General features: G+C 42.1%; 1 protein-coding gene and 1 long non-coding RNA gene across 20 annotated transcripts; one reads left to right on the top strand and one right to left on the bottom strand.

Annotated features, from left to right (window-relative positions):
• The first annotated feature begins 57957 nt into the window (after nt 1–57957).
• On the top strand, nt 57958–143173 carry SHLD1 (shieldin complex subunit 1). Of its 19 annotated transcripts, none has more exons than XR_011494577.1 (5): nt 58031–58060; nt 66447–66628; nt 88860–89092; nt 134807–135047; nt 142668–143173. XR_011494577.1 is itself a non-coding variant. In XM_070485595.1 (4 exons), exons 2-4 carry the CDS (start codon nt 66451–66453, stop codon nt 142840–142842), a joined length of 594 nt encoding a protein of 197 aa, XP_070341696.1. In that variant the 5' UTR covers nt 58031–58060; nt 66447–66450; the 3' UTR covers nt 142843–143173. The 19 variants fall into 19 exon arrangements, 10 of the variants coding, with proteins under 10 accessions (XP_014684220.2, XP_070341696.1, XP_070341700.1 ...); XR_011494578.1 differs by lacking the exon at nt 142668–143173 and adding an exon at nt 66720–66928 and having other exon boundaries at nt 134807–141092; XR_006513930.2 differs by lacking the exons at nt 58031–58060; nt 142668–143173 and adding exons at nt 60341–64195; nt 66720–66928 and having other exon boundaries at nt 134807–134945.
• LOC139040308 (uncharacterized) lies at nt 85182–104736 on the bottom strand. Its single transcript, XR_011494581.1, has 3 exons — nt 103436–104736; nt 93776–94135; nt 85182–87155 (listed from the first exon to the last, which is right to left on the bottom strand). It is a non-coding gene; the product is annotated as an uncharacterized lncRNA (long non-coding RNA).
• Nucleotides 143174–144179: the final 1006 nt, after the last annotated feature.

Raw genomic sequence — 144179 nt, 5'->3', positions numbered from 1 at the left:
ACCTGTTTAGGAAACATTTTAAAAATTGGTAATATCCAGAGTTTGTGAAGGTGTGAATTCTCTTAAAAAATTTAAAAGGCTAGTTGTATCTGGTATCTACAAGGACACACACTGTTGAAAATTGGCAGAGTCCTTTCTGAAAAGAATTTAGTGGTATGTATCAACACTTTAAGTGTGCATACCCTGCATTCCAACTGCAGGTATCTGGCCCAAAGAAATAGTTAGCCGTGTGCACAAAAGGGTATGTACAAGATGAGGTATGAGTCACAAAACACTGGAAAGAGCACAAATGTCCAGCATAGGAGAATGGTGACACAGACTTTGGTTCATCCATTCTATTGAAAGCAATGCAGCACCTAAAAAAGATTTAGGATGAACTACGAAATGACATGACAAGATCTTAAAGATGGGGGCAACGTAACACAGGGGTAGCCAGTGAGAGCTCTAACCCACCTTCCTGGATTCGAGTCATGGTGCCGGCACCTCCTGGCTGTTTATGCTCAGATCAACTTTCTATGCTTCCGCTTCCCCATTTGTAAAATAGGGAAAATAATAGTATGCACCTCCTAGGGTTTTTTTATGAGACCTAGCAGGTAAATACATGTAAAGTATTTTGAATTGTATATCTCAGAAACATATTAACAAATACTGCTAGCTCTTATATATTATCAGATGAGAAAAGCAAGTTTTGGAACACCAAGAATGGTAGCAAACCTTTAATATTAAAAATACCATTTCTATATGCACATGCCTATACACGCATAGACAATGGTCAGGAGAAAATATGCGTCATAAACAGCAGTCTTTATTCCAGGGAAGGGAAGGGTTTGGGTGGGGCTAGAACAGCCAAGGCGACGTGTCCTGTCAACTCTACACTTTGAATTGTTTACCTTTTTACAGCAATAAATGTAACTTGAGTAAATATCATGGAAAGCAATAAAAATCTTTTAAAACTTTAAAACCACAACCCTGCGCATGTGTGCATGCACACACATACCTGCACCTAAGGCAAGACAATACAGGCTTTGATTCCAAGCTTTAACGTTTAGAGACTTACAAATGTTTTACTCAAGGAAGCTGAATGATTGTGCAATTTTCAATACTGTTTTGTGCCTATTTTGACTATACGAGCAACTTCCTCAGTAACACGGAAACAAATGAGTTGAGACCTTGCTTAACAATAATTTGTAGAAACAGAAAGATACAAATGATCTGTTCTGTTAACAACACTGGTTGTCATCCGCCATCACGCCTTCCAGAGTTGACTGGGGGCCAATTTTACCTTTGCTTTCATCAGGCGTCTTAGTTTTAATGGTACTTGCACTTCCCGATAACCTCCAAGCGAAGTGGGTGGAATGGCCTCATCTGATTGTGCAGAATTTATCTTATTTCTTTGGAAGAAGTGCTGGTGAGGAGAGGATCCAGGGCAAGGGAGAAGAGCTTTCCATCAGGTGCAATTTGACGTTCTTTTGTCATCCTGAATGAGGACAAGGATTTCACTTTCTAAAGCTTTTTTTTTTCCCTAAAGATTGGCACCTGAGATAACAACCGTTGCCAATCATTTTTTTTTCCGCTTTTTTTCTCCCCAAATCCCCCCAGTATATAGTTGTATATTTTAGTTGTGGGTCCTTCTAGTTGTGGCATGTGGGACGCCGCCTCACTGTAGTCTGATGAGTGGTGCCGTGTCCGCACCCAGGATCCGAACCCAGTGAAACCCTGGGCCGCTGAAGCGGAACGCTCGAACTTAAGCACTCGGCCGTGGGGCCGGCCCCTAAAGCTTGTTTTTAAAAGAAAATATTTTTAGAAATATTTCAATTAAAACATTATATAATGACCATGTATTAACCATCCAGATTTAACTGATTTAAGCATTTTTGCATAATAGCTTCTGATATAACTTTTAAAATTTTATTTTAAAAAATAAAACTGCAAATACAGCTAAAACCATCCCCTCCCCCATCCTACCACATCTGCAATTCTACTTCCTTTTGCAGAGGTAACACGTCTCTGGGACTGAGTGTATGCCGTGAACTGAGTCTCCTGAACTGACTGTATATCATCAGCAGGCATAGTTCTAAATCTCCCCACATCAGTATGTGCATCATTTAGGACCTTGGCAGGCACGTGCAAATAGGCTAATTGAGGTAATCTAATAAAGGTTCTATTTGCAAATGCGTAGGCTGCGATAAAGGAACTCAGCAAGAGGTGGTGAAGCATCTTGGGGATAAAAAGTGAAAGGAGTCATTGTCATGCCTAGACTTGAAGGAGAGGTACCAGTTACAGATCCAGGAAGACCTGCAACCTTAGGATAGGGCTCCCTGAAAACAGCCGTAGTCTTCAGTGAATAAACGCAGTCTCTGCAAACCCCCAGCCTCGCCAGGAGGGATGGGGCAGTGAAGGGGGCAGAGTTAATATCCAGCTTCCTTCTCCTCTCCTCACACTCCTACTGGTGCCTCCCACTGGGTGAACCCAAGAGGGAAGGGAGCTCGCTGGTGAAGTCCATAAATGCTCCCATGGCCAGAGTGTGGTGGAGAAGGCTGGAAGGTGGATCTGACAGTTGGAGAATATGTATCCACAACAAAACACAAACAAAATACAAACATCATTTGTATGTTTTTCAAATTTACTTTAATGGTATTGTATTTTTACATGTGCTTTTGCAGCTTGCTTTTTTTCATTCGCCATTACATTTTTGATATTTATCCATGCTGAAAAAATGTACCTCTAATTCATACATTCATTTTAACTGCTCTATAGTATTCCATCATTTCACCATCACAAGCAATGCTATAATGAACAGGCTTATGTACAGGTGGCCAGACTGATGTGCAAGAACCTTGCTTGGGTATATACATAAAAGTGTATATTGAGTTGATTTATGTATGTATTAACTTTACTAAGTATTGCAAAGTTGCTCCTTATTGTAGTTATTTCAATTTTCACTCCCACAGGACAAGTATGAAAGCCCCTGTTTCTGATTTTCCACTGTTACCACAGTTGATGACATCAGACTTGAAAACTTTGCCGATCAAATGGCTCTGAAATCATAACTCACTGTTATTTTAATTTGCATTTCCCTGCTAAAGAGTGCTCTTTAGTTTCCTATGCCCTATAAACTCCAACAGTGACATTGAAGTCATGACAAAACAATTATGTTAGTGCTACTGTTGTTCACAGTCAGTGGCCATTACAAAATGTGCCTTTAGTTAATTTCTCATCTCTTGTACTCCTGGAATTTTCCACACACATGAATGCCAGAGCACAGGCTGGCAGCTTTCATGAAGGAATGAGTGCTAATCCATTTCACAAGAAAACAACTCAAAACAGCCTTGGTTTCCATCTTTTTTTGTCACTTTTTGAGGGATCCTCTTGAAACGCAAGTCACTTAAAAAATGAGCTCTCAGATTTTTTTCCCACATGAAACAGACAAGATATGAAACAACAGGTGTTAGAAAGTTTCATTTATGTAATAATTTAAATGATATAAAATGCTTTTTTTGCATGGACATATATTTTAGGGACAATTTTCCAGAAACAAGAAATGGTTGCCTCTGAGGAAGAGACTGAGAATTTCAGGCTTGGGATGAGAAACGGTTTCCGTTTCCTTTACAGAACTCTTGGTATTCTTTGCTTTTGTTTATTTTACCACCTCCAAACAAACAAACAAAAAAACCAAACAGAATATGATCTGATTAAAATACAATTTGCAACATTTTCCACTCCATCTCATTTTGTTTTAACTTGCTAGTAAATGGATTATTAAATACAGAGCTATCTGAAAGGAAAATTAACTCTAAAATTGTGAAACAGAAATGTCAACACTGTGACATATTTTTTTCACCGCCAGACATTTCCTTTTACTACAAACAATCCACATTATTTGTTTGATTTAAAAGTCAGTCATGGATAGAAGCCAGTTTAATACCCTGGAAATGAAGGACAAACAGCTGTCAAAGTATTGCAAAATTGCTTAGAAAACTTTGGGTCAGTTTCATATTTTCATTTCAGGAAAGATGCAATATTTTCTTTTCCATCTGTAAAACAGATAATAGTGTGACTGTGCCATGTTGAAATCTATTTTTTATTTAAGAAAAGATTTCATTGTGCATTCCTCCCGTTATCTCTGACACATTTGCTTAGGTAGACAGATTGTTTTGTCATCCTGGGTGTCCCACGTGTGACTACTTTATTCTCTGCCTCTGTCTCAAGACAGCCCCTCTGTGATGCTGTTAGTCCTCTGCTCTGGTGGAACCCTGGTCCCCAGAGGGACACTGCTTTCTGGATGAGTGATAGCATTTTCCTTAGAGCAAAGCAACTATCCAAATCAATCAAATGCCTTCCCCCGTGGGCTCAAATAAAGAATTCTTACCTACTGAACATTTAAAAAACATATATTTTTGATCAGTTGATGCCTGAAAAAGTTGTTTTGTTTTGGGGGTAAGTTTTGTGTTGGCTGGTTGGTTTTTTGGGAGGTGATACAAAAGGTATTGTTATAGTAGTAGATATGCTACTTATGACTATTATTTTATACACAGTTTCAATATAGTTATACACATAATTGTATAATAATTTATACACTGTTTAAAATTTGAAAGCAGTTTCATGAAACTTTCTCTCCTCCTCCTTGCATAGCAAGTTCTTTTGGACGTTCAAAGGCAATTTAAAAGTCAAAATCCATGAGAAAAGTCTATTCATTCACACTTTCTTTTATCTGCTCATTTACTCAAGTATACATGAAGTGTACACTGTGGGCCAGGCACAAGTTAGGTGCCGAGGGAAAAAAATGAAAAAAAACCCCAAACAACCTAGTACCTGCCCAATGGGATTTCAGATTACAGTAGAAAAGATATGACGTATGGATAACTGAGTGCAATAAAGCACCACAGGGGCTGTGAAGTCAGCCATATCCAACATAGTGTGTCAGTTAGCTATTACCGTGTAACAAACTGCCTCCAAATCTTTATGGCATTCAACACTGATTATTTCTTTTGCTCATGAGTCTAAGCCTTGTCTGAGTGTCAGCTGATGTAGGCTGGCTCAGCTGGGGTAACTGGGCTCAGCTCCATGTCTCTGTCATTCTCTTCCTGGAACCAATGGGCTAGCCTGCACATGTTCTTTTCATTCTGATGACAGAGGAACAAGCAGAAATACACATGGTTTAAGGCCTAGACACAGAAGCGGCATGTCTTCCCATATACCATTAGCCAAAATAAGTCGTATGGCCAAACCCAAAGTCAAAGAGTCCAGGAAACAGACTCCATCCATTTAGAGGGAAGAACTACAAATTTATGCAGAAAATGACATAAACAGGAAGGCATGAAATATTTGGACCAATAATATGATCTATTGGAGAGGGATACAGAAGGAGAAATAATTGGCCATGATCCAAGCAAGAGACACTGAGGAAAGTGGTGAGCATCTATTGTTTTTTTTACTCTCATGCACAGTTCACTATTATTCCATCCATTTTACTTTGGTCTCTTCACATAGATTGTAAGTTCCTTGTCAACAGGGCTGTGTTCTACACGTTTTCTGTGCCCCTTGCCATGCTTTAGCTCATATTGGTTAATTAATGGATTGACTGATGGTAACGGACTCAGGGAACAGAAACTACAAATAGGTGTGATACCATCCCTTCAGGAATATCTACTACCTTTTGTAGTCACAGTAGCCAAAACCACTATCCCTAAGGGACAGTGAATTTAATGAACTTGCCTGAAATACACCTCTTTTAATGCAATATACCATATTGGAATTTTTATCCCTGATATCACTGTTTCTCATTTAATGGTGTCTTGTTGATTCCAAGATGATGTGACTTGCTTTGTTTGTCTCTCCAGAAGAAATAACTCGACAGCTGCCTCATCAAATATTGAACTCTTCATTAAATTTAAAAAAATTAATCTAAAGACAAAAAATAGTTACAGTATTAAATTCAACTTTCCTGATATGTTCAGTGAAGACCTATGGTAAATAACCTCAGGTGAGTAAGCATCCTGACAAATTTCAGGGTTTTGGTGGCAATAAAAATAAACTTCCTACTTTCAGAAAGAAGAGTTGAAATCATGAGTTTTGATTTCTAAATCTATACAGATCACATCTGTGAGGTTGATTGTCTCAGAACTGCCATCTTTTACACATGTATACGTATTTGTTAGCAAGGGCTGGGTTATGCTGTGGTTAAAACCCCAGAACCATTGCTTGAAACATCGTGCCCATCATAGGTCAGCTAGGGCTCTGTGCCACATCGCCATCAGCCTTCCTCCAGAACCTGAGCCAATGAAGCTGTCACCATCTGGAGCACTGCTGGTCCTCACTGCAGAGGGGAAAGAGCTCAGGAGGGTCTTGCACCGGCAGTTAAATCTTCCAACCTAGAAGTGGCTGATGGCTCTTCACCTTGCTCATTGGCCAGCATCGGTCATATAGTTCACTTAACTTATTTGTTCTATGACCTAAGCCTCAGCTTCCTCAACTATAGAATAAAGATGACAGTAGAATCTACCTCACAAGGGTTATGATGATTAAATAGGAGGATACAGGTAAGTAACTTAGAACAGCACTGTCCAATGGAACTTTCTGAGATGATGGAACTGTTCTATATCGAACTGATGCAGTAGCCGCTAGCAACAGCTGGCTGTTGAGTGCTTGGAATATAGCTAGTGTGACTGAGGAACTGAATTATTAATTTTGTTTAATTCTAATTAATTTAAATTTACATAGCCACATGTGGCTAGTAGCTATTGCATTGGACAGTGCAGATTTAGAAAACTGCCTGACACATAGCAAGCATTCAACACGTGTTAGATCTAAGTGTCAAATCGTTATAGACTGAGTGAGAGAAAGGAGAATTGACTCAGGAGTCTGGAAAACGGGAAAGGCCTGGACTCAGGGAGGCATCTCCAACAGAGCAGGGCCCCTTCACTTTACCTTTGGGTGATGGCTTCCAAGAGAAAAGCTGCCATCATCTAACGGAGAAATTGGGGACACCATGTTCTTTTTAGTCACCTTTGCCGTGTAGAAAAGGTCACTCCTCACAGAGACAACCAGCCTAAGGAAGCAGGCCCAAGGGGGAGGCTTGTGGGTGAGCACTCACCTCCCCTTCCAGGCCTCTGTGGCTCAGGGTTGTTCCCATTTTACCGCTAGTCGCCCAGTGTCCTTGTGCTGAACCTACCACCCATCCTCGTCCTGCCTGGAGGTTGGTCCTCCCTTCCTATTAAATCTGTGTGTAGTCACTGCAATAGTTTCCTAGGGTTGCCATCTTAGTTGTTCTGGCTGCTATAAAAAAATGCCACAGACTGACTGGCTCATAAACAACATTTATTTCTCACAGTTCTAGAGGTAGAGAAGTCCAACATCAAGGCGTTGGCAGTTTCCGTGTCTCATGGAAACCTGCCTCCTGGTTCATAGATGTCTGGCTTCTCACTGAGTCTTCATTTGGTGGAGGGGGGCAAGGGAGATTTCTCAGGCCTCTTTTCTAAGGCTCCACCCTCATGACCTAATCACCTCCCAAAGGCCCTGCTTCCTTGCAGGTTAGAATTTCAACATGAATTTTGGGGGGACACCAACATTCAGACCATAGCAGCTGCCATAACAAAGTACCACAAACTGGGTGGCTTGGAACAACAGACATTGATTCTTTCAGAGATCTGAGGCTAGAGGTCCCAAATCAAGGTGTCAGCGGGGCCAAGTGCTCTCCAAACGCTCCAGGGGAAACTCGGTCCCGTGCCTTTCCTTTAGGTCTGGAGTGCGGACAATCCTGGGCTTTCCTTGACTTGTAGACACATCACTCCAATCTCTGTCTCTCTTGTCACGTGGTGTTCTCCCTATGTATGAGCGTCTCTGCTCTTCTTATAAGGACACCAGTCATATTGAATTAGGGCCCATCCTAACTCAGGGTCATCTCATCATAATTTGATTACTTCTGCAAAGACCCTGTTTCCAAGTAAGGTCACATTCACAGGTATTGGGTGTTAGGACTTCAACGTATCTTTTTAGGGGACACAATTTAACCGACAACAGTCACTGTTCCTCACAGCCTTATTTTCTGCTGAGTGGCAGCTACTTTATTTGTCACAGTATCGAGGAGGATATTTATTCCGTGTACCCAGCATCCCTTCCTTCTTCTGGGAATGGCTAGGCTGCTATTAGCACATAAGTTGTCTTGTTGTTTTTTAGAGGTTTTTATGAGGAAGTTTGGCCTTGAGCTCACATCTGTTGCCAATCTTCCTCTTTTTGCTTGAGGAAGATTGTCGCTGAGCTAACACCTGTGCCAATCTTCCTCTGTTTCCCTGGGTTGCCTCCACAGTGTGGTTTGACAAGCAGTGCTAGGTCTGCACCCAGGATTCAAAGCCGCGAACCCCAGGCAGCTGAAGCAGAGTGCAAGAACTTAACCACTATGCCATGGGGCTGGCCCCGACACATAAGGTGTTTTCGTGCAAACTTTTTAAAAAGGTACCTCACCTGGTGGACTTATTGCAAGATTTGCACCCACTCTGTGTGGACGAGTTACAAAAGTTTGCACCCTCCCTTTCTGCTCACACAAGGAAGTGACATCTCCACACCCCCGATTTTGTGTCTACACTGATTACCAAGTTGGGTTTTGTCTCTTGCAGCCAAAGAATCTTGGCTGACATAGATGTTACTGGGTGTGGTGCATTGTCCTGTTGCCCCTTACAAATAATTTCCTGAAGGTGGTCCGTTAACCTAAATGAGGTTTCCAAAGGTGAGGAATTTGGGGCCCTGTGCCCACCAGCACAGGCTGATGGTTTGGGTAGTTAGGGATCCAGATGCTCCTCCAAGTTCACAGTTTCGTTTCTTCCATATTACACCTGTGGCAGATGCTGCTCTTGCCCACCCACATCCCCTCACTTTGACCCCTTCAGTGGGCACTGCCCTCTTCTAGCTGCCGGAGCCCACTTTGCCCATCCACAGGACAAGCGAGAGTGCTCAACAATTGTCACCCCCATGGGAGTGGTCCTTGATGTCTCACTGATGGAGGGTCGCATATTCAACAGCCCAGCTCCCTCTCCCCGCAGTGGGCCATTCTGAAACGTGTTCTGTGCTGGCTCCCAGAGGTCCCCTTCGGACACGGCTCCCGTTCTCTGAGTGGTAGTTTACTGGATAGTTCACCTTGATTGTGTGCTTTCCCTCCCCCATCTCCACCTCTCCTCCCACTGGTGTTTCCTGGGATCACCTCCCACATAAACTACTACTTGGTCCTTGTCTTAGAGTCCATTTCTGGGGATTTCCACACTAAAACAAGACTTATGCATAGGGTCACCCCAGGAATTAGTGGCCCTAGTCAACCAGATGGCCTCAGGCAACCACTCTGGACTTCAGTTTCTATCTGGAAAGAGAGGTGCTCTAGAGGAGGATTTTTTTTTTAGATAAGGTGTTAGAGAGGCTGATTGGGTAATGGGTTTTTCTTTGAAACCCCATTATTTTTTCTCTGACTATAAAACTAAAATCTGACCATTACAAAATTTTGGAAATTACAGTAAACAGGAAAAAATTTAAATTACCCATAATTCCACCATTCATGATATTTTCTTTGAAAATAGAAGGTAAATTGTGGCCTTTTAAACCTTAACATTCTGTGTTTATTTACTTACTTATTTTTCCAGTTGTATTGAGACATAATCGACATGCAATACTGTATAAGTTTCAAGTATACAGCATAATGATTTGACTTACATATGTGGTGGAATGATTATCACAATAAGTTTAGTTAACATCCATCATCTCATATAGATACCAAAAAATAGAAAGAAAAAAATTGTTTTTCCTTTTGATGAGAAGTCTTAGGATCTACTCTCTCAATAATTTTCCTATACATTGTGAGAGGTCAGAATTGGCCACTCCAAAATGTATCTCTTTGGCTTCACTATTTTTACAGACAAAAGACTCTGAAAGATACTTTGAACTTCCCCCTAATTGCCAAAAAGAATTTAAAATAGAAGGCCTGTCCCCAGGACAGGACATCACCATAGATAACTCTGGGTATGATAGACTGGGAGAATCCTTGCTAAGCCCATTTTATTGAATGCCACGTTGTCTATAAATGGCCCAGCAAACATTTGTTTATCAAACATTTGCTTTTCCATCTCCATGTGAATTGCCTTCCTCCCCTTTGCAGTCCCAAACCACTACCCCCAACATCCTCCTGTGTCTTTAGCTGAAGATTGTATTTAAGGTGGTGCCTTTGGCCATTTTGGTGAGTTACTCAGTTTTCCTGGGTTTCTCCCATGTGTGCGTGTTATTAAACTTTGTTTTATTTTCTCTTGTTACTCTGTCTCACGTCAATTTAATTCTTAAACCAGCCAGAAAGACCTAGAGGGTAGAGGAGTAGTTCTTCCTCTCCTGTAACATCATACAGCAGTATTAGCAATAGTCATTGTGTTGTACATTACATCCCTTGTATTTATTTACCTTATAACTGAAAGTTGGTACCTTTTGATCATTTCATCCAATTATCCCATCCCCTCTGGTAACCACAAATAAGGTCTCTTTTTCTACAAGTTTGACTCTTTGGGTTTTTTGTTTTTTTAGATTTTTTAAAACATTTTTTAGATTCCATGTATAAGTGAGAACATTCTGTGTTTATACTTTGGCCATGCAGAAGGACTATGATCCAAAGATTTCTGCAATGATTTTATTGCTGTGTGTAGACACAGCTTGATATAAATTGCTTGTACCACATAAGGAGGAAGTGCTCGACCCTTACGTAACAGAACAGGAAACTCTGAATGTAAACAGGGCTCTCTTTGTCAAGGAACGGAAATTGCTTACCAACTAGTGCTTTCAAAATTCAAACCAGGAGTTTGGAAAAAAATAGGAAGTTACAGAATGTAATAGAGAGGATTAGGAAATGAAAATCTATAGCCTCAGCATGAAGTTTATCTAGACAATCGGACTATTTTTCTCAAACTGTGAGGAAACAAAGGGCTGGATCAGGACAAATCCAGTTAAAAAGATTGATTTCTGATCATAAGAAGACCTGGAGTGTGGACCATGCAGTGAGGCAGAAGTGAGGTCTGGTTGTATTTTTTTAAAATGGCAGAAACATTTTGAAAAGGCAACATACATATAGATAGGCTGAGACCGGGTAGAAATAGCATGGAAGATAACCCCAGGAAGTAAGAGGAATCATAAGAAAAACTTTAACTCCGTGATGGTAACAGCCTTAAGATGAAGACTTGGGTTCAAGCCATTTCTTTGGGAGAGGACACACAAAGCCCAGGTGAGGAAGTGGGGAAGGTGAGACAGGGAAGAGAGGAAAGCTTTCAAACATGGCTTCCTGTTGCGGGTAACTGAGGCTTGGTTCCACTGGGGACTCCAGCAGAAGAAAGACCAAGTGGAGCCCAGCCGCAGTTGTTGAGTCATGAGGGCACAAAATGGTTGTTGGTTTAAACTACTGAATTTTGAGGTGGTTTCTTTATGAAGAAATAGGTAACTGATAGAGTGGGGAAGACTGATGAGGTAGGCAGAACGCCCCAAAGATATCTACTTCCTAATCCCTGGAACTGTAAATATGTTATATTATGCAACAAAAGGGACTTTGTAGATGGAATTAAGGTTAATGACCTTAAAATAGGGAGATTATCCTGGATTATCTGGTCCCAAGTTTTTATCACATAAACTCTTATAAGCAGAGAACTTTCTCCAGCTGCAGTCAGAGAGAAGAGGCAGAAGGAAAAGTTGGAGAGGTTCAAAGTATAAGACTTGACCTGCTTTTGTTGAAGGGGGCCACATAGAAAGCATGAGAAGAAGTGTGGGAAGTGTTGAAGGAGCAAAGACTGGCCCTCGCTGACAACCAGAAAGGAAACCGGGACCCCAGTCCTACAACCACAAGAAACTGCACTCAGCCAACAACCTGAATGGGCTTGGAAGCTGATCCATCCACAGGCCCTGCTATCCCCTTGATTACAGCTTTGTGAGACTTTAAGCCGAGGACTCAGCAGAGCCATGCTATACCTGGACTTCTGACCTACAGAACTGTGAGATAATGAGTGGGTGTTGCTTCAAGCCTCTATGTGGTAATTTGTTACAGAAGCTACGGAAAACCCACACCCAATGTGTAAACTGACCACCGCAAGACAATGAGAGCAACATGACCTTCAGGGAGTGTGCCCCCAGCAATGGGCAGAGGGGGAAACAGCCAACTCCAAAGGAAAGTGAAGAAGACTTTTTGGAGAAGGAGGAGTTTGAACAGGGCTTTGAAGGAGCAGTGTCTTAGGTCAGATTCCCCCAGAAGCTGACCCTGCGACAAAGATTTGAGAGCAAGCAGGTGTTTTAGGTGATAATCCCAGGAAATACTAGTAGAGGAGTGAGAAAGTGAGACCAGGAAGGGAAGGAAATAAAAATGAATAATCAAGTAAGTTAACAACTGTAGGCAAATGGAGCTTAATCCTTCTGGGGGATGCTGGGAAGCAGTGTAGACTATACTACAGAACCACCATATTAAGGGACAAAAGGACAGGGTGTTGATCAACTCCCATCATCGTTGGCTGAGAGCTTCTCCTGGAGGCGTTAATTTCCTGGCACTTCTGGCCTGCCATGTGTGTATGTGGAGCAGGTGCCACAAACTTCAGAAAACTCTCTGGCAGAAAATTGCAAGTGCTGGCAGTTGGAAGTCTGGCTGACATCAACTGAACTCTTGGGGGCCAAGGGAATGTGGGAGGACACCTACAACATCTGCTGCAAGGGGTGAGGGTTTGCCAGGCAAAGGCCGGAGAAGGTGTTCCAGGCAGAGGGAGACAGGTATGCCCAGAGAGGCACAAAACACATGTGAAAGAGTGTCAGAAAGTGGTCAGTGGAGTCGAGTTTAAAGTCAGACAAACAGGGGTTTGAATCCTGATTCCACCACTTCACTGGCTGTTTCCTTGGGTAAGTTACTTCACTGCTCTTTCTGTTATCTATACAACGAGTATCATATATAGTACCTGTCTCTTTGGGTTGTCACAAGGATTAAATTAGATGATGGGTTTTTTTTTGGTGAGGAGGATTGTCCCTGAGCTAACATCCGTGCCAATCTTCCTCTATTTTGTATGTGGGATGCTGCCACAGCATGGCTTGATGAGTGGTATGTAGCTCCACGCCTCGGATCCGAACCAGTGAACCCCAGGCTGCCGAAGTGGAGCATGTGAACTTACCTACTACACCACCGGGCTGGCCCCTAGATAATGTCTTAAAATGGATCAAAGATCTAAACATAGGAGCTAAAACTATAAAACTCTTCAAAGAAAACATAGGACAAAATCTTTAAGACATTGGAGCTGGCAATGATTTCTTGGATATGACACCAAAAGCACAGACAACAAAAGCAAAAATAGACAAATTGGACTCCATAAGGACAAGCTTTTATGCATCAAAGAACATATCAACAGAGTGAAAAGGCAATCTACAGCAAGGAAGAAAATATTTGCAAATTACATGTCTGATAAGGGGTTAATATTCAGAATATATAGTTGTAGATAAAATTCAGAAAGTCCATAAACTTGGATAGGAAAAGAATTATCTTTATTTTCACTAACTTCTAACTGAAATTGACCTTTCTTTCAATGATGAATGTGGGAAACAAACCACAGTGCTATTAGCAGGAATTGTGACTTTGTCTCTGGTGAAATACACAGATATTTCCAGCTTGCAGACTCAGTGCTACTTCAAAAATCTTGGTTTTTTAGACCTTCAGTTAGATTTTAATATTTAATGCGTTAATAAAGAAGCATAAATATCAAACATTTGTTAATTTTTTAATATTTTGATAAGTGCATTTGAATATAATTGTTTCCTTTGTATCCTTATGTATTTTGTTTCATGAATTTAAACACATTATTCTAAGAAGGAGGTCCACACGCTTCACGAGGCCACCAATGGGTCCACGCAAAAAAAAAAAAAGTGACAAGTATAATCTGACACCATGAATTGCAATTATAGGTGACTTTATTGAATGAGGTTGTATTCTATGGGTCTTGATCTGACTTGCAGCATTATATGCGTTTATTGCATAATAAATTCCTACTAGTAAGGGTTCTGGCCAGATTTGCATGCTGGGGTGACAAACGTACCACAGTGGTCCTCAGTCTCTCTTCCACTCCACACATCCCTATCAACAGCTGTGGCTCATGTCAGCAATGAGCCTCAGTGAGCCAGAGCCGGGCTTCTTTGGGGACAAATAACGCTGTGTGTAAGGGGAATGCGTGCGTGGGTGGAAAAAGCCCCTCAGGTTTTCTGATAGCATTCTCTTCACCCTCGGCGGCTGCCCTTCTCTCCTTCTCCTTGATAAACTGAGAAAATGAAAATATTGATACGTGATGCTCTAGGTCTAAGAGCTGAAGAGAAGGGGGTCACCATGGGCTCTTTCTGGAAAAGGAGAATTTGAGCAGACTTATTTAAATAAGTGATTATGTTCATGGTGAATCTATTGGCATGAATATAAATTCCAGTTAGGTTAAAAAGGGAGCGATTTCACAGCCAAGCTGATGAGGCAGAGATGCCTAGCTGTTCTTGAAATCCTTTACCTCTGTCTCCTGGGACCTATAGATCACTTTCCCAGTCTCTCTTGCAGTTGGGTAGAGCTGCGGGACTGTATTCTGTTTAATCGCAGGTTGGTGGGTGTGAAGTTCGTCACTTCCAGGCTAGGCTCCTGAAAACTTCCCATCCTCTGTGCTTTTACCCCTTTCGCAGTGGGGTTGGTGGGCCTAATATAATCAGAAGGGTCCCTACAAGTGGAAAGACTAGAGAGACCATAACCCCAGTGAAAGAGGATATATCTTTCCCATTAGGACTGGGAAAGGCCTAGACCTGTCTAGGTTGTGTCCTTGTTCTTAAATGAATCATCATGGACTGGATGATCGATGACTGAGTCATGGTTCCACCCCTGGTGTGAGGAATTGGCCTGGTCAGCCTCATCAAAGCATATGGAGTATTGCAGTTTTCCATCTCTGCTGTAACAATTCACCATAAACTTAGTGACTTGAAATAACACAGATTTATTATCTTATAGTTTTGGGAATCAGAAGTCTTAGATGGAAATCACTGGCCTAAAATCAAGGTGTTGGCTAGGCTGCCTGCCTTTCTGAGGCTCTAGAGGAGAATTCATTTCCCTGCCTTTTCTACCTTATAGAGACCACTTCATGTCTTGGCCCCGTTCTTCCACTTTCAAAGGCAGTAACATCCATGTCATGCTGTCATCTTTCTGACTTGAGTTCTTCTGTCCCCCTCTTCCTCTCATAAGGAGCCTTGGGATCACTTTGGGCTGAGCAGGTAATCCAGGATCATCTCCCGTGTCAAGGTCAGCTGACTGGCTATCTTAATTCCTTCTGCCACTTTAATTCCCCTTTGCCATGCAATCTAAGACAGTTACAGGTTCCAGGGGTTGTGACATGGGTATCTTTGGGAGGCTATTATTTTGCCTCCTGCATAGGACAAACACAATTACAATGAGATGAAGAGAAAGGTGGTTCCCCCAAGGAAGCAATGCTGGGCAGACAAAAAGCATGTGTCCTCTACCATAATTTAAGATTTTAGGGGATGTAGGCACCCCCCTTGGTGCACTTCACTTATTTTGTTTTAAGCATTTGTGACAGACATTGTGATGTCCTGTTGGTGACATCCTCTCAACTCTTATGGTTTAAGTGCACCTTCGGTCAGTCAGTTCGTGCGCTTTACCAGTATCCTTCATGAAGCATATATGGAAACAGCTCTCTGCTTTCTCTAAGACAGTGGAAGATGGCTTAGCCAAATTCAAGTAACTTGAAAGTGCAACGGAGTTAACACCCTCGGGGAGTTGGGGTGTTCATCTAATGGGGGATGGGATCAATGGCGGAACACTTCTGATGTGCTTTCTCTGTGGTTCTGTCCCAGTGGGATGGAGCCTCGGTTGCCCACAGCAGTAACCAGCTCATTAACACACCTGAGTTGACTTTTCTCCCTTCTCTGTCTCACTGTCCCCACTGTCTCACTTCTGCTTCCTGGGATCATCTCCCAAATAAACTACCTGCACCCACGTCTTTCTCTCTGGTTTTGCTTTGGGGGGAATCCAACAAAGATGGCACTTAGCACTGACGTCTTATGGAGAGTTAGTGATGCAGGTCTCTGCAGGGTAGCACCCAGTCAGTACAAACAGTACAGCTTGTTTACAGGCATCTGTTCTGACTGGCTGGCATCCATTTGGTTGGCTTCCAATGCCACACAGGTCATCTTCCACTAATGAGGTCTGTCAGCACCATAACATAAATGACTGTCCCTGATGTCCTTCTTGGCTGGTTATGAGGTTCTAGCTCAAGATATGTGGATAGGGAATAAAAATATCTTAAGATGCAATCCCAGTGGGACTTGTGCTAAAAGGTCTGTATACTTAAAAAAAGGAGGAGAAAAGGTTATCTGAGGTTGTCTTTTTTTTTCCCCCTTCAGTTCAGGCTGAGGTCAGGGTTGTTTATCTGAATTCTGGCAATAACCCCGGGAATTTATTTAGGTGCCAAGGGAAACATGAGGGCAGTGGACTCCAGAAAGACTGTGCTCCTAGGCACACAAGACAATAGGCATGAACCCAGAGGAAGACACCAGGGCCTTGCTGTAGACGCAATAAATGCCTGGTGATTTAGGGGGGTCACTCATTCTTTGCCAGCTAATGTGGACATCATTTAACCTACATGCTAGAGGGACATAAGGGAGAAGGCGAAGATGCAGATTTCAAGAAGACTTTTACCAGCTCTCTGTGGTACAGCACCCTCCTCTCTTCCCAGATGCAGCATGCAACCGTTCTCTTAGGAAACCTTGCCCCCTCCTCCAGGTGCTGGCAGAGCTGAGAATGGGGTCTAGGACTCTTAGCACCCCTGCTCAGTGTTGGGGAGGCAGACTCTGAGATGAAGAGCTGCATGTAGGAAGTTTGTTGGGGAGTGTTTGGGGACAACATCTTTTGGGGAGTAAGGGAGGGAGGTTTGGCAGATCGGGAAGTTGGGCTGTGATGCTGTTAGTATAGAGGCCTCAACCAATCCTATCGGGAGCTCTGGAGCTGGGGTGGCCCTTCAGGGTTGTCCCGAATTGAGGCTGCCAGTCTTTGGTCACAGGCTACCCCCAGGAAGGGCATGTGGTTGTGGTCAAGGCAGCCACCAGAGGCCAACCCCCTGGCACCTGAGGGGATAAGTGTCTCGGTCCTGAAGAGGGGATCTTGGCCAGGTGCCAGAGCAAGCATTACTGTACTACTGTCCCCTTGTCTCTCAAAGACTCTCATCCTACCCCAGTCTTCAGTGACCTTCAGCCTTCCCCAGAAACAGGAAGAGTTGCTTTTACCTTGTAGATCTGAGGGCTGGCTACACAGGGAAAATAAAAACAAATTTGCATTTCAATCAATTATCCTGGCCTACAAGTGGAGTATTTCAGTGGCTTCAAAGTATTTTCACAGACATAGTCTAACTTAATCTTTGCATTAATGTTAACACTCACAATTAACTTTAGATAGGGTGAAACAGTTCCCATTTTACAGATAAAAAAGCTGAGGTTTGCAGAAGGTAAATGACCAAATGGCCAGGAGAGGAACCTAGCCTGGAGGCCAGGCCTTCTGACTTTCATTCTAGTATTGTTTCTATCCTGCAAGAGCAAAACATACCTTGAGTTATCCCATATACGCTGGTGGGGGAGACCCCCAGCAGTCCTGGTCTCACTCCAGGGCTGCCACAAAGAATGGCAATTTAGGAAACAGTTTCTTTATAAAGACGAGAACCTTCTAAGGGCCCCATTTAAATCCAAATGCCCCAGGAAGGAAGGAGGATGCAGGTGCACCTGTGGTACAAGATCTCTTCCTTCGGGGACAGCAGGGAGGTCGTGGAGAGAGGACACCAGAGAAGGACAGGGCATGAAGGTCAGGAAGAAGAGCTGGGCAGAAACAGCCTGAGTCTCAACTTGCTTCTTAATGAAGCAGAGCCTCTATTTGCTGGGTGTTCCCCATCTTCTGCACGCTCTCTGCACCCTGAATCCAGAGGACACCATCAATACAGAGTCAGTGACTGTGTTGAGGGAGGTGATTCCGTTTGGGAGCAGGAACCCTAGTGCGGACTTGTGTGGGGGACTTGGCTCAAGTCACCTGGCCCCTCTGGTCTTCCCTTTCCTCACCTGAGAGGCAGATGCTGCTGGAAGAATCAGGCGTTGGGAGAACTGGATGAATGGAAAGTTCTTTGAAGGAGTTAACGACTGGATATTCTTTCTTGGGTGTTGTGGGCTGGACCCTCTAAGGCAGAAACACTGACCTAAAAAGTTAGGAATATTCTGAATGATTGTGGTGTGAGGTCTGGCAATTATGTCAGCCTGCGTGTCCCTAAAAAATTGTTGTATTAGACTGGCTGCTCTGCAAAGCCATCTTTGCAATGTTCCGTGGTCTGCGCACCTCCTCCGCCACCACAGACTCCCATAGCTTTGCCCCTAGAGTCTCCAACCTCGCGCTTATTTTTAATCAGCCGCCCCGCCAGCTGTAGGACCAGCACCCAGGACTGAAAAGAGAAGGGGTTGCAGAGGAGGCGGAGAGTGAGAGAGATGCCCCTGCTAATGGAAGGGCCAATGAGGCAAACAGGGAGCAGGAGGCTGACCGTGAGTTAGAGGAAGAAGAAGAAGGGGAAGCGGAGCATGAGGAAGAGGATGGAGATGAAGGCGAGGAGGACGAGGCAGCTACTGGCAAACGGCATGATGATGTGGACACTGATGAGCATGACTGGACAGCAAAAAGGAAAAGTTAAACAAACATGAGAGAGAGAGAGAGAGAGAGAAAGCCCGCTCTGAAAACACCTGTTTGCCTTCCCTTTGCTCTCAGAATCCCCTTGGAGTAGATTCCCACCTGTCAGTCCCCTATGGGCAGGGCCACCTGCAGGTGACCCGTGCTCTCGACCGCTGAACCAAAACTGCAACGTGAATTTGCAACGGGGGAGGAAAAAAGAACCAAAAGGTCCAAGGCTCTGCTTTTTTCCTTAAAAGTACTTTAAAAAGGAATTTTTCTGGGTATTTTTAATTTACCCTTTATATTTTTGTTACGGGTTCGCCTTGCTTAGTGGTCTCGGATGATCAAACACAACTTCAGCATGTTCTCTGTCCTACATCTGACTTTGCTTGTGGTGTGACCGTGTTCACTATAATCTCAATGGAGGAAAAAAAAAATAACCTTGCGAAAAGAAAAGTGAAAGCAGCAACAAAATCTCATGCTGAGCATCCATTAATTTTGTACGTGTGTTGCGGGGAACCACTTGGAACCCCAGAGTTAGCATAACGATTATTTGAAGCTGAAGACATTGGACATTTAACAGATGCGGAAAAAAGCCTCCTCAAGCCTCACTTATCTGACCGAAAGCAGCAGCTTCTGGGAAATGAAGCTATGGTAAATTCCCTGGGAGCGAGGAGTTTCATGGCTCTGAAGAAGACTGAAGGAGAACTCACGCCTGCGTAGATGAGCATTATCACAAACGCATCTCCCATTTGTTCTCCTACAAACCCATTTGTCTTTCCCAAAGAAGCCTATTTATTCTTCCGATAGAAGCTGTTTCTCCTCTCTCTCTTCCCCCTACTAAGTTATGTATACAAGCCTTTAACTTGAACTATTTGACAAGCCAGCTACTTACTTTGTTGACAGTTATGCAAACAAGATAAACCTTTTTCTCCTGTAATCTATTTTTTGTCAATTTAATTCACAGGCCCCAGGTACTCAACCTAAGAGAGTAGAAGACTTTTTCCTCCCCTACAATGTACTGAGCTGTACTATAGTAGTTGGTTTGTATAAGATGGTTAAAAAGGCCAAGGATGAAAGTTTTCTTTCCCCCCCCTTTTCTTGTCAGTGTAGTTCCTGTTTATTTATTTGTTTGTCCTGTTTGATGTATATATGAAACAATGTTGTCCAACAATTAGCCAGAATTTTATTTTGCTGAATTGTTCCAACAACAAAAAGTTATAATAATTGGCAATAATTATAGTACTGTATACTTTCTATGCGCCAGGCATCCTTCTAGACCTTTTACAGAAACTGATTAATTTATCCTCACAACTCCATGATATACACAGATGCAAAAATGGAGGCATAGAGAGATCAAATAACTCAGGCACCCAAGGTCACCCAGTCAAGAGGTATCTCTATGGCCAGTTGAGAAATCCTGACCTTATCTAGGAGCATCTCTGAGCTCCCCTCAAGAGTATCAGAGACCCCCGGACTCTAAAACCCGAGAAACCTCTTTTCATTGTCCTTCTCAAATCGCAATGTACAATTCTTTCCGCAGTTCTGTTTATGAAAGCATTTGTGGATTTAAGGAGGAGGCACGTTTTCTCTTCCCCTTCCTGTTCCCAGTTAGTCCCTGCACCGTGGGCTTCCCATTCTCGGTTGTCCTCATTCCATTGCTTGCTCTCCTCTTTTTAACAGGCCTCTCTGTGTCTTTCTTATGCCTGCATCTCTTGTTCTAAGACGGTTTTAGAGACTGGGTTCCCTGCGAAGGCAGGAATGCATGAAGTGGACAACCGCAATGTTAGTTGGTTGTTGGGGTTGAACTATGTTGTGCAGGTTGTGAACTGCATAAAGGTTCAGGTATCCATAGACCTTGCATCGCGTCTCCATCAGGGCACAAGAAATAACATGCTGAATTGGACTGCAGTGACGAAGCCCGTGGGGGAACGAAGTCACCTACGGAGGGCTGGCTGTTGGAGAGTTCTGGAGAGGAGTGGGTAAGGCTCAGGTTTTGCAGCTTTACCCTCATTGATATTCGACAGGTGGTCCCTGAGCTCACTCAGGCTCTGTGCTGGGCATTCAGCTACAACCTGGAATGATTCAGCAATGATAAAGGGTGAGCTTATTTACTCATGGATGAATGTACACAGTCAGTCAACTTGTCATTTCGTTCAGGAGCTAAATGGCCTTCTTTGTGTCTGGAACTGCCTGAGATTTGGAAAAACAAAGCTAAATAAGGCTAGGGGCTTGCCCTGAGGAATTTACAGCTGAAAAAAAAAGACAGAGAAAGGAACAGGTGGGAAGCTGACGCAATAATCCGGGTGAGAAATGTCAAGAGCCGGAACCTTCTGCGGACCCAAGGAAGATTCCAAGTCAAATAAACATTTGTTTCTTTACGGTGTTGATAATCTGTCCCTAAAATCTTGGCTAAATGACTTTCCTGTTAGTAAGTCATCATTCCTTCTTTCTTAAATGAATTGACAGCCCAATTGCCTTTCCTCCCTTATTTCTAGAACTATTTAGAAATAAATCAGTAAACAAAGAGAGAGAGAGGGTACCCAGCAAGCCTAATACAATAGCATGCTGATCTGCAGGTTAGTAGAGAGTCTTTCCCCAAACTTCTAGCATTTTCCCAGAATACAGAAACTTCCGTTGTTGTATTCGTGGCAATTTTATATTCGCATCTCTACAGTCACTGGCCCAGCGTCCCTGGTGGATTTTCCTGCCGATGTAGCCTTAGTGAGTGAGGACTTCAAGCTGCAAGAATCGGAAGCCCAAGCCTAGCTTCCCTTGCAGAGCAGAGAATGGACTCCAGGAACATCGCATCACTGACGTGTCTATTCCTTCAGTCTGGAAACTTCATCATTGGAGATGATGGAAGTACGGTTTTAGTCCAAGCTGCAACTTCTACAGTGAAAATACCACGAAGCCTTCCTCTGAATAATTAAGTAGCTGTACTAAGGCACAGCAAACTGCGGAAGATAAAAAGCATCCGTTTGTAATCAGGGAGACTCAAAGGGGCCAAGGCCAATTTTTATCCAACCTGCTTCGAGTGGAACTGTCAGCTTTCATCTTTTGTTGGCAGAGAGAGGAAGCTTTTGCCGTGAGGGGTTTTTCCAGAAAAGAATTGGTTGTATGCATAAGGAAACCATAATGATAAAATTAATTGAGAGCTTTTTATCATTAAGTGATAGAGAAGAAGAGGTATAGAAGGACATTCAATTTGGCAAAACGCATTGAAGTCCACGTAGCAAGTATACCTACAGTTGGTTTAAGGATTAAAGGCATTAAGATACTTAAAGTGCTTGGTGCTGGCTCATAGGAAATATTATGTGTTTGCTGTTGTTATCCCTCATGTTCCCTCTGTGTTAGTTTCCTATGGCTGCGGTGACAAATTACCACAAGATTAGTGCCTTAAAACCACACAAATTTATTGTCTTATAGTTCCTCAGGCCAGAACTGTTAAAAGATAAACTGAGACGTATTAAAAATTTTGAGTTTATTTGAGCAAAAATGGATTCAAATCAGGCAGCATCAAACTGGTAGTGGGTAGGTATGCCCCACCAACGGGAGCCAGGGGAGGACTTGTACAGAGAAAAGGCGGGAGCAATCGGAGAAATGGTTTGATTGACTGTAGCTTAAGCCTTTGCCTTATTTGAGAAGGTCCAGTTGGTTGTTTGTGATTGGTTGTCCTTAGGTTTTGATTTCTCACAGGCTTAGGTTTAGGTTTGCTTATACAGGCTGCCAAGGTATTAGAACCACCTCAGTCTAATGGCCTCGTTAAGTTAAATTAACAGAAGTTGAAAGTCGGTCAACCGGGCTGTGTTCCTACTCAAGTCTCTAGGGGACATTCCATTTTCTTGCCTTTTCCAGTTTCTAGAGGTTGCCTGCATTCCTTGGCTCATGGCCCCGCATCAGTCTGATCTCTGCTGCCATCATCACATCTCCTTTTCTGATTCTGACTCTTCTGCCTCCCTCTTATAAGGACCCTTGTGATGACATGGGACCTGCCTGGATAATTCAGGATAACCTTTCCATTTCAAGATCCTTAATTTAATCGCATATGCTCAGTCCCCTTTTTTTTCCACATGAGGTAACATATTCACAGGTTCTGAGGATCAGGGTGTGGACATCTTTGGAGAGGCCATTGTTCAGTTTACCACACTTTCTCTCAACTTCCCTGCTCCATTTTGACTGTAATGATAGCAGCTTCCATGGATGGAAGGGCTGCTATGTGTGGGCCTGCAAGGTGGGTGTTGGAGATAACAAAAAATGCAGCTGGGTGTAGCAGATCCTGTCTGTGTTCTACCCATAGGCCCTCGCAGTTACCATTTCTGGGCTCCAGGACCACATCTCCAACTGCCCACACTTACAATATTTGCCTGAGGGTTTCCTCTGGCTGCCAGAGTCTGTCCTGCCCTTGTGAGGGGAGGGGAACGGCCAAAGTGCCCAGAAATTAATGCTCTTCCTGCCCCCAAGCTGCCCTCAACCAATGACTGATAAAGACCCAACTCCCTCACCCTGTGGTTGGGAAAACTCTTAGATGGCTGTTCTGCACAGTCTTCCAGAGTTCCCCAGTGGAGTCAAGCTCCAGTTGTCTATGGAAGTGACATGTTGGTAACACACCTTCTCCTCTTTTGTCTGCCTTCCCTTTCTGATCTCATTTCCCCGACTTCCCTCTTAGTGTTTCCTAGATCACTGGCCAAATAAATTACTTGCTCTTGAGTGTTTGCTCAGGGTCTCCTTCCAGGGAACCCAAACCAGGACATTGGAGCAATTAAATAGCTTATCTAATGTCCCATAGCTAGTAAGTGACAGGAGCAGGATTTGAACCCAGATCTGACTGCAAAGCTCATGCTCCTAGTAGCTTCTCTTAGCTGACTTGTTGCTCTTGTACCTGAGGGAAAATGATTGACCTAGGATGTAATCAAGCTAGAAGGTGCCTCCTTTCAAAATCCTAATTTGGAAGAAGAGAGGATTCCCAGAGGGTGGGTGGAAGCCACAATTAAACCATCTGAGACCCTGGTGGTGTTGTGAATCTCAGGCTGCAGTAGCCTTTTGCACCCTGAGCACCCTTGGGTACCACAGATAGAGTCATGGCTCAGGTGGGAGTAGTTGGATTTGTGTCACTATTTTATCCACTTCAAATTCAGCTGTAGGATATAATGATAAGGAATGGGCTTACAAAAATATGTATGCACGTGTACTTTATCAATATGTACATGTGCTTGGCGTAGTACACATCAGGACGTGCACCCATGACTCAAGCTGTAGGAGGCAACTTTCTTCAATGTGGCTCTACTAGAATGTAGCTTTCCTAGATTATGGCTTTCGGCCCATAAATGGCCTGCACTATTGAAGACGAAAAAGGGATAGATGGGCTGTCTCTCTCTTTCTCTCTCTCTCTCTTTTTTTCAACGCTTTAGGGCTGTACTGACATAATTTTAAATCTGATTTCACAAAGACGAAAACTCACGTGGGAGGCCAAGACTGATTTTGCTGAAGTCTTTCCACTCCTAAGAGCTGTGCCTTCAGAAAAAGCCTTTGCCTTGTGGGGTTTATGTGTTTATTCTGTATTCAAACCCTTTAGTCTCTGGAGAAGGACCTCCTGAAAAACGGAGATTAACATTCAGATTATGAGAAAAAGAAGGGTCACGTTCCGAATACTGCAAGGCTGCCAATTCACAGAAAATGTACCTGGTACATCCCGCTGAGTGTCAGATGCTGCTTGGTTTGAATCCTGGTTTTGTTACTGACTCACAGTGTACCACCTTAGGTCATTGCTTAACCAACCTCTCTCTCTATCGGTTACCTGATCGGTGAAACAAAGATGCTATTACAGTTGTCGGCTGCATCCTTGCTGGAAAGATTGCACAATGGTCCATGCTGTACATTCCTGGTGGGTTAATCTACCGTTACAGCTGAACCATCTTCAGAAGCCTAAAAAATAGGGAGGTTTCAGAAATTGACACATTACTGACTTTTTCTCTCTTTGGCAGCTTGTCTTCCCTTAATTCTAGCTTTCTTTTCCGTTATTTGTTTATAAGATGTGGGCTCTGAATCTACCATAAAAACTTTATATAATAATATGTTTGTGTATTGTGTTATATAAAATAATAAATATTCTGTTTTTTAATGACATCATCTGTGGTTGCACAGCATTTATTACAAAATTGTCATACAGATTTACTCAGAGTGTAGTTGAATCTCTGTTGAATAGAGTTATCATTGTTAACAATCTGGTAATACCAGTAACTGCAGTTACTCCCAGTCAGATGATATTTGCCTGAAATCTACTCAGTAAATTGAAAAAGAAAATGTGCAGTCATTGTTAACTACAGTACATACAGGTTTTGGGAGCCCAGGCATCTGTTGTGCACAGGCTGGGATGTGGCTGCCTTTTCTGAAAACAGAGGGGTCTTTTCAGCTTTCCCACCGTATGCTGTAGATGTCCTTTTGATAGTCTGTCCCACTGATGGAGCAGATAAGTCAGAAGGCCTGCTGTAAGCAAACCAATTATTCAACTCCGTATTATCAAAAGAACCGAAGTCAGTCAAGGTTAGCCTAAAATAGAACACCCCAGTAATGTGATCAGCATGGAACAAAGACTCTGCATCAGAGAGGGGAGGACAAAGAAAAAGATATCTCTGGCTGGCAACTCTGCAGAGACTTCCAGGAATAAGCAGGCAGCAGGTTCAGAAATGCCACTGATACCTGATGTAGCAGCTCTCCCCAAAGGTCCCAGGCGTTCCTTGGTTCTCTACTGCTTTTTTGTGTCATTAATAACAGACTCTTCTATAGCACAAGTTTCTGAACAGAAACTGAATATAATCCTTTTAATTAACGTGGGGACATGAGTTTCAACCTATAGAATGTAAACTCAATGAAGAATTGGCATCTAGAAGAAAGAAGAGGACCCAAGGCCAGCATGGGTACCCACACTTGCTTTGTCTGTTGGTGTGGGCTGCTTAGTTGGTATTTTATTCTTTTATCATTGGTTATTGCAAATGGGCCTATAATTTATTTTGATCTTCTGGCTTTTTAAAAAAACATCTTATTCGTCTTTTGTCCCCTATTTTCCTAGTAACGGATGTTAAAGTTGACAAGAGTGTATATAACGAGTCTGTAAAAGACAGGGCCCTCCCTCACTTTTGAAAAGATGCTCAGTGTAATCAAACATTGGATTTGCAAGTGGATTTTTAGGTATTATACCCTTTACAGCTACAAAAATACTTTTACTATAAAAAAAAAATCACTGAATTTAAAATAACTTAACTTTATTATTGCAAATCTGAAATCCTCTAACTCCCATCATCACATTAAAGCAATTGTTTCTTTTCATATTTTAATTATACATTTTTAAGACCTTGTGTGACATTATTATTTTAGTTTTGTACATTGAATATTTATTCAGACTTACTCACATACATAGCTCTTCATTCCTTCTTGCATTTCTGACCTTCCATCTGAGATCATTTTCCTTCTGTTTAAATAACACCCTGTAGAATTTTCTTTAATATATGTCTGCTGGTAGTCCAGGTCTCTTCATTTTTATTTGTCTAAAACGTCCTTAGTTTGTTCTTGTCCTTGAAGGGTACTTTGGCAATAACTAGAATTCTAGGTTGGCAGTTATTTTCTTTCTGCCCACTGAAGATATTCCATTCTATTCTAGCTTCTATAAGTCTTTTGTAGGTAATCTATCTTTTTTCTCTGAATGATTTCAAGATCATTCTCTCTGGCTTCTGAAGTTTCTCCATTATGTGTCTAAGTGTGAATTTATTTATCCTGCATGAGATTTGTTGCTTCATGAATCTACAGATTGATATCCTTCATCAGCTCCCCAAAATTCCTAATGCTTTTTTTTCCCAAATATTACTTCTACTTCATTCTTTATCTTCTTCTAAGGCTCTGATTAAATACATATTAGACCTCTCACGTTATCTTCCAGGTCTCTTATCAAGTCTTCCGTACTTTATGTCTTTCCATGCTACATCCTGGATAATTTCTCTGACCTATCATCCACTTTATGAATTATCCCTTCACCTGCATCTAATACATTTTTTAACCCATCCATTTAATTTTTCAATTTGCTTGCTTTATTTTTTAGATCCAAATGTGCTGTCTAGTTCTTTTTCATATCTGCTATGTCACTTTTACAGTTTCTTGCTTACTATTGATATTTTCAAGCTTGTCTTTAAACAGAAAACAAAGGTTATTTTATAATTTTGTTTGATAATTCTAATATCTCAAGTCTTTGTGGGTCTATTTTTGTTGGCTGTTGTTTCTTTTGGTGCTCGCTCACATTGCCTTATTTCCCCATGTGTCTGGTTATCTTTGATTGCGTGTTAAATATTGAATTTGATCTGTAGGAATTATTTGAGGCCTACATGATGGTACCTTGTTCCACAGAAGATTTTGTTTGCTTCTACCAGTCATGTGGAGACAATATTAGTCCAAGACTACCTTAATTCAAGTTAAGTTTCAAGTTTCCTTGGACTACCCAGGTGGGACGAACCCAGCTACAGGCCCTTAGGAGTTTTCATTTACTTCTGGTTCACTCTTACCCTAAGGGTGTAGGCTTGATCCCAACTCAAAGTGGAGGGCGATTTGTCAGAATTCTCAACTTGGGCAGCCTCTGAGCTTTGACATTTATCCCCTTCATCCTTTGAGACTGTTGAAAATCACAGTTCAGTACTATAGTTATTACTTCCAGATCAGCAAATGACCTAAGGGCAAAAGCAGTTCTGAACACTGTACTTACCTCTCTAGATTCTTGCCTTATCTCAGATTTTGGCTCAGTAATTCTTTACTTTGTTGTTAACTAATCAATGATTTAAAGATATATTTATATTTCACCCAGTTTTTAAACGGTCCTCAATAAGAGAGTTGGCTTGAATTATCTTACCACCACTACCAGAAGCAAAAGTCAAACTATTTTTTAACACAAATTTTATCAAATTTTAACAAAAATTTATTTTATTTCCAAAAATTTGAGATTTTTGGAAATTAAAAAATTTTACTAGGGAGCTCTCACTACACTGTTCTATCCACATACAGTCCTCTGTCTACAGGTCCCCAGACCTATTTCTCCAAAATTTTCCTGCTTCTGTATTCCCTGCAACTGTCCTCATAACTTTTCTCCAGCACTACACACAGTCATCTCATTTCTGATTTGTTTACAGGAATAATGGAGGTGGCAGCAAATAGTGTTTTCAACTGCTTAAATGTTATGGTCCTTCTCCCTTCCAGAGGAATATAGTGTCTGTGGTAAAGCCCAGAAAAATAACTGTGGACCTGAGGCAAAGATGAAAATATAGGAACACTATGATAGCACACATAGCTTTTTTCTGTCTCTGATCCCACCTCTTCTCGGAGTGGGCAGAAGTAATTTAGGTTAGCTGACAAATATGGTTACTATGCAGTATGTACTATTACCCTCCAACTCCATCCTTACTGTAGTTTCCTGGGCTTTAATCTGCTCCAAGGCCTTTGATGCTTTGAAACTACTTCTGCAGCCTCTATTGAGGCTACCATTGTTACCCTGGCTACCACTAAGATGAAGTGATACCTGGACCAAATTATACTTAAGGGGATTTCCTTCTGGCCTCAGCCAGGCCAAAGACACTACAACTTTTGAGGCTGCTAGTATATCCATGCCCTGCCATATATGATCCAAGGTTGCCAATGAAGCAAGAAATCTTCCTTTCCCCCCACCTTTGTCTCACACTCTATTACACTGATTCAAAAGAAATTTACAAATAAAAATCACAAAGAGACACTATGTTCTACCTATTAGGCTGGCAAGATGCAAATGTCTAATAAACAATGTCAGAAAAGTCATGGAGAAACAGACATTGAGATGGAATGTAAATCGATATAATCCTTTAGGAGGTCAATTTAGTCCTATCTATCATAATTTACAATGTCCATACCATTTGATGGAGCAAATTTATTCCTAGTTTATTCTTCAACATGTACAAAATGGTATATGTACAAGGATAGTCAATGCAGCACTGTTTTTTGTAAGTCAAAGGTTGGAAACAATGGTATAGCAAACACTGTGTGGACTGGCCATTTTCTCTTGGCTCACCTCTGAGTTCACCTGCAGCTGAGGTGGAAAGTTCTGTATGTACTGACAAAATTTCCTACCTGCAATGCCCTCAAGGGCAACCCGTGATTACTGAGAATGAAAGATAGTGCATGTCTTAGTCTGTTGGGCTGTCATAACAAAATACCACAGAGTGTGTGGCTTAAAAAAAGAGAAATTAATTTTCTCACAGTTCTGGATGCTAGAAGTCCAAGATGAAGGTTCTGGCCTATTCAGTTCCTGGGGAGGGCTCTCTTTCTGACCTGCAGTTGGTGGCCTTCTCACTATGTCCTCACACGGCCTTTGCTCAGCAAGTGTGCATGGAGGGAAAGAGAGAGTGAGAGTGAGCTCTGGGCTCTCTTCTTATAAGCTCACTAATCCTATCAGATCAGGGCCCCACCCTTATGACTTCATTTAACTTTAGTTACTTCCTGAAAGGCCCCGTCTCCAAATACAGCCACTTTCAGAGTTACGGCTTCAACATGCGAATCTTGGGGGGACACAGACATTTGGTCCCTAACAGTGCATGACCTCCTCAGCTTCCCCATCCCTCAGAGGGATGTTTCTGAAAGCCTGGTCTACAGTTTCTCAGAAGGTCCCCAATGGGATTGAGCCCAGTTTGCCCTAAATTGTGACTTGCTTATTAATCTACACTTTCGTGGCTTTTCTCCCTTCCCTCTCACTGAGCTACTTGGAGTCACTGCCCAAATAAATGACTGCACCCAAGACCTTGTCTCAGGGTCTGCTTTGGGGAGAACTCAAACTCAGATAATCAGTGATTTGCACCCAAAGTTATGCCCACAGGTACTCAGGCCAGCAGGTTGTTCAGTGTTCTTAGTATTGTGGTAGCAGTGCTAGATTCTGGTTCCTGGCTGGTGCCTGTTCATCCTGCAGCGTGGAGCAGACTGGACTTGGAGAGACTCTGGAAATAGGTCTGCCCTGGAGAGGAGATGAGGTAGGGAAGAGGAGAAATATCTGCAAGTCCCAGGAGTCCAGTCTAGAGGAGAGAATACCATATCCACCAAGCACATCAGAGACAACACGTGGTCTCCTGTGGCATCCAGAGCGTCCCCATAGATGAGTTGAACACAATGGCTAAGAAGCCTCTGAAATAAGGCAGAGTTTGAAATGTCAAAATATGATATCCGTGGCAAATTGTTGGAAAGTTAGTTTTAGAGAATTACTACCAAGGCTATTCTGATTTTTACACCATTGATTAATTGTGCCTGTTCTTAAATTTTATATAAATGAAATAATTGAGTATGTCATCATTTTGTGCCTGGCTTCTTCCCCTCAATATGAGGCGCATAAGACTCATCCATGTTGTTGCATGTATACCAACTGTATATTAAGTGGCTTACCAGAAACAATACAAAATTGATTACAAAGGGAAACCTGGAAAATTTCGTTCTCTTTACTTCTCATGTGGAGGAAAAGAAATATAAGTAATCCAACTAGGATATACCATATAAGGAAATATTGTGATTTCCCACGTATTTTAACATTATTAGAAATTCAGATATCTGTGGGAAATGAGCATAGTTAAAGCTCCTGGAATCTCTCCCCATTTGATCTGATCTCTCACTCAGGGAGAGAGAGAATTCCTGTGCTGGTGACTCCACAAAGACTTTTAAAAAATGTGTTTCTTTATATGTTACCTTTAGACTTCAGTTTCTCAGATTCTTCTTACCTCTTATAATCATGGATAACTATCTACATTTATACCATCAACTTGGGAAAATTCTCATAACGTGTATGTGTCTACCCCTCTGGGACGAGAAGCAGTTCAGTATCACTTGGTTAAATCTGGTATTGGCTTCTACCTTGTTGGTCAACCGTGACATTTAGATATTTCTGTCCTTCAGTCATAAAGAAGCTTCAGGGAAACTAAAAAGCTTCTGCACTGCAAAGGAAACCATCAAAAAAGTGAAAAGGCAACCTACTGAATGGGAAAAAATATTTGCAAATTGTATATATGATAAGGGGTTAATACCAAAATATATAAGGAACTCATACAACCCAATAACAAAGAAACAAAACAAAACAATTTTATTAAAAGATGGCCAGAGTGTCTGAATAGACATTTTTCCAAAGAAGACATACAGATGGCCAACAGGTACATGAAAAGGTGCTCAAAATCACTAACCATCAGGGAAATGCAAACCAAAACCACAACGAGATATCATCTCACACCTGTTAGAATGGCTATTATCAAAAACATGAGAGAGAACAACTGTTGGCCAGGACGTGAAGGAAAGGGAACGCTTGTGCACTGTTAGTGGGAATGTAAATTGGCATAGCCACTACGGAAAACAGTATAAAGGTCCCTCAAAAAATTAAAAATAGAACTACCATATGATCCAGCAGTTCATCTGTCATCCTGGCCCAGAAGTCAAACAGATGAGTGAACGGAACTCCGGATGATTCCAGCCCCAGCTGTGAAGTCATTATCAGCCTTCAAGGCTTCCCAGCAGAAACTCCAGAGATCATAGAGCAGGGACAAATCATGCTCGCTCTTCCTGAAATCCTGACCCATGGTATCCGTGAACGGAATAAAATGGTTCTTTTAAATTGCTAAATTTTGAGATACTTTTTGTGCAGCCATAGTAATTGCTAAAGCAGGATATGACACATAGCTATAGAAATTAGTTTTTTTCTTCTTTCCTTTCTTAGATTACTGTGAATAATTTATTAAGATGTTGGAGGAAGCATCTGATAATGTTGGGCATCTATAAGGACAACAAACTCGGCAGTAACTATAACAAATACTACGTCATGCACACACTGCAGAGAGAGGCAGGGGAGCAGGGCCAGCTTCCTGGATGCGATGTGATGGCTGATTGGATTAGGGAATGAAGGCCTATCAGGAATTCTTTTGACTGCAAGTCCCTGGCAAGGCTGCAGCAGATTCCGTGCCAGAAGGCAGGTGCCAAGAATTCAGAGCTGTGCAAAAGGTCAGGAAAGGATGGGTCATTCAGGGCCAACATGTCGCAACTCAGCAGGAAACTCATCTCTGGTGCTTGCCAGCCTCAGTAGCATGACGCACTTGGGTAAAGGGAAGGACCCAGCTTTGGTTAATCCTGGGTATTGGAGTGTTGAGATGCAATGGTGGGTAACAAGGAAAGGAAGAGAGGATCAACTGTAGAATTCAACTCAAAATGGAGTAATACCATAGACGTTCGTTATCCAAAGAAGCATGGTGCACTCAGCCGGCTTAGGTTTGTTGTTGGTTTCCAAGATCATCAAAACCAACAGGTGAGACAAGGCAGCAGGTATTTATAGATGGCAAGTCTTCCTTGAAGTAAAGCATACGGCAGTCTTATAATTCCCAGTGCATTTCCCAGAAGGAAACTGATGTCACATGTAAATGAGATAATCAAGGAGAATTTCATAGACTATTTACAAGGCTATGAGCAGGTTAAGGGAAACCAAAATGGATGGTGCAGCACAGTGTGCAAAGGTGGGGAGCCACTCACACCACTAGGTCTGAAGGGTCAACAGACAGTAGCAGCTACAGTTAAAGAGAGCAGAAGACTCTTGGTAGAAGATCTGGCTTTCAGAAGAAGGATGCAGCCAACCTATAGCAACCAACAAGGAGGAATCGAGGAAAATAAGTTCTCCAGCCTTACCCTCCTTCTGCTACCTTGGCTGAATCCAAAGGGAAGCCAGAGGGAAGGGGCCCAGTGTGGCAGTCCATGAACGTCAGCCTTCTAGAGCACAGAACAGAAGGGAGAAAGGTTGAGCTTGGACCTGGAGGGGCAATTGTAAGATACACAGTACACCAAGTCATCTGCATGGCCAATTCAGATAACGCTCTGAGACTGAAGCAGAAGGAGGACAGTGAAGATCTCTGGAGGAGGTGACTGGTCAGGGCTAGTCATAGGCTTCTAGTCCTGGCTCCTCTCCTACTGAGGAACCAAAATTATAGGCTGAAAACCAGGGATAGTCAGCTGGGATAATGGAGATAAGATTGGGAAACCTATGGCTCAAAAGAGTCCCAATAGAGTAGGTTATGACAACACAATCAGTTTCACATCTTATTCATTCATCCATGGTTTCTTAAACTCAGCACTATTGACATTTTGGGCCAGATAATTCTTTGTTGTGAGGGGCTGTCCTGTGCATTGTAGGATGTTTAGCAGCACCTCTGACCTCTACCCTCAAGATGCCAGGAGCAACACTCCATCCAGTTGTGACAACCAAAAATATCTCCAGACCTTTCTAATTGTCCCCTAGGGGCAAAATCACCTTTGGTTAAGAATCACTGTACTCATTCACTTGAGAAATATTTAAGGAGCACTGATCATGGGACAGACACTATGCCTTTCCTCTTTGGCCAGGGGAACACCGTGTACCAAGATGTGGTCCTTGCTTTCTCATACTTTCTAGTCAAGTGAGGGAGTCCAACATTAAACATGTAATTACACAAATAACCCACTTTTGGGGGAAAGTTATATTTAATAGAAGATCTCATGACCTTTTTAAGCAGGTGCCTGTTCTAGAATAAGATCCATAAACATGAAAATACCAGATTGCAGGAGGATTTTTTTTATTGGCCTTTAACTTTTTTTAAAGGTTTAGTTCTTCTTATAAATGGAATCTCCAAATACCACACACCTTGAAGCTGAAATTTAAATAACATCTGTCGGGCTGGCCCCGTGGCCGAGTGGTTAAGTTCGCGCGCTCCGCTGCAGGCGGCCCAGTGTTTCGTCGGTTCGAATCCTGGGCGCGGACATGGCACTGCTCGTCAGACCACGCTGAGGCAGCGTCCCACATGCCACAACTAGAGGAACCCACAACGAAGAATACACAACTATGTACCGGGGGGCTTTGGGGAGAAAAAGGAAAAAATAAAATCTTTAAAAAAAAAAAAAATAAATAAATAAATAAATAACATCTGTTAAAACCCAAAAGTTATTGTGGTAGGTCAAAATGGCTGCAATTTCTTTGCTACTCTTCTTATCAAGAAGTAAGAGTCTAATTCTCTCTCCTGGAAACCAGAATGACCTTGTGTCTGGCTTCACCAAAGAATGTAGTGGAAGTGATGCTGTGTGGCTTCCAAACCCGGGTCACAAGGAGGTTTAATCTCTGAGAACAGGTTCAGGGGAGCCCTGAGCCACCACATAAGCAGTCCAGTTATCCTGTTGGAAAGAGAGAAACTGTGGACAAGCCCTGGATGATGTGGAGATAAAGGCCAGGTGGAGGAGCCCTGAGATGCCAGATATGTAAGTAAAGAAGCCATTTTGGATGTTCCAGCTAATTGAGTCTTCAGCATCCAGATGACTCTGCCCCAGCCACCATCTGACTCTAGCCATGTGAGAGTCCCCAAATGAAACCAGCAGAAGAACCACCTAGCTCATCCCAGTCAACCAACAGGTCCACAAGAGATAATAATATGGTGGTTGTTTTCAGCTGCTAATTTTGGGGTGATTTGCTCTATAACAATAGATAATCAAGACAGTCCCTAAAGTCCTACTGAATGTAGGGATGGAAATCATCATCTATCTGTTTATTGCATAAATAATAGTTATATATGCAAATGAATAGGATATATCAATTAGGATTCTTTTGAGAGGTAGTAATAGAAACTCAACTCAAACTGCTTAGGGAAAAGGTGGAAGTTTTTGTCTCAAGAAACCCAAGGAAGTTAATTTATCCAATTGCAGGAGAATCAGGGATGATGTTTAAGTACTTAAATGCTACAGGGCATTTTTTTTCTCCATCTCTTGTTTCTACTTTCTTCTCTGTGCTGGGTTCATTCCTATTCACTGCAGACTTGCATTGTCTACCTGGTGAGAAACACAGCTATGAACAAATCCTTAGTTTTGCATCTTACAGATTCTACTATTGGAGAGAGACTATTCTTTTTCTTAGGCACAGTTTGAAAAATCCCAGGGATAGACTCTGATTGGCTAAACTTGGGTCAATCACTGTCCCTGAGCCAATCAACTGTGGCTGACTGGGGAAAGGGAGGGAGGAAGGGCGAATTATGCTGGGGTGACAGGATGAATTGGCCACACATCATTCATCATCCAGCAGACTAGCCCGGGCTTGTTCACATGATGGCAGAAGAGCTCCCAGCAACATGGTAAGTCCCAGTATGATGTATTTTTCAAGTTTCTGTGTGCATCCCATTTGCTAATGTCCCACTGGACAAAGCAAGTTGCCACGTAGCCATGCCCATATTTCACCAAAAAATGACTCCATCTTTTGATGGGAGAAGCTGCAGTATATTGCCTCATTTTCTTCCCCCAACCTGTCACATTGTGTATGTGTCTGCGCGTCAGGGGAAAGGAGTGGGGCAATGAAGCTGGAGATTTTCAAGGGAAGTACTGCAGAGAAGCCAACTAATGTTGACAATGTAAATGAACTGAATTTACCCTATAATTATCTTTAACCTCCTACTTGGCCTTGGCGATAAATGAACAACCACAAAGATGGTGGTATGTAAGATTATAAACAGAGATAGGATGGAATGATAGAATGTATGTGAGTGACCAATTACGCCCTCCCAGTTTCCCTCAGATGATCGTGAGAAGTTAGCTGTTTCCCACCCTCTGCATACTTCTGGTATGAACATTGTCCTGGGTTTTGTTTTAGAAACCTTGGCAGCTTCTGAAAACCTACTGTCTCCCTGGAAAATGTTAGGCAAACCAGAGCCTGCTGTCTGCTAGTCATAAACATGTCCTTTCCAAGAATGGGCTCTCCAGAACAATATGTCCTAATGCTCTTTGGGTCAAAATTAACTGCAAAAGACTAGAGTTATTACTTGTAACTACCAATTAGTGAAAAGGTGAGACTAGAACAAAGACCAAATACACCAGCAATGTGGCCTCTTAGAATTTTTGTTTGGGGGTATTTGTTTTTTAAGTAAAGAGGGATATATAAACCCTCAATAGCATCATTGTATAACAGCTAAGACATAGACTCTAGAGCCAAAGTTCAGAGTTCAAATCCTGACTTTCTGTGACCACTCACTGTCACCTTGGACAAGTTAATTACCCTATCTGTGTCTCAGTTTCGTTTCTTTAAAATGGATGTAATGAAAGTATCTACCCCTAATAATTGTAACAAGGACTAAATGAGTTAATATTTCTGAAGTTCTAACCCCTGGGGATAGAACCAGTAAGACACAATCCAAAGCAATCTTAAAGATGTCAGTGTGTTATGAGGATGATTATATATGTCCCTAATCATCATCAAAAAGCCCATCACCTTTTTCTTGCTAATTAACAGCAGCAGCAGCTCAGGGAGCAGAAGGTAGTGAAACAGTAATCAGCCTATTTGCAAATCGCTGTCTGCCTTAAAAGGCTGGGGGGAGAGGTGGAGAGTGTCAATACTGTGGTTTAGAGAACATGAGAGGATTTCAATCATCCGTGCTTTCTCAGTCTCCTCATTCCACAAGCTGAGTTTTTAAGTGAAATCAAGTGTTAATAAAGTGTTATGAAAATCACAGTCTGTATCCATCAATCCACACATATAAGCCAGCCTTGGTTTTCTTGAGCTATCCATCAAAAAAGCAGTGACGTTCAAAAGAATAAGTAGCTGACATTAAAAAGGATAACTATCTCCTATAATTATCCCAGAGGCATTATCAAATAAGCCAGTTCTCTACTTCCCATTCTTTGAAAGAATTTCAAAGAACACAAGGTAAGTTTACACGACTATACAGAGGAGTAAGCAAATTCCTTGCTGTCAGCATTGGAGCGCTTAATGAAATCACACAGACTTTATTTTTAGGTTGATTAAATCATTTGTCTGTCCCACCCCAAGTGCCAGTCTCACCCATCATCTCTTCTTATCGTTCCTCCCTCCACAGAGCCAACACAAATATTTGTTGAATGGAAGAATGAATAGCTTCCTTCCTTCGTATAACTGACCTCACAAAACACTTTATCAGGAAATTATTACTCCCTGAACTCTGAATTTACAGATAATTTTTGAAGAGTGGGCAGAGTTGAAGGGCAACTTAACCTAGCAAAAATCGATCAGAAAACTAGCCCAGAAAAGGCTTCGGTTCCAACAGATCTATGATCACTAATATTCTAAGGATGGGAAAACTTCAGAGAAGTGAACTTTTTCTGTTGAATGGGTATCATCATTTGCAACCTTACTCTCAATCTTTGTCATCTTGTTCTGCCCCTCTCCCCCGACTCCCACCCCCACCATTTATAAAACGGGTTTCCCTCTTGCTTTGTTCCCTCATTGATCGGATTTTACAAAAATAAATTTTGAGAAAAAGACCAAGTCTATCCTTTTAAATGGGGTGTGTTTCCAGGTTCTATGAGGTTTCATGAATTCTCTAGAGCATTGAACTCCGGTCACATGAATTCCTTGGAAAAGATGAATTGCATTAGAGGAGGAAAAAAGGTCAGCTCTGGATTAGATTAATGGGGTTGAGACATTTGTTATTCTTATGAAACAAGCTGGGGAAAAAAAATGGTAAGATTCAGACATCCTGTTAAAGTTTATATCCGGTGAGAATGTGTCTTTCTACATTTATATCTACCTGAGTATTCCAGTTACTGTCACTGCCACAACACTGCTCCAAGATTAGTAGCATAAAACAAGCATTTTAGTATGATTATGGGTCCCATGGGTCAGGCATTCAGAAAAGGCACAGTGAGGACATCTTGTCTCTGCGCCATAATGCCCCCGGACCTCCTCTGAGAAGACTCCAAGGCAGGGGGTAACTTGACAGTTTGAGGCTGGCGTCATTGGAGGTTTGCTTACTCACAAGTCTGGCAGCACTTGCTGGCTGTTGGCTAAGAACTCAGCTGGGCTGTTCGCTGGAACACCAACACGTGGCCTCTCCACGTCTCTGCTTGGGCTTCCTCACAGCAAGGTGGCTGGGTTCTAAGAGTGAGTATCCCAGGAGCAGCTTGGTGAAGCTGTGCTATCTTTTATGACCCAGCCTTAGAAGTCACATAGTGTCACTTCCACCATAGTCACAAGCCCACCCAGATTAAAGGGGAGGGAACACAGGCTGCCCCTCTCAGTGAGAGGAGTGTCAGTTACATTAAAAGAACAGAGGAAGGGAGATAATATTGTGGCTATCTTTGAAAAATACAAGGTGCCTCTTTGGGCATAAGATACATTTAAATTGTTCTCATGTGGTGGTGTAGAGGATAACAATATCTCTATCCTTTGAATCTGTTTGCTTAGTTTGAACAAAATTAATCAATATCCTTTTCTCTGTAGATTGGTGACAGGGAAAAAAATAACTCTTTGTTTATTAACACAGAACCAAGACAGAGAAAGTGAGAATTATTGGTAAGTATATATGCTTTGATAATAATAGGTCCATCCCTGAAACCTGAGCGTATAGTAAATCTAAAAAAGAGAGGTTAGGGTGGGTGGGAGATGAAGCTTGATGGGATGAGCAGCAGCCTGGAGGAAAAGCTTGGGAAGAAACAAATTTGGCAAAGCTAAGCATTAATGAAGCAGGAAGTCTCTCTGGAGAATTAGCCCCAAACTAACAAATGAATCCTTGGGTTTAATGTAGCACTGATGACTAACATCATTTTTCCTATCACGGAACTAAATTTTGTGTTTAGAAGGCTTGATGCAATCGCTCTTTGCAGCTAGCCCAAAGAGATTTCTCTGCCCCTATTTCTCCTCCTCCTTCTTCTGCTTTCTCCGGCACCCACTCTACCCCGAGTTCAATCTCAACTCCAAAAAGGCAAGTACCTTTGGGAAAGAATGCTCTTCCACCCCACTGCGTATCCTATAAATTTCTACTGGTGGACTTGAGAGCCTCCCTCGAATGCTATCATGGGTTCCTACTATCACCTGGAAATGTGTAGAGTGATAGAGATCCTCTGTCTAATTGGTTTGGGGTATTCATAAATTGTGGTATCAAAGGAATGACCCTCATAATAATGTGGTAGTCAGAATTATGGCCCCTTAAGGTATTACATGGCAAAAGGGATTTTGCAGAGGTGATTCAATGAAAGCTCTTGAGATGGAGAGATTATCCTGGATTATCTGGGTGGGACCAATATAATCACAAGGGTCCTTATAACAGGGAGGCAGAAGGGTCAGAGTCAGAGAAGGAGATGTGATGATAGAAGAAGAGGAGAGAGAGAGAGTTTAAGATGCTGTACCCCTGGCTTTGATGATGGAGGAAGGAGCCACTAGCCAAGGAATGCAGGCAGGCAGCCTCTTGAAGCTGAAAAAAGCAAGGAAATTGATTGTTGCCTAGAGCCTCCAGAAGGAAGCCAATCCTATTGACTATCTGAGACTTCTGACATCCCAAACTGTAAGATAATAAATTTGTGTTGTTTTAAGCCATTAAATTTGTGGTAATTTGCTACAGCAGCAATAGGAAACTAATACCAACAACTTATTTTTGTTGCTGTTGTTTGTTGCAGAAACTACATGAGGCTCTGGTGAAAGCTGTTTGGGGAAGAATTATTTCTACAAATCTTTATGGATTGCAATTGGATCAATGTGACAGGAGTTTAAAGGAAACCCTGGACAGCGACTTCTGGAAGCAACCCATGAAGATATAAAGAATGAAATCCAAGATCACTGTTCTAAAGTCAAATTCCTTTCTTCTTAGGACATAACTACTCTCATGTGTACAAAATAACCATACTGCATTTGACACTTGAACTGGTCAAGTTTGTTATGACAGGCCTGTATCTTATTTATGTAAATCAAAATATGCTTAAAATTTGTCTGGGAATTTATTGACACTTCTGACCCTAGGTTGTATGAAACAGTGATGAATGCCAAATATTGATAGACTATTCAAATCTCAAGAGTAATACTGTGAAATTGGGCATGCCTAAACACTACGATTCTCTACAGCTGAAAGATGAAATAATTTATTTTCTCATAACTGTGTTAGAGTACATAATAAGATTCTCCTGAGAAATGTCCGAATTGTGTCTTCCATTTGCCCCTTCGGATTTACCTGGTATTCTTCTCCACCCTGTCCTGTGCCCTGGGTGGCGGGCCTAACACGGGCCAATTCAATATGCTTCCTGGGGTTCTTCGCCTTCTGGCTTGAGAGTTTGGCAAACAGAAAGCCCCAGAAGGTGACCAAAGGGACTAAGAAGGGTTTAGTGGGAGTATATATTCTTCCAGCTTCTTCCCAAATAAGCTAGTACTGGAATCCTTGATTCAGAGTCTGCTTCTGGGGGAATCGAATCTAAGACAGACGGTATCTGGGAACTGCCGCCATCTTTAGGATGGGCCCTTCAGTCTTGCTTGTATTACCCATAGCTGATTGGACCCAAGCTGCACCCATCAGATTTCTTTCCCTGAGATCTCATATTGGAACAGAGAAGATGCTGGTCATTGTCTGCAGGAGGCTGGGGCTCTCACATGTGTACTCGGGAGCTCTGCAAGGTCATAGTGTACCATGGGTAGGAGAAGCAGGGAAAGCTAGTCTGCAGGACAAGGTGGGATGCTTCAGGAGTGCTGGGGAGACACAGAGAGAGAGGCAGAGGAGAAGAGAATGGGCCTGAGAATCAGAGAAGAGAGATGACTTCCTCTTCCAGTCTCCCTCCTACATCCGGCTCCTGGTCTGTGAATTATGCCAATATAGGTATGATGTAGGGATAAATTCTACCTTGTCTTCCAAGCTAGCTCAAGTAACTTCTATAACAGCCTATCAAAGAGTCAGTTAATCCTGAAGAGGATCATAAAATTACACTCACACTCTCCGTGAGCCAAAAAGTTCTGCTCTACTGCACTTTTTGTGAGAATTTCCTTCTCACAGCCCTGAAAGCACAATGACGGTTAATCTCCTCACAGGTGACTGAGCAAATCTTCAACTACCCTCTTGGCATCCACAAAACCTGGCCCGAAGACCAGGCTGGCTCATAGAGCAAGGTGTTTGTGGTCCAAAACAACCTAGAATGGAACAATTTATTCTCTAATTACTCTAGCTAGAATGATGCAATCTCACCAAGCTGCCCCAGATTTAGAGATATGTGGAGTTGGAGGAAGTCAAATATGCAAGAGCAGGAACAGACTGTGACAGCAATTCTGCAAGCTCCCCGACTCCTACTTGCTGCCTCCAGGGTTCCAAATCCTCAGCCTCCCTGTCTTCATTTTTGGGCCACCTGAAAGTATGGGTGTCATAGGTGGCTCCCCATATGATGCTGTTGTTGAGGAGCAGCATTACCCTGATTCAAAGTATCCTTTTTCTACCAGCCTGCCACAGTTTATAAAATTCTCATTATTGAATTGTGCTTTTGCTTAAGATATTAGTTTGAGAATCACTGCTAAAGCACAGATGTATTATAAAAGTACAGGAAAAAAGACTGGAAATATAGTCATTACTGACTGGGCTCTGCCACTCTGGGTGGGCCATGGAGCAGCTCAGTGACCCCAGGCTTGGTCACCAAAATCCCAGTGCCACTCCAACCTCCATAGACATCCGCCCACACAGACCTCTCCCATTGAGGTCCTGTCACTTCCTGGGAAACCTTGCAGGGGCCAAGGGCTGGATCCACCTCCTCTTCTTCTCCCAGTGGGATGGTGGGGGTGGGTGAGGCCAGGGTGGGGAACACAACGTCACCCTCCACCTTATCCTGGAAAAAGAAAACGTCTTTCTCTTCCTTCTTTGGACAATCAACATAATTAATGCAATCAATACAAACCACCAGCACTTATAAACAAAGGCCTGAGATTGGGGAATGTCTTCAGCCCCATGTTCCTGGTCAAAGAGACCTGGAAGCCTATCCTTGCTGTTCAGGGTAGGGTGGCACCAGGAAGATTTCTTTTCACGCTTTTTGGAGATGGGAGAGAGGATGCAAGAAAGGGATTGGAGAAGGAAGCATTAAAAGGCCTTAAACACTGTTGGAATTAGATTCGTTTGTTGAACAAATATCTGTTGAGTGCCTACATTAGGCACCAGGAATACAAAAAATAGGCTCCTGTTTTTGTGAAACTTAGAGACTAAAGAAGGAGATGGATAAACATCCAACAGTCACTCCAAGATAGTGGTTCTTAACTAGGGATGATTTTGTCTTCCAGGGGATATTTGGGAATGTCTGGAGACATTTTTGTCACAACTGGAGAGCTTGCTACTTGCATCTAGTGAGTAGAGGCCAGGAATGCTGTTAAACATCCTATAAGTGCAGAAGAACCCCTCCATAGTAAAGAATTATCTACCCCAAGATGTCAACAGTGCCAAGGCTGAGAAACTCTGTATTAAGGCAGTGGTTCTTACAGTGTAGCCCTAGACAGGTAGAGTCAGCATCATTCTGGAACTTGTTAGAAATGCAAATTCTTAGGCCCCATCCTAAACCTACTGAATCAGAAACTCTGCAGGGTGGAAACCAGCATTCTGTGTTTTAACAAGCCCTTCAGGGGATTCTGATGGACACTAATATTTGAGACCCACTGAATCAAGGAATGAAGGAATCTATCACTATAAACTGAGGCTAATGCTCTGAAGGAAAAGGACTCTGTACTGATGCTACTCAAAAAGTGGTTTGCCCACTATTGGCAGCATCAGCATCATCAGAGATGATTTCAGTTTGTTAGAAATACAAATTCTTGGGCCCCACCGAGACCTGTTGAATCATGGGAGGTATGTAGAAACCAGATCAAGAAAACCATTGGAGGACATTCTACATAATTAAGACTTTATACGATGGGAAATTGGGAACCTCTGAATAATTCAAGTTCCAGCAATAAAGAGGTTTAGGTTGAAGAAAAGATTAGAGGTAAGGAAGCCAGTTGGGAAGTTACTGAGGTAGCTCCAAGGGGATGTGAACTAAGGCAGAGACAGCAGGGACAGAATGGAGGAAGTACACGTGAGAAAACCTCAGGAGGCAGAGTTTACAGGATGTGACAACTGATTGGATTAGGGAATGAAGGTGTGTCAGAAATTCTTTTGACTGAAAGTAACAAAAAAAATCCCAATTTAGAGTGGCTTAAACAGAGAGGAGTTTATTTTCCTCCTGCCACAAGAAATGTAGACCAGGGCAACTGCCACCTTTGGTCCAGTGATCCAACAATATCAAGGATGGTGTCTCTGTGATTCTCTTGGCCTTTCCTTAATATTTGTCACCTCATATTCACAAGATGGCTGCTGCAGCTCCAGATATCTTCTGTGTTCTAGGACAGAAGGAGGAAATAAGAAAGACAGGGTCTGTTCCTTTTAATAAGAAAGAAAAGGTTTTTGCAAAACCACTTGGAGACATATTTATTGAGCTGCATCACATGACCACTCCTATGGTGTGAGAAAGTGTTTCTCATCAACATCTCCATAGTAGAGAAAGAGGTTGAAAACCGGTATTAAGCCCTCCAACCTACAGTATCTGCTGCAAGGAAGGAGGGAGTAAACTAGAACGACTGGCTTGAGTGATTGGGGAAACACTGGCACCATTCCCTAAGATAGGAGAGACATGAGAAGAAACATACGTGGAATGGGAAGAAGCTTGTAGTAGATTGTCTGCTGCAATAATTCTTCCCATCATTGTATACATGACCCTTTGTTACGTGACTTTGCTGCTCTTGCCGTCAAGAAGTAGAATTTATTTCTCCACCCCTTGAATCCGGGCTTAGCTGTGTGACTGTCTTTGCAACTGTTGACTGTCTTTGTCAACAAGACATTAGCAGGAGTGACCCAAGCAGAGGCCTGAAAAGCACTTGCACATTGAGGCTTGCTCTCTTATGGCTGGAGTTGGAACACTGAGACAACGATGTGCTTAAGCCTGGTAAGCTCTATGGAGGAGAACTGAAGTGCCCCAGCCAGGAGCCCGCACCAACCACCAGATATGTGAGTGAGGCCATTTTAAACCACTGAGCCCCGATGGACCACCAGGTGACTGCAGCCACATGAGTGAATTCTGGTGAGATCAGCAGAACTACCCAGCTGAGCCCAACCCGAATCGCTCCCCACAGAATTATGAGCAACTCAGTATCCTGGTGGAAATGTCCAGGAGATAACTGAACTTCTTGATCTAGAGCTGGAGAAAGAGATTTGGGAGTTATTAGCACATGAGGAGTATTTGAAGCTGTGAAAAGGATGAGATTGCCCTGAGGCCAACTCAGGAACATCAAGGAGAGGTGGAAAATAAAATGGAAAAGGAACAGGCATAGAGCTCATAAGAAGCCATAAAAGGAATTTCCAGAAGAAGAGAAGTATTAACAGTGTCACATGCCAAGGAAGTGTTAGGAAAGGTGAAGATCGAAAAGAGAACATTGGATTTGGCAACTGGTAGGTCATCAGGGGTCTTGGCCAGAGCAGTTTCAGTAGACAAGAGAGGCCAGAGGTCAAGCTGCAATGGGATCGCAATGTGTTGAAGAGTAAGTGGGAGAAAGGGAAGTAGACTATTTTTCCTAGGAGTTTGGGCTGTGTAGGCAGACGGAGAGTGGTGGCTAGATGAAAACACACATTCAGGGAAATCTGAAACTTCTTTCTTTCTTTTAAGATAGGGGAGGCTTGAAAATGTTTAGAAAGTGCTAGGGCAGAGAAGGTATTAAGAAAAGTCATAATCATCTTTGGGGCTTGGTTCCTGAGAAGCAGGATTTATCTTAGCCAGGAGAAAGGGCACCATAAAACGCAAAAAGAAAGAAAAACAAACAACTAGAGGATGTGTGTTATGGTGGTGAATGAGAGATGTAGGGTTGTAGATACAGGGATGGGAAGTGAGGTACCCATGCTTGGAAGCATCTGTTTCCCCGGGGTTGTCAGAGGCCAGAGAGGCAGGAGGACAGTGGCTGTAGAAGAGTGGAGAAGGTTTGGAACAGCCTCGTGGGAGTGAAGGAGAGAGCTGAGCAGGCACCAGTGTGGGATTTACTGAGGTGCGGAGGTCCACCTGAGGCTCCACGAGCACTCATTTTGCCACTATCTGTGGAGCTGTGTAGTGCTCAGAAGTCTGTGTGTAGGGACTAGAAATGTGAAGACTGGCTCAATTCACGGATTTTCTCCAAATTTCACACTTTACAACACAAACTCTGTTTTCAATTCTTCTGATTAAATGGTGGGGCAGAGACTGTTATTTGATCCCCATTATTCATTCTCCCTAACTTCTAACAGGGGATGTGGCTTCTGTGAACAAAGATTAAATTGATTACATTACCAAGCTAGATGTGGCCACGTGACAAAGTTCTGACCAATGAGTGCCAGTAGATGTCCTTAAAGGACTGAGCATGGCCATCTTTCTTTCTTCTGGTTTCTCCCTGGCTGGGCTGCAAATACAATGGCTTGAACCCAAGCAACTATTTTGGGTTATGAGAGAGAAGCCACATGTGTAAATGGCAAAGTAACAAGATAGAAAGTCTTGGTCCCAGATGACCATGGAGTCAATTTATCAGCACTAGACCAGCTGCCTCTGGACTTCATTTACACTGAGAAAAATCTTTCAACATGGTTAAGTAAGTTTCCAATTATGTATAAGTGAAGCTAATTCTAAATTGTTCATACTCAACGCTCTCTTGGAGAGCCTCATGTACATTGCTATTCTGTCAATTCCAGATGCCTATGGTCTTCCTCAACTCCCCAGTTAAGCTTCTTCCAAGGTCTTTTTGAACACTACCTTATGGTTTGACCTGACATCAACTCTCTTTGTTCAAATCTCTGATCAATGGCTTATTATATTTGAGGCACTTTTGCTTATATTTTACTTCTGATTAAATTGAAGTGGAAATCCCCTCAACTCTTCCTCAACTGTTTTCAGTATTGCATTATTTTCATAGTTCTATTAATAACCATGCCATTTATAAGTTAGACATTTATTAATTCATTTATTCAACATTGATTGAATACCTTCGATGTGCTTTGAAGTAATGGACACCATGGAGACACAAAAATCAGTAAGACATGGGGTATTCCAACAAGAATTTGACAAGCCAATGGACAAGAGGAATATGAAAGCAACTAGCATAATAAAAATAACAGTGAGGCAGCCATATTTTGGATGCTTTGGGGAAGTATGCAATATTTAAAATTTTTTTCTGAATTCACCAGTAAGGTTTATAAGACTGGAATTAGAACTAGAATATCTTGATTCTCCAAATTCTGGTTATCATATCAGATTCCATGCTTAACTGTCATCCCATGTTTCATAAAAACATCTTCTTGAAAAACAAAATCTTACTTATTTAAAAGTTTAAAGTGTAGAAAACAAGGACTTTGAAAGAAGTAGGAGCTGATTTACATTATTCATTTATTCACTGTGTGTCATGTCCAGAGGTAGATATTGGGATAAAATGGAAACAAATGACTGAGGTGGTCCTGTCCTCATAGATATTGAAAACAAATCTCCATGTAAACATGAAATGCTAAGTGTGATTAAAACATTTCCAAGGGGAGGTACATGGTACCCACAGAGGACATAATGGGAATATTGGTCCTAGTTAGGGAGAGCATGGAAGGGGCTGGGCTGGGGAGGGTAGCTGGAGGGTGGCCTAGCAAAGGCAACAGCATGAGGAGAGGCCCCTCCAAAGGGGAGATCAGAGGCACTGAAAGTTAGCTCATTCAGTGGAGCTCAGAGAGCAAGGGGAAAGGAGTAGTGTGTAAAAGGAGAAAGGAGAGGTAAGTAAGGGCCAGACTACGAGGCTTTTGTTGACTATGTTACAATTTTGGTTATCTTAAGAGCAAAGGGAAGCAAGCAAAGTGCTTTAATTTCAGGTAGACCCCTCTGGCTGCTGAGGGAAGAGTGGACTATAGAGGGTGGAGGTGAGAATAGGACGCAGGGAGACCAGCTTTGTGGCTATGGCAGGAATCCAGCTACAAAGTGAGGATAGCCCGGATGAGGATGTGTTGATGGGAAAAGTCTTTAGGAGGACTTGGCAATGGTTCAGATCTGGGATTCAAGGAAAGAGAACATGTCAAGATTGACACTTAAGTTTCTTCAGCTGATGGGTGGTGAATATTATTCCGTGAAATGGGAAGAATACAAACCAGATTTGGGGATGAGGGTAAAATGAAATGGGTTTTTCTTGAATCCAGTTTTGAACATGTTGACTTTGAGATGTCTTTGAAATACTTGAATGAAAATGTCATAAAGGGGATTTGAAAAATGGGTCCAAATTCTTTTAGAAGTGAGAACTGGGTGGGAGATAGGTGTTTGTGAGTTACCTGTGGGTTGGCTAGACCTGAAGCTGAGGGCAGGGATGAGAGTACCTGGAGAGCATGCGCAGAGCGCAGTAAGAAGTGAGCCGGAGACCCTCCAAGGCTGCACGGCCAGGTAGGGTAGTGTGAGCCTGCATGGAAAACTGGGCCAGACTGGCTAAGGAAGAAGGAAGAAAACCGGAGATGGTAGAGACCCGAAGACCAATCAGGAGAGCATTTCAAAGGAAGAACATTCAACAGTGTCAAAAGCTGATGAGGGAGCAGATAAGAGGAGGCTGAAAACTGCCCATGGAATCGAGTGCCATGGCGACGACTTGAGCTCAAAATGTTTTGATGGAATGATGAGGGTGAAAGCCAGACTGGAAGGAATTGAGGAGTGAATGGGCGGCAAGGAAGTGGAGGCAGAGAATGGACAACTCTTCAGAAAAGTTTGACTGTGAAGGGGAGATGAGAGCTGGGACAAAAGCTAGAGAAGCCTGTGGGATTGAGGGAGGGTTTGGTTTTTCTTTATGGCAGGTAGAGGAATAGAAAAAGCAAATACAGGGGCCAGCCCAGTGGCACAGCGGTTAAGTTCCGCACGTTCCGCCTCGGTGGCCCAGGGTTCGCCAGTTCAGATCCCGGGTGCAGACATGGCACTGCTTGGCAAGCCATGCTGTGGTAGGCGTCCCACATATAAAGTAGAGGAAGATGGGCATGGATGTTAGCTCAGAGCCAGTCTTCCTCAGCAAAAAGAGGAGGATTGGCAGCAGTTAGCTCAGGGCTAAACTTCCTCAAAAAAGAAAAAAAAAGAAAGAAAGAGCAAATAGAAAATCCAGAAGTAGACTCACATACATATGGAAATCTAGAATACTATAAAGGAGGCATCTCAAATCTCTGGGGCTAAGACTTTCTAGATTTACTAGATGCCTAAATAGCCATTTGGAAATTATAAAATTGGATCCATATCTCACATCACATACAAGAATAGATTCCAAATGGATTGGGTATCTAAATGTAAAAATGGAAGCATACAAATTCCAGAAGAAAACACATGTGAATTCCTTTTTATCTTGAGGGTGGGGAAAGGCATTTCTAACTTAAAACCTACATGCCATAAAAGAAAAGATCGATAAATGTGATTATCTAAAAGGAAGAAACTTTTGCATGGCAAAGACCACAATGAGCAAGCAAGCAAACAAAAAACATCATAAACAAAGTCAAAAGACAAACTTGGAGGAAGTATTTGCAATGTGTACTATATGTATGTATTATAGATAAAGGGGTGGAATCTAGATCTAGATATAAAGACCCCAGTTGAGAGGGAGCAATTAGCCAGAGAAGAGAAGGGTAGGGGTGGGAGGGGAGGGGAGGTCCACAGTGTGTGTCCTGTGAACAAGCTGGGACAGAGGAGAAGGCCTAGAAAGACAAAAAGGGACTGTCAGCAACGTCTGTGTTACACGGAGGGAAAGAGGAACAGGTGGTCCGGATCTGGATGGGGCTGGAGGTTTAACAGCATTAGGAAGCAAGTCCGCAGCTGGGAGGGAGAGGAGGGGATTGAGAATCAATCATGATGGAGGAGAGGAACCTGCACTGAGATCAGAGAAACGCAGCTGGAAGACCAGACGGTGTTGCGCGAGCGCAGTTGGTGAGGATGAATTTACAAAGGAGCCATTATGCCAATGAGAGACTTCCCTGGCAGTCCTCGAGAATTGAGTTATTTGACTTTCTATTGTCTTTTGAGAGGAAGGGAGTTCCTTCTAATTCGACTCTATCATGGAAGGAACATTTTTTTTTAAAGATTTTATACTTTTCCTTTTTCTCCCCAAAGCCCCCCAGTACATAGTTGTATATTCTTCGTTGTGGTTCCTTCTAGTTGTGGCATGTGGGACGCCGCCTCAGCGTGGCTTGATGAGCAGTGCCATGTCCGCGCCCAGGATTCGAACCAACGAAACACTGGGCTGCCTACAGCGGAGTGCGCGAACTTAACCACTCAGCCACGGGGCCAGCCCCAGGAACATTTTTCCTACAGATCCAGGAGGAGGGAGGAAATGAAGGGATGGTCAGCAAGAAGCAGTCTAATTTATATTCAAATTTTATGTCCAACTCACCGAGTTTGTCAAGGAAAACAGGTGAGCAATGTCAGACGCAGAGAAAGGCAAAGAAACAAGATTCTGAGAGGAATGTTAGAGACAACTGCTAGGAGAAAGTTAGTAATAAGTTTATCTTATCACCCTAATTCAGAGCACGCTCTCACTGCATTTGTAAGGTGGTTGGGTGAGGAAACTCCTGCTCAGAGCTCAAAGTCCTGATTCTTCCTGATGCTATGAATCCCTGAGATGATTCTCGAGCGGGCTGGTCCCTGGAGTGTGCCTGTCTCTTGAGTGGCTGTGGGTGCAGTAGACGTCTAAACATGTGCAATTTTCTGGGTCCTTCCTTGTCCCCCTCCGCCAGTCCCATGCAGTTTGCAGATTATGCATTAATTGTTTTCTGTTATGAAAACCTCTTCATGCCCAGGGCTGGTGGGAATGGTCCTTAGTTTAGTGTTTTTGGAGCTTAGGAGATGGTAGGGTATATGCTAAGAGAAAGAATGTGGATGCCGCGAGTTGTTTTTGCAAAGGGGAAAAGGCATTCCTGTTCAGCACCTTGGGATCCTAAATCAGAGCAGAATACTGACTCATTCTCCATGGAAAGGATTAGAAAATCTGCAGTGATGATATAATTTGAAAGAAAAAACAAAAATACCGGCCTTCTAGGGTTCAGAGGAAGGAAACGTTTCCAAGTGTCCTGCCTGGAACGCTCCTATCTGCGTGTCTCCACTGCCAGAGCCCCACTCTGTGGATCTCCAGGGCCTCCAACCAGATGAAAGAAATGATGCCAGTGAGTCACTAGGCTCCTTTGCTTGGTGGCTGTTTTCCTGGGAAACTGCTGTTCCCAGGTGCAGAGGGAGGTGACTTCAGAGGGAACACAGCCAAAGCTTAAAGTTGCCTTGCAGTTGGAAAGTAGATTGTCAGCCTGGCCTGGTTTATGTGGGACACACTGACCTGAAAGGCCTAGAGCTCTCCAAGTCCTTAGGGCTGGTCCAGGGTAAGATGGCCTGTGTCTCCTGTGCAGGCCCCTTGCACCTCCTCACTCGAGGGCCTGGGGGCCTTCTAGGCATTATTCCCGGTGACCCAACTTTGAACTCACTGCCCATGAGAGGAGCTGATGTGAAGGTATTTTCATTCTGAATGAGGACTACACGATTCAAAGGAATACATTTCTAATGGTGGAACTTCAATTACATAGCATGAACAAAGTTACCTTGGGGCAGGATGGTCTCCTTTGTGCTGTTCAAATGACCTAACGCGTACCCTTCCACTTCACCCTCCTGAGAGGTTGCCTCTGCCCTTCGGAATTTACGAAACATCTGGCTCATTGTCTGCCTCAGAGGTTAGTGGATTTCAGTCTGCTCCGGAGGACTTACTGACAATGGATAACTCGATGTTATCAGTGAACGGTAGTTAAGAGCTTCTCTTTCAGAGAAAAGGGAGTGAGTCAGGACAATCATTTTGCTAACAAAGGGAAAGTATGTTTCATGTGTCGTCTTCACATACCTGGGAGAGATGGTTTATTACCTCCTTTTCACAGAACAGGAGCAGCAGCACCCCCAGGAGCTGTGAGGCTGCTGACTCGTGGAGTGCACCGCACACGAGAAGCGAGCACTCTGCCTCTCTCAGGCGCCTGTCTGGCCATCCACAACAAAGGAGGGAGCCAATTTAAGATAATAAGCCCACTGAAAGGGGTGTCTTCGCATTGTTATTTTCTACATCAATCGGTTTGGAGCATTTGAGCTTTGTAATTACACATTTCTCCTCTATGTACATTTCTCGCAACTGGATTAGAACTTTGCTTGTCCCATTTAACAAGTGACCACGTACATCTTTCCAGAACAGCTTCCCTGGAGCCATCTCTTTACATAATATGGACGTTAGCTCCTTGTCTGAGTTGTATGTGGCTCCAGTTTGTGTTTAGGGCGGCTTTCACATTTCTGTGTAGTGCACTCCTCACACTTTTCCTTATACCTACTGAGTTTTGTATTATGCTGAGAAACACTTTCTCAGTTGCCAGCATTTAGAAATATGCTTCCCAGGAGTGGAAAACAAAGACTTGTACAACTCAAGAGAACTTTAGGAGCATATGTTAAACTTTGTGATTCATTAGTGTGAGAGGACTTGCTTTTTACTGGAGGAGTTCAAATGACTGAAACCTCTTAGGTGTTATGGGAAATGCTACTTTCAGCTAAAGATGAGAAATGCAGGCACAAGGACATCCCACAACCTGCACAGGTCTCTTCATTGCACCCCACAGGCTTCCTGTGGGTCATGGTGTGGGGGAGGGGAGAATGTCAATAATTTGGTGCTCCACTTAGCTGAACCTGTGGTTTCGCCAGTATGGAGTGGAAGAAGGTGGTTTTATCTCATCTCCTTATTTCAGAAGGACTTTGTTAAAGAAAATGACAGCAAAATCATTTGGAGACCCAAAAGTTACTCATAAAGCCGGCTGAAGCGAATAGTTCTTAGCAAGTTCCATCAAGTCCTCTGCGTACTTGCTAACATCTGGGCAATGAGACACTATCTTTGAGAACATCACTCAAAGGTATTTGTCAAAAAGACAAGTGGACATGTAAAAAGAAACAAAAAAGTCGTTGCTAGATCTTTGACAGTGAGGTATCTCAATGACTATCCTATGACTCATGCTTTTTCCTACATTTTTCTTTTTTCTCAGAAAACACATACTGTGTCTATATAAAGTCAGTACAACTGCCTGAAAAAAGATAATTAAATAATCTTTTAATATCTGACTTACAAAGTGCCAAATAATTGAATGGAACAATTGGAAAAAAAAAAAGGCTCTTTTGAGGCCTTCTAGATACTACTGTATATATATATTTTTAATTCAACAAACATTTTTATTTAATGCCTACTATTTCAAAATAATTTTGCTAGGAGTTGTGGCATTTTTGAAGATAGAAAAGATAGTCTCCTCTCACAATCTAGTTATTTCTATTCTCTTTTTTCTAGAACTTTTCAGCAAATAAATTAGAAGAATAGCAAGCAATTAGGAGCAGAATATTTTATCTTTAATGGAAGGACAATTCTCTGTGTGATCTACGATGTTAATCAATTGCTATGCTCCTCAGACAGAGCTATTATTATTTTTTTGTTGAGGTCACGTTGGTTTATAACATTATATAAATTTTAGGTGTAACATCACTATATTTTGACTTCTGTATAGACTACTTCGTATTCACTACCAAAAGTCTAATTCCCATCCATCACCGTACATATGTGCCCCTTGACCCCTCGCCCCCTTCCCCTCTGGCAACCACCAATCTGTTCTCCCCATCTATGTGTCTGTTTGTTTATCTTCCACATATCAGTGAAGTCACACAATAATTGTCTTTCTCTGTCTGACTTATTTCACTTAGTATGATACCCTCAAGGTCCATCTGTGTTGTCACAAATACCAAGATTTCATCTTTTTTTATGGCTGATTAGTATTCCATTATATACACACACCACATCTTCTTTATCCCTTCATCCGTTGATGGGCACTTAGGTTGTTTCCAAGTCTTGGCTATTATGAATAATGCTGTAATGAACATAGGGGTGCATAAATCTTTAAAATTAGTATTTTCATGTTCTTTGGATAAATACCCAGAAGTAGAATAGCTGGGTCATATGGCATTTCTATTTTTAATTTTTTGAGAACTCTCCAGACTGTTTTCCATAGTGGCTGCACTGATTTACACTCCTTCAGCAGACACTGCTTTATTTTTCAAAGCACTGTGTGGCAGTCAGCCTCCAGGATGGCCTCCAATGATCCTTGTTTTTGGCATAGTGTTCACACCTGTGTGTAGTCCCCTCCCACAATGAATCAAGACCTAAGTGACCAACAGAATATGGTGTAAGGGACAGTGTATGACTTCACAGGCCAGGTCTTTAAATACATGGCAGCTTCCATCTTGGTCTCTTGGATTGCTTAATCTAGGGCAAGGATTGGCAAATTAGGGCTCATGGGCTAAATCCAGCCTATAGACTGTTTTTTTAATGCACTGTCAGTTAAGATAGGTTTTTATATTTTTAAAATATGATGTAAAAAAAGACGAAGAAACTGTGACAAAGACTAGAGATGGCTCACAAGGCTCAAAGTCACAATGCTTAAAATATTTATTATTTAGCCCTTTACAAAAAAGTTTGCCACCCCTGCTCTGGGGAATCCAGCCACCTTGCTGTGAGAACACTCAAATGGCCCTGTGGAGAGGCCAATATGGAGAGGAACAGAGGCCTCCCACGCAGAGCCAACGCAAACTTCCTAGCCATGAGTAAGCCACCTTGAAAGTGGAGACTCCAACCCCTGTTAAGCCCTCAGAGGACTGCAGCCTCACCTGATATTGGCTTATATCCTCATGAAGGCACTGAGCCAGAACCATCTAGTTAAGCCACTGCACAACTGACTCATACAAACCACAAAAGATAATAAATCATAACTGTTGTTTTAAGTCTCTAAGTCTTGGGGTAATTTATTATGCATCCATAGTAAATGGAATACAACATATTATATATTGTCCAAAGCCCCCAAGCAAAACACTCATTCACTTCCTTTAATAATTCTTGGAGGTAGGCAGAATGTAAGCACATAAAAATCTTCATCACCATATTGTACCTGCTGATTTCTAAGCTTTGCAGTAACTACTAAGACTTCAGACATCACATTCCAATAAATGTGTAAGAATCAAATTGTTTCTTTAGTATTCAGAAGCTTTATCAGTTTCCTTAGCTAAAGCCTCTTCAAGTTGCATTTGTTTTCTGCTGACATGTGTAGGGGAGGAGGACATTTCCTCTCCCCAGATGGGGGTTCGTCTGGCTGGAGAACGAATTAAATTCACATGAGACAGAATAGCAAGAGAAAATTAAACAAAGCTTTATGAGGAACCATGGCCTGGGGCCTTTCTTCCCGAAGGAAGAAAGGGCACCGAAGAAGTGCGGTGCACAGAGTGGTTATATAGCCCCCAAATGGGGTGTTTCACATGTGATTGAAATGTCCCTTTTACAACAGTCATTGATTGAAATGTCCCTTTTACAACAGTCATGAGGCTGCTCTGTCAGCACAGCTCTTGATGGAAATGGCAGATAGGTCTGCTGTCTCAGTGAGCGCCGCAGGGTAGCAGGTGTGTTGCCTCGGGCTGGGGTGGGGGGGGGGGGAGTCACAGATGAGCGCTGCAATTGGTTCCCAGCCTAAAGAAAGATGCTTAATCCTTAAAGAAATGCCAAAGTTGGGAGGGGAAGGGAAGTCAGTTACAGGAGGTTACCAGACTAGCACCATAAAATGCAGATTTAAGTCGTTGCCTTTGGTATGGATTAAGAGTTTCTGGAGAGAAGGTCATCTCCTTTCTTCTTCGTGGTACAGAGAGGGAGGCACCTTTTACAGATAGAGATTTACCTTACAAATGTAAACGTGTCCTAACAAAGGGCAAGTTGCATTCCTCAGAGCCTCCTTCCCTGTCCCAGTTTATCAAAAGCAATCAACCTCAAATAATCCTGATGCCAAAGAGACATATCTTGGGGTGGCCAATTCCAGGTCCCCACACATGTAATACTTTCATTATATCTGGCATTGTTCAAATCATTACTGCGAGAGAAAAGTGAATTCAGAATTGCTGGCCACCAGTCCACCAATTACTGCACTAAGCAAAGCAGTTTTTAAAAAAATAGTCCTAGTAGGCATTTATTGTTCCTTTTTTTACAGATGGGAAAGTTAAGGATCACAGGGATTCAATGGCTACAGCCACACAGATAATTGGTTAGTAAGAGAGCTAAGACTGGAGCTCAGCCTCCTGACTCTACATTCAGGGCACTTGTTGCTCCATCACTGATGTAGACACTCCAGGATGGCTCTGGGCCATAGATCAGATGTGTCTGTCCCTAGCATCATGAAATGGCATGTTATTTGTTAAGCCCTCACAGGCTTGAGATGCCAGGAAATGGATACTTTTCCTTGATGTCATAGACTGTCCATCAAGCAATATTTTTAAACTCTTTACTATTGTGCTAGTACTGATTTTAGATCTTAAGGTCCAAGCTTATTTCATTATAAACATACACTGTCCAAGTGCTATGTATTCATTAGCAAATAAAATGCCTCCACTTTCATGGATCTTATGGTCTTACCACTTACAATCTATCTGATATTTTCCCCTTGGTTACCAATTTATTGCTTAATTATGGCTTTAGACTATTGCATTAATGAAAAGCAATAAGATGCCTTAAGACTCATCAATTACTTAACCTTTGAACTTTTGTAAGGTTTCCTTTCTTATTTTTTAAAGTTAGATCCCCAGATGGATGAGTAATTAGATCAAGGTTCAGAATTACATAGAGAGATAAGGTAATTGCAAACAATATCTCCCCCCTTTGAAAGAGATTTTATTTTGATCCTTCTCCTAATGTGACTTCTTTCTACTGAAAGAGGTTTGACTGAAGTAGCTGGCTAAGCTAATGGAGGAAAAATCAACCATGAAATATAGGAGTTTCATAAGATTGTGACATAACCCAATTTATACAGCCATTATATAATCAATGGCAAAACAGCAGGACATCCAACATAATTTATACTTCACTTTAGGAATGAAATGAACTTGCTATTTTGCTGTCTTTGCAGATTTAAGGTCCCAATTATTGACCATTTTGTTTTGATGACTTCAATTAGTTTTCATTTCTTCCACACTGACTAATTGAAAGTGGTAAGAAAGGATGGTCAGAGGCATGCTATATGGCAAAAAGAAGTCACTCCAGACTTTAGAAATTTGCTCCAGGAAGCTCATCAGAAAGATAAACAGTATCATAGAAAGGCCACAGGAGAATATATGAGAATTAGCGTATAAACAAACTTATTTTTCAAGGAAAGAGTGACAATGGCAAAAAGTTCCAAAGGCTGTTTCACTGACAATAGATCAGGAAGGAGTCATGTTTTTGAGATGTTTGGAAGGTGTAAGGGTTGAGTAGGGTGGAATGGGGAATGGAGGAAACCTGGGAAAAGATTTATCCATTTATGCACATAACAGCGCTTTCTGAGCACTTACATGTGAGTCACTGGCTGGGCTCTGGGCCACAAGTATGAAATAGACATGATACTTGCCCTCAAGGCACTTACAGTTTAGTTTAGTCAGAGAAACAGAAAGGGCAAAGGAACTGAGGGTAATCAGGGTAAATGAAGGACCAAATCATGAGCCTTCCTGGGAGGGCTCACTAACTCATATTGATAAGTCAGAGAAGATTTCCTGGAAGATTTCCCTAAAGCTGAGATTTGAAGGATGAGAGAGACCAAAAAAGAGGAGAAAAGTGTGTTCCTAAGGGAAAACTGTATGGGTAAAAATCTCAGAGGCAGGAGAGAGTAAGCATGAAGTATTTAAGGAAAAGAAAATAGTCAGTGTACAGGTGGGGGGTTGGGGGATAGTGATGGGAAGTAAGGGGTAGGGATCCTCTGAATCTGGTTAAGAACTTTGAGCTTTAACCCGAGGGCAAGGGAGTGGTGTGATCAATCTTTATATTAAAAAGAAAACCGGCTACGGAGTTGTGGGAAGCTGTTGTCATCCAGGTGGCAGAAAATGGTGGGCTGGACTCAGAAAGTTGCAGTGAGGATGGAGAGAATTAAGAGAGAGTCAATAGATCTTTAAGAGAAAGAAGCAGAGGAGGGGATTTGATTATTGATGGGTATGGGACACGCTGACAAAGGAGGAGAAACAGTTTCTGGTTTTGGCAACTAAATGAGCCAACTCACTGAGACAGGAGACACTGGGATAGGAGCAGGTCGATTGGAGGTGGTGGAAGATTGAGTTCAAGATGGCTGGAGGATATGTTGACTTGAATCTCAGGAGGAGACGAGGCTTAGAGATTTGGGAGTCATCTGCAGAGAAGGGAGAAGAGAAGAAGATTCAAGACAGAACCCTGGGAGAGGCCCACAACAAAGAGAAAGAAGATTTAGATGGAAATTTGAGAGAGGAAAGAGAAAAATCATAAAGAAATGGTATCAGGGAAACCCAGGAACATGACTTTCTAGAAGGAAGGAGTGATCAACAATGTTCAACTTTATTGGGAACCAGGTGGAAGCAACAGACAAACTCAAACTGAGGGACAGTCTACAAAATAACTGACTTGTACTCTTCAAAAATGTCACTGCCAAGAAATACACAGAAAGATTGAGAAATGGGGATGAAAGGGAACCAAGGAGATAAGAAAACTGAGAATGCAATGCATGATCTGGTATTTTCTTTTGCTATATCTTTTATCATTTTTATTAGTTGCATAATAATCCAGATAATTTTATTCAATTATATTTGAGTTTGTCATTTTCTGAAACAAATAGGAAAGTAACTTAATGTCATTCTAGACTTTTTCTAATCAGAATCTATCAAATTACTTTGAAAGAGTGTTTTTATGAGATATATGACATGAAAAAAGGTGAAAATCAAAATTATACACTTTGATAAGCAATGCACAATGCTGGAAGAGAAAATGAAACTTACAATTGCTGTGTTAGGTTTGTCTGAATGTGAAAGAAAGTTAGTTTTACTTCTAATTGTACCTTTAAATTGGCCTCCAAAAGGTCACTACATCTCCCAGGGTGTCTTAAGCTCACAGTATCTGGCATGTAGTTGGCCAAACCTCAGCTAGTATTATTTAAAATATTCATCTCAAGTCCAGAACTCCTAATTTATAGGGACCTCTCCCAATCCTCCTCATAGGTGGCTGTGAGTGTATGAGACTCTTTCAAGAAGACAGAGAGATGGGACAATAACCCTCAGTCTCTTTTCTTTGGACCTGCAATTCTGGCAGTTGTGTACAGCTACCTGCACGCAACACAGTAAAATATTGTCATTCTTTCTGTTAATATATCTGTCTACTTTCTATGGTTTTTTAAATGTAGACATTTACATTTAAAAAAATTTTTTCAATATTTTTCCTGTTTCAGTTAGTGTCCACCAAGCGCATTTTCCAACAGGCCTCCTGTAGGAATCGCCCAAACTAGCCATGTGCGAAAAGCTTCGACGGCCGCGCAAATGCCCTCAGTCAACATGGCCGCGACTACCTTCCATTGCCCTTGCCTGCCCTCAGCAAAGATGGTTCCGATGACTTCTTTTCATACCTCGCCTTTCCCATAACAAATATGGCACTTGCGCTTCCGCTTCCGGATTCCGGGGCGCTGCTTTCGCGGGGCGGTGAGTGTAATTGGCAGCTGCCGAGTTTTCTCGGCCAGTTGTCACTGTCGACTCAGGAGTGCCTTTGGTTTGGAAGTAGGGAGGGCATTTCAGCAACGTATCAGATCGTTGTCTCACAGTTGGGAAGTTATGGAGGCTTCCCCTGGTGCATTCCCACTTTCCCGCCCTCATACCCCCTTCCCTTCCCCCACCCCCCCAATATATGGCCTTGGCTGCCTCAGCAGCCTCTGCTTTGGGGAATCCTTGGAATTTGCAGGCAGTATGTCTGAATGAGCTTCGAATCTTTTTCTTCCATTTAAACAGCTCTGGTGAGATATAATTCACATACCATAATATTCATCTATTTAAAATGTAAAACTCAGTGGCTTTTCATATATTCCCAGAATTGTGCATTCATCTCCATAGTCTAGTTATCATCACCCCAAAGAAAAACCCTGTACCCATTAGCAGTCGCTCTCCATTCACCATGACCTCCCAGTCCTAGGCAATTTACTGGTTTACTTATCTAGTCTACTAATCTACTATAGATCTGTCAATTTGGACATTTGATATAAATGGAGTCATAAAATATGTGGTCTTTCTTGACTGGTGTTAAAAGATAAAGTGAGATATATTAAAAATTTTAGGAGTTTATTTTAGCAAAAATCCCTTCTAATCAGGTAGCATCCAGTCTAGTAGACAGAAAGGAGCTCAGAGGCACTGTACAAATGAAAGATTTTTATAGGCAGAAAGGAGCAGGAACAAAGAAGTTATACTAGGCCAAAAATTGGGTTGGTTATTGCGAGGTTACTTTCCTTTAGTGAATAGCAGGGGTCTGTCAGGCGGGTTACCTAACTAGTTCTAATCAGGTGATTGTTGATTGATTGGTTTAAGATTCTGTTTCTGGGAGAGCCCAAACTGTGATTAAGTTAGGTCTCAGTTGTGGGGTTTGGTATAAGCAACTCCATTTGGGGCCTGTTGTTTTGTTTTTTAGCACCAGCTTCTTTCACTAAGTATAATGTTTTCAAAGTTTATCCTTGTTGTAGCATGTATTAGAACTTCATTCCTTTATTGCTGAAAAATATTCCGTGTATGTATATATCACATTTTATTCATCCATTCAGCAGTTGATGGACATTTGGATTGTTTCCATTTTTTGTCTATTATGAATAAAGCTGCTATGAGCATTTGTGTAAAGTTTGTGTGGACATATGTTTTTATTTCTCTTGAGCATATATGCCTAGGAGTGGATTGCCTGGTCAAAGTGTAACTGTGTTTAACCTTTTGGGTAACTGCCAAACTGTTTTCCAGTGTGCCTGCACCATTTTACATTTTTTAATGTGGATGTCCAGTTGTCTCAGAGTTGAAAAGACTGTCTTTCCTCTGTGCAATTGTCTTGGCACCCTGTGGAAAATCAATTGATCATAAATGTAAGGTTTTACTTCTGGCCTCTCAGTTCTATTCCATTGATCTATGTGTCTATCCTTTTGCCAGTACTACAGAGTCTTGATTACTGTGGCTTTGTAGGAAGTTTTGAATTTGGAAAGTATAAGTGTTCTATCTTTTGTTCTTTTTCAACATTGTTTTGGCTACTCTGGGTCCCTCGCATTTCCATAGGAATTTTGGAAACAGTTTAGTCGAGTATCTGCAAAAAAAGAAAAGCCAATTGAGATTTTGATAAGAATTACAATGATCTGTAGATCAATATTGCCATCTTAAAAAATTGTCTTCCATTCTGTGAACATAGGATGTGTTTCCATTCCTTTAGATCTTCAGTTTCTTTCAACATTTTTTTTGTAGTTTTCAGTGTCCACGCCCTACGCTTTTTTTTTTTTTTTGCTGAGGACAGTTCGCCCTGAGCTAACATCTGTGCCAGTCTTCCCCTATTTTGTATGTGGGTCGCTGCCACAGCATAGCCACCAACAAGTGGTGTAAGTTCATGTCCAGGAACTAAACCCAGGCCACAGAAGCAGAGCACATTGAACTTAACCTCTAGGCCATGGGGCTGTCCCCCTACACATTTTTTATTAAATGTATTCCTAAGCATTTTATTCTTTTTGATGCTATTACAAATGACATCATGTTCCTAATTTCAATTTAATTATTTATTGCTAGTGTATATAAATATTTACACAATATTTATAAATACTATTTGTAAATGTGTATAATATATTTATTATTATATAATATACATAAATATTTATTGCTAGTGTAAAATCATTTCTATATGTTTTTACTTATTGATCTTGTATTCTGCAACCTTGTTTAACTTGTTTAATTGTTCTACTGGTTTTTTAAGTGGATTCCTTAGGATTTTCTATACATAAAATCATGTCTTCTGCTAATAGAAATAGTTTTACTTGTCTCTTTCCAATATGGAAGCCTTTTATTTTATTTTCTTGCCTAAATTGTGCTGACTAAAACCTCCAGCACGATGTTGAATCGAAGTGGTTAGAGCAGATGTCATTATCTTGTCCTGATCTTAGGGGGAAAGCCTTCAGTCTTTCACCTCAAATATGATGCTAGCTATAGGTTTTAAAAAAAATGCCCTTTATCAAAGTGAGGAAGTTCCTTTCTATTCCTAGTTTGTTGTGTGTTTTGATTATAAATGAATGTTTGACTTTGTCAAATGCTTGTGTGTGTATGTGTGTGTGTGTGTGTGTGTTGTTTTTGTCCTTTGTTCTAATATAGCGTATTACATTGATTGATTTTCTGACGTTAAGACCACTTTGCATTCCTGGGATAAGTTCCACTTGGTCATGAAGTATAATCCTTTTTATATGTTGCTGGGTTCAGTTTGCTAGTATTTTGTCAAGGATTTCTGTATTCATAATATTGGTCTGTAGTTTTCTTGTGATGTCTTTTTCTGGTTTTAATGTCAGAATAATACTGGGCTCATAGAGCAAATTGGGAAGTGTTCCCTCCCCTTCCATTTTTTTAGAAGAGTTATCCAAGAGAGGGAAAGACAAGTGCAGTGGGAGGCAGCAGGGCTTTTTGGAGAACCTGAAGGAAAACCATTATGCCTGAAGCATGGAAAGCAAGGGGACCTGATGTTGGGAGATTTGGGCTAGACAGGAATTTCTGGGCAATAATTGATGTCGCAGAGGAGGAAAGAAGAGGAGAGAGCCTTGGGCTAAGCCTTGAGGAAGTCCATTTGGAGATGGAGGGCGAGCAGCAGAGCAGGCAGGAAGGAACAAAGGCAAAAAGATGGGAGGACAAGCAGGAGAGTGACTTCCCGAAAAGCAAAGAAAGAATGTCAGAAGAAGGAGTTTTTAGAAGTTCTATGGTAGGGTGATGGAGCTGGTGGAGCTGAGGAAATGTTTGTAGAGGGAACTGGAGACTGGCCGTGAGGAGGGAAGGTGTTAAAGGTTTTCCTTTTGCTTTTTTTTTTTTCTTTATTGAGAAATTTTATATTGATATAATTTTATACCTTCAAAAAATTACGAGACTAGTACAAGAAACTCCCAAATAACATTTTCCATATTCACCAATTGTCTACCCTTGCCTCATACATTTACTTTAACATTCTCTCATGTGTGTGTATATATATATATATATATATGTTTTCTGTATAATGTGTGTGTATACACATATATATATACACACACATTTTTAGTATGTTGCAGACATCATATCCCCCTACCACTAAATATTTGAGTAGCATTTACAGAGAACAAAGACATTCTCTTACACACCAAGTTTTGTTGAAAAATGGGAGCAATTTGCGCATATTGAAAAGCCTAAGTGAAGGTCTGGTGGAGCAGAAGCGAGAGAAGCTGAAGGCTTCCAGAAAGGTCCAGAGAGTGGGATCTAAAGCCCAGGTGGAGGGTTTGGCCTTTGCCGCAGGAGCGACAACTCCTCTGTTGTAAGGAGAGGCGAAGAGAGGTGAACCAGTGTGCAGATGTGGGAGCCTTTGCTATGTTTGATAAGGGAGTTGGAGAAGTTTCTCTCTGCTGGATTCTGTTTCCTTTGTCCATTAGCAAGTGAGATGATGTGTTGGAAAGAGGAAGGTGTGTGAGTGATGGGGTGGGTCTGAGTTGAAGAAGAGTGGATAAAACATGAAAGAGTCAAGGGGGGGGGAGAGGGAGTTATGATATAGACATCTCAGGATTCATTTGGTCAGATAGCCCATTCTAGGCTGGTGCTCATTCATTTAGAGTGGAACAGTTTGCTGTTATGTGACTCTCATGTCCAGCACATGGAGAGTGGATAGATAGTTGAGTTCATCCAGGCTGGGGTTTTGCCAAAGGGGTGTGATAAAAAGACAGAATGGGCAGGGAAGGGTATTAACAAGATTGTGAACTAGGTAGGGATGAACGAAGCAAGATGGCTACCAGATGGGAAATAGAGAGGCACATGTACTGGAGGTAGGCTGGGAAGATAGGAGCCCGTAATGTGTTTTTTATTTCTTACTATTTTACTTATTGGAGCTTGACATTATCGAGCATGGATCCTGGAGTAAGTATTTTATTTGCATTAATTTCATATAATTCCTATGACAACCCTGTGAGGTAAGTACTGTTATCAAGCCATTTTTATAGATGAGGAAACTGAGGTTAAGTGACTTGCCCAAGGTGACACAACTAAAAAGTGATAGCAGGGGTTCAAACCTGGGTCTCTCCAACTCCAGAGACCCTGCACCTCTCCAGACATTTCTGTCGAGCTTCCTGGCTGTGTTCCCTGCTTCGTGGTTAACCTCCTCTGCCTCATGCTTCATTCGCCTAACAGAGTGAGTGTTTGAAAAGGCAAACTGATCTTATCACACCCCAGCTCAGGAGGTTTCATTAAATTAAAATTTAAATGGAAATATGTATAAAAATAAGATAAATTGATAGATGGGTAGAGAGTTGGATAGATGGTTATCTGATAAAATCATAGTAAAATGTTAATTATGAAATCTAGGCAGTAGCTATATGGATGTTTATTATATAATTCTTTCCACTTTTCTTTTCTTTTCATTTTTTTTGGTGAGGAAGATTCATCCTGAGTTAACATCTGTGTATCTCCCTCTATTTTTTGTATGTGGGATGCCTCCACAGCATGGCTGATGAGTGGAGCAGGTCCATGCCCAGGATCTAAACCTCTGAACTCGGGCAGCTGAAGTGGAGAACTTTAGCCACTCAGCCACGGGGCCGGCCCTCCACTTTTCTTTATGTTTGAAATTTTTCATGTAAAATATTGGAAGGAAAGAGATTTAATTGAAAAAAAGTAAATGAAGTTAAACTACTTCTTTGACATGGACCCTGAGTGCTTGTATGTGTAGGTCTGTAAGACTGTGGGGTAGAGGAATGGCTGCTTCTCTTGGTACGCAGGTGTCTGTGTACTTAGAGACTTGTGCCTGCAACCCCAGGGCATCCTGTACTCTCCGGTCTTGGAAAACAATCTTTAGATTGTGTCATTAAACCAGTTCTGGAGAAGGAAGTTGAACCACATATCGAAAGTTTTGGGGCAAGGGATAACGTTTGCATTCCACTTGCCAGCCGAGGTGGTTTCAGACCATGAGAAGGGTCTCATCTGTCCCTAGTACTCGCTTTCTCCTGTACACACTTGCTGGATCCCAAATAATGTGTTTCACACGCACAGATACTTATTTTATAATATAAAGGAATCTGCCTTTCAGTAGGCATTTTTTCCCTTTTAGGTCGAATGCCTGGTTTGGAATGGATTTGTCACTTAATATAAGTGATCCTAAAAGAAGGGACAGATAGCAGATCAATGTGCTATTTGTTTTCAAAAAGGATTCCTTTCATTTTGGATCACTAAGGACACCCTTGATTGATGGTTGATTTCAAGGCACCTTTCCAGGCAGGCAGGATATGCCAATGTCATTTGCTGACCTGTGTGTTCCCTTCCAGAAGCCTCCGAGCAGTGTGTGGTAACAGGATGGGAGGAGAAACGGCAGATGCCTGCGGCGGAGGTGGTTGCTGAAACCCCAGGCTTGGTTGGCTAATATAGCATGTGTGAAAAGACAGGATGTTCTTGCTTCTTTGGGAACCTTGATCACTCCACTCCTTTCAGAAGCAATCATCTGACATCTTGGCTGACTCTGAGCAAATGTCCGCAAGAGCGTGTGACTGGGTGTCCTCAAACAAGAAGGATCTCACCAGGCCTCTCTGTTGATTTGTTTTTATACACTTCCTGTCTTTGCCTGATCAGGTAGTTTGGGCGGCAGCATGGAGGCTGTGCAGATGCGGGAGGCTGGGAAGTCTTGGAGCTGGGTTCGTCCCAGCTTGGTACTTTCTAGATGGCTTTCCTTGGGCAAGTTACGCTACGTCTCTGTGTCTGAGTCTGACTGTCTGACTGTAAATGAGGGTAATAGTAGGATTCCCTGCCTCCTAGGGCTGTTGCAGATGAAGCTCTTAGCACAAGGCCTGGCGTCCAACAAGCACTCAATAAATGTTAATTACTCTTATTATTATATTGATCATTTTATTCTGAAATTGCCTCTTTCATTCAAACATATGTCTTTGAGATCTTTCAAGTTCTAATTGTCATTTTAACAGCTAGAAGTATGCCATAATTTGAAATACTTCCTCCTTCCAAACCTATTCCTTCTTCTGTCTTTTCTAACAGTGAGTAATACAGCCAACCGCTGAAGCTGCCGCTCCTCGACTCTCAGTTCCTCTTTAACCCCTTTGTCTATTCACTTAAGTTCTACTCTCATTTCCCTCCTAAGTATGTTCTTAATCTGCCCCCTACTTTTGACCCATAGTGCCATGCTCTCATTCACAAGCTCTTCCTCTCTCACCTGGACCACTGCAGTGAATGAATTCCTGTTGCTTCTGAGATTGCCTGCCACCAGGCTCAGGCCCTACAAACCTACATGCTATCCAGCTGCCACATCTGAAGATCTGACCATGTAACTCCTCTGCATGGTGTGTGGTGGCCCATGGCACACATGACATGTGGCGTTGGCTATAATAAGATTTATTGATGACAACACCTTATGAAGCAGAGAGTAGCAGAGGATCCAGGGTCTCCCCAGGTCCACAGTTATTTTGTAGAGAGGTGGGCAGGGCTGGGTGCATTGCAGAGAGCCCTCTGGTAGAGAACTTAGGCCCCGCAGGTAGACAGAGACCCAGGAGGGGTGAGGAACGCCCCTGCTTTTTAACAGGAAATGTCCAAACCCTGAACCCAGTAAGCCACGTCGCAGTCTCCAGAGCTCAGCTAGAGAGTTTGTGTATCAAGTTGCTGATAGCAGCCAGGCCCTGCTGTCCTTCCCAGAGCTTGCGCAGGAAGAGGAGAGGGCCCCACGGCCATCCAGCCAAGACTCCAGGGTTTGTCCCTCCCCACTTACCCAGTGTGTGACAGTTCCTTGGCTCTCACTTCAAACTCCTGACACCCCATGCCACTTGTGGTTGCCCAAACTGGTTCTTCTGGTCTTCATGCTGGCCCTGGGCCATGGCCTGGCCTGCCCCGTGCTTGGGGATAACCTCCTCCAGAAAGCCCACTGCCCCTGTCTGGGCTCCTTGCTGCCTTGTCATTGTGTTAACAGGATAGGTCTCTGTGTTTGGATCACCCCAAACGGTGAGCAATGTCGGGGAAAGGTCTCTCACGTTCACCTTTGTATCCCCAGCACCTGGCATGGGGCCTGGCATGTTACATAACTGACTGAGTGCATGTTTGAGTATGCAAGGAGGACAATGCAAATCACCTGTCATCTCACTACCCACATAACCCCTGAAATTGATTTTGGGATCTAGCCTTCCAGACTGGTTTTTTCTAGCTATAGATCCATCTATTTCACGTACACACATCCCACACATGTTTTATTTTATGAAATGTGGATCAAACTCGACTTATGATTTTAAAATATTTTTCTATTTAATATTGTCATGAATAGATTCCTTTCTCACTGAATATTCTTGTAGCCCTGGAATTCTAATACTGCATTTTTCATCGAGTGGGAGTTCTATGATTGAACCTTTCTCATGTCAGACATGTAGCTTTTTTTTGAGGAAGACTGGCCCTGAGCTAACATCTGTGCCCATCTTCCTCTGCTTTATATGTGGCTTGACAAGCAGTGCATAGGTCCACACCCAGGATCCAAACTGGCGAACTCTGGGCCGCCAAAGCAGAACGTGTGAACTTACCCGCTGCGCCGCTGGGCTGGCTCCCCTCCCCCGCCCCGCCGATGTGGAGCTTTTTTCCCAGCTGAAATCAGTAATGGTTTCTTTCTGTGCTGAGAGTATTTGTTTCTCATGATAAAGAAACACAGTAAACAAATACTAGTTCTGAAGGAAGGACAAGGAAGACCGACAATAACAGGGGAAGGGAAATGATTGTTTCTACTGTTTGGTCCTTAAGATGCTGGGACTTCAGTCTTTCAAGTGGTGACTCTGATGGAGGCTCCTCTTAGGCAGAGCCTCTTGTATTGAATTGTTTTTTTTTTTTTTTCCTGTGGCAGGACTATGGCGGCCGGCGAAGCCACTCCAGGCAGCCTGTCAGAGGAGAGCAGTGCTTTGGACCTGCCGTCAGCTTGTGACTTAAGAGATTACGTGCTGCAGAGACCTGGCCAAGAGCCCAACAGCGAGGCTTTTAGTTCTGTGGAAGCCCTTTCTACTCCTTGCTCTTCTGATGTGGATCCAGGTAAGAAGCAAAGTTTAAAACTAACTAATATTAAAAAAAATCCCCTAACATAGACAGGTATGTGATAGTTTGTTTCTCTTTCTTCTAATAGCAGACCTCTAAGGAGTGATTCATTGTCTCGGGTAGACAAACGTCTTATTTACAGTGTGGGGAGAGACATCAAAGGACAGCTTCGCTGGTGTGACCACAACAAGGAGCTGTTTCCTGGAGGCCTTTTTTGTCTGAGTCCCTTTCTGATCTCCATCCAAATGCATTCAGAGACAGGGAAACGATTGGTTCAGCAGGGAGAGAGTGGAATTGGTATGTTTTATGTTTTTAAAACTTGGGAAAATAACCATGTGGGCCTGTTATGTGTTACAGGTAATAGTAATAGGGACTTTAGAATTCCTCTTGTGAAGTACACTCTGCATTCAGGTAACAGCTTTTCTACAAGTTTCCCTGACTGAGTTGCCAAACAGTCTATTATTTGAGCTTAATGATAACTCCTTGACATGGTTAGTGACCATCTCTGGTTCTAAAGCCCACCTGTTCCCTGTCATTGTCCAGTCCAGACCTAGAGGTCCACGGACCTGACTCACAGCTCTCCCACTTACTGGTTGTGTGACTCGGGGCTTGTCTCTTAAGCTCTCTGAGCTCCAGAATCGTCTACAAAGTGATGATTGGAATGCTTGCCTCATGGAGTTAGAGTTAACTCAGGGAACAATGTAAAGTACCTGTTGTGGTGTTTGCCATACATGGGCGCTCAGCCAGTTATTTTTGTGTGTATTATTTGTGTTGTTGTATTTGTGTTGTTTTTATTACTAATATTAAAAAATCCAAATATGTATTTTTTAAATTAATTAATTATTTTTTTTGAGGAAGATTAGCCCTGAGCTATCATCCATGCCCATCTTCCTCTACTTTATATGTGGGACGCCTACTACAGCATGGCTTTTGCCAAGTGGTGCCATGTCTGCACCTGGGATCCGAACTGGTGAACCCTGGGCCGGCGAGAAGCGGAATGTGCGAACTTAACCGCTGCATCACTGGGCCGGCCCCCAAATATGTATTTTTAGAGAACTCAAGTACTAAGAAATGTAGGCCTTAATGATGATGAATGCAGTGTTGGCAGTAAGTAGGGTGTGTCCCAGTCATTGTCTTTGAGAATTCTATGAAACAAAATACTTCTAAATGCCCTTATGATTCTGTTCTCATTTTCAGGACACAGAGTAATCAGATCAGTCAACCTCCTGTTTAATTTAGTTCCTGACCAAGAATTAGATCCTTCTTTATCCTTTTCCTTTCTAGACTCAAAATCTTAGTTTGTTTAACCTTCCATCTTCCCCCTCCTGTCCTGCTGCCTCTGCATTACTTTCCACCCCTCAGACTGATTTGGGTCCTTGTCTCTGGTTATCGCAGCATTTGCTGGAACAAGTGAATGGGTGAACAGGACTTTAGAAGTGTCAGCCTGTTGAAATACTTCAGGGCGATGGTTCTGTTCTTCCAGAGAATTCAGTGTGGACTCAGTTTTTATTTTTTCTTGCCTATTGGGTGAATAGTCCATAGGACAGCAGCTGTCGTTAATTTGAATTGAGTTGACAGTTGTAAAAACAAGAAGCAAGTTGAAATATTTATGTTGGAGTATTCGTTAAAAATCTAGAGATTTCATGCAAAAAAAGTTCTTTTGGAAAGCCTTATAAATATCTCAACATGAGAAGGAGCACTCAAATGCTAAGACAACCATTTTGCATGGTATTGGCAGTGTTGCTGCTGGGCCAGACTGTGGTTTGAATTCTTGTTCTGCTTCTTTTAGTGGTTTGACCTTGGGCGAGTCACTTCGCCTCTCTGCGTTGGTTTTCTCATTTGTAAAATGGAGATAGTAACACCCACCTTGTTGTGGGGGAGTGATAACGAGGATGAATGTGTATGAGGCACAGTGCCTGGCACATGGTTGGCTCTTGGAAATCCACCTCTTCATGGGTCGGTCCACCTGGGCCACTCAACACACCAACGCACTGACCAGGCTCCCTTTAAATTCACGAGCTCCCTCCTCTAGTGAACCCTTCGTGCTGCCCATCCATCGCACAGCATTTTCCTAGTGCATTCACTCTCCCTCCCTCCTGGATGACTGTGTTGTATCTTCTCTCTTTGCAAACCTCCATTACCTCCTTGGCAACCTCTGTCTCAGCTGATAATCTTGTCTCCTCTTCCATCAAGAAAACAAAAACAATCAGAAGAGAATGATGACACACTCACACTCCACATCCAGCAGCTTCCTTCCCTCCTGGTTCCTTCACTCCCACGCCACATCCCATCTGCTCTCCCCTACTCAAGGTCATCACTCTGGCAATCTCCTGCATCATTGATTCCGCCTCTATTGGCCATTCTCATGATTGTATAAACACACTGTAATATCTCCTATCTTGAAAAAATGCCCACCCTGGACCCCAAATCCCCCTCTAGTTACAGTCTCATTTCTCTGTTTTCTTCTACAGAATCATCCACACCTACTGTCTCCAATTCCTTTCCTCCAAGTTCCTCCTAAAACCCTCCAACCTGGCTTCTATCTCCATCACTCCATGGAAATAGCTGTTGTCAAGATCACTGATCACCTCCACATTGTTAAATCCAGTGGTCACATCTTAAGCCTTATCCTTCTTGGTCCATCGGCAGCATTTACACAGTTGAATTTCTCCCTGAATTCTTTCTTCACTGGGCTTTCTGGGAAATAGCCTCTCTTGGTTCTCTTCTCACTTTGCTGTCTATTTGTTCTCAGTCTCCTTTGCTGGTTCCTTCTGGCCTCTCTAGCTTTTTAATGTTGGAGAGCCCCAGGGCTGAGTCATCACATCTCTTCTCTGTTATCACTCGCTTCCTAAGTGATCACATCCAGTCTTGGAGCCTTAAATGCCCTCAGTATGCCGTTCAGTCCCAAATTTCTCTCTCCAGCTTGGATCTCTAGCTTGACATTTAGAGCATCTGTGTACTTGACGTCATCACTTACATTTCTATTAGACTTCTTAAATTTCATATATCCTAAACCAAAGTCCTAATTCTTCTACCCCTCCCCAGTCCCTCCCCCTTCATATACACACATATACCTGTTCTTTGAGGCTTTCTCGTCTCAAAAAATGTTTCCATCCTTCTGTTCAGTTCAGCAAAAACCTAGGTGTCATCCTCAACTTCTCTCTTTCTCTTAAACCCCACATCCAGTCCATCAGCAAATCCTGTCAACTCTACCTTCAGAATAAGTCTAGAACCTAAACAGTTTCTGCCATCTCCACTGCCACCACCCTGGGCTAAACCACTATCATCTGTCTTCTGGATTATTGTTACAGTGTCCTAACTAGTTTTTTCAGCATCAGCCCTTATCCTCCTACAATCCCTTCTCACCACAGCCACGAGAAGGATTCTTTTAAAATATAAATCAGATCATGTTCTTGGTGCAAAACTCCTATGACTTCTCATCTGACTCAGAGCAAAAGCCAAAGTCCTTACTAGCCCCTCTGGGCTCTGGGCCTGCTGTCTCTCTGACCTCATCTCCTACCGTTCTCCCTGCCCCCACTGGACTGGGCCTTTCCCACACCAGGCGTGGGCCTCTACCCTAGATCCTCACCCTTAAAGGTTTGCCTTGCCTCCTTTGTCTAAGAGCCAGCTCCTGCTAACACTGCCTCGTATCCTTCCCAGAGTTATTCTTCTCCACAGCACTGCTGTATCAGGCACTCTGTGTATTTGATTTATTTATTTGTCTTCCCCCACTGGAATATAAATTCCAGGAGAGCAGGTACTCAATAAATACTTGTATGACGAATGAATGAGTGAATGTTAACTTCTTTTATTATGTCATTAAGAGACATGCCTGTATGGATTTAGGGCTGAAATTGATAGCAACATAGAACATCTCCATTTTCCTCCTCCTTCCCCATGCACACACATAGCTTAAGGCTGCTTATGGATAACTGGAAAGTTCCATGTTTAAGGAGTAGAAGCCTGAATTTAGCCCCGTAGCATGATCAGTGTTGGAAGAGCAGATTGGCAGATTTCCTCTGCCTCCTCTGTCACCATGTGTAACTGATGGAGACATGGCGGAACTGTCAGCCATTGAACGTGTGCAGAGTCAGTTGTAAACTGCTGTTCAGTGGCATAAACTCTGGGTCATTTCTGTCAAGATAGAACACAAGAGGTGTGTAATGTGCGCCCCACACACAGGTGAGTCACTCCTGTGTCCTTTGGAGCCCAAGTTCTTCTCACTTTCTCTTCTTCTCTCTGCTTGGGCCTCTGCCCTATCCCTGGGTGCCCAGGTCCTTCATGTGTCATGCATCAAGATCCCTCCAAAAACAATTTGAAACTTACTCAGACTAAAAGATAAATGACTGATTGTAGCTTCAAATGTTAACTTTTCCAGGAAGGTCTTCATTTAAGAATACATAGCCTTAACCTAAAAGAGTGGTTTAATTTCAGGAATCAAGAGCAGGTAGAAGAGAGATTTGGGGGAGGTGCCTCCGTGATGTCCCTCAAAGGCATCCTGTCTCTGTTACCCACCCCGACACATCCTGACACTCTCCTCTCCACCCCGGCCCCGACTTGGCCTTTCCAGATGGAGCCATTCCTCAGTGTCCAGCCTCCTCTCCCATTTCTTCTCTGTGGCCATGTCTGATTGTCCTCCGCAACACGTGTTTAAAACACTCACATTGATTTGCACATGCTACCCCAAAGAGGGTTTGGTGTGTGGCCATTTTTCTCCGCATAACTAGATGCGGGAATGTCTTAGAATACATTAGTAATGATCACTCCTATTTATGGAGGGCTGGCTGCCTGTCAGGTTTGGTGGTGTTGGGCTCCATGATAAGTGTTTCCACTTTTACAAACATTGCCACTTTTAATTCTTAACAAAACCTGAGAAGTGGGAATCAGCCCTCTTTTATCAGTGAGAAAATGGAGGCTTGGAGAAGTTAGGAAACTTACCCAGTGTCACTTAATAAATGGCAGAGCAGGGCTGAATCCAAAGGCAGTGTTTTAAATCATATTTTTATTGGAAAAAAATTACTTTTCCTTACCTGGAAAATAGCCAAGTGGATGATACCGGTGAGACAAGCAACTGCTGGAAATAAATTTCAGCAAGTTTGTTAGCTTGATAGAGCAAACAACTCAGTTTGGGAGGGTGTAATTTTAGGAAGGATATATATTAAGTTTTTGATACTATTTTATTCAGGCTTAAATATTTAAAAACATTTATTTTGCTGGACACTCTGTCATTCTATGGTACTTTTGTATGTTGTGGCATTTATTACTCGTAATACTCATTATGACTATTTTAAAAATGAACCAGGGTCCAGCCTGGTGGCATAGTGGTTAAGTTTGTGCTCTCTGCTTCAGCGGCCCAGGGTTCACAGGCCCGGATCCTGGGCACAGACCTATATACCATTCATCAAGCCATGCTGTGGCAGCATCCCATATACAAAATAGAGGAAGATTGGCACAGATGTTAGCTCAGCAATAATATTCCTCAAGCAAAAAGAGGAAGATTGGCAGCAGATGTTAGCTCAGGGCCAGTCTTCCTCACATACACACACACAAAACATGAATCAGATCCCCCAGAACTTCCCAAGAACTAAGTGAAATGATAACCTCCAGCCATGATGGGAGCAAGGATTACACTGGGATCAAGTGGAGGACAGCCCTCCTGTTTTTTTAATAGCCCTGTATCTGATAGTTTATGTAAGCGCAAGTAAATCGCTCAGGTGTATCCACCACAAAGGGAACTTCGTTCTGATATCACTAGGAGGAATTTACACAGCACGGAAGGCTATTTCTTTTCTTGTAAACATTCCAGAGCTGCCTTTTGTGGGAAAGAGATTTTCTACAAAGTAAATTTACGAAAGGTTGTCACTGGCAGTCTGGCCATTACTGAGCATCCAGCTTGAGGTGGCCCACCCTACGCTCTGAGGGAAATCCCTGCCCCATCTGCCCAGCCTGATTTGCTCTGGTCTGACCATCTTCCACCTCGGAGTTCTCAAAGCTGTCCAGGAGCTCGAGTTTTTCATTTTCTACTTTGAGTTATGTCGCTTCCTTCCCTTCGCTGCACATTCGTAGTTGGCTGTCGTTATGGGGTCTCTCCCCACAGCCCTGCAGCAGACTTCCCCTGCATTTTAATCTAGTTCTGATAACTCTGGATCTGTTGTTTGCTCAGAGACACAGTCTGCCGTTACATTGATCTCTGTTGGTGTTCTGATGGCTACCGTTCTATCTCAGTTCCTTAACACATCCAGTTCCCAAGGCAACTTGCGTTCTTGGTTTGCTTGTTTGCTTGGGTGTTGTTAGGAATTGATCTCCGAGGGATTGGTGAATTACAATCAAAGGTTTCCAGTTGGATAGTCATCCAAGGTAACTTGGCATTAGACTGTACCCACCCTCGTACTCACTCACTGTTGGCTGCACTCATGTAGCTTGTGCTTGGCTCAAAATACAGTTGACTATTTCAAGAACTGGCAGAGTATGGCAGGTTGCTTACAGTGGAATGGAGGTCTAAGCGTGAACCTAGGACCTGGCTTCCCCAGCTGCTGGGTGAAATAGGAGCCACGACCTAACCATTAGGATTCAGTCAAATGACCCCAGTGTTAAAACCTCCAGTCAAAATCCAGACACATAATTGGCAGGGGAAGGGGGCGCCAAGTGGTGGCATGGAATAACCAATGGATGATACCCCTGCCCTGCAACAGGTAATGCAGAGAGAGTACTCAGAAATCCAGGCTGGGGCAGGCAGTGTACAGCTGGCTTATCAGTGGGTGGCAAGGTCCCAGCTTCAAGGTTGCAGTCAGCATCACAGTTCTAATCCTGGAAGAGTGGCAGGCAAGATTGTCTCTTGACAATCTGTTTTAGGCAGGGACTACTGCAAAAGCCAGGTTACAAGGACGTGGACCCAGGCTTAAGCCTAACTTTTGTAAAGGATTCCCCGTTTCACTTTGTAGCTGCCTCTGGCTCGGAGCCTATCACTGACCTGCTCTGCCCAGCCAGGCTTTTTGAAGGACTTGTTGTGCCTCATTCTCGGGCACATGACCTCTGCCCCCATTACTCACTTGACTAAGCCTGTCCTGGTTCAGATGCGAGTGAGTGTCCCCAGGAGCTAAACCTAGTGGACACTTCTCTCCCTTATCTTATATGTGCAACAGCCTTATCACTGTTCATGCCCTGGAGGAGGATATTAGGGCCTAGGGACATGAGACTTAAGAGCACTTCCCAAGAAACGAATGGGTTGATAAGAATCTGAGAGTGTTAGTCAGAAAAACCTCAAAGCCTTGGTCATTTCAGTCTGGGTACCCAAAAGCAGATGAGGCTGGGCTATATCTGTCTAAATAAACAGAGTTCACCTGTCCTGAAGTGACCGACTAGCCACTTCTCATGAAGTGCTGGTGGAGCAAACAACTTGTCACCTAAGCCAGGCACAGCATTACGAAACTCCCTCCCTCTGCTCTTCCTGGTCGGATCAGGCAGAAGACGCACACTGCCACAAAGGTCTTCCCGAAACACCGTTTCCACCACTTTCTCTGTTTCTGTCCCTTTGAGATGTCATCGTACGCTTCCGCTTTCCTGCCAACGCCAGTCAACGCTCCCGTGCCTCATTTTCAGGACTGTGCAATCTGATGTCCAGGGTATTTGTTCAAAATATTTAACAACCAATTCAGCAGTATTGCAATATTTTACCAACTGGCAAGGCTGTACAGGTGCATGCCAGCTGAATACAGGCCCCTGCTGGTATCTAACTATTCATTAACACGGGCCTGCCACTCCTGTTGAGCCTGCTTTTGTGCTGAGTCAGGCCGTAATGCCTCAGCTGCATTGTTCCCCTTCTTGAAACGTGCTCCCTCCTCCCTGGTCAACTCCAATCCACTCCAGAAACTGCTGAATTGAATCCATCAATTAGTCCCGAGTACAGCTTGTTGATGGATAGCAACAATTTGTTGTTAGATACTTGTTTCCTTTCTCCTTTGTTACTGGGCTCAAGGAAAGCATAGTGTAAGCAGAATGGAAGCGCCTGGTGAAGTGGCAAATGGTGTTGGTTAAACCTCTCAATGGCAAAGTCACAAAGGTTTGCTGGAGGCGCAGTCCTGTGTGCACTGCTATGGCTTGATAAACTCTGGGTAGCTTGTGTGGCACAGCTCATTAGCCACCTTTGTCCTGCAGAGCCCCCGAGATGCATTCTAAGGCCAGACAGAGAGTTTCTCTAAAGGTGTTGCTTAGACGTTACAATATGGAGGTGGGAAACCTCAGCCCTGTCCTCAAACTTGAACTTCTCGGTGCAGTTGTTGGGGAAATTGGTTGAATGTGTACAGCAAGTTGGGTGTTAAACACAATAAGTCTTTGATGATTAAAGGCCCTAGCTTACAGGCAGCCCTAAGTTTAAAGTAAATAGTAGCTTAATACTCCCTATTCTTTTGGAGTCTGTCAACATCCCAGTTTCAAAGGCCTGCATATAACCTGTGTATTTAGGCTTTTCATCCAAGGAATTTAATATTTAAGAGTAGATAAATATGTCTTTTTTTCTTTCTGTGATTCATATAGTATCTATTTGTAATTGTAGAAAATTTTATTTCCATAAGAAATTATAAGCTGTTAAATCCAAAATCTCAAAATAGAATTCTATAATAATTATGGAATTCTTTACGTGTTGTTGTCACTTTAAATAGGATTCAAGGCATATTTTAGACGTGTAAATGATGTTTAAGACATTTTCTTTATAGATGCATTGAGTGATATCCAACCTAGTAGCTAATGACCTAGCACCTTCTAAACTGGACCTAAGACACAGTGAGGAAGGGAAAGAAGGAGATTGATGAACCAGTTCTCTGACAAATCGTAGAACAAAATCTAGAACTTCATATCACGTATTCAACTTGATGGGTTTTATTTGGAAAGTTTGAGTATTCTGCATGGCAATGTATCTCTGTATTTGTTACCACTTCCGGGATTGAGTTCTGTAGATTCAGCCGCCTAGACTCAATTTTCAGGTCCAGAACAGGATTTTGAACTCTTTGCTTGCCAGTGTGGGAAGGCAGCAACGTGTCCTAATTGTGTGGCCCAAGCAGTGAAGGATAAAACATGAGTGTATATGGCTAAGGCCCATAAAGTTAGAGAATGTTACAGCCTCTGGGCCTGTGGTTTTCAAACTGTGCTCCAGGCAGCCCTTTAGGAGCTACAAGGTCAAGATGGGGAGGAGGTAGTGAGCTTACGGGGACCCTGGACTCACTCTCCGCTCTTGCTCATCTGTATCAGCTTATTTACCTTGTGGGCTTCCAGATAAGCATTCATTGGAAGAAAGGATTTCAGGGCCCAAAATCGGTTTGAAAACCACCAAGCTCACCTAGTTGTCTCATTTTCTACAAGGGGAAGTCGAACCGCAGCGTAATGAAGGAAATCACCCAAAGTCACATAGACACTTGGCAACTCCTATGTCCTTGGTGGCCGTCTGTACAGACAACTTCTAACTGTGACTTTTCTCTCCCTTTTTAAAAAAATAACAAAATACAATTCTCTATTTTAGACTGCTAAAGTGTAGATAACTTTAAATGGCCATTAGAGATGGCAGTAGTTTAAGAGTAGAATTATAAAGGCTCAAGAATGTTATTTGCCATCTGTGTCATCTCTCATTGCTCCTCGCTTTGGAGTTCCAAGGACACTTGCTCTGGAAGAAGAGACTTGTTTACCTCTGTGTCCTCTGCCTGCAGTTACTGCTTTGAAAAGATATCCCAACTGAGTTGAAAAACAGGCTGTGTTCCTGTCTGGAGCCACACCTACAGCCTTTATCTTTTCAGCCCAGCTGCACAGCCGTGACCCCAGAGCTCTCTCAAGGCCTTCTCCAACTGGACATTCACTCATGACTCATCGCTCAGCTGTGTCTTCTTAAAGTATGAGAAAATAACTTGATTAAAATAGGTAAACATACACCATCACTAGTGTCATTCATTGTTATATGTTTGTAGGACAAAGAACACTATACATAATTAAGGGAACATGGAAGGATGAACAGTTTATCATTTATCATACACTGACATTCCAGGCACTGTGCTATACATGTTACACACATTGTTCCTTCTGATTCTCACAACCATCCCAAGGAAGAAATACTATTATGTTCTCCGTGTTACCCATGAGGAAATAGAGCCTTAGATTACCTATTCATATGTTACACAAAGAATGGTGGAAAGCTGAGACAAATCTGAGTCAGGCTGACTTCAAAGGCAGAACTCTAAAGAAATGCAGACATCCAGGTATGAGTAAGTAGTAAGTATTAAGTGTTAATTATTTGCAGTCACCTCCTTCGGTCTCTGCCAGCTTCTTCCTGCCAACTTTGCTGACTCTGACCATCTTCAATATCAGCACCCTCTTGGGGGCGACCAGGACTCTGGTCATTTGACCAGTATTGTGTCCACTGCCTACTGAGCTCCCCTTCCAACCTCTCGTCTTCCCATCGTTGAAGAACTCTAACTACCTGCTGACTAATCCGAGAAAAGGCATTGCCTTCTCAGTTAAATTTCTCCCACCAGGCAGGATCCAGCTTCTTATGTTAAAACCAAAGGAAGAAAAGTCAGGAATTTTAACTTCGTTTGCTGGAATAAATGAAACCCTTGATAACTTTTTCTATCCAGAAGAAATTTTCTCATTTGGCCCAGGAACTCTCCTTATTCTTGGTTCTTTGCCTTTGAAATTGTAAATCATGCTCTTTGTCTGCTGAGTGGCTGCCCTCTACCAACTTGCAGGCTCCCTGGAGTTTTTGATAGAGCTGAGCTTTGCTAACATACTTGAAATTACAAAAACCCAGCTTATTGGAACGTAACTTTTAAGGGTACGTGCTTTTGAATTCATTCCTGGCTCCCTGAGGCTTGCCTGTCAGGGTTCACGTTTTGCCCTCTCCCTAGTCTAATCACGATGCCTGCGGCTGCCGCCCTCTAAACCCAGGTTCTGCTGTGTGAGCAGAGGATAAGGTGACAGTGCCTGGCACTGAGTAGGTGCTCCGTAAAGGCTAGTTGAATGAATAAATGAAAAACATATATAAGTGAAATTTGTAATATTTGAAAATAGATATAAAGTATCACAGTACCTTGATCACCAGTCTATAGCTTTATCATCAAATTTATATGGGGATTGATTTTATGCATACAGTCATGCATCGCTTAACAATTGGGATACATTCTGAGAAATGCATGGTTAGGTGATTTTGTCATTGTATGAACATCATAGAGTGCACTTACACAAACCTAGATGGGACAGCCTATTACACACCTAGGCTGTATGGTACTAATCTTACAGGACCACCATCATATATGTGATCTGTCATTGACTGAAATGTTGTTATGTGGCACATGACTGCTATAGGACAAGAAAATTTCTAAGTTGAATAGCATATACTTTTACATGAGCCTTGCAGATTTGTTTGACTCTCATTTAGAAAGCCTTCAGACTAGCCCAAATTCTAAAGCCCCCTGGCTTTTTTCCTTGATAAGAAAGCAGCAGAGAAATGAACATCTGTGAGGAGATATAATGTTACCAAGAGCAGAAAGGTATCACTACATTTCTCCATCATGAAGAAAGTACGTTTCTAGTAGACCTGTTTCTTTATCTTTTTCGGCAAATATCTCTGTAATTACAGTGCATGAGATTATGGTTATGGTTTTAAAGACTTCTTTTTAAAGCTATTTTCTTAAGAAAACTGTATTCCTATCACATTTTATAGCACTGTGAGTTTTTTCCCTGCCTACAAGAAGAATACAAGTGAGTAGAAAATTTAAATAAATTCTAAAAACTAACAAGCAAGCAAAGAGATTTAGCCCCAGTTCTTCACAATATAGTCAATAATTGTCTAGAATTTTCTTTTACAAAGAAATCTTGGAAAATACTAGGGAATGTTAGGCACAATATAAATTAAAAATGAGAAAGTTACCCATGGGCCAATGCCATTTTAGAAGTAAAGTTTGGGGGAGAATGGGTGAAAATAATATCCCATGTTTTTATCCAGTAATACCTAAGCAGCTGCTCTGGCTCTGGAGCCCGGCTGTGCCCGGCAAGCTCTCGCTATGGGGCAGGGTTTGAGTCTACTGCCCTCTAGTGACTACTTTTTGCATATTCCTCAGCCTCGCCAAGAAAAAGAAATTAAATGTACAGGATATGTTAAGCCTTTGTAATTCACTCTTTGCAGAGTTTTGCACCTACTAGACATAAAACTTCAAGTTGTTAGAGATTATTTTACTCAGCTAAAATCTGAGAAGCTAACTTGTCCTAAGGCCACTAATCTTCGGTCTAGTTATTGCACATGCATTATCTAATTTGAGGACATCTTTTCATTTATCTTGCTTAATTGATTGCAGACTAGAATACAAACGTAAAGACTGATGTCTAATTTTTCTTTGCATGTTTGCCAAGTTAAATTGCACTTTTTTCCCCTAAAGATAAGACTAAAGGATTTAAAGGTGGTTTATTTGATGGAATTATAGTAGCTAGTTTGTCCTCCAGAAAAGGGGTGAAAATCACTCTTCCAAGACTCTTCTCAACACTAGCATTGTAATTCTTAAAACTTTGCTAATTATAGGCCCCCAACAAAGGGTTTTTTATTTTAATTTGCATTTATCTGATTACAGTATAAAGAAATGTTTTCTTGAATATTTTTTCTCAATGAATTGCCTGTTTTCTATTAGAATTTTCATCTTTTCTTAGTAATTTTTAAGAGTTCTTTATACATCAAGAAAACTAACTCTTTAGCTTTTTTTGCAATTATTTTCCCCAGTTTTGCCTTTTAATTTTTATACATTCTCTGATTAAAATTTATTGTCTCTAAAGTGACCAAAGTAATATGTACTGTAAAAAAAACGTAAAACAGACCAAAAAGAAGCAAAAAGAGAATGTTCTCTAGTCTCACCCTCCACTTTCTGTTTCCTCATGGTAACCAATAGTGTTACGTGTATTTGGGGGGGGGTCTACCCATAAATGTATCCCAGAATGGGTAAATCTGTGCATCTAAGTGTATGTATTTTAGTACAGTTGTTCATGCATAGCGTTTAACCTGTCAAAAGGTCAAAAAAAAAGAAAAACAGAAGTAAAACCAATGAATCACTGAAGGAGTAATTAGTAAAAACTTATTGTGCACACACCAAAAAGTTTGTAAACCAGGAGGACTCAAACCAAAACATGGAACGAGGCTCAGAGGAATATTGTTATAAAGCAGTTTATGCAGTGAGGAGGCAGTGACTGTTAATTCTTCACAGGGATTGGTTACAGGATTAGAATTTTCGTAAATGTAAGGGAACTGGTTAGTGGTTACCTTGTATCAATTTTGGGCAACAATTTAAGTTTTGCTATGATTTTCAGAGCAAGAAGTGACCCATGTCAAGTTAGTGTAGCTTGTCTTGCAAAATAAGCTAAATTAAGCTTTGCTTGTATGACCAAACTGGTTTTGTCTGCTTGGGGAATTTTCAAGTCTGGTCTCTGTTTGTGTTTGATTGTAACAAACCAAAAAATCTCTAGCAAAAACGTGTTGTTCTGCAACTTGCCTTTTAAAATTCTACAGTCGATCACATCATCCTTTAGTTGTTTGTGCCTCAGTCCTTTTAAGGTCTGCGTAGTTTTCTGCAGTACAAATACACTATAATCTTTAAAACTATCCCCCTATTAATCGTTATTAGTTTGTCTCCAGTTTTAGTGGTTACAAGTACATATGTTGGTTTTTTGATGTGTAGAGATTTTAGAGTCTTATATAGTCAATTTTTATTAATCAGTGCTTCTGCTTTGGTGTAATATTTAGAAAATCATTCTCACTCCCAAGATTATATAAATAGGCACCTCCCAGTATTTTTAAAGTTTAGTTTTTTTACTTTGAAATCTTTATTTTGATGTAAGGTACGAGGTGGGGTGATAGCTTTATTGTATTCCAATGGGAGCCAGTTGTCTTTATGCTGTTTATTTAATTGTTTTATTTTTCCCTCTGGTTTTCAATATTCCCATCACTTTTTTAAAGATCATATTCTGCATTCTTACTTTTGGTTTTGGAGCCAGACTAATTTGAGTTTGGCCTTGATTACATACCTGTTAGCTTTCTGGCCTTGGGCAAGTTGCTACCCTTCACCTTGCTCGGTTTCCACATCTCTAGAATGAGAATGATGATATTGCTGCTTCTGAGGCTGTCATGAGGACTGAGTGAGGTCCCTGGAGCTTAGTACCCTTAGCAAAGGTAGGTGTCATTGCTACCGCTGCTGCTGTAACTAGTAGTGTCCCTGGGGTTGTTTTTAGACTTCCACTTCTTCCTTGTTGAATTCCTTTCAGGAAGAGATCAAGCCTTCTAATTCTTTCTCTTGCTCAGTACTGGCCAAAAATTACTTTGTACTGGGGCAGAGCCTTACAGAGAAGTTATTCTAATGAACACTGACCCAAAGCATCTGTGGAATTATTTCCTAGCATTTTCTATTAGTATATATATTTTCTGCTAACTTTGGGTATAAATATAGGCAAATTATATGATTCTATTCTCATATAATCTCTTCATTGCAAATGTTGTATTTGTCAATGGATGCCTTCTCATTTGCAAAATGCTTTGATTTGTATTTGAAGATGCTCCTATGCAGCATCTACAAATAATTGTATGATGAAGGATCCCAGTTAATTTGAGCTGGCTCTAAGCAGAACGGCGTGTGTGAGGACGTGTTATGTGGCGTGTTTGTTCGAGGTCTAACCAGTCAAATGAAACAGTTTTTTATTGTCTTCTTCGTATCAAGCACTATGCTATAGATTGACGGTGATATAGAACAGTGGGAACACGTGAATCCTGTGTGCAAGGAGTTGATGGTCTAGTTGGGAGAATAAGACATGCAAACAAAATAGGAGGGGACAAAATCAGGCAGTGTGAGTTTCAGAGCTGCCCAGAACAAATAGAAATGGACGAACTCATTCAAGAAAAGACCATCTATTCAGGAAGGAGCAGGTGTCTTCTTATTTTCCCATGTTGGAATCCTCTAAGAAAAGAGTAGCTGTTGAAGCTATTGCATTCTGAGTGGTGCTAAAAAATATTCCTTAAGGAATAGAAATTAGCATGTTATTTTACATTTACCAAAGCAGACAAGCCATAATGCAAACTGTAATCGATCTTGAGGAAATATTTTTATAACTGTTTATCCTAGACTTCAGAGTTTTCTTATTGTGAGTACTTTCAAATTACCTGTAGACTTTAAAATTATTTTTTAAAATTGCCCTGTTGGCCCTAGTTATTATTAACATTCTTAAGGTATAGGGAAATAGGCATAATAAAACAGGTAGCCATTAAATTATGATTTAAGGTGATTCCAGTGGAGTTTTTCTTTCGTGGTACATCTGAGAAGTACCCTACACTTTCCCACTGCTTTCTCTCTACTTGTAAACTCTCAGCTATTCCCCAAATTTGAATTTGAGTTACTTTGTAAAGATGAAGAGACCATTGATCTTTGTCACCAGGTCTAGGGCTAATCGTGATTTCTTCCTTCAAAGAACAGGTGGATTGAAATGTGATGTCTGCCTCTCAAACTGGGACCTCATGAATATGGATTATGTGATAATTTCCTACAACCATCTAAGACAATAACAGCCTGAGCAAAAATAGGAATTAGCAGAATTCAGAAATCGGTAAAAACAAATTTGGAATTGGCTACATGCTGTAAATGAGAATTTTTTTTATACATTCAAGTGAATTTTGTGGGTCAGTATGAACTAATAATATCAGATAATCATACTTTACTTATTCTGTACAGTGAACACAGTTGCCTTACGTTATTTCCACGCATGCACATTGCTGTCTCTGTAATGCTTTTTATTCATCCAGTAAACACTGCATAAGTGCATGCTCTATATTGACTACTATGCCTGGTGTTGAATATCCAGGAACTCTACAGAATGGTGGAAAGTAAATGTCTTTCCTACTACTAGATTGTGGCCACAAGCCTTGCCATTATTGGAAGCTGTTTGTATCTGTCCGGATAGAATCTTCCCACTTGTGATCTGTTTCTAGATTTCGTCTACTGAGGAGGTGACATGGTGTTTCCCCATATGGCAGGCGCTCAGTAAACATTTGCAGGGTGAGTTAGAACCTGGGAGGGGAGTTGAAGGATACTTGATCTCTCCCAATCTTAGACTGTAAACCTGCATATCACTTTTCAGGTATTATCTCAGCCTTCAAAGGCATGAGAAGTTTGAAGTTGTTTACAACCAGCCAGGAAACTAAGAAGGATTATTTAGTGTCTTTCAGCATATTAAGCCCTGGGAAGAAAAACATAAACAGAGCTCTAGATTCTATTTTTGCTCAAAGTAATGACAGGAAGCTTTCTCTCATCTAACAGTGTATTGATGCGATTTAAAAAAATTTTAAACTGCCCTTCTTGATGAAAGAAGGAAGCAGGAAGAGTGGGGAAGGAAAGAGGGTAGAGGGAAAGAGAGACAAGGATGCTTATCTTCCAAGACTTCATCGAGCATGAAGGATAATGTATATAAAGCACAGTATTCACACATAACTAGACACACGGTCAATAGTATCTGCCATGATGATGTTCATGTAAAATTGTATGTTACAGGGAATAATGTTTGACTGAAGACATGTCTACATTTGTTTGTCACATTGTAATGACTTTGCTACTCGTGAATATCCAATCACTTGATTTCACTGACATCTCTGGGATATTCAGGAATTTCACAGTCCTGGCCATGCAATCCTAGACTCTGTGATTGTCACAGGCCTCTCTGCTCACTATTTTCGCTACATGTCTGTCTTGCGTATACATATGACCCTTCTACTCTCTGTCACCAAGAGAAGTTGTATCTGAGGTCATATTTTGGTTATCTGCTGCTGCCCAACTTCTCCCAAACTTCATGGTGTGAAACAACAACCATTTTGTTAGCTCACAATTTGGTGAGTTGACTTGATTCAGTTGAGTGGTTCTTATGCTCCGTGTGATGTTGGCTGGGAGCTTGAATGGTCTGGAATGTTCAAGATCGCTCATTCGTATGACTGACAGTTGGTGCTAGCCATCAGCTGGGAGCTCAGCTGGCCTGTCAACTGGCGCACGTACACATGGCCTCTCCAATCCCATGTGGCTCTGGCTTCTCACAACATGGTGGCTGAGTCCCAATAGGGAGAATCCCAAGAATGAACCTTCCAAGAGAGGAAAAGCAGAAACTATCAATCCTCTTAAGGGCTTGCCTTATCTCTCTTGTTTTCTATCCATCAAAGCAGTCACAGACCAGCTCAGATTCAAGGGGATGAAGGAGTTGACTCCACTCTTGATGCAGGAATGGCATGTGCACACTGGGAGGGAAAGTGTTGATTAGTGGCCATCTTACTGTAGGATAAACACCACATTCCTTTAAATTTACCTGACCTGAGTCTAAATCTTCTAAAAGGACACTCACAGGCTCAAGGTTCATGCCCCAGAAGTAATTCTGAAAAAGGTGGTGAGACGTCATTGGTCTAAACATCAGAGCCTGCACTGATTTGTCTTGGATCCAGTTGTGTGGCACTGGAACAACACTTGTGTCAGTACATAAACATGATACCGTCTAATCTCTTGTGAAAGAAAATTGTTATCCAAGTCTATTGGTGATTATAACTAGAGGTTTAAGTCTATTTGTGATTATAGCTAGAGCAGCAGTTCTCAACTGAAGATGATTTTGTCCCCCAGGGGATGTTTGGCAATGCTGGGGACATTTTTGACTGTCAAAACTGGGGAGATGGGCAGAGCTACTGACATCTATTGGGTAGAGGCCAGAGATGATGCTAAACATCCTACAATGCACAAGACAGCCCTTCCCACAACAAAGAATTTTCTGGGCCAAAATGTCAATAGTTCAGAGGTCGAGAAACCCTGAGCTAGAGCAAAGATTCTTCCCATACTGTCTTGTAAGTTCATATAGAGCATATTGCTTTTTATACTCCAAGACATCATTTGTGTCTCTCATCTCATAGATTTAAAAAAAATCCTTTCATTTGTATATTTCCAGATTTAAATTGTGAGATTTCTCTAAGGTATCTTGAAGCTGCAGCTTCTATTTACTTTTGTATTTAAATAATTTATATACAGAGATTGGATCAGGATGGCTGGTAGGGGACACATTCCATCCTCTTCCTCCCACCTCAAACTCTAAGAAATTACTAGAAAAATTATATCTGTGTCTATATGTGTCTCTATCTCTATCTAACTCTAGCTGTAGCTCTGTCCCTATGTCTCTGTCTCTATCTCTATCTATCTCCTGGAAAAGAAGAAGTGATCACTGTACATCAGAAATCTTGAGCCTCACTAAAAGACTGTGTCAGTCAGAAGAGGCTAAGTTACACTATGGCAACAAACACCCCCAAATCTAAGCAATTTAAAACTATGCAGTTTTGCCGCCAGCCCAGTGGTACAGTGGTTAAGTGCGCACGTTCCACTTCGGTGGCCTGGGGTTCGCCAGTTCAGATCCCGGGTGCGGACATGGCACCGCTTGACAAGCCATGCTGTGGTAGGCGTCCCACATATAAAGTGGAGGAAGATGGGCACGGATGTTAGCTCAAGGCCAGTTTTCCTCAGCAAAAAGAGGAGGATTGGCAGCAGATGTTAGCTCAAGGCTAGTCTTCCTCAAAAAAACAAACAAACAAAACAAACTGTGCAGTTTATTTCTCACCCACTCTACATGTTAATTTTGGGCTGTTAGCATGGGACCCAGGGACCATCTCAAATATTGCCATTGCCCCGTAGGGGGAAAAAGAGGACTCTGGAGGGCCTCGCATTGGCAGTTCAATGATCCCTCCTGAAAGTGACAAGCATCAAGAATCCCTTTTACTCACATTCCATTGCCCGCGACTATAGGCATGACCCCATTTCCACGAAGGAGCCAGGAAGAACAATCCTGGCCTGGAGAGGAGAGAATTGAAAATATTTGGCATATAGCTTTACTGACTCCTTCAAAGGTCAAAGTAGGGGGAATCTGATGGAAGGAAGAAGCCACAGCTAGAAGTGAGCACAGGGAAGAACTGTGGAAGGTATGAGTGACTCTTGAAGATATAGGGAGGAGGAGGGGACCCTGTACAAAAAACCAGTAATGTACTGGAGAACTGTAATGGGAATAGCCTGGGAAGTTGATACCCACTCGTATTTCAGAGATGGAAGAATTAGGAGTGCTCAATTATAAAATTTAGACTTTTTTTAATGTTTAAAAAATATTTAATGTGCTATGGAAATTACATAAAGTCTTCTGTATAGCCCCTGTGTTCAAAACCATTGTGCCTAGTACAGTGCCTGGTACATAGTGTGTGCTCTGGAAATATTAATTGATTGAATGATGGCTCTAAATTTAACCACAGGAAGAACTGTTTAAAATTATTATTAGTAGTATTATTATCATCATCCCATTATCCTATCTCACAGATAAGGTTGGTTTTGGAAACAAGGTTATGTCTTGAAACAAGTAGATGTCTTGTAAGGTCACTTTAAGGAATTTCTCCTGCTCAGCAAGCTGCCAGAATCCAAATAAAAGGCAGGGGGATTTAGATTCCGACTTCCCTTGTTTTCTGGCTGAGTCCTCGTTTCTCCCTGCAACTTCTTTGGCTCACCCCCATGCCTGCTCGTCTCACCCTCTCAGCTTTGTGAAAGGATGTCCCTGGTCCTCCAGGCCCAGCTCTCCTGTGGGTGGCCTCTGTCTGCGCTGAGTCTCTGGAGACACTAGAAGTTAGGAGCTCTGGAGTCAGACTGCCTGGGTCCAAATCTGCCACGCACACACTCGAGGACTTTGGACAAGTTACTTCATCTTTCTGGACCTCATTTGCAAAATTTGAATAATAGTAGTACCTACGTCATAAGGCATTGTGATGAGTATTAAATGAGATGATGCTGAGAATGTTGTTAGAATGGTGCCTGGCAGTTTTTAAGTACCCGATCTATGGTCTCCATCATCATCATTGCTGTCAGCACCACTGCCCCTCCGAGCTCCATCCACATCCAGCTCCCAGGACTTCTCCCGAAAGAGGCCCCGTCTGTCTGCCCCAGCTTTGCTGACCTGGATGGTGGTTTCTTTGAGTTGGTTTCTTTTGTTTTAAGTCAATGTCCCAATACTCCAGAGTCCCAGGATGTCGTGTTTAGGGCTGGCTTGGGCTCAGGTTATTTCTAGCTTTTAACCTGCATAGCTTCAAAAAGCGTTTAGTGGCTCTGTGCCCTGGTTCCCTTCTCTGGGAAGCAGGAATAATACCTTTTTCTTCCCAATGCCCAGGGATTTGGGGTTTCTTTCTTCCTTGTTCTTCTTCCTCGGCTCTCTATTTTATGCCATCTTGCTTTCGTTTGTGTGTCCTTAAAGCCACCTTCAGCCCTTGATGGGAAAAGGTAGGGGTATAAATAAAGAAAGAAACGCACAAATAAAATAAAGAGTAGTTATGAAAGCACTGGAAGAGGTTCAGAGCATCCTGAATAGACAGACAGTTTTATCCAGGAAGTGTTGTCAGTGGAGAGTTTGGAAAATCCACCTTGTCGTTATGTCTTTTGAGCTTAGAAATGTTCAAATGCTTGTAGACTTCACGTGATATCTGTAGAAAATAGGATATAAGAAAAATGTGGAGGGATAACTTGCTTTGGTCCTTTGAAGATAGAAGTTCTGAAATAGTTAAGTAGCAAAGCTAAGAATAAACTTTTAACACACGTGGCCACAAGTTCTTAAATGGAAGAATTAACACAGGGATCGTGATAAATCTCTCACCCTCAGGAAGTGCTCACTGTAAAGGTCACACCAAAAAATGATTTTAAAGGGAGTATACCTACCGATAGTAGTCATGATAGCTGACATTTATTGAGTGATTACTTGGCCTTATCCCAGTAAGTAAGTGGAGAGATACTGTTTTCATTCTCATTTTACAGTTGAGAAGACTGAGGCCCAGCTAGGTCATTTAACTGAGGCCACACAGGATGGGTAGAACTAGGCAGTATAACCAGGTCTTTGTCAGTGACTGCCATTTGCAATGCTGCCCCGTAACCAAGTGGCTCCTTCATTCCGCACCCTGTAAAGCAGCAGTGCTTCTTGAGGTTTCTTCTAATGGTTACACCGTAGAATTCTCTGTCACACACACAACAGGGCCTGGGCCAGTGCCAGGACAAAGTGAAATGGGTTCCATTTTGCTCTGGCTCCCATCTGGCTTGATGACCAGCCCTGGCCTTCCCTTCTCCCTGTCCTCAGCATATAGTCAAGAAGCCCACACCACACCCCTCAAGAGGTCTGTATTTAAGTAGAAACATTCCTGAAGACTGGAGAGCCTTGAAGACATTTGCGCTTCCCCTTGTTTGATTGCAGATCCCTTTGAGAATCTGATAGAAAGAATGAAAGCCTTCCTCAGAAAAAAATGGGCTTCAAATGAGTTATGTGGTTTCAGGGGAAGCACCGAGAAGCCTTGACTTGAACATTTAAAGGAATGAAACAAGAATAACAAAAGGAGGTGGTGGTGGGCTTGCTGTTTGGGAGCTGGGAGCCTGCCTCCTGCCTCTGTAATCAAAAGAGGAAGCTGTCTGTTCCTATGGCTGGATCAATAAAATTAATGCAAAACATTAGTCTAGAGCAAGAAAAAAATAATCTAGCTTACACTGTCTCCTGTGTGTTTTTTACGTGACTTTATGGTCCCTGCAGGCCAGTTTTGTTTGCTCGAGGTCTGTCACATCCTGTAATCTTCCACTATCTTACAGCTGATCTGTGACTCTACAAGGGCGTTTCACTTACAGCCTAACATATCCCAGGAATTCCATGGCAGAAATTGCACTTGATGAAGGTGTCTGCCTGGAAACACGTACTGGTGCATCCAACAGAAATTTGTGTTGAGAAGCAAGATCTTGGGGCCGGCCCTGTGGCCAAGTGGTTAAGTTCACACACTCTGCTTTGGTGGCCCAGGGTTTCGCCGGTTCGGATCCTGGGCGCAGACATGGCACCGCTCATCAGGTCACTTTGAGGCGGCGTCCCACATGGGACAACCAGAAGGACCTACAGCTAGAATATACCACTATGTACTGGGGGGGGGGCTTTGGGGTGAAGAAGAAGAAAAAAAGAAAGAAAAAAGAAGATTGGCAACAGATATTAGCTCAGGGGCCAATCTGAAAAAAAAAAAAAGTGAGATCTTATCCAATTTTGCAGGAGATAATTCTTATTGACTTGGAAAACTTGAAGTGTTTGAAGGCAGGGCAAAAAAACCTAATAAACAACCCAAGAGATTCTGCGTGTTGAAAGACTCCTTGTCATTTGTTTGCCGCAGAGAGGGCTGTGTGCTGGTGTTGAAATCAAGCCTTTGCCCTGCCTGGGAAATCTTGGTGGAGTCCAGGCAGCAGGAGCCCTGGCAACCTTCCACAGTGGCCAGCTGAGGGAAAAACAGAAATCTGGCAACACTAACCCAAATGCCCTTTCGCCCTCCCAGAAGATAGTGTTGTCTCGACCTGGGAAAGCTGTACCTTAACGCCCAACTCTTGGTCTCACAGTCATGAAGCTGCGGTAAGACGATTGTGTTTCCCTCTTACTCTCCTTTGTCAGTCAGTGCCCTGATCCCCCTTTTGTTTTCCCCAAATTAAGAAATTCGGTCTTTCTACAGGTGGTACATTTTTCAATTTCTTGAAAAGGGCTGAAAGGTAGATTATTTGGGGCAGACAACAAAGTAAGCATATAAATGCTTGAACTCTGCTAAATTTGTGATCAGACAGACATGGGCCTAACATGGTAGGACTGACGGTGGCTCCTGGTGACCTCTGTTTCTGTGTTGAATGGGGAGAGTACAGCCTTTGGGGTCTGAAGGACTTCATCACTTTTTGCTTGGTGTCTTTAGGCAAGTTAAAGAACTTCGCTGAGCCTCGGGTTTTTCGTCTGTTTTATGGGGGCAATAATACCTCCCCAATGGAGTTGGACACACAATAGGTGTCGCAAATGACGGTCCCCACCCCCATGCTTTTAACTCTTGCTTAAGCATCAGGATCAGTGCTCCATAATGTCTGGGTTTATGGATTGTACCTTCTTCCCTGTTGAACATTAGAGCATTTGCTTGTCTCTTTTTCTTCTATCATAGATCCCATCCCTTGTGATGGTTAAGAAGCACTGATCATTTTCCTGTATTACTGTGGAGAAGTGGATTATCTGCAAGAAATGCCTTGTGTCCATTTCTACTCTTACTAGTTAGGCGTGCAGTTTTGATAAACTACCTCTCAACATCTCAGGGAATTAGGTTTAGGCCTAAAAGAAACCATATAATAGAATTTTGATGGAAGTGGAACAGAGGCCCACAGAGTTGTCCCAGGAGCTGTTGAGGTTGCTGGCCACGGACAGAGAGATTCCTGATCACTGTGTCACTGCAGAATGATGGGAGGGCTGACTTTCATAGTCATCTTGCCTGTCCATGACATGCTGATCAGTTAAGATACCAACGTTCCTTATTTACAACCTGTGTTCTTGTTTGTGTGTGCCCAGGGGATATGAACTGAGTAAGCTGGGGTGGGAGAAGGTGCAGAGTGGTGGCAGTGACATTTGCCAGCCCTCTGTCACCACCTTCTCCACTAGAACACCACACATTGTGTCTTTCCACTGCAAGACTTGCTTTTAGTACCTGAGAGCAAATGAGTGGTCTTATAACCATTACCTGTAGTTTTCTGCCTTGAATAGTCGTTTTCTTCATGATCACGCTGGCTAGCAGCCATGTGCCAGGACGGTGCCCGCAGCTTTCAGCTGGAGCCTTGCAGGGCTGTGCCTCTGTTCAACGGGCCTTTGCCTGGTGTCCCTCTCCTGCGCTGGGCTGAGGGCAGCTCTTGGCCATGTTTGCCTGTGCTTGAATTGTGATTCAAAATTGGCACAATGATATCACTTTGGTTTAAAAATAAGTTAAAATCCAAAAATATACTGTAAATTCGTAACTTCTGAAAATAGTACCCATCCCTATATATATATATAAAACACTGCATTATTTAAAGCAGTTTCATAAGTTAGAGACCTATTTCTGTGGAATGTTCCCAATTTGGCAAGTCAACCTAGGATAATTTTATTTATTTATTTATTTTTAATTTTTTAAAAGATTGGCACCTGAGCTAACAACTGTTGCCAATCTTCTTCTTTTTGTTTTCTGCTTTTTTTCTCCCCAAATCCCCCAAGCACATAGTTGTATATTTCTAGTTGTGGGTCCTTCTAGTTGTGGCATGTGGGACGCCGCCTCAGCGTGGCCTGATGAGCGGTGCCATGTCCGCACCCAGGATCCAAACCGGTGAAACCCTGGGCTGCCACAGCAGAGCACACAAACTTAGCCACTCCACCATGGGGCCCGCCCCTAGGATGATTTTAACATTGCTGGAAAAGAGGGACCCCTTAGACTTCCTTTTTGAGCATATAGTCTTTCTTTGTCAGGCTTCAGGGTGCATGCTCCCTGGAAGCCATTGGTGATTTCAGGCCACGAGCTGGAGAGAATAAATCTGAGCGTATCTTGCTCTTGTTCTAGACTCGCTGCTCCCAGTCTTCGGAGGGAGGGCCTCACTCTGGTATTTGTATGATAGCTATGATATTTGTAATGAAGGCACTGGTCATCCTTTTCTTTAAAAAAAAGTTATGAAAATAAATAGTACTGAAGCGTATGAAATGAAATGTAAAAGTCCTGGGTCTCCCCAGTACTTCTCCTTTGAGGTAATCGTAAATAACTCGTGTATCTTTCCAGATATTTTCTATGCAATTATAAGCATATACATACATACAGCTATACAGACATATACCTACATACACACATATATTACACACACACAAATAGAACATATGTTTAGTTTTTAGAAATACAAATGGAGTTTTACCATACATACCATTTTGTATCTTACTCTTTGCACTTAATGCTATATCAAGGCATCTTACCATGTTAGCACATGAAAATCTCAGATGTTTAGTGGCTGCATGCTATTCCTCTGTATGGTTGGGCCATAATTTATTTAATGTGATGTCTGTTGATGGATGTTTAGGTTGTACCCACGCTTTTACTCTCAATCTTGTAGTGGATTTCCTCAGACGTATCTTACCCAATGCATTTGGTAAATGAATATTCTCATTAGCTGAATCATATCTGGAGAACTATATTGCTGTATCTTTTTTTTTTTTTTTTTTTTGGTGAGGAAGATTGTCTCTGAGCTAACATCTGTGCCAGTCTTCCTGTACTTTGTATGTGGGACACCACCACAGACTGGCTTGACAAGTAGTATGTAGGTCTGTGCCCTGGATCCGAACCGGCGAACCCCGGGCCACCAAAGCAGAGTGCGTGAACTTAACCACTATGCAACTGGGCCACCTCCATATATTGCTGTATTTTAAATATTAGTGATTTAGTAGATTTTAGCAGAGAATATTTATAATGTGGCCTAATGACTAACAAAAGATCTCCTTGAAAATGTACAAGAAACACATTTCCGTATGGTGGAAGTGTTATAGAAGCCAGTTAGGTTAATCTTATTATTTTCTAGGAGTTAATTCATGGTAAAATATGTTTTATAACATCAAATTAATGCCCTATGAAGGGATTTAAGGGGGTGGCATTTTTTAATGAGTTGCCATAGTGCCAGATACTGAGCTGTGGCACATACATCATTAGAATGTACTTCCAGAGGTGGAACTAAAAAAGAATAATTTCTCATAAGAGGAGGTGAGAAATGTTGGGGGTGGATAAACTGTGTTCATAAGTGATTAAAATGACAGCTTTTAAAAAATCACTAAAGAACTAGATGTATGGCTAAATAATAGAAAGGATCTGAAGGTACTTGTTTGCACAAAAATAGACAACCCATTTTAATTCCATGAAATGCGTACTAACTGCTGTTGAGAGTAAATCTTGATAGCATTAACTGACATGGCTCTCCTTAAATGGATCCTTAGAATTAGATACATTTGCTCTGAGTTCAGTTAAATTTGTATTTCCGTTTATGCGCTCATCTCTATATCAGGTGTGTGATTAGTGGCATCTATGTAGGAAAAGCTATGTGTCTCCCGTGAGGTGGGCCTTAGTGTTACAGTCCAGCTTGTTCCCAAAGGGGCTGCCACTCTGCCACCAAGAATGACCCAGTGTGTTGGCTCTCAGCAGCTCCAGCTTTAGCCCAGGACAAGTTTTCTTCTAGCTATGTTCTTCTTATATCTTATAACACCTGCTTCCATCCTCCTTCATTTGTGTAGACAGCAAGTATTTACAGCAGTTCTCCACTAGGGGTGATTTTGTGCCCCAGGGGATACTTGGCAAGGTTGGGAAACACTTTTGATTGTCATATGCTACTGGCATCTAGGGAGTGGAGGCAAAGAATGTCACTAAACCTGTTACAGTGCACAGAACAGCTTCCTTTGCCCCCAAGAAAAAATTATCCAGCCCGATAGTGTGAGGTTCTGAAACCCTGCTCTACACAGTGATGACTCATACTGAGGTCTCATTGTTATTTCATTTCTCTAGTGTATCTAGTTTATCATGTGCTGCACTTTTGCCAAAAACTGTATTGTTACACATTAAGTAACTAAGGGGACTGATATCAATGGTGGACTGATGTTAGCATTGGGCTAGTTGGGAATCAGGAAATAGGAGTTCTAATATCTCACTATTGCCTCTTTAATTTGCTGTGGGACCTTTGGCAAGCCATTTAATACCTTTTTGTGAAATGAGTGCATTCGTCTGAGTTATCTACAGGGTCTCTCTAAGTGTTAAAATATCCCATTATTCTGCCACTGCAAATAGAACTTTGAAGTGGGGTAAGGATGAGCAGTAGAAACGTAAGATGTTCTTTTAGATATGTCATCCATTGATTCTTTCTTTCCCCTACCACCAGACATACTTCTGTCATACAATCCTTGGCCCACTCTGCAGGCGCCCTGGCTTTTAAGATCCTGTGCTTTGAATCTATCTATCCAATTCTGAGAAGCTCTAATAACATAATAACATTTCAGCCTAGACATTTAGTTGTCTTGTGGCAGTCATATACAGCATTAGTTCATTCATGCAGCTCTCTTTAAATAGATGTTTACTGAGTGGTGATCTGTACAAAGTATTTGCTCCACACAATAAGCCTGAGGGAAAGCAGGAAAGGGCTTATTCTCAAATACAGACAAAGAGACTGCAGCTCAGAGAGATGCCCCAGATCACGTTGCTCCCTCGGTGACAGTGAGTTACAGGATGGATGTCTCCTGGCTTACCTTAATTCTTGGAGGGAGCATCTTCCTTCTCACCAAATCACAGGACAGCAGGACCACAGCCAGTGGCACTGAGAGTTGAAACCTTTACTTATCAAATTGGAAAATGCATGCCCTCCAAATGGTGAAATCTCACAAAACAGACAAAAATCTCAGGAGTTTTAAATCCCTTCTGTTCCAGTTGCCTAAATAAGGTATCTCTAACGTGAAAGGTGTTAGTCCTAATCTGGTCTCTCTTTGGCAGCAGAATGGTAGACAAATGCAATTTGGATCTGGAGACTGGCATCAAATTCTGTCTCCTTCACTTGGCAGCTGTGTGACCCCAGGCAAGTTTCTTTTTCCTCTCAGTCTTCATTTTCTCATCTGTAAAATAGAAATTACTAATCCTTATCTTACAGGGTTGCTGTGAGCATAAGGTGAGATAATATATGTCCATGAGTCCTAGACTATTCTTCCTTTTCCCGTTTCTCTTCCTTCCCCTCCTCCTTGTCTCTTTTGAGGACCAACGTAATTTAGCCCAACTTTTTATTTTGCCAAGGAAAGATCTATATCACTAACTTCACAAATCTACCATCATTTCGTAAAAGAAAGGATATTTTAATATCCAAAATGGAAGAAAGACTAATCCCAAGATAACAAGCAGCCCTCCCTATTCACCAGTTTCTCACTTGGCCATGGACTGGTGAGAACTTCCTCAGGGCCTAGCGCGAGTCTATAGTCCCGTGCTCAGGACACTTTGACATCCATATCGTATAAAGCACTGCTTCCTGTGCCCTGGTGCTTAATAGGCGACTGGAAAAGGGTAAGAAGTGTTATTGATAACTATTGCTTAGAGATTATGATGCATGAAATTTAAGAGTTGCTACTTCCATTTCTAAAAATTCTGATATCTTTGGACGAGCGAATGAGTGGCCTCTTGTAGGACAACAGGGCTATTCTTTTCTGTGGATTAAATTTTCTCTGGTGGAGAGATTTCTGTAAGGTTTGTGGATCATATTTTTAGTAGATTACACTAAGCTTCAAGCTCAGGTAAATCGTCTCTTTGCCTTATAGAGTAAATCTTACGTTAATGAGAAGTAACTTTGCCCTCTGTATCACTCTCATGAGTATTATGCCTTGCCGACCTGCTGAGTTCTTTTCTGTTTTCTCCATATTGTATCTGGTTGTTTATCTGAACCCCTAATGACTGGATTCTTTAAAATGTAGTAGATGTTGTTCACTCATCCTTTCAAGAAATGATTATTGAGCATCTACCATGAACCAGGCCCTGTGCTTGTCACTGGGGATACCCACTGAACAAAGCCGATATAGACCCTGCCTTCAAGGAGCTTTTATTCTAGGTACTGGGGTCACAGTTGGAGGGGGTATAGAAGGGGTAGCTAGACAATAAAACAAAAAAATAAATAAGGTATCAGCTGGTGCTATGAAGAAAAGGAATGCAAGATAGGAGATGGCAGTGTAATTTAAGCACCATGGCCAGGAAAGGCCTTTCTGACAGGTAACATCTGGGAGGATTTTAGTATTAATGGAGTAAATTAATATGTTTTTCTTTTGCTTTTAAAGTTAATTCTGTGATAAAGAGCCTCTTATATACTTTTCTCTGGAGGAGGAGGAAATACAAATATCAGAAAAGAGCAAATAGAGAAAAAGTCATGTATTTACAGCACTATTTCCTCAAATTACAAAGCAAAAAGAAAGAAGCAATAGGAACTGAGTGAAGTGGTTGCTTTGGACTTTATACCAAGAAATGAGCCAACTTTTCTCAAAACATCTATTACTGCTTCTCCTCCATGGCAGTCTGGGTATCGATCCAAAAAGCATCTTTAAAGGTGTTAAATATTTATTAACACTGGAAAAAGTAAGTCTCATCCATGAGATTGTTGTTTGGGACCCAAGAGTCTTGAAGAAAAGTACTGAGCACTCAATGGTGGTTTATTTAGGAATATCTGCATATTTTCTGTTAAATGTTCCTGAATTTAAAATGCTTCTGAGCACAGCCCTATAGAATTAATTCCTTAACATAATTCCAAAGTCAAAAAAGATGAATGAGGGGCCAGCCCAGTGATGAGTGGTAGGTTCACACGCTCTGCTTGGGCAGCCCAGGGTTTCACTGGTTTGGATCCTGGGCACAGACCTAGCACGCTCATCAAGCCATGCTGAGGGGGACGTCCCACACAGCACAACCAGAAGGACCTGCAACTGGAATATACAGCTATGTACTGGGGGGCTTTCGGGAGAAGAAGAAAAAAAAGAGACTGGTAGCAGATGTTAGCTCAGGTGCCAATCTTTAAAAAAAAAAGATGAATGAGTTATCTACTTTTAGCTAAATATTTACCTTTTGAGGCTAAAATGGTAGCATCCTTTTGAGTAAGTTCTGTATTTCCAAAATGACTTTTCTAATGGCACACACCACCAGAGGACTGGAAGGAGACATCAAGAGTTTGCTCTAAAGTTCCTTTTCCCGACTCATGCTCCTTAGGGGTTTCTGTGGTTCTAGAATCAATTCACCCCTAAGAGGGAGTGGGCCTGGGGGAGCGTTGGGCTGCTGTCTCTACTAGCAGATGAGCTTGCTGGTAAGCTTGATTGTGCTAAGTGAGCCTCTTCAACCTCGATTCTCTACCTTAACTGCACATTGGCATCACCTGGGAGGAACTTTAATGCTATTAATGCCTGGGACCCATTTCCAGAAGCTCTGATTTAATTGGTTTGGCGGGCAGCCTAGGGATCAGGATTTTTTAAAAGCTTCCCAGGTGGTTCTAATATGCAGCTAAGTTTCAAAACCACTGCCTCGGAGCAGTGCATCTCAAAATGTGATGTGCATATCAATCATATGGGGATCCGGTTAAAATTCTGATTCTAATTCAGTAACGTCTGAAATGGAGGCCAATGGTGTTTAAGTAAGACTGTAGAGTAGGGGATGGCAGACTATGGCCTATGGCCGAAATCTGACCCAAGGCCTGTTTTTGCACAGCCTTCAGGCTAAGAATGGCTTTTATAGTTTTAAAGAGTTTTTTTTAAAAAAGGAAGGAAGAAAAGAAAGCAAAGAAGAATATGCAACAGAGAACATATGTGGCTCTCAGAGCCTAAAATATTTACTATCAAGTTCTTTACAGAAAATATTTGCCAACCCCTGCTCTAGAAGAAGGACTCTCCCATAGCCGTTGAAAATCCCTTCTCAGTATTATCCCACTTTATGGGATGCCATGGGTCCCTTCTCTTCCTGTACTTAGGGATTTATTTCTATATAGAAGTAATAGCATAACTGGTAGAATTTGAGGCCCATGAATTTTTTGGTCATGGAATTGAACACAAATGTAAGTATTTTAAAAGAAATTTCTATTCTCTAATTACATTTTTTTTTTTAAATTCTTTGGTGATTTTATTGTCAATGTAGTACCACAAAGATACATTTTCCTTGAATAGAAATTTCCTACTTTTACAAAAGGATTCCCAGGGCATGTAGATTCAAGAATCTTCAATGGAAGATTCCTCTTCAGATATAACAAAGTTCTTCTGTGCAAACCCAGGTTTGCCAAATACAATCTGACTGTAAATGAAAGGTTGATTTCAAGTGAAATGCTGAAGAAGTGAAGTCTGTTTCTTCAGGGATCTGATGTCTGTGGGTAAACAAGAGGTGGTGTGAGTCTAGAAAATGCAAGTGAGGAGCTGAGGACCATAGCAAGATAGTGGCAGAACTGGAGCTGGAACTTGTTCTCCTCATTTGATCCCTAGTTCATACTTTTTTCACATTCTGCTCAAGAACTAATAATTATGACTAAAATGCTTGACAGTATAAAAGGGCCAGTTTAAAAACCATCACAGATATTCCTATTTCTTTTGTCATTGTGTTCATGTTTTCCTTTAAAACCTTGAAGATATTTATAACAGCTGCTTTCAAATCCTTGCCTGCTAATTCCATCATCTCTGTCATTTCAAAGATCTGTTTCTCGTGACTGATTTTTCTCCTGCTTATAGGTTACATTTTCCTACTTGTTCTCATGTCTAGTGATTTTTACTGGATGCTGGACTTCATGATATTACATTGTTGAATGTCTGGATTTTGCTGTCTTTAAAAAGTACTGAAGTTTGATTGAGTAGGCAGTTAAGTTATCTGCTGATGAAGGTGATGGTTTCAAGGCTCTTTTTTTAAGCTCATTAGGGAGATTATGGCTGGTTTAACTTACTACTAAGGTGTGGCCTTTCTGGGTCTTTACTGAACATCCCAGGTGTTCAACAAGGTCCCTCCACTCTGGCATTAGAACAGGCATGTCTCCCAGCCCTGCATGAGCTCTGGGAGTTGCTCAGCTCAGCTCCCTTGCTTTGCCTGGCTTTATGGAGTTTCTCTCTAAGTAGCACAGCTTGGTGTTCAGTGAGACTCAAAAGAGTCCCTGAGCCAATTTCTGGAGCTCTTTCTTTGCGTAGCTCCCTTCCCCTTCTCTCAAGGACTCTGCCTCGCAGATTTCAAGTACCTCAGACTCCGCTCTTGGTCTCCTCAGTGAAGAGACTGCTGCCCTCTGCTTGGATTTCCCTTCCCCACACTGTGGTCTACAAAGTGCCTCAAGGCAGAGAGTTGGGGCAATTGTAGGCACATCTTACTTATTTCCCTTCTCTCAGGGATCAAAGTCCTATACTACCTGTGTCCAATATCTGAAAACAGTTGTTTTATACATTGTCTCCAGTTTTCTAGTTGTTTACAGCAAAAGGGCACGTCTGGTACCAGTTACTTTGTCATTGCCAGAGGCTATTTCTTTAGTTCTTTTTCCCCCCAGTATTTTTTGGTAGTAAGTAAGGGCAGGGATCTTGTCCCCATTTTGTAGGTTAGGTGACACAGAGTTGCCAAGAGTGAGTAAGAGGCTTGAAATCACATACTGAGTTGGTGGGATGGCAGGAACCCTGGGTCCCATGACCTGGCCCTGCCCCACTTAACAGGGTGTTACTGGTTACCCCTGGCAGAGATGAGGGCAGTGGAGCAAAGAAAAGAGAAACTAAATAGGATGGTGGTAGAAGAATGGGGTCAGAGGAAGCTCTGTAGCTGTGTATCAGGAGAGAAATTGGAGCTGCTGTAGTAACCCCAAGAGTCACTTCAGATATCACTAACTGTCACCCATAGTAATATTGAAATAATAGCCAGCATTTACTCTGTCCTTTCCACAGTGTGGAGAGCCTTCAGTGTTTATCTCATTTCATCTTCATTCTCTACCTAAAGAGGACACTATTATCCCTATTTAACAGGTCAGGAAACTGAGGCTTGGAAAGGCAAAGTTATCTGCCCAGAGATGCAGCTAGTATGCCGCAATGCTGAGATTTGGACCCAGATCTGCAGACTCCAGCGCTTGTGCTCTTACTCATTGCGGTTTACCATCAGGGGTTGCCTTTCCCTGACTCATTTTTATTGACTTGCCTAATACTTTTCCCCCTTCCACCTTATTCCACCCCTTCAGGAGTACCATTATTTTCTTCTGACTTTAAATCAAGAGATGCCAGTTATAGGAGAAATTGAAAATACAGAACATTAGAAGGAAAAGAAATAATCTATACTCTTACCCTTATCTATTATTTCCAGTCCCAAACTTTGCTTATTAAAGGTAATGACCATCTTTATAACTGCTTTGCCTTCATCACTTATAGTAAGTACTCAATGAATGTTATTGATTTCAGGCATTGCAGAAACTACATAGAATATTTAAAACATCATGTAACTTGCTAAGACAGTCACACCTTTGTGTTTATGCCTAAAGAACTACTGGGTTCCAGCAGATACAGAAGGAAGACTTGACAGTCTTTGTAAGTCCTTCAGGTATATGCCATGTTAAGTTTCTTGGCCCTTAGAGCTCCTTGTACCTGCTCTACCCATAGGCACTCAGCTGATACCCTTTGATTGATTGAAAGGCCTTCAGAGACCTCTCAGTGCATTTATTCATCAGATTGTTCAGCGAGCAGCTATTATATGCCAGGCCCTGTGCCAGCTCCTGGGGTGAGGTGTGAGCTGGATGCAGTCTCTGCCCCTTGGAATTTACCATCCAGTGATAGAAAACCTAAGAAACCAGCCTCTGAAATGTTCAGATTGGAAGACATCCTCCCACAGTGATATTTTTACCAGGCCAACTCAGAGTTGTTTGTCATGAGAAGGTTTAAAAAAGAATAGTTGTGAAAGACCAGGTAGAGTTCATAAAGAAAAGAAGGGAAAATGTTACTTCAGGTTGATGTTAAATGGAAACTGAGCCCGCTGCCGTACTGTCTCACAGGGGAAAGCTTTTATTTATGTCTCCTTTGGTCATTTCTTCTCATCTCCAGGTTTGATGTATAACTTTAGCCTGGGCCTTTGATTTACAGTGTCCTGGAGAAAGAAACCAGGGATGACAAAGGCCGTAGCTACAATCCTGATGTATCGTCCTAGATCTGGAGCTTTCTGACAGCTACACAGAGGATTCCAGCAGGCTGGTCAGGGAGAGCCTACCGGGAAGGCAGACACCCTAAAGCCCCATAAAATAAAGAGTTTCCCACTCCTTATTTGAAATACACAATTTGCTTGGGTATTGGAGGTTATGGCAGCAATTTTTAGTCCTTTGAAAAATCTTTTACTATCTGAGTTTCATCAACTGAGAAAATAAAAAATATGGATCCCTCAATTATAAATATATTGAATAAAGGGCTTTAAAATTATGTGGAAGTCTGTGACCAACGTTTTTGATCCTCTAAAATACAGTTTGGTAAAAACTTTGTTATAGCATACTGGATATTGAAGGATACGGAGCTTAGTTATCTATTGAGAGTAATAACAAATTACCCAAAAACTCTGTGGCTTAAAACAACATTTATTGTCTCACCGTTTCTGGGAGTCATAAATCTGGAAGTGGCTTAGCTGGGGAGTTCTGGCTCAAGGTCTCTCATGAGGTTGCAGTCAAGCTGAAGCCTTGACTGGAGCCAGATGCAGTGCTTCCAAGAAGATTCACTCATGTGACTCTTGTCCGGAGTCTTTAGTTCCTCTCCACAGGGCTGCTGGGTATCCTCAAGACACGGCAGTTGACTTCCCCCAGAGTGAGTGATGAGACAGAGAGCAAAACAGAAGCTCACTGTCTTTTTATAGCCTAGTCTCAGAAGTGACAGACATCACTTCTGCAGTATTCTATGGGTCACCCTGACCAACCCTGGTACAGTGTGGAAGGAGACTACACAAGGATGTGAATACCAGGAGATGGGGATCCCTGGGGGCCATCTTGGAGGATGGTTGCCACGTGGGCTATTAGTCAGGCAAAATTTCATTTAAAAGTTCATCATGTTGGCTCAGGAGAGCTGATATTTACTGCTTTTGTTGTCCATTTTCTTGTGAAATATAGGGTGACAACCTACCACTATGGGGCTGTGTGTATGTCTCTTAGTCCCAGCAATGAGGTCAATTGGATAGTTCCTTATCATACTATAAGGCCAAAGAGCTGACACCTGAGAGGCAAGGATCGATCACCAAGAGGACTTTTTTTTTTAAATATGAATGAATTCTTTTTTTTTTTTTTTTAAGATTTTTTTTTTCCTTTTTCTCCCCAAAGACCCCCGGTACATAGTTGTGTATTTTTAGTTGTGGGTCTTTCTAGTTGTGGCATGTGGGATGCCGCCTCAGCATGGCTTGATGAGCCATGCCATGTCCGCACCCAGGATTCAAAGTGACGAAACCCTGGGCCGCCGAAGCAGAGCACGTGAACTTTACCGCTCGGCCATGGGGCTGGCCCCCAAGAAGACTTTTAAGTTTGGATGAACAAATGTCAACCTGAACAAGACCAGGGATCCAGGTACATGGGAAAAGCCTCTTCTTTGTCCAATGAAGGGGGCACTGGCTGGGCTCAAGGTGCAGGAAATCTGAGGAGGGACATCAGTGGAACATCCTGGGAACACCTCAAAGCTGTGGTCTGGGGCACCTTTGAATCCTCATTTTCCAAAAAGGGAGAGAAAGGGATCCAGTGCTAGGCTCCTGGGAAGGCCCTTCCTTTATTCTCCCCCATAGCAGACCTGGGGTCTGGTCTTGAGCAAGTCAAATGCTTGCTCTGGACCTTAAATTCCTCATCAGTAACAAAGTGACTGGGCTAGAAAGAAAGGGGATCAGCACAGTCCTTCCTTGGTCATGTTGCGACTGCTGTCTTCCTCTGAGGAGTCACCTGGGCATTCAAATGGAAAAGCTGCTGGTTCCCAAATGTCATTTGTATTTCAACTCAGAGCTCTACAACTAGCCTGTCCTATGGCGTGCGAGTGGAGGTGCCTGACAATCCCACAGTTTCTTCCGTAACAAGTGCATCATCAGAGGGAGTTACCAAAGTCCCCTGGACATAATGAGCAGTGGGCGATTTGCTTATTTGCATTCAGTACTGCGCTTTGAAAAGGCTTGTGGTTGTTATAAGGTTAATAGGTTATCAGTGGAAAAGCTAGAAGAACTTAAAGAAGAAAGTGGATAAAGAAGAAACTCTAGGAGGAAAAGGGTGGAAAGAAGTTAGGATGGTCTTCAAATAACTACCGATTTATTTTCTTACAGCTGTTAACATGTGTTAGCTTTGGTTGGTGGCTACATGGGGGTTTACTGTATTTGCTTTTGTGTGTTTGAATGTTTCATAGTATTTAAAGGATGCTGAGAAGAAAACAGTCTCCTTTTTAAAACCTGGCGATAATCATTAATTTTTACCGCTTTTGTGATTTACTTTGAGCTATTTTGTTTAACCAAATAAGGATCATACTCTATGTGTAATTTTGCATGCTGCTTGTCTTCCCTTTGTAGGATAGGTTCCTATAAATGGAACTTCTGTGTCAAAGGGCCTGCACATTCCCAAATTTGTGAGGTAACTGCTGATAACACTCCAAAAGGCTGTACCAAAAGTGTCTAAAACTGCCTGTTTTCCCACATTCTTGCTGACGTGGGTGAAAAACAAGAACTCATTGTTCTGGTTTGTGTTCCTCTGATTATTAGTAAGCTTGAGCATCACCCTATGCTTTCATTAGACATCTTTATTTATTCTCCCGTGAATTACCTGTCCATATTGTTAGCTCTTTTTTTTATTGGTTTAGTTGCTTTTCTACAAAATTATACTCTCCACCCAGATTCTCTCGTTGTTACCATTTTAGCATATTTGCTTCATCATCTTCTCTCTGTTTATTATTTTTCTCTCTTACTCGTTTCAGTCACTGTAGACATAATGCTCCTTTACCTGTAAATACTTTAGTACAGTGTATATTTGCTAAAAACAGGGACCTTCTCTTATGTAAGTACAGTACTGTTATCAAAATCAGGATCAACCAACCTTTATACAGAACTATTATCTGATCCACAGACCTGATTCAGTTTTTGCCAATTGTCTCAATTTTATTTAAATATTATACTGTGAGCCTTTTCTTATATCATTTAAATTTTTAAAAAGTCATTTTTAGTGGCTGAAAACCATTCCGTTATATAGATGTGCCATAATTTATTAATCGTTTTTGCTGGCTATTATTATTTTTACTCTTATACATAATGCCGCTGTGACCATAGATGTCTCACAGGTTTTGTGTTGCATTCTGCTGACACACACACCAGAGCTGGCAACTCTGAGAAGATGCATATTTATTGTGTGTGTTGGGCGGTTACTGTCTCAACTCTTCGGATCCCTTTAAATAATATCCAGACCGACCGCCTCCTCTCCTTACCCCACTTTTTCTCCTTCCAGCTTCTCCTGCTTCTCATGGTAGGATCATTTCCGATTTCTGCTGGGAAACTCATTTTTCGTGTGCCATCTTCTTTCAGCCAGGCAGGGTGTGGGTGCCCGCACTGTTGGGTTTCACACTCTGTCTTGCCTTTGTACCTTCCAGACGTTCCTCCAAGTTGTCATCCGCTGATGGCGCCCTCTCAGCCTTCCAGCATGTAGTGGATTCCTATGTACACACTTAGATATTCTGAGCCTGCCTGCTGATTCTTTCTTTAGAATAGACTCCTGACAGATAAATTACAGAGTCAAAGTATTTGAGTCCCATGGCCCTCTAGGAAAATGACACCTGTTTATCTTCCACCCACCAGGCTGGGAGGGGGCTCATCTCCCTGCATCCTGGCAACATGCACTCATTCCACAGGAATGGAAACTCACTGCGGGTCCTCACTGAGGATATAGTCTGGGTACGAAGTGTCATCTCATTGTTTTAATTTGCATTTCTTTGCCAATGAAACGCATTATTTTTTAATTTGTGGTAAAACACACATAACATAAAATTTATCATTTTAACTATTTTTAGTTTACAGTTCAATGGCATTAAGTACATTCGCCTGTTGTGTAGCGATCATCACCATCCATCTCTAGAACGTTTTTATCTTCCCAAACTGAAACTTTGTACCCGTGAAACACGAGCTCACCGTTTCCCTCTTCCCCCAGCCCCGGCTACCACCGTTCTGCTTTCTGACTCTATGGATGATATGCAATACTTTTTTAGATGTATTGGCCTCTCACGTTTCTTTACCTATGAATTCTTTGAAAATGTCCTTAGCCTATTTTTCCTATTGGGGCATTAGTAATTTTCTCAGTGAGTAGGAAGTGTTCACTAGGGAAATTTTGAGTGAATGGATCAAGGATTTTTAGTTTTTTAAGCATGGTTAAAAGGTTAGTAGTTTTACTCTCCCTGGTCTTGATTCCTGAGAATTTTCTTTTGCTCCTTCCTGGCTGCTAGGTCAGGTTTCCCAACTATTTCCTCTCCTTAGAAATGGGCTTGACATTTTTAATAGCTTTATTGAGGAATAAATGACAAACATAATTGTCTATATTTAAAGTGTGCAATGTGATGATTTGATATACACGTACATTGTGAAATGATTATCAAGATCACAGTAATTAACACATCCATCACCTCACATAGTTAACTGTTTGTGTGTATGTTGGTATTTGTTGAGAACACTTAAGATCAAAAAATGCCTTTGGCTTATGGTGTTTATACAATTATAAAACCAAAACAATAAACAATAAAACTAATAAATTAACAGCATTAATTTAATGTTATGCACTATATCGTTTTGCTGAAACTCACAACAAACTTCAGCTCACAACATGACTATGAACCTGCAATGGCAATAGATGAATAAATAAATCACTAAAAGAGAGAGGGAGAAAGAGAGAAGGAAAGAAAAAGAAAAGGGCTCGGCAGTTCTTGGCCTGGGAGTGGGGCGGCCCGGTGGACTTTGGCGCCCCCACTGGTCCAGCCTGAGGCTGTTGTTGCCGGGTCTAGAGGAAGCAGGGTCTTATCTGCCTCTTCTAAGGATCACTCTATGAGCCCATAACTTTACTTCTTGCTTCTTATTTTACTGAGAAAAGCCAAACAAGAGAAAAAAAGCTTTCTCATCCTTGACCACCTGCCTTGGTCCCCAGGTGCCCCCATCTGTTAGAGTGGGTGAATTGTCTTTGCTCCTGTTTAAGGCCAGTCCCTCCACTTGTGGGCAATCCCTGTCTCCTCTCTCCTGGTCACGGGCATCACACTTCCAGTTATCTCCTCTCTCCTGCATTATTGATTGTTCCCTCTCGACTTGTTCATTCTTAGCAACATAAAACGTACTGTAATATCTCCCATCTCAAAAAAGAAATCCTCCCTTGACTCACATTGCTCTTCAGCTACAGCTCCATTTCTCTCTTCCTTTTTATAGCAAAGGGCCGTGAAAAATACATCTAACTTGGCTAGACCCGCTGTCTCCATTCTTCCCTTCCCAATTTCTCTCCAAACCACTCCAGCCAGGCTTTTGCCTCTCCTCCCACCCACCCTCTACTCACCCCTCCACACACTTACCACTGCACTTGTTATGGGCTTAGTCATATGGCCACACCTGGCAGCAAGGGAGGCTGGCAAAGGCAGCCTAGCTGTGTGCTCATGGAAGAGGCGATCAGATTTGGGGGCACAGGTAGTACAATGTGAAGGAAAAAAGGGAGACACTCTCAGAGCTACTACTTGCAGTAGAATGGAGCAGGATGTGAACGTACCCTCTCCTCTATGTCAGCCATAACTGAGGAATTTCAGGAACCACAGGCGGTTCTGAATAACACAGGCCCTGCCCACAGGGGCAAGCTGCCCTTTGTAGAGTCAGCGTGGAGGAATAGACCAGAAAGCGCGCGTCCTGCAGGCAGCCGGCTCCCAACCTTGTCTTTAGAAGATGAAGGTTGCTTTTTTTTTTTCATGTAAAGAATTGAATTCTTTATTGTGAAATCCATAAATGTTGCTATTCTATATTCCTATCCAGGAAGGCAATTTTCTCCTATATCATTGTTTTGTTTTGTTTTAATGAATAATTTGAATTCTATTGCATGAAAGGTCTACAAATGGACATTTGTTAACCAAGCAGAATACATAGATACCTGCTTTAAAACTTGCACTTAAGATACCAGTGTTACTGCACAAAATTGGGACTCTCTTGCCCAATGCACATAAAGAGCCAATTATTATGGCATCAGCTTTTGGGAAAAGGAAACAGCTCTGTTGCAAAATCAATCTACAAGGAGACAGGAGGCATGAGCCCTCAGATCTGTCTCCCTGATCCAGGGCTTGGGGCACAATTTATGGGATGAAAGGCAGGGCCGTCTGAAGTGTGGAGATAGATGACTGGAGGAAAGAAGTGAGGTAATTGATGATCTGCACAAGTGTAATCAAGCTTCACGGCTCCTCACAGGACGCATGTTCACAAATGGCGGTGTTGGTGTGATCTGAGGGTGGAGCTTTCAGCCCCTTGATGTCAAAAGGGTCACTTGTCGGGCATTTGCACAGGCCCAATTGATGGATTGGTGGTCTCAACCGGCCTGAACTGGACAAGGGGGGGACTCTCAGTTCCTGAAAGACAGCTCTTAATTACTCTGTTGATAAGGTGAGGTCAGATGAACTGCTCCTAGTAGGCCCATGGTTACACCACTACACGTAGCTGGTTCATTAGTAGTCATGAAGATTGCATCTTTAAGGGGAAAAGGTACCCATGGAACAATTTTATGGTGAAATCTCCAATTTTCTACAATGTGCATTGACGTTTGTGTCTTCTCAATTTTATTTGAAGATGCTAAAATTTAGGTTGCCTTTTCCAAATCCTAATGTTCGGATTGCACTTTTCACGTCTAAGGATGTGGATCAATTCTTGTGGCCCGTATACATACCTTGACTACCACAGTCATCAGAGGCCCTCACTTCCTTTTCAAAACCACTGGATGGTTGAGTGTGTGTATATGGGGGAGTAAATCCCCCTTGTGGAGTCTTTAAAGATGATTGCAACAGAGCCACAGAAATTGCACTTGGAGAGGCATATGAAAGGAAAGGATTTATTATGTTTACAGGTCTTAGAGGAGGCAGGCCACGCAGGGGGCCACAGGGGAGGAGTACCCGGGGAGCAGACTCAACCAAGCAAGCGGGGAACCGAGAGAGCGTGAGCACCTGCAGCAAGTGCCTTTACTGGGGTCAGGCCCTATCCCCACACAGGCAAAAGGCATGAGAAGATTTTATTGATGTATCTGAATGTCACTCGGTCACAGTCAGGGGCGGGCCAGAAGGAAGCTTGTAGCAGGGACCAGCTTTATCACAGCCGTGCGCCTGGTCGCCCACAGCCTGTTTGTGGGGATGCCGAGGCATCAGGGAAATAGGAAATTTTTAAAACTGACAATCCACCTAGCTAAACCACATCCCTTCTAAAGTACTTTATTGAATCTCTCCTGGTAAACTCCAAAGAGAGGGTGTATGCCTTTAAAACAAATTAAGAGTTTGAACCTGAAAGGATAAGTATTTGCCATAGTTTCAGCTTTTCTTGGCTCCTGTTAATGTGAATGTAGGGAACATCACTGATTAACAAGTGTCATCCACCAGCTGCCACGTCTTGCATGGAAAAGCTGCGTGTACACGTAATCATGGCAACCTGCCTCTGATATCAGGGGAACAACTGCAGAAATGGACCATTCTCTATAGCCCCGTCTTTACTGCGCATGGGACCCAGCATGGGCATATTCAGGAAGAACAGAATAAGGCAGAGGCTGGTCAATACAGTCAGTAGCTATTATCGAACGCCCGCTGTGTGGCTGCAGGCCCCCAAATGACGTTTGTAAGAGCTTGTTATTGGATTGCTCATTATAGCCTCGGCTAGGCTGGCATGCTTGACAGCCCCCAGTGCAAGTGAAGAATATTTGAGTCTGACTAGGGAATATTTTCCCTTCCTCTCTTTCTCCTTAAGGAAAGGGAAATGATTGCTATGGGAGTTATTTCTGATATTAACAGGAATGTGTTGGCATTGGCCTGCTGGCCGAAGGAAGACAGCCTGAGTTACAATGGTGAGATGCCATTTAGGATGTCATGAGACATGCCATGCAGTTGTTACATGTCTCTGGCACTCTCAGAGCACTTTCTAGAGCATTGTTGTGTTCATGGTCTGGTCTGCTGAAAGAGACCTGAAACAAACATTATTGAGCAATATTTTCCTTATGGTATAAGTTTGCATTCCCAGAACTGGTTATTATGCATTTGACTATGTGGGAAGCACAATTTGCATTTTCTGGATCACTAGGGGTTGTCATGTGAGTGCCATCAGAGACAATCCTGAGCCTGGAGGACAGAAGCATCTGCCCGCAGAGCGCAGGGGAGCGTTGCTGCCCTGTGTGAGTGGCCGGAGGCCAGGTGGCATCAAGGGCTTTTCTTTACCTACAGTGGGTGTGAACTTGGCTGCAGGTTATTTTTCTCTGCTGTTCAGGTTTTGCTTTGGTTCTCTTTTGTTGGTCTGTGATCAAGCCATTTATTATTTTTTGATGGTAACAAAATATAATTAAACTTTATTGTCAAAGTTCCTACAGGAAAAATTATCTAATTTTATCAACTCTAACCACAATCCTCCTTTTCTCATGTTGAAATAACTATTTATATGATATGCTTTTTGATAATGTGAGGTTTCTTAGGAACATAATTATGGTTTGATGGTTTGATAGCAGAAACAACTGTAATTTATTTGGACGTGGTCAGTTTTTTGGGAAAGTTCTGCCATTCTGATACCTGCACAAGATTCAGCATTGTCACTGAGCAGAGTTTGTATAGGGCAGCAAGATTTTCTCCAAGTAGCCTTACTTCAGCAATCTACACAGATGATTTTCTGAGAGTTGTCATCACCAGGGCCTTGCCGCCTCCAAGATCTTGAATTCTGAAGTCCCCTTCTGTGCCCCTGCCAGAGCGGTCAGTCCTGCACAGAGGTTGAGAATGTGACTCTGTCCTAGACATCCCTGGATTTGAATCCGAGCTTCATCGCTTTCTAGCTTAGGACCTTGAGCAAGTCATTCAGCCTCTCTGTGCCTCATTTTCCTCATCTGTTAAGTGGGATGCCTCATAAGGCATCTTTTTTAAGGTTATTAAACGTCATTTGTGACCTTTTGCTGTAAGAGTCAAATGAGCTATGTTAAAGCCTGTGGAATAGTGCCTGGCCCATGGTGGGTTTCACATAAGTGCTGTGGTCTGTGGCTAGGCTGTTGTTCCATCTTCCCCCTCTCCCTACTCTTCACTGTCATCATGACCGTCTGTCCCCTAGTCCCCGCCTGCTCCCATAGGCATCTCTCTCTTTGCATTTGCCTCTAATAGCTTCATTAGCCGCCCCCTGATGTCCTTGCTGCATGACTGTATTAATGCAGGTGCTGGTGGGAAACAGGTAACACAGTCGAGCCACGTAATTGGAGGAAGGCTTAATGAGAGATTGTGTACGAAGGTGTGGGCAGGTGTGAGGGAACCACAGGGGGAAGCACAGTAGTCTACAGGCCTAGCACTACCAAGAGAGCACGCTCACAGGAGCCGTGATGAGTGGGCTGCCTGACAGGAGCTGTGAGCTTGGTGGAGGTGGAGGGATGTAGCCAGCCCATGGCAACTACCCAAGAAGGGAGCCAGGGAAGTAAATAGTCCAATCTCACCTTTCTCCCTCCTTGCATCTCCTGCCAGCCCTCCCCGTAGTTCCCAACTCCAACACAGAGGGCAAGGTGCTCATCGATGCAGTCTATTTAATCAGCCTCCCAGGGCAGAGCAGGGTGGAACCAGGTAGAGAGTGGATCTAGACCAGAGGGTAGGTGGAAAACATCTGCACAGTGCCCTGGGTACTGCTGGTCTGCAGCCCCCTCAGCCTTGAGACATGATGGCTTTTGGTCTGGCCCACGCCCGTAGGCCCTTCTGCCTCTGCCCCCATGATGCTCTGGTCTCCTCCCCTGCCACTCAGCCAGTCTGTAGGCTGCTCATCAAACACACCGTGACCTTTATGCCTCTTTTCAACTTTTCATGCCCATTCCCTTCCCCAGGAGTTCCCTTCTCTCCTTCTAGGCCTGGAGAAGTACTACAGATTCACAGGATCCAGCCCAAATACGCTTGTTCTCTGCAGTCTTACCCTGCCTCCAGTTAGATTTCCTTACAGACTCATTACGGTGCGCTTCATGTTGTGGTCTGGAGGGTGGTTTCGGGGACTGCTTCCTCTGCAGACTAGATCATCCACTCTTTGAGGATTGGAGACCACACCATACTCATCTCTGCATTCCTTTGTGAAGCTTCCAAATGGTTGAAATAAAAACAAGCACTCAAAAAAATTAGTTGTATTGACATGGCTAATGGAAAGATATGATAAATATCACTTACCTGGCTAAAGATGGCGTTAGTTATGAACAATGGATTGAGCATATTTAACATTGGTGAACTCTATCACATGTTGTACATAACCAAGTCAGTCCCTGACCCCTTCCCCCACATCCAGATTTAGTTGCTGTCATATTCTCTGCAGGCACCCTATACGTCACTCTTTAGAATTTATCTGTGGAGTTATTTATTCCTCGTTTTACCTCCTCTTCTAGATCTTTAGCTCCATGAGGACAGGGACCATATCTGTGTTGTTCATCACAGAGTCTCCAGACCTTAGAACAGTCTATGGTACATCATAGATCCTTCACAAAGATATGTTGAATGAATAAACATATTGATCACAATGCTCCATGACATGTCATGACCTCAGCAGGCCAGCAGAGTGGGGATTTTAGGTGCCATGGAAGGGCCTATGAATTCCCTTTGCATGCCCCTCAAGTCATTCCTTACTGCTTGAAGGAGTCATTTCTTTATGTCCCCACTCTCCTGTTGGCAGAGCAGCCACCCTTTCCACTTGTATGGGAGCAGGTCTTATACCAAGAACAAATCCCCTTTTCCTTCAGTCTCCATAGAGAATATAATATTTGGAGAATTATCATTTTTCTGAAGTTATTCTCTTTCTCATTTCTCTTTCCTCATTGTGTTTATTTGTAGTTTCTTAACCTGCTGGTGCCAAGTAAAATGTATTCAATTGTTATTTGGACCATTTCAAACCTATTCAGTAATTTTAAAAATGTGTATTAGGCACTACCAGGTCTTAGAATTGAAAACTGGCGTCATTTTATATTGTTCAGTATTGTGATAGTCTAACCATCTTTTATTATGAATGAATGACTTCAGGGAGTTCTTTTTAAAGGTCACAAATGATGTTTAATAACCTTAAAAAAGATTACTTTTTGGAAACAGGAAGTCGCAACACAGCCTGGAAGCCTTGATTTATTTAAGACCCACCGTTGCTCAATGATCTTTTCATCTGCTGTTTTTCTGAGGCTTAATATTCTGGAAAAAAAAGTTCTGGAAAGGAAATTAAACTTGGGGTTTGAGATAACAGGGCTCTTGTGAAGCTTACATACTGGAGACATTAGGAAAAGATCCTGATCAAAAAAAAGAGGAAAGAGCAATTAGTTTGGAGGGACGGTCTAAGTAGGATTGCCTAAAGTGAAAACCTGAAAAAATTGGACAGATGGACTTCATAAACTAGAGAAGATTAATTCTGGGGCCACGTTGTAACAGGTTTTTACTGACGCATCTGTTGCAAACTAATTGCCTCTTCTCTGCCTGATAACCAAAGTTTAGGTTTAGAGGTTTTGCATTAGAAGCAATTAAAAGCTCAACACTGTCATGCTTTTCATTAATTTTCCAGGGAGTGGTTGAGTTTATATGGATAATTTGATTTATTTTGAAGATAATTGTAATTATAAGTTGTGTTTTACCAGACAGCTTGTCCTTTATAATATAATTTGCCTTTAACTACAATATAATTTCTTCTGCCCTTCGTGGTTAAAAGCCTCTTCTTTAGGAAAAAAAATAAGCATAGGCAATATCTATGAAGATAATATTTTTCAGGTAAATGAAAATAGAATGGTTTGGGAGCTCTTAATCTTGGATGATAGAAGATGAGACTTGGGGCAGGCCTGATACAGGACACCAACATTAGAGCTTGGAACAGGCAAAAACAGAGATGGGCCCTTCATTCTCAGAAAAGCTATGCCACCTATTTGCAATGTTTCTAAGAGCTGAACATTTGTCTATCCCACAACCCAGCAGTTCTACTCCCAGATACGTACCCAACAGAAATGCATCCGGATGTTAGTGGAAAGACAAAGACTGAATAGTCATAGCAGCACTAATGGTAACAGCCCTAACTAGAAATTCCCAAATGCTCATCATCAGCAGAATGGATAAATAAATGGTCATGTGTTCATACAATGGAATACCATACACCATTGAAAATGAACCAACTGCTGCTCTACACAACAACAGGAATGAGTCTCACAAACATGAGGTTGAGTGAAAGAAGCCAGATACCAAAGGGCACCTAGTGTATAATTCCATTTATGTGCAGTATTAAAGAGACGAAGCAATCTAGGTGTTAGAAGTGGGAATGACAGTAACCTTGAGAAGGGTAGTCACTGGAAGCGGGGACAAGAAGGGCTCTGCAGTCCTGATGCTGTTCTGTGTCTTGATATGGGTGTTGGTTATACTGGGTGTGTTCAGTTTGTGAAATTAATAGAGCTGTGATTTAGGCACTTTCCTATACATATATTATAACTTAATACAAAGTTAAAAATATATTAATTTGGAAATAAGACGCCACTATAATTTTCAGGCTGACTCATTAGAAAAGGCAGAAGTTTACAATGATGCTTTGACAGAAGGTTCAAGGGCACACAAGCACTGCCCCGTCTTTAAGCTGAACCATATTACCTACCAAGAGAGACCACGGAGATGCTTCAACCCAGCCGTGACCTTTTTGTGGAGAACCATGGGAGCTTTATCCAAATCCCCTTTTCCTTTAGGCACCAGCTCTGTTTTCCTGGTTCAGTGAAATCTTTATGGCAGCTCTGACCTCTGTTCTCTATCAGCTCTGATAACATCCATCATCAAAAGAATTTAGCAGTTCATAGTGCTCTAGGGGTTTTATTTCTTTTGATTCTTTCTTGACTGCAAGTTTGTCAAGACCAACAGCCCCACCTTTCATCTATCCATCCAGGGTCAGGCACTTGGTGGACATATAATAACTATTTGACAAATGACTGTCACCCTTGAAGAAATAGGAAGATGAACAGAGGCCCTGCCTGAGGCAGAGCAGGCTTTTGCTTTTAAGTGGCAATAGTTTGTGTGGCTTCCTTTGAGTAGTCTCAATTGGATTTCTCTAATCCCTTTGGTATCTCTCTCTCTCTTGAAAAATTTTCTTGTTTACATGTTTATTGCAGAAGATTGGGAAATATGAAAAAGCACAGAGAAGAAAAAGATAACCACCCATAATCCTTCCACTCAGAGAGAAACTCTTTTACTATTTTACTATATTTTCTTTTGCTTTTCTTATAATGCCTTTGCTTTCATGCTCCCTGCCCTTCTCTGCCCTTTTTCGTCATTTCTTAATGGTAATGGAAGTGAGTCTAGGAGAGAAACTTCTCCATAGTTTTAAAGGATTCTTGGGTAGGGTAGAAACTGTGCATGTTTCGGTTTTCTGCTCGGTTTTCTTTACTCTCCATATGTGAAGTGTAATTTAGATTAAGAACTGGGCTTTCATGCTTTGCTACAGAATAGTCTGACAGAATATGTAACTCAAGCTTGTCTTATCCACTGCTTAAATTTTTGAGATTAGCTTGGCTGGTGGATACATTATACTTTTTTAATACTAAAAAAGACTTGGAGCTCTTCCAGGATAGAACCATTCTGCTTACTAATATTATTGTCCTCAATCTCATCCTGAAGGCAGGATGAGGTCTTTTGATCTCTTAGACTTTAACATCTTTTAGACTTTAAAATCCCATTAATCCTGGTTCCCTGCCTAAGAATCTTAACAGAAGATTTGCCCCTCCTGGTAGAGCTTTCTAGGCTGTCCAAGGCTGTGCTGCTCTTTACGTTCCTGGAACGACGTGCTAATCACCTTCCCTTCACCACTGCTATGTGGCTGATGTGTCTGTCCTCCTTGTCGTGGCCTGGAGCTCCAGCTCTGTGGTGCTCCTGGGTGCACACGCCATACGGTATTTGTATTCTTGCTTCCTCCTCCTGAAATAGTCCTAAAACAGACTCCTATTCTTCTCTCCTTCTGGACTTTCTTTAGTTTTTTTCCTCCAGACTCCTCTGAGCTCTGTCTCTAGTCTCTCCTTAGACTCCTGAAGTATTTAATTGATACTTGTTTAAATGAGATTATTCATTGTCAAGAAGAAAAATCACCCCTGTCGCCCTGACAGATTGTTTCTCTTGACCTTTAAAATACCTTAATGGGTACATTGTTTTGTTTGTTCAGCTCTCCTCTGGTTGAGGGCTCTGTGACATTTGCGTTATCTCTAGGCCTCTGCTTAACCGCGTCGCTATAAATAATTGTCCTGAACAGAGTCCCTCTAAAGTGAGTCCCCTGCTCTGTGTGTGTGTGTGTGTGTGTGTGTGTGTGTGACAGAGAGAGGGAGACAGAGAGAAAGAGAATAGTTGTCTGGAAAAGAGAAAAGGGATTGAGTTTGGATCCATATCTTTATCATTTCTGTTTTGTCTAACCCTTGGCCTATGTCTGACCCTAACCTAACCCTATGGCCTGATGTGGTCCCATAATCCTCTCTCCTGGAACCCCATTCACCTAAGATGTGCCTGCTGTCCTCGGCATTGAGGAGACAAAACTTCACATGTGTTTACATTTGATTCCCTTCAAGTTTGTGATGCTTGGAATGCAGATAGCTGCTGAAGGGTGAGTTTATAGATGTGATGTGTATGTTACCATTATCAGGAAGGCAGTGCTCAGTTTTTGGGAAAGCAGGTTGGGAGCCACCATTCATGTCCCGGCCTTCTGGAGGCCGGGAACACAGCTGCCTGCCAGGAGGAAGGTTTAGGGTGGAGCCTTCCTGCCTCCAGGTGAGTGGGTCTCCTATTCTGTGAGTCCTTTTCTTCAAATATTACATTTCAAAGTTAAACAAATTTTTTGATAGAGAAATTAACAGGGTGTGACTTTTATGCAGAGGAAGAACGAGGAAAGGGATAATTTCTATGATAATACAGGAAAAAAATGTTACAAACTCATCCAGCTGGGCTGCATTCTAATTTGACTAATTCTTTTAGTAAAATAGCTTTACATTTTTCAAATTAATCTACATTATGAAAAAAATCGACAGAGTATAGACAGATGAGAAGAGTCACAGTGATGAAAACAGCAACTAGCATTTATCAAGCACTCAGTAGGGCTTCGCCTGTCTAGTTTCATTCCGTCCTCCTCCAGTTCTGTAAGCAAGATGCCATTGTGCAAAGGTCTACGGTAAAAAGACCTGGTTAATGTTTTTAACCCCCCATCATCTTGAATTTATTGAAAAATCGAATCCCCTTTTTCGTGGAACACCTGCTGCCATCTCTCAGGACACAGGTGGTGTGCTGCAGTCACAGTTTGGAAAATGAGAGAGGTTCAGTAGTCACACAGCCAGCTCGGGCCTGACCAGACACATTTGCCTCCCTCTACCCATCACCAGCTTTCCGGATTCTTCCCACTAGTTGTACTGATTGTGATTTGGGATTGTCCTTCAGCATTAAAAGCTACAGTGCTATATTAATTCATTCTATCTTATTCACAAAAGCATTCCTTCAGCACTGTGCTAGGCACTGGTGTCCCATTATAGATGAGATGGTTCCTGTCTCTAGGAAGTCACATTAAAATGAGAAAGCAGCCATGCCCAGACTTTCAGTAGGATGGATGAGCTGCTGGATACCATATACTGGGCGCTGTGGGACCAGGAGTGGGGGCCGCCAACTTGGCCTAGGGAATTGGCAAGGCGTCATAGAGGAGGGGCATGCGCACGGGGTCCCCAAGGAGCAGTGGACTCTCCAGGGGGAGAAAACTGGCCAGGGGAGTCGAGATGGTGTTTGGCAGCCTGCGAGTGGCAGGGCTTTTAGCAGGGTGGCTGGTGGAGGAGCACAGATGGTGTTGAAAGCCAGCTCTGAGTCATTCTCTGAAATTACAGAAACTCAAGGAGAAGGATCTGGAAACTCTCCAGCAAGGTATTTGACCTTCTAATCTCTCAGTAACCATTTGGTGTCTGGCTCCTAAGTGGAAGTTCTCTGTAAAATTGTGTCATCCAAGAAAAGCCGCAGAATAATTTCAAGTAGAGAAAATAGTCCTTATGCCTTAGCCTGTGAACCCTCGGGTTCACTTTCACTCTCTGAAGGGCTTTTTCCCAGCTGGTTGCCCCACTGCTCAGCTTAGACAAAGGCCCTGGGCTGCGGATTCTCCATTCATGCCCCATCTCCAGACACGACTGACTGAAGGTTAAATAAAACTTCCATAGCAGAGCCAGAGGATACTCAGCTTCTGAATGTGACAGTGCTTCAGGTGGAAACTATATTTTCTGTGTAACTTTTTTTCTTGTTGCCTTGGCAACTGGTTGGGTTTTTTTTTTTAAGCTTTTGATTTTTCTCAACAACATGAGCTGCTGCCTTTGATTGAACTCAGATGTTGTACAGATTTATATCTTATTCAGAGAGTCTCTAGTGTAAGTGTTTATGAGGTATAGACTTGATTTTTCAGAATCTTCACAAGGTTAAACAGGGATAGATAATTTCACCTAACTGTTCGTCTGCCTGATTAACCAAACAAAGGCAAGCCATCATGGTTTTTTCTTTGTCTAATGTCAAACACTGTAGCAATGATTCAGATCCACTTTTAGGAAATATCACTAAAGATTTTAATATTTGGCTTGTTAATGTCTCTGACAAGGTCTGCGTGAAAATTGTTTCCATGAATTATAAATGCTTACCGTTCCTTCTGTCTCCTCCTTGCCCACTCTGCTGTAGCGACAGTGGCCTCCTGGCTCATCCTCACAGGGGCTCTGCATTTGCCATTTTCTATTTGCAACCCACCTGCCCCAGATATTCACATTGTTTCCTCCCTCTTTAAATTTAGGACTTCCTAGACCTTTCCATCTAAAACAGCATCCTCACTTATCACTCTCTGACCAGTTAGGAGAGGAGAGGATGCATCTCGGGAAAATCTGAATGAATACCACACAGCTCCGTCACCCTGTATGAAGCTCACCCATCTGTAAGCCCTACCCATGGCAAGAGCTTCCAGTTGGCTTTTTAATGCCTCCCCCTGACATTCTGAACTCACAGCCAGAGATCACCAGATATTTGAGGAAATTGTCCATCACGAAATACAGAGACCAAGACTACTAAGAAATAAAGAACTTGGAAGAAACAGAGACAATGATGGAACAGAAGAAATCTGCAAAAAACAAAACAGAAAATGGGGCAGAGGAAGTTACTGCAGAAATAATACAAGAAATTTAGGAGGACAACCAAAGGGAGCCCCCAGTCAAGAGCTGTGGAGCCTGGAGAGTAGCCAGGCTGAGTGGAGCAAGAGGGTGGAAGGCTCTCAGGGGAAGTGCCCAGGAGGGCTAGGGAATGAAGAGTTTATCCTGTCAAATTTGATGTGTGGAAAATTCTCCTGAGAGGCTGTTGGAGGGGTGGGTAGAGTTAGAGATGGTTATAAAGCAAAGCAAGCAAATGCTAAAAAGAAATAGTGATTAACCATAGAAACAATAATATCGTACAATAAAGGAAACGTATTCTTAGTGCATTTTGCAGTGATCGACTTTATATAGATACAGTAATATAAACAATGAATATTGCTTTCATAGGAAATCAACATAAATGTGTTTAGAGAATGGGGGAAGGTAAGCCTCTGTGTACGTGTACATATATGAGTGTGTGTCCTAAGGGCTAAGGATATCAACATATATTGTCTAAAACTGATAAATTATCATATGTGACCATATTAATTAGACATATTTAAAAACCAGAAGGACCAGCAAGTGGCAATGTAGACTGAGGAGAGGGAAGGAGGATGGAGGAACCAGGGAACTGCTGTTGTTCATTTTAAGACTTTTAGCCTCATCTGACTTTTGAAAGCTCTGAGCATATATATTACTTTGATAAACATAAAAATTAGTTAGGAAATAAAATACAAGTTTTAAGCAGCCCTTCTTCTGTGCACATGTCACTGATACAGTTCGATGTGCGCTTGATCAGTATGAAATTTAGTCCGGCATGTGGTTGATCTCCTTGGCTGGCAGGCTCGTTTGTTTAACCAGATCCATTTTCACTTGCACACAGAGTAATTAACTCAGACTCGCTTTGTTGGAAGTCACGCTGAAGACGTTTATCATTTCCTTCTCCACCATGGAGACAGATTGGACTATGGCTCATAAATGGTTGTTGAGGCTGTCTGCTCATTAAAAATGGAGTCGATGCACGTGATACTAAATTGAGTTTTTAATTACTTTCGATTTAATGACGTACCTTTGCCATGTGCTTAATCTTCAGCAAATATTTATCCTTCCAAAACTGGCAGATTGGCAATTTATAACTTGTCACATCAAGGGAAGTATTTTCTCCTTCTCCCACCACATGAAGGATCTCTGTTCAAAATTATAGTCTCTTAATAATAGCTACCATATTCTTCTTTGTGGGGAACTTTCAACATTTTCATCCTATGATTTGGAACTGGCCCTTCTCACTCTTTTCAGCCTTAGTCTGTACGTATTGATGTATTTATTTTGGATACAGTTTAATGTTTTTATTCTGCTATCTGGGTCATTCTCATAGAAAGATGGATGGGTGGGTGGGTGGATGGATGATAGATGGATAGAGATAGATAGATAGATAGATAGATAGATAGATAGATAGATAGATAGGCAGGGAGGCAGACAGGCAGACTGACAGACCGAACTGTACTAAGGATGTGTGGAAATACAGTTTAAGGTAACAGAGAATACATCATAAGCTTTAGTCTCAAGGTTTTCAGTCCATAAAAGCTGTATAATGGTCTGCTTTCTAAACAGAGGCTAAAGAACCATCATTCTACTATATACAAAATAGTTTCCCAAACTTTTCGATGAAAGTGGAATCAGTAAGATGTTCCATTAGAAAGTCCTAAAATAACGTCAGGATACTTTTAAATGTTCTTTTAATTTGTTCTGTGAAACTAATGAGAGGAGCTGGAGTTGGAGGCCATTATGGTGTGGATGTCTTCAGTCACTGTTTGGTGATAGAAACTTCTTCAGTTTTCTCCACCCCCCACAAACTCCCAACACCCTGAAACACTTGAGAACACTTACTAGATCAAAACCAAATGGATCAAGTAAATTGATACATTTTTGAATTTTGAAGACAAGAAACTACAAGACATAAAATTCTAAGCTGATGTAAGAATTAATGAGTACAGTAAATTGAAAGTTGCTCTTCATGACCACAAAAGTTTGTATGTCAGGACTGGTCACCTCACTCCCATGAGCTTGCCTGTTCATTCTATTATTATTCTCTTATGTGCCTTATGAGTCTTTGGGGCCATACTTCCTGAGTCTCAATCCTGACCCTGCCACTTACTAGCTATGTGTCTTTGAGCACGTTTCTTAATCTCTGCACCTTGGTTTCATGATCGGTGAGTCAATCAATTAGCCCACTCAATGCCTAGTCCAGCCTCCTCCTAGCATGATTTCTTGTCTTATAGAGGGTGGAAGTTTCTATTTCCAGAATCTCTTGCAGCTAGTGTTCTGGATGTGAGTTAGAACTGCTAATCAAGTGCATCCCCGGCAACCTTTGAATTCAGACCTAGATTGTGTGGATAGAGAGATGGGACATGGGATGTTCATTTTTAGCTGGTGTGGGTAATGGCAGAGGCAGCATAGTTCTGGAACTGTAATGATAGCTTCCTGATTCAACAGGCAGCTTCCTGACTAGGGAACATACAGATTATAGCAGAAACAATGTCAATGTGGGGCAGCATCTGGAGCAGCAACTTCCTAATTCTTTAGGTTCCTAATAGTGAGAGAGTCAGCAGCCCCTTTGACTGTCCAGTTCTGCTTAGTGATTTGAGGAATAATTCTTACAGTCTCAGCTAACAGTCTGTTTCTGTGCTCTCCCAACAATGGTGTGAACTGTGTAATACTTCTTCATACCTCTCTTTCTGCTTAAAGTGGCGAAGTGAGTTATGTTGGCTGCAACTAAAGACCGAACAGTCAACTAACTCACAGAATTGTTGTGTGAGTTAATAAGATAAGACATTTAAAGGGCTTAAAACATTATCTGGCTTTTAAAAAAATATATTCTTAAGGCTTTTTCTGGCCTTTGTCAATGATATACCTACAACCATGAATAACATAGTTATTAGTTTGTTGGCCCATTCATTGATTTGTTCATTCATCCATTCATTGGAACAAATGTTTGCTGAATGTCTGTTCTGATCAAGACCTATTCTAGTTGCTTTGGGGTAGTGGTTGCCAGCCTAAGTGACCATTAGAACCATCTGGAAATCTTTTTTAAAAAACTTAATTTGAGTGCCACCTCTAAGACTTACTGAAGACAGGGAGTGTGTGTGTGTAGATATTTTTTAATTGAGATACCGTTTTCATACAGTAAAGTACACACATCTAATGTGTTATAGCTTGGTGGATTTTTACATATGTGTATAACCAATTAATCACTAGCCAGATCAAGATATAGAAAAACAGGAATGTGCATGAAAGATTTATTGTGTGCTTGGGTTTTTTGTGCTCCTTTTAGGAGCTAAAGTTTCAAATGCATTTGAGGTTGTTGCCACTCAGAGGTCAAAAATATTTAGTCATCTGGAATAACCAGTACAATTAGGTCATTTTTCTATTTTTTCTTCTTCACAGTCCCCTAAAAATTTTATTCTTTTCTAGATTTATGCAAGAAAACTGTATTACTTATATGTGACATGAAATGAGTTTAAGGAGGACCTTAGGTAACAGAAAATTCCAGAATATCAATAAGGTGATAAAGGTTACCAGTAATAACTTGTGAGTCATAATCTCTGACTCTGTTTGTCTTCTTACGATTTACATAGTTTATTGGATGAAAGAAAGTTTGACTACTTTCTTAACACTAAGCTATACAGCTTCTTTCATGAGATCTCTTCAAAGAGAGTGACTATCATGAAAGGGTAAAAATAATTCATTTCCGTTTTTTCCTAAAGAGTGTTTGGGCCACCTATCTTATTCCGTGGGCCACTGGCTGCATAACTAGTACTGCAATGGTGAGGGCACTGGAACAGCAGGCATGAACTGAGTTAGGAAGACAAAGTTATTATTTGAAAAGCAAATGGAAATAGTTGATTACAGAGAAAATGACATCTGATAAACATTAAGATCATCTACATTTTTTATAAAACCAACTAGAACAACTTTGAAGTTGAATGATTTTACATAATTGGCTTATTACAGAATGAAACTTACAGAAACAGGGGCCAGCCCTGTGGCCGAGTGGTTAAGTTCATGCGCTCTGCTTCAGCGGCCCAGGGTTTTGTGGGTTAGAATCCTGGGCGTGGACATGGCACCGCTCATCAGGCCATGCTGAGGCGGTGTCCCACACAGCACAACCAGAGGCACTCACAACTAGAATCTACAGCCATGTTCTGGGGGGCTTTGGGGAGAAGGAGGAGAAGGGGAAGGAGAAGAAGAAGAAGAAAAGATTGGCAACAGATGTCAGCCCAAGTGCCAACCTTTAAAAGAAAGAAACTTACAGAAACAAAATGTAGGGTGGACGTGAACTACACTTCTAAGATGATCACATGTGATTTGAGGTCAAAGTCTGGCATTGGAATACTGTTTCAAGGATGACTGGACCATATTAGTGAATTAAACAGACTCACATTACCAAAGGAATAGAAAACATGAAAACTCTATGTAGCTCATTCCTCTGCCTTCAGACAAAATCTCCATAATATGAGATGAAGTGAATATTGTCCCTTTTAAGCACTCTCAGAGAATGAGCTTTGGATAGAAGGGCAATCTGGCTATGACATTTATCATTTTGCTGATCTGGTCAGTTAAGAGATTGATATCTTAATTTCCTCACCATTTCCTGAGTGGCCCTAGGTTGGAAGGTCTTTTCTCTGAGAACTTTGAAGGTATTATTCCACTGCCTTCATGCTTACATTGCTGCTATTGAGACATCAATAGTCAGCTTAATCAACATTCATTTATAGGTAATCTGCCTTTTCTTCCTGAGTGCTTTTAGGATTTTTATTTTTGCCTTTGATAGTCTGGAGTTTTATCTTGTGCCTTATCATAGAGTTCTTTTTATTTATTTGCTTGCAAAACATTGTGTTTGCTAAATTTGAGAATTCATGCTTTCATCAGTTCTGGGAAATTCTCACCCATTAACTCATCATGCATGACCTTTCCCCATTCTCTCTATTATTTTTTTCTGCAATGCCAATTAGATGCATGTTAGACTGCCTCCCTGTGACTTATATATCTCTTAATTTTTTTGTCTTCTTTTCTCTATCTCTGTCTCTCTGTGCTAAATTCTGAGTAATATCTAAAAATCTTATTTCTATTTTCTCATTCTCTTTCTAGCAGTGTCTAATCTTCTGTTTTACCCATCTACTGAGGTATAAAAACCCATTATTATAATTTTTCTAAGTAATTTTTTCTTTTTCTAATGTATCTGTTCATTTTTTGTAGTCTCTTGTTCCTTACTCAAACTTTCTATTTACTATTTTATTTCTTTAACGTATTAAGCATATTTCTTTTATATTCTGTGTCCATGAACTCCAATATCTAAAATTTCTGAGTCTCACTCTGGTGCTGGTTCTTTTGGTTTTCTCCCTCTCAGTAAAGGTCATTTTTTTCAGTATGTATTTTGTGAGTATTGTTTTTCTTGTGAGCTCATGTTCAATGGAACTTTATGTGTAGAGTTTCTTTTGAGATTTGGGTTGACAGTATATTCCTCTAAAGAGGATTTGCTTTTCCTTTCTCTAAGCATAGGAGGACACATCAATCTGGAACCATATTAAAATAAATAGCTGGCTTGGAGGTTTTTAGACCACAAAAATAGTCTCAAATCAGGCCACAAACATGTGAGGTCTGGATCACAGTTAAATCTCAGGAGGTGTTTTTTTTTTTTTCCTCCACCCAGAGTCAAAGCCAAGACAAATAAGTTTTCTTACTGCTGCCTTTTGCAAGGCATGATTTTTTTCTAGTTCATCTTTTCTCTCAGGGCTTTCAGTTTTATACAGTGATGTCCCTTCAAACACCCCATCCTACCATGACTCTAGACTTTGTGTCCTGAACCCTATGGGGCCATTAAAGCTGATGTGTGAGGTCTAGACACCAGCTCAGGATTCACTCACCTCTTGGAATGCCTTCTCTCATTTTGCTTTTGTTCTCTAAGGACATTATTTTATTTCAGCTCAGTCATGCATTTTTAAATATTTTAAAAAATATTTTACCCAGTATCTTTAGACATTTGGTAACAGGGAGGATTTTCCTAATAACTTATCCACCATATTCTTTTGTCAAAAATATAAAACTATCTCTGCAGTCCTATTAAAGGTGTCCTTGTAAAGGTGGAAATTTAATTCTATATTTGCACCCACTTCTAGCCCATAATAATCAGAATTAGAAACATTTTTAACACAAATACATCCTAAACCTCATCTCATATTTTCTGTCATTCACTGAGCCCCAGCTTCACTTAGCTGCTGTCTATAGGCCTTTTCTGCATAGGTTGTATTATATTATGCTATTTTTAAATTTTGTTTGTGGCTTTTTTTCAGTTTCTCTGAGTTTTCTGTGTTCTCTGAAGTTATTTGCTCCAGAAGAGAAGGCTCAAAGCTTTGCCTATCTTCAGATTCAACTGTAAATGGGGAGGGGAGAGGGCAGGAGATTAGCAATTATCTCCTATAACTGTTCTCATTATATTTCCCAGTCTCATCTTGCCTTTTAAAATTTACCTCAGCACTACAATTCTGACTCAGCCGGCACTCATTATGTGAACCCTAGATCTTTTCTGCCTAATCTCTCATCAGTCTTTTTAATTTAATGCAGCCTATTTCTCCACCTTCCATGTATTTACTAACCTAAACTTTTCCCTGAAGCTGTTCGCTTGACTTATAGTTTCCATTGACTTCCAAGAGCTACCACCGCCTCAGGCTCCCTGGAGGTTGAGTCATTCCAATGCCACCTACACTCTGGTGCTGGTCCCCCTTGAAGGGACGTGTTGGGGACAGCTGGAGGCCTCCACCAGCCTGGGCTTCTGTGTTTGACACTCCCCCACACTGAAGTACCTGCTGTTTCCACCCACACTGGGAGTGTGTTTGCTTTGCAGAGCGTGCACTTGGGACCTCGCTGTAGTCATAGTCCTACTGCTGTGAGATGGATAATGTTCATTATGATTCATCCCACCAACTCTGATGCCAGGTTGGGCAGTAGCTATTGGTAGAGGTGATGTTCCTTCCAGTCAGAGTGAATGCTTGTTCATCTGGACTTTCCTTATGAGAGACCCCTATCACTACAGACTAGACATACAGGAGCATTTACAATTCACTATTAAAAATCCCAGATGTCAAACCACAAATACCTTAATACTTATATGTAACAACCCTGTTGCTGGTACTACCCTTGTCAGTATGATAATAATTATAAAGTAGCTTTTATTTATTGAGTGCTAATCATGTGCTAGGCTTTCTGCTAACAAATCATTTAATTCTTACAACAGTCCTATGAGGTAGGAGCTGTTATTATCCCCATTTTACAGATAAGGACATGGAGGTTCAGAGATGTGAGGTAACTTGCCCAAGGTCACATAGCCAGTAAGTGACCATGCTGGGACTCAAATTCAAGCCTTCTAAATCCAAAGTCCACACTCATGAGCATCTCGTCTGTCAGGACAGAAGGATGCAGATTTCTGATCTAGGACTGTGAGCTTTTTCACAAAGGCCAGAACTTAAATCCACTTTGTCTCCTTCAGGGTAGCAAATTTGAAGGTATGTATACATTGAAACCATGCTGCCTGCCATTGTGCAGAACTGATTTTGGAATTCCTTTGTGAGAACTGCTTTTAGAACCAGCATGGGAAACATAGAAAAACAGTCTCCTTTTGGAGATAAACCTTTCTTTTTATCCCATGCCGTGTTACACTGCTTGATCACCTACGTTATTTATCAGAATTCACTCCTAATGTCTCTTGACAGTTTCCAAAAAGGTAAGTCTGTCCTCTGAGGATGGAGATTTGCCGCTGAAGAGGACATTCAGAAGAGCCTTCTAGAGGGAGTGGAAACACTTCCTAAGAGCCTCTGACATGTTCTCAGCAATGTCAGCGCTTTAAAAATAAGAGCTTGGCCCCCATGGTGATTACTTTGAAGGGGGGGCACTCGGCTATATATTTACATTCTGGTGTTTTGGTTTACAATTCAATCTGTTGCTTCATAGCTATACTTGACCCTGATTGGACGTGATGTGAAATCTGTTTATACAAGTATGCATCTAACAAAAATGCTACTGTGCATAGAAAAATATCAGACTTATCCTGTCTATCACAGTCTCCGAAAGCCTTACTGCTGATGTCAGCATTGGAACTGGCTCTGTTTTGTTAGGAATTCGGTTCTGTTCCTCTTTAAATCTTAAAATTAGGAAATATTGACTTGTGGATTTGCACAGATTGTGAGTAGGCTCTGTTCCTCTTCAAGGAAAAAGGATCAAGTTTCTGCTTCCCCAGCAGAGGGAAATGATCTCCCTGCTAAATGTGTCTCCAGCAACACTTCAAGCATCATTTTTAAAGTGCTTATTTTTTTCTAACAGTAAAGGTTAAGGTTAAAGTTTCAGGCATCGTCTTAATCAGCTGCTCACATTTAGCTTCACTCTGCTGAAGTAAACAGTCGTATTCGAAATAGCAGTGTTGCCATAGCAACCTAGATCCGAATCATTTGCTTTTCCATTCTGCTCACAAGTGTTCCTTACTATCTAGGCCAGGATATGAAACAAATCTGAAGGCTCCCACGTAAAATGAGGTTTAAAAAACCAATTGGGGGAAAAACGTTGAAAATGATTGCGCTCAGTGTCACAGTGAAGCTCCTAATTCCGAATGGCTCCTGAAGGAACTTCTCTCTCGGGGCTCAGAGGATCGTAGTTCGTATTCCAACTCTATCTGTAAGGTTCTGGTCAAGAAAGTGAGAGAGTTGAACCAGATACTTGCCTATGGCTTTTCTAGCTAGAAAGGGGTCAGGTTCTGATGCTTTAACTTGGTTACTACTTAACAAAATGCAAAACCAAGCTGTTTTATATCAAGCCTCAATCTCATCATAAGAAGAGAGTTGTTAAGCATTTTTAGGATCTAAGTCTGTGCTTCCTAAACTTCTATTATCTGAATCACGTAGGGAGGCCTCAGACTGCCCTGCTTCGTCGCCAGCATGTCGAGCTCTCACTATCCTCATTATGGCAAGTGACAGCCATGTGAAGATCATTTTATTAAGAAAATTAATGAGCAGATTGGCCTTCTATGTTCTATCTCCTACCCCTTCATCCAGTGATTCTGGAGACTTGGTCCTTCTCTCAATTTTCTTGTCTAGAAAATGAGACTTGGAAAGCCGGATGTTTTCCCCGCCCCCAAGTCCCGCGTGGTACATGATGTTTTTATTAAACAGAAGCACAGTATCACTTTTGGTAGTGATAAGGTGACACTGATTGCCTTGTGAAAAAAACAAAACTTGAGGCTTCTCATGAAGTCTTTTTTTCACCCTCACATTCTTTTTATCCCCTTCAGACTAATCTACTTGTGAGATGAACCGAAGAAAAGTCAGGCAAAGATATTGTTTTCTTTGTCATTCATTTGTCATGCCATTAAAAAGAAGATAGAAAAGAGACAAAAACCCAATAGAAAAATAGTCAAGAATGTGAGTAGACAGCTCACAGTATAGGAAACCCACATGGCCGGTTAAGTATAAGGAGCAGCTTAGCCCTCCGAGTAATCAGGGAAATGCGAGGCCAAATAAGGAGACACCATTTAAAATGTCTGACAATATCAGGGTTTGGCAAAGCTGTGGAGAAACAGGAAGACTGGACCCTGCTGGTGGGAGTGTAAATGTTACAACCACCTGGAGAGCGATTTGGCAGGACCTAGTGGAACTGACACACACATTCCCTTCAACTCAGCGACTCCACTTCCGGATGTATTTCCAGAGACAGTCTGGCTCAAGTGCACAAGGAAGTATGTACCTGAGGCCTTGTTTGTGATAGTGAAAAATTAGGTGCAGCCTACATGTCTATCAACAAGAGAGTGGATGAAAAGTAATACGGCACATTCCTATATTAGAATACTATGAAGCCGATCCCTATATGTCAGCAATGGCTAGAAGTAAAAGATCATAAAGTTGAGTGAAAAAAAGCAAAACTTGGTTTATTGAAAATAAGTTTAAAATGACCACCACACACAAAGCAACACTCTATTCCTTATATCCCTTTATAAAAACGGGCTGGGAGGAACAAATTTCTATGTAGAACTAGTCAACTTTGATTGAAATGTTTCTTTCTTCTTTAATAAGAAAAAAGACTTGAAGAAAATGTGGCAATATGTGAATTGTCAATTTGGACTGTTGTGAACTTGGATATTATAGTTCTCTATAATTTTCAGAACATTTTAATTTCTTAAGAAGAATATAAAATGCCACGGTAGAAGCAAGATAGCTTGCCAATCAGACCATAGAGACTAGCCTGATTAGTTGCCTGGGCACCTGATCTTCTGGTTATTCACTGATCACACGTATTTGGGGGTTTTCCAGCATTCATTTTATTTCTCAGCAGTTGCCTTTTAGAAGACCCTGTCCTCTACCCATCGCATCTGTTTATCCTTAGGATGAAGGGTGACAGCATATGCCACCTCCCCTCTGGGAGAATCATCCAGTGTTAGCTTTCAGATGTAAACACGTGTAGACTGAGACTGTAGTTTCAAAAGCACCTGACCAGACCATTCATCCTTTGAAGAGTTAATTTGGATTAAATCTCTTGATGTCCACACCCTGCCCCCTACCTTTGTGAGTATGTGGGTTTTGTCCTTTAAAGGAACAGTTGCAAATTCTAAATTGTATAAACCATGGGTGGTGGGGGTACTATCAGGCAAAAGGAAGCTTAAGCTTATTGATTTTTTTGTCATTAATTTTATGTTATTAATAAGACAGTAAGTAAGTGCCTTAGAACTCCAGTGCTGGTGCTGTTATGCAGCAGGGGAAAGCTGGACGAAACCAGAAGGAGGAACTGAAGCGAGTTGCTGAAGGGGTGGAGTGAATGAAGGTACTTTCCTTGCAGGGCAGAAACCGAAAGGTTCTTGACAGCAAGGGGGTAGGAGAAGTGCCAGTTGTGTAAAAAGAAGTGAAAGGAAAGGAGGATTGTCTTGGAGTGCTGTAGAACAAAGCCAGAGAAGGTTTAGCAACAAACAAAACAAACAAAAGTCTGTAGACACCTTATTATTTATTTAAACCACAGTATGGGATCATTTCTGGTAGCAAAAATCAGCCCCCCCAGACATAGGGATGTATGGCGGGAACTTCTCACTGTTAACACAGACATATCTGCCCTACCCCTCCACCGTCAGCCGATATATGTAGTACATCATGATACATGTGTACACTCAATGAATCATGTAATCCAGGGCCCCTTTGCAAGTGAAAGAGGATGCCATTAATAATTAATTGAGACAACAGGCATAGACTGGAGTCGTCCTGGGCAAACCTCCCAGTCACCCTAGTAAGTACTGGTCACCCTAGTAATAGCACACATTTATATGTTCATTTGAAAATGAAACTCAACAAATGAAACAAAACATCAAAATTTTAAAAATATATCCACCATGTGCCAGCACTGTTTTAGGCCCTGGAGCTACAACAAGTAGAAAGAGAGACAAAAATCCTTGAGTAGGAGAAGCTAGATGATAAACAAACAGATCATATATATCATTAGATGCTATTAGATTTATGTAGAAATAGAAGGCAGACAAGAGAGATAGGTAGAGCCAGAGCCTAGGGGAGTGAGGGAAATGCAGTTTTAAATAGTGTGCTCAGGGAAGTTTGGTAAACTGGATTATTGTTCACCAATACTCTCTGCCTCTCCCTACAGAGGAATTTTTCATACTCATCCTCTTGAAATCAGGCTTGGCTGTATGACTTATCATTGGCCTGTGATATGTGAACAGAAGTGACCGAGCTTTCCCGGTGACTGCCTGCTTCACCATGCTCTTTTTCCTCTGCTGCAGTCACTAAGCAATGTTGAGATAGTGGCTGCCCCATTGGCCTGGGTTCAAGGGTAAGGGCAAGGATGATACAGATCTACTTGTAGTATGACTCAGAGCTGCAAGTAGTGAAAATAATCCTTCGTTGTTTTATGCCCCTGAGATTTGGGGCTTGCTTGTTGTGTAGCATTACCTAGCCCATCCTGACTGATACAGAAGGCCTCACTGAGAAGGTAACATCTGAGCAGAGACCCGAAGGAGGTGAGGAAACCAGTCCTGCAGATATGTGGAGAAAGCATGTTCCACACAGAGGAACAGCAAGAGCAAAGGCTCTGAAGAGGGAGCTTCCTTGATGCATTCGAGGATCAGAAATAAAGCGAGATTTCAGACATTCATGTGGCCTATAGGCCTGGAGATAGGCCTTAATCTTGTTCATCCAGTGATCCTGTTCACTCTCATTTACCTCCACAGAGTATGGAGTGGGGTGGCAGGAGTGAGAGAAATAGAAGAGGGTAGGAAGGAAAAGAAAGTGAGATCTGGAGCAGCATGATACAGCCTAGCAGAGCAGGGCCTCAGATCCATGGGCCACAGCTCCTAATATACTAAAAATGATAGTCATCCATGTAGAGAACCTTGAGGCCTCTGAAGTCTGACTGCTATTATAAAGGAGACGAGTCACTGCATGCAAAGTGTGCTAGGTGACCACTGATGACCAGGACATGCCCCCTCCCCATTCACCCTGTTCTCCTCCCGTGACTTTCTTAGTGCCGCACAGAACCCAAGGAGCCTCCAACAGACAAACCAAGGCAGCCGGGCCACAAGTAGGAGCACCACACAGTGCCCTGAGAAAGGGGCTGCTTCCCCTGCGGGCCACACAGTAGGAGACCATGCAAGCCACATATTTCTTCCTTCCTTAAGTCCTGATAACTCTCCATATTTTTTTATTAAGTCTTAGATTTCTTTTGGCTCTGTACAGCCTTGAAATCACAGATCCTCCTCATTACCAATTGCTAGTAAAAGAAACTCTGGACAAATAAGGCCGAGAGGGTGGCTATTGATTCTGATGCATGGAGGAGACAGAATTCTAAATATCAAGTTTAGATTATCTAAATATCAAATTATTAAATATCAAATTCTAAATGTCAAAACCCTTTGGAGGAGACCTGTTAAAGTTGAAGGCTAAAATGTTTCAGAGATAAAATCCTGCTGTACATTTATTAACCAGAGAAGTAGCATGGAAGATTCTCTGGAAGACACCCCCGTTAAACATCTGGGTTTCTAAAAGCTAATGGCATCTCACAGAACACAACCATTGATCTCAAATGCTCCATGCTAATCGATTGTCTTGGATCACTGACTCAAATTAGCGTCTATAACTCCTAAATGTATAAAAATATTTTTAGGTTGATAAGGATCTCAAACACCTATGTATTCTCTCTTCTGTCTTTGGTCAAAAGAAAATTTAAGAAATGGATGCTCTGGTAGATAGGTGACCTCATTGAAACAATGCACGTGAAAGCATTGCCACATCAAGCCTGGTGCTTTTCTTCTTATCAATTCCTAAAGACATTCTATTCAGGATAGAAAGCATATTGAAATAAAAAGGGAATTCCACCCAATTTAGATAATGCCAGAATCATTGGGACTAGGGCCCTTGCTGAGAGAAAAAAAAAAAAAAAACGCCATCTCAAGGTGTGAGAAGGCAAGAATGCATGGCACACATGGGTGCCAGCGAGAGGGGCACTGAGCAGGGATCGATAGTAAAGGTGCCTTGGGGAGCTCAAGGCAAATCAATATATTACAGTGCGGTGGGATTCACCATTCATGTCCCACTCCTTCCAGAATCCATCCTTTGAACCAGTCTTCCTCTGGAGGGAGTGGGGGTTACTACTGGCATTTCAGGGAAGGATGATTCTTTGTTGTGTGGGACTATCCTGTACCATGTAGGATATTTACATCCTTGATCCCACTCACTAAATGCAAGTAGCACTTTCCAGTCACTGACATAAAAATGATTAGAGTAGACACTACTGTCCTCAGTTGAGAGCCCTACAATTCTGGGCTATATCAACAGGTAGAATAAGGAGGTGGGGTGGGGGAGTCTTGGACACAGCTGTGAAGAGGCACCACTGAGCAGGAACTGACCGAGTTATCAAAGATCCATCATTCTGTCCACATGTAGGTGCATCAGGAAAAGAAGTAATTAACTTTATATACTGGTCAAGAAGCAGTGACATCCAGAAGGCCACAATAGCTACATGATTAGCGAGATGGCCTTGTACTTGGTTGTAAAGCAAATCTTAAAAGCAAATCAGACTGAAATGAACTGGAGGCAGGGTTCGAAAGAACTGACGCAGTAAATGACTCAACCCACATTGTCATCACTCTTCCGGAAAGGGGAGGGAGGGGTACTTTGAAGATGAGTTGCAGTCTGCTTGACATTTGTATGAAAAATAGAGCAGACTGGCTAGTTTTTTAGGATCTTTTGTGGATACAGAATTTCAAAAATTAAATGAAATATAAAGATGAAACTCAGATGAAAATTTAAAATCCTGCATATCAGAGTTACTGACCAGTTCCTTAATGAGTACATGCCCTGCTACTTGGCGTGTTCTGTGTAAGTGGCTGCCTTGGGTGGGCAGTTTCAGGAATTCTCCAGCTTTCCCAGCATTACTGCTGAGTATCTCCCTTCTCTCTTCCACTCTTCTCATTGACCCTTCTCAGCCCCTGTCTCCCTGTCTTGCCACCCCAGGACCAGATCATCTGTGAAGAAGGTGGGAAGGAACACCGCTTCCTGCCATTGTAAGACCCCTTCCCTTCTCCCTTCTCTCCCTGGCTCTCTCAGAGCAGTACCATTTGTCAAGCCCTGAGCTAAGGCTTTGTTCGTTTGTTTTAATATTAAAGTAGGCCACCAAAGGAAATTTTAACAATTATCCCTTCAAAGGTTTATTTCATTTTTTTTCTTGGAATAATATCAAACTCATAGAAAACCTGCAAGTACAATATAGATAACTTTTTTTCATGGATTATTTGAGAGTAAGTTGCCAACCAGATTCTCACCACCCCTGGTTTTCCCAGAAACAAGGACGTTCTCCTTCATAACCCAATGAAACCATCAAAATCAGGAAATTAAAAGCGATTGAATCCTCAGACATCTATTCCTCAGACCCATTCAAGGGTCCCAACAATGTTCTTTATAGCAAAAACGATCCACTTGAAAATCACATGTGTGTTTAGTTGTCATGTCTCTCTAGTCTCCTTCAGTCTGGAACAGTTGCTCAGTCTTTTTTTGGTTTTCATGACCTTGGCCCTTCTGAAGAGCGCAGGCCAGTCACTTTGTAGAATGTCCCTCGATTTGGTTTTGTCTGACTCTTCCTCATGATTGGGTTCAGGTGACGCACCTTTGGCAAGACTATCAGCGAAGTGGTGCGGGTCTTCCTGTTGCATCTATCTGGTCAGGTGGCACGTGATCTCCATTTGTCCCATTACTGATGGTGCTCACTCAAATCACTTGATTAAGGTGATATTTGCCAGGCTTCTCCACTATAAAGTTATTCTTTTCCCCTTTGTAATTAGTAAGTATTTTAGAGGGAAGTACTCTGAGACTGTAAATATTCTGTTCCTCATTAAACTTTTAACTCTTTTGTGGATTTGCGGTTTTCTGTTTTAATAAACGGGTTATAATCTGTTACTCTCGTTATTTGTTTTGATGATCAAGTTGTTCTAGCTTTGGCCAGGGGATCCCTTTCGAGCTGGCTCTCCTCCCCGTAAGTGCTTTGTTGTTAGGCTAATTGTGTGTTGAATCAATGAATGCTTGTCCCTGTGGGGCCTACATGTGTTGCACAGAACGTCTGTCCACATTTTTTTTGAATGCTCTAATGCTTTGGATTATCTACTTCTCTGTTCCCTGTATTACCATTGACGTTCTAGAAGAAAGATCTCTTAGTAAAACTCTTGCTTTGTAGATAAGGAAGCTGAAGCTCAGAAAGGTGGTATGACTTGTTCGAGGTGACATATCTAGCTGGGAGCAAAACTAGAGTCAAAACTCCAAGTCTCAGCTCCTTTTCCAAAACTCCACTCACTGCATCACGCACTCTCTTCATCATTAGCAAGCACAAATATTTTTATTATAACTACTAATTGAGTTTGCAAGGAGGATGTGGAATTAAAGCTGATAATTTATTAAAGCTTATATCAGAGCAAAAAAAGGAAAATACGCTATTTTCACTTAAAGTATAAATTTTAAAGAATAAAACTGGTGGCTATATAAGGAATTCTGCAACTTACAAATTAATTATTTGTGTAAAACCTTTTCTAGAACACATTGATAGGAAAGTTCTTTGTTTCAAAAGACCTACGAGATTCCTACGTTAAGGATTAGGGTGCCCAGACAGGTGCAGAAAGTTAGAGCAAGAACGAGGATTTCGCTCCAGTTCTGGTTTCTTATAGTCTATCATTAAATCACTTCGTTTATTTGTTACTCCGCCTTAAAAAAAAACAAAGATGGTGCTTTTAATTTGGAGATAAAGAGTCTATTGGATTATAGTAGGGAGTAGAGGAAGAATATATCTGAACTGTGTGAATGCCCAGAACCGTCTGCATTTGGGGTCCTCCCCGTGTTCGTGCCACAAATCCCTTTGGCGTCTGGTGAAGCCCATCAACCTCTTCTCAGAACAAAATTTTTAAATCCATAAAGCAGAATATACAGGATTATCAATGAAAAAATATTGAAATGTATTTATTGAAATATCTAAAGAACAAATGTATGATATTGTAATGAATATATGCTTTTTAAATTAATGCTTAAATAATAAGATCCAGTGTCAGGAGTAATAACTATGGTGATTTCGAGGTAGTGTATCTTAGTCTACTTGGGCTGCCATAACCAAACGCCATAAACTAGGTGGCGTAAACCACAGAAGTTTACGTTCTCACGGTTCTGGAGGCTGGAAGTCTAGATCAGGGTGCCAGCGTGGTTGGGTTCTGGTGAGGACTATTCTTGGCTTACAGACAGCTGGCTGCTCTCGGTGTCCTCGCACGGCCTCTCCCTAGTGTGTGCGCATGGAGAGAGATATCTTTTCCTCTTCTTATAAGGTCACCAATCCTCTCCTGTTAAGGTCCCACCCTTATGACCTCATTTAACATTAATAGCCTCCTAAAAAGCCCATCTCCAAATATAGTCACATTAGGGATTAGGGCTTCAATGTATGAATTTTGGAGAAACACAGTTCAGTCCGTAGCATAGTGATAGGCATAAATGATATTTCAAAACATCTGCCACAAACTATAATGTGATATGAAAATTCTTGTGATCTCTTGATGACAAAAATCACAGGTGCTGCTGCTAAGAGGCTCCTTGCCTACATTCATCATGGAAGAAAATGCGTAATTTCAGGTAGATGTTAGTGAAAATAAAGATAGGATTTTTTTTTTCCATCCAAGTTCACAGCCACCCTGAGCAAGGTCCTATACAAGGACCCCAGGTTAAGAACCCCTGAAACATGCCAGTAAGATGTTCTTGTTTTGTGCAAACAAGTAGCATAACCCCAGGGTGATGGGAAAGATTCTGAAATCAGCTGATTCTGCCCACTGCCGGTTTCCCAGGAGCAGTAAGTATGTTGAATTGAAAAGAGACGTGCTCTGCTCTTTGCTGGCTTTCTGATATTTTTGAACTTGTGTTCGAGTATTGAAATATGTTTTCTCTTGCAGACAGCAGTAACTTCCATACTGCACAAGATGATTCCTGGACGTCTGAGAACTTCTGGCTTGACCCTTCTGTAAAGGGCCAGCTGGAGACCAAGGAAGAGGATGACGGACTGCGGCAATCCCTGGATAGATTCTACGAAATGTTTAGCCATCCACAGCCAGCCTTTGGAAATCCACTCTCCGCATCTGTCAGCCAGTGTCTGTCTCAGAAAATCAATGAACTGAAGGGCCAGGAGAACCAGAGGTATGCCCTCCGCAGTTTTCAAATGGCCCGGGTCATCCTCAATCGGGATGGCTGCTCAGTCTTACGGAAGCATTCCAGGGACGCCCACTTCTACGCACCAGGAGAAGGAAGTGTGTCTCTAGAGGATGAAAAGCCAACACCAGGGCTTTCAAAAGATGTTCTTCATTTCCTCTTGCAGCAGAACGTGATGAAAGATCCATAACTGGTGCCTGGTGGTTAGAGCAGACACTATGGAGGGTGCACCACCCAGATCCCCTCAGGTCTCTCTTGCCAGCTCTGTGTGCCCAGCCCCCAGTGACCCAGTGCTGGAGGCAGTTCCGCCCATATGGAGAGCCAGCAGGGTCTGGGGGTTTTATAGCCCCCACGGTCACCCCACCTCCCACCCCTCTACCACTTCCTACCCTCTACCTACCCTCTACCACTGACCTAAGGCCAGTGACTGACTGGTTTGGGAGTCCAGAAGCCCACCTTCCTTGCCTCAAGAAGACATGCTCTGAGGCATAATTTACTCCGCAGAGCTCCCCTCTGGATCAGGCCAAGGCTGGGATGTAACTTGAAATCACACTCTTGCTTGGCTCCTTCCTTTTCCCTGTCCTCCTTCCCACCTTCACTTACTGGTGTCTCCTGGGAACCTTTCCTTAATAGATCTCTTATACCTGAATCCTTGACTCAGGGTGTACTTGTGGGAGAACCCGACCTACAAGAACAGGCTTACATCAGATGAGTTTTTTGAAGAGCACAAAGCCTTATGCTGAATCACATACAAGAATTGTACCAGGTTGTAAAACTGAGACCATGTGATGGAGAACATATGTTCTAAAATAATATGAAGATTTAAATACAGATTCCGAAAGTACATCACATCTTAATCACAGCTTTCTCTCTCCAAAGCCAGAACGCCCTATTTTGTAATACTAACTGGGTGTGGAAGGAACATTTGGACTCTAAAATAACAGCTAAGATCCACAAATTCTTAAAAAAAGGAAAGTCTCTTCATCTTCATCAGATTGCAAATGGGAAAGATGAGAAGAAAACAAATGTGCACCACCCCCAACGTATGCGTAAGCTCAATTGTGTGCTAGGCTGACACGATGCAGCCTTGTCAGTCTGTGGTAGAAGAGAAACAGCAATCTTCTGCCCAAGTCGACTCCTTCCTCGTTATTTTTGCCTTCTGCCTGCCTGCTGCCACCACCCTGTGTCACCCTCTGAATGGTTGGCCCCTCGCCCCGATCCTGCTCTTGCTTCTGACACCCTGAGCTCCATCTGCAAACGTTTGCCAGGAACAGGTGCTCCTTGCCATCCTGCCCCTGCCCTTTAGGCCTGAGCTCTGCCTCGCCAGGGAGAGGCTTTAAATAGCCGGTGCCGGCTCGCACTGGCAGATGCTCTGCTCCCCGGCCGTGTCCTGAGCCCCCGTTTGAGACTCGGTTGGTAAGATGACATCACCTGGCACCAAGCTCTCTGAAACTGTGATTGGAGGCCTCGTACTCATCCCGACCTCGACAGTTCTTCAAACCAGTTACATTGACGGAAAGGGTTATAGCATTTGTTTGGGGGAGCAGGAAGAGAAGCTGGCAAGGCTGTGCAATTCGATTTTAAGAAACTTTAGGTGAAATTTAATTGGCATAAGACTCCATAAGCTTTCCAGAAAGCTGATTATGCAAATAGATCAGCCTATAAGTGTACATTAAGAGTGAGTGTGGGGCCAGCCCCATGGCCGAGTGGTTAAGTTCGTGCACTCCTTCAGCGGCCCAGGGTTCGCTGGTTCGGATCCTGGGCACACACCTACGCACCGCTCATCAAGCCATGCTGTGGCAGCATTCCACATAGAGGAACTAGAATGACTTGCAACTAGGATATACAACTACATACTGGGGCTTTGGGGAGAGAAAAAAAAAAATAGGAAGATTGGCAACAGGTGTTAGCCCAGGGCCAATCTTCCTTAAAAAAAAGAAAAAAAAAAGAGCGAGTGTGCCCTCCCACACTGGTCTCTTGGGGACTCTTGGATGGCGAGATAAGCCTTTTAAAGGCCAGGCTTCCAGTTCTGGGAAGATCAGAGGTAAGAAACAGTGTTCCACGCTGAAGTGCAGAGGCACCGCCGGCAGGAGACCTGCATGGTAGGAAACAGGAAATGAGTGGGTCCTTGAGAGACACTTGAGAAAACAAGACTCCGGGTTTTCCTCTGACAAGCGATTGTCTGCGTCTTTCTCCATGAGCTTCTCCTATTCAGCTGGCCCCCCAAATAATTGTGAAGCCAGGGAGACTTATAACTGAAAACCTACAGGTTGAATTTTAAGGTCACTAGTTTGATTGGTTTTTAATCTGAAGCAAATTAATAGATACCCTTGGAGAATGCTGTCCTTTTGAGTATCGTGCAGTCACTGAAATATTGGAGATTAGTTTCCATGGCTACCAACGGAGGGAAACTGGATTATTTTATACTGTTTTTAGAGGACAAAAGATGCGAGCTCTTTGAATCTCCATGCAGGGAAGCAGCAGCTTCTCTTTGGCAGTGAGATTTTCGTATCAGGAATTTTGTAACCTTTATTAACATCAGTGCTGAAGGTGCCCAGCAAGAGGTAGACTCTGAAACCAGAGAATTTAGAAGTCTAAAAGCCAGAATCCCCGCAGGGACAGAAAAGAGCGTGGTGTGTGTTTGGTTGTATCTAAGTAAGTGCTTGTGACAGGTCAGCACAAGATATTTGATTCTCTGCAATCTTGCTCCTTAATTTGATCTTCATGAGGTTAGGATGGTATTTTCCATTTATCTCTGTTTACCTTTAATAAAGACGAAGAGATAAGGATATTGAGGCCCTGGCCTTTGCCATTATCATCTAATTCTGCCCTACAGATCACTCTACCAATATCTTATCCTATGAACGCTCTGACAGGCCAGCATATCATCTGTCGCCCTTTTCAGGGATCTGTGTGAGGATGGATTTGCTTCAGGAACCTCAGAACTCCAAAGAAGAGGACTGCTCCCAGCGTTTTAAATTCATGTAACTTACTTTGTTAGTCTATTTCTTTGCATGGCCTGCATAAGAGCACATGTAAGAGATCTTACTGCTGGTAATTAGCACAAAACAAGACAGCAATACTTTTAAAAACTTTTGAAAGCTCACCTTTGAAACATTTTATTGGATTATAATAATCACACAGAAAAGTGCTCATAAGTGAACATCTCAGTGATTTTCACAAACTGAACCTGCCTGTGCCCCCAGCATCCAGTTTGAGCAACAGAGTACCAGCCAGCCCAAGTGGCTGAGTGGAGATTTTCATCTGGAGAGCTGATCAGAATGGTTTGCTCAAACCGGTGTTTCTCAAACTGCTGGTAGCACACAAAATAATTTTAGGCACCTCATGGACAAACAATGTTTATTTTCATTGTCATCTATTTAGTTTAATATGTTAGAAAAGAATATAACCTCTACATCTAATCCATACTTGTACAGATATTACATAGGATAAGCCTAATATAAGTATTTAAAATTTAAAAGTGAGTTGAATTAGTGAAAAAGTTAAATTAATAATAGCACAGGCAACATGCAGATATGTCAAACATTATAAAAATGCTTTGCCTGAAAATGACTGAAATTTGCAATATAATGGGATAGATAATCCATTCTCCCTGGTAGTCTCCCACTGTCTCTCTTGGAATCCTGCCAGAAACTTCCATCAGGTCAACCCACATCTCCCTTTGCCCCTCTTTACCCTGCAGCCGTAGTGCAAACCCTTTTAAAAAGCAAAACATACATGAGTAGCCAACAAATTAAAGAGAAGGGACTAGCCTTGTCAAACATGAAAACAGTTTTAACTCTACAGTAACTAAAGCAGCAATAAAACAGAAGTAGACAAATCAAAGAAAAAGAATTAAGTCCATAAATAGGTATAAATGCACATGGAAACTGAGTATTTGATGAAGGGAGCATTTCAAATCCATAAGGAAAAGGTGGGGTTTTTAGGAAAAGGTGGAGTTTTTAGCAAAATGGTCTTAGAATAATTGGCCACACACTGGGGGAGGAGAGTAAAAAAGGCTAGATTCTTCACCTCACTCCTGACAGCAAAATGATTTCTAGGTGGATCAAAGGTTTGAAAGTAAAAAACCCAATCATAAAAATACTGGAATAGGAAATGAGTGACATAGATACACACATAGACAGAGATATCTAGAGATCTTGGACTAGGGATGATCTAAGAATGACACAAAACGTGAAAATCATAAAGGAAAAATTTGATAAAATTGAATTCCTGGAAATATTAAACTTCTGTGGGCAAAGAATATTTAAGATTACAAACAAGGTCAAAACTAGGAAAAATACTGGTAACACAGTATAAGACACTTTCTCTTCAACAAACAGAATTTTACAAATCATTAGAAAAACAATCAAATAGAAAAATTGTCAAAGAACATGAATAGTTAAGAAAAAAAAAATATATATATATATAAATGGCTAATAAGCATGAAATTATGTACAACTGCACTCAAACATAAAGAATTGCAATTTGTGAGAGTAAATAAACTTCAATTTACTTAAATAAGATACTCTTTGGTGTTTGGGGTTTGTTTTTATTTCTTGATTTGTGTGTTTTGGAGCGTGGTAAAAAGTTGGAAGGAGCGTGGTGCTGGCGAGGGTGCCAGAGGTGAGCGCTCTGATTGACTCTCAGCAGGAAGGTAAGTCGACGTAGCCTTTCTCAAGGCAATTTGGCAACCTTCTCAAAATTGTGAAAGTTTATCTTCTTTGCCCCAACGACTCATCCATTCTCCAACTGAGACTGAGCATCGCCTACAACTGGGGCTACAGTAGTGAACCAGAGGTGGAGGGTCTCCTGCTCTCACAGTGCTCGCGGCTAGTGAGGGTGACAGGCAGACAAGGTAATTGCAAATAGTGAGAAGTGCTCTGGGGTAATAAAGGATGACGTGCTAGTGCCTGGGGTGGGCGCTCGAGACTGGGTGGTCTGAGAAAGACTCTGAAGAAGCGGCATTTGAGCTGAGAGCTGCAGGATTCACAAGAACCAGCCGCACAAAGGAGCATCCAGGCAAACGGATCAGCATGTGCAAAATTAGTGCCAAACAGCCTGGAATGAGCTCGTAGTGTCCGGGCAGAAGGAAGTCCCACGAGCCCGGAGCACAGTGCACGGAGGGCAGGGGTGGGTGAATTTCAGACGCAGGCTGAGGCCTTTTAAGCCGGGATAAGGAAGTTGAATTTTATTCTAAAAGCAATGGAAAATGATAGGGAGGATTCCAAGCAAGAGAATAAGAAGATATTCATGGAAATTTAGTGTGTATTCAAAACACTGGTAAACATCGAATTACCTAAATATTTAATAAATAGTGAGATTCCCCACTTCACACTATAACAAGTATAAATTGCAGATGGATTAAAGAACTAAATGTGAAAAATAAGACTATAAAAGTTGCAGATAACAATTTTGGTAAGTATTGTTATAATCTTTGCATGCGGAAAGCCTTCCTAAAATAGTAATGCAAAACAATAAAAGATTGAGTTTTGACTACATGCAAATAAAATACTTAGAGTGAGAGATATCATAAATATGTGATAATGGCATTGTGGTTTTGTAAGAGAATGTCTTTATTTTTTAGAGATGTATACTGAAGAATTTAGGGTAAAATGTCTTAATGTCTGTAATTGACTTTAAAATACTTCAACAGAAACAAGATAAAGTGGATATGACAAAATGTTAAAGTTACCAAAAATCTAGTTGATGAGTATATGGAAGATCACCATTCTTTCTACTTTTCTATGTATGAGATTTTTATAATAAAAAAAATTTTTAAAAGAAAGAAAAAACAATGTTGAAAGATAGCAGACAAACTTGAAGGAAAATTTGCTCAGATATTAACAAACGAGAGTTTAATGTCATCATATATGAAGAGCTTCTGTAAATGAAAGCTAAAATGACGAATAGGAAAGTGAGCTAAGAGTATGCACAGGTATCTCACAAAAGAAATGTAAATTGTCAATAAATATGAATAGCCACTCGAAGTATGTCATACAGAAATGCAGTTTTTAAAAGGTGTCGCCATTTTTCTTTTCTTTTTTTTGAGGAAGACTAGCCCTGACTAACATCTGCTGCCAATCCTCCTCTTTTTGCTGAGGAAGACTGGCCCTGAGCTGCCATCTGTGCCCATCTTCCTCTACTTTATATGTGGGATGCCTACCACAGCATGGCTTGCCAAGCGGTGCCATGTCCGCACCCGGGATCTGAACCGTTGAACCCTGGGCCACCGAAGCAGAACGTGCACACTTAGCCACTGTGCCACTGGGCCGGCCCCGGTGTCACCATTTTTAAATTTATATGATTTGCCAAAAATTGAAACGATCAATCCTGTCTAGTGATGACAAAGATGTGGGGACACGGACACTCTAAAATGAAAGCATGGGACCAGCCCTGTGGCCGAGTGGTTACAGTTCTGCATGCTCTGCTTTGGCGGCCCAGGTTTTCGGGTTTGGATCCCAGGTGCAGACCCACTCCACTCATCAGCCACACTGTGGAGGCGTCCCACATACAAAGTAGAGGAAGACTGGCACAGATGTTAGCTCAGGGCTGATCTTCCTCAAGCGAAAAAAAAAAGAGGAGGGTTGGCAAGAAATGTTAGCTCAGGGCAAACCTTCCTCATAACAAATAAAAATTAAAAAATAAAATAAAAGCATGTATGGCCTTTGTAATTAAATAAATAGCTAAAAAATATATATACCTGAATTTTTCACAATACCCCCTTGCGTGCTTCTCGATGTTCTTGGTCCAGCAGCTGGCCTCTGCCCAGCTCATTGCTTCACCCTGACTCTCTTTGCTGCAGCCACAGTGGCTTCTCAGTTGCTCAACCTGCCACCTCCTTAACCAACATGTTTTAAGGTAGGATTGTGGAGTCCTTAATAAGTGTCAACCATCATTTCAAACACCACTGTTTGAAACAAACACTGTTACTGACCCCATTTTACAGATGGAGAAACCAAGGCACAGAGGGCTAATAAGTAATGGAGGTGGTGCCAGAGCCCATACTTAAACCCAACCTATCATTCTCCATTCCCTGCTCTTGGATGCTGTCCTTCCTCCCACCCCAGGGCCATCCCACAGGGCGCCTTCCTCAGAGAGACCTTTCGAGACTCTCCACTCCATACTTTCCCTCCACCTCCCACTACAGCTGGGGTTCTCCGTTTTTTATACTCCGACAGCACTGCGAACTTCACCTTAATTACACCAAACAAATGTCATAACGTAGTGCATGGTTTGCCTCCCCCCACCTCCCATCCTCTACCCCTGCTAAAGGAAGGTGAGCTCTGTCTTGGTCATCCATGCCTAGCACATCCAGGCTGGTAAACACAGATGCTCAAACATTTATATTTATATTTATCAAACAAAAGGTAGGAAACTGTCCGTATTGTTTAGAGATGTATACTGAAGGATTCAGCAGTACAATGTCTTAATGACTGTAATTTACTTTAAAATACTTCAGTGGAAGCAAGACGAAGCAGATACGATAAATTTCATTTATATGTTGGTTTCTGTACATCCAAATAAATGACAAACCAGCTTGCTTTTTGTTACATTTTGACTCAATACCTTTTTTTCCTTTTCCTCTCTCTATTCCTGTTCTTTCAGGTCACATGGCAAGTGTTTGGGTCTCTCAGACTCTACTTTCTTCTCCTGGGGGAAAGTCACCTTCCCGAGGTGTCAGAACTCAGTCTTCACGAGCAAGTTCACGTTCAGAGAAAGAACCTGTTCAGGTGATCCCAGTGAGAGCCCCTTGGGGGTAAATGATTCTCTCGGCAAATAGGCTTGTGGACCAGAGTTAGGCCTGTTTACCTGTTTGCAACCCACTGGCCTTATTCTCTCATTGCTTTTTTCTTAAACACCTGAGAGCTGTGCTTCAGAGATAGTGGTTTTACCACAGCTGAGCCAAGAATTCTCCAAATCCAGCCAAGTGCGTCCTTTCCATCCGCCGTCTCACTGGGTGGTGCATTCACAGAAGACACGAGATTTAGGACCCCTCCGCTCTCTGTTATTTTTTCCTCTGCCTCCTTCAACATTTGCATTTAATGTCAGATGCCTTAAGCATGTTTTATTATTTCATGAGAATATAATTCGTGTATATTTGAACAGTGAAAGCGTTCTGATTGTCTTTGCAAGATTCCCCTGGGATCCTGGTTAATGGTTGCCACCTTCTTGACTCTAGAGGTACCTGGCCCATCCGGGTGGAAGGTGTGGAATTCTTGGCAGCAAAGATGCAATGCTTAACCCTTCCCTGATTTTCACATTCTCTCCCCACTGTCTTGTATCCTCAGCTCTCTCCATTTCCTCTCCCTTTTCCATCATGTATTTACAGGACTCCTTTATTTTTAAAAACAATTGCACACACACACATGTATACCCATGCACAAAAAAGCCTTCATTTAGTTTCTATCCAGCTCCTCCTCTTCCCTTTGCTCCCGTCTTCTGGACCCAGGAAATAGCTAAGACCCAAGATGCTGGAATTTGGAGAAGAGACCTTGAGATCTGTCTTTGCTACTGTGCACCCCAAGGCATGTCACTCAACCTCGCTGGGCCTGAATTTACTTATCTGCAAATTGTAGACAATAGGTGATTGTTACATCTCAGAGTCTTTATGAGGCTCTCATAAGTTAGTGACTATTCAATATATATGTACACAAAATGTGCATGAAAATGCTTTGTAAATTATGGAGCTCAGTGAAATTGCGAGGTGGCCCCAATTGTTCCACGCTCACTAGTTCCTTATCCCTTTCCAGTCTGGCCTCCGCGGCCACTGCTCCTCAGCTAGGACTGTGACTAGCCATCACCTCCCTTAAAAACAGGCCTTTCTCAGTCACCCCCTCAAATCTTGGCATGGCCTTTACTGTCCGACAAGAAGGAGTGGTTAGTCGAATTACGGCATATCCACATTACGGACTACTATGCAGCTGTAAGAAGAACGAGGAAGTTCTTTTTATTTTGATGTGGAAATATCTCCCAACTATTTTATTAATTGGAAAAAAAAAACAAGGAGTATATGTAGTAAATTACCATTTGTGTGGGGGGAAATGGAGGCAAAAGAGAAATGTTTGTGTATGCATCAAATATCTTTGCAGAGAGACAGAAGAGCTGTAATTCTTGCTG

This window comes from Equus asinus, chromosome 15 (genome assembly GCF_041296235.1).
Source record: "Equus asinus isolate D_3611 breed Donkey chromosome 15, EquAss-T2T_v2, whole genome shotgun sequence".
Taxonomy (NCBI): Eukaryota; Metazoa; Chordata; class Mammalia; order Perissodactyla; family Equidae; genus Equus; species Equus asinus.
Note: the sequence above shows the minus strand (reverse complement) of the source record. Positions and strands in the feature narration are given on the sequence as shown.

Excerpts from the sequence above, each read along its gene's own strand:
- SHLD1 (XM_044748256.2), top strand. The coding sequence starts at position 63,996 with ATGTGTGAAAAGACAGGATGTTCTTGCTTCTTTGGGAACCTTGATCAC. Across the intron at positions 66,629-134,806 it reads CTCTTCTGATGTGGATCCAG|ACAGCAGTAACTTCCATACT; the intron begins GTAAGAAGCAAA and ends TTTCTCTTGCAG. Across the intron at positions 135,048-142,667 it reads AAGGGCCAGGAGAACCAGAG|GTCACATGGCAAGTGTTTGG; the intron begins GTATGCCCTCCG and ends CTGTTCTTTCAG.